Raw genomic sequence first — 144,179 nt, forward strand, 5'->3', positions numbered from 1 at the left:
CATAAAAAAAACCCACACATACATGGACAGATAACAGCTGTTTTGCGTGTCCACAATGCAGGCTTCCTCTCGACCGTGCAAACATCTGCGTCCCAGGACCATGTGTGTTTTTTTTTCAAATAAACTACACTACTGGAGTGTTGCTGGGTGAGTGCTACATTTGTTCAGTTGAAGTGGACTATATGTTGAACTTTATCTTACTATGTTGAGCACCACCTGATCCCCATCAGCTTTTACCACTATAGTGTGACTAATAAGGTCAGTTGTGCCAAGACTATCACTGTTTGTGTTCTGGATAATTTATTTTGCCTTTGTAAGGTAGTCAACTAGAGATGAGCGCTACTTTAGCATGCTCGAGTCCGATCATTCGGCATTTGATTACTGGTGGCTGAAGAAGTTGGATATAGCCCTAGGGTGTCTGGGAAAGCGTGAATACAGCTTATAGTATTGAACTACCAAAGATTCTCTAATTATAACCAAGTCAAAGTCTAGACCGGGATGTTTTATCTATTTATTGTGGTTATCCACTTTTATATACTCCTTTTTATATACCCCATTTGGGAATTTTAGGGGTGGACCTTAATTCAAGGTTCTTAGCCATTGGCCAGTTTGGAGATTGGTTATAGATAGCATATTTTACTCTGGAGGCCCTGTCCTACATTACATGAAAACACATATTGAATTTAGAAGGCACTGTATTTCTTTATTCAACATGTGGTGGCACTGCAGGGAAAATTAACATATACTGCTAAGCGTTCCCACAGATTACAGGTAATTCCAGAGAATCAAGACAGGTGAACACTTTATGATTTGTCTATTGTCAATGGACTGTTGTAACAAATAAGCATTTTCAAAGAGAACCCCACGATGAGGACTTACCTTCTATCCACAGGAAAGGGGATAAGTGTATGATCGCAGTGGTTCACGTGTGTGCGTAACTACTTGATTCACTATCTATGGGATGTTGTGAAAATAGACAAGCACTGTATTTGCCCCCCCCCCCCCTCCATCCATGATTGTACCCTTATCCCCAATTGTGTGGATTTGGCTTATCAGTTTGTTGTCAATAGGGATTAGAGAAATTACAGTAATAGCAAAGCACTTCACTACTCTCGGTGGTTGGCTTGTCAGCCTGCTGCCCTTGAACTCCATGCTGCTATGCTCCATGTATCTGGAAAAGCTGGATCCAGTCCTGGAAAACTTCTGCCAGTTTCCCTGAAATTGATCCAGCTTTTCCCGGCACCCAGAGTGAAGTTGCAAGGAGCGGGTCTAAAGGCAGCCGGCTGACAAACCAACCACCGAGAGTAGCGAAGCACTTTGCTTCACTATTACTTTAAGTATGCTCATTCCTAATTGTGACCCTTTTACTAATGTAGGTCTTTACAACGTTCGTCAATTGTCTTTGGATATAAGAACCCATTAAAAAAAATGGTCTTCAGAAACTTATATAGAGTTGAGAGAACTGATAACGCTCTGGTTTATCCGAATTCTGTATCCATATTTCCCAGGACTCCCTAGGGTTGGCTGCATCAATGGACAAACCCGAGCTTGCTCAAAGTTTGCTCAACTCTAGGTTATTTATTTATTTTTTTTAAAGTGTAAAATTCTGTATTTTTCCGGTAAGAGAGAATAGTTCGGGCAGCATTTTCATTATTTATGGCAACAAAACATTACTCATCTTCTTTCTGAGAATGTCATGTACCCACTACAATACACAATGGTTTCATATGGTCCTATTGTATTCCAGTGGCTACCAAGAGATGATATCGCTTGTAGTGTCCCTCTTCCTCTTGCAGCCCTCTGCTGGTCTTCCTGTAAGTTATATAACATTGTTATTACTATTTATTGTTCCCGATAATAATCCCTTTTACGGATCTATACAATAACTCAATTTATTCTTCCAGATGCAATTTCCATACAGAGGAAGTAACAGTGAAGAGGTAAGAATATTCCATGTAGCAGGTCCAGATAAATATACCTGATGGACACATTCATCTTGCATAGACAATTTCATGAATAACATGTAAAATGTTTCATCTACAGGGGCCACAGTATGGACCCTACAGCTTACCAAATCTACAGGTAAGAAACGAAGAACATACATACTGTACCATGTCAGAAATAATTCATTTTAACTTAATGGTTTAATATCATTTTTAGATGTCTCAAGCAGGTCCTATGTTTGGCTTTGGCCTACCACATTACTCCCAGATGATCCAGCTGCAACAAGCATTATCCCAGCAGCCATTCCCATGGCAGCCACAAGGCAAATCCCAGGCCCAGAATAATCCGGAGACCCTTAATCCTCAAATGCCCACGTTCCAGATCAACCAGGGGCACCAATCTATACCAGGACACCAGCCACAACATGTAACAAAACAACCACTTCAGCTACCGCCTGCTACCAATCCACAGACACCCCCGGTAAGCCTGGAAAGACAAATCATATTTGTAAAATGAGTGAAATTTTGGGGTTGTCTACTTTGGGAAACCCATTTTCACATAAGGCTGGTTTCACACTGCATTTTTGCACGCCGTTTTACATATGCTTTTTAACATAGTTACTTTTAACGTAAACAGAAACGTGGTCAACCAAGCAAAAAAAACCCCCCCAAAAAAACGCATTGTTCCATTGATCCATTGTTTTTTTTAAAATGGAACTCAATGGAAAAATGGATCCAAACGGATTGCACACAATTGCATCTGTTTTTCTATCCATTTTTCTAGAAAATGTATATGTTAACCGGACTGCTAAAATGCAGTGTGTACCCAGCCTAACCTAGAGATGGGGTCCACTGTCGGATTCACACATTGTGAGACACCGGCCGTTCTGTGACCTGGCAGTTGCCAGTTAAGATCATTGTCCGGCACTGCCGTACCAACCTGATAAACTTCATTTGTGCTGAATTGGGATGCGGGCATCCCAATTCACCGTAGCAAACAATGGGACGTGTGGCCGGAGCTGCACTTTCCATTGTGTGAGCTGTCAGTGCTGTGCGGCCACTATTCAATGAATAGCAGCCGTACAAAACTGACATGTCAGTTTTTCCTTGGGCCGCTAGGATCCCGGCCAGAGTGTATACTATGTGTATACACTCTGACCGGGATTCCACTGATTGCAGTGCAACGTAAATTTTCTATTAATCACGGCTGTTGCAAATCAGTAACAATGGCTGTGATTAATAGAAAATTTTCGTTGTGTAAACTTAGCCTTAAAGTGAACCTGTCACCACTCCTGATCTGTCTGGATTAGTAAATACTTCTATTTCCCATTAAATAACATTTCTGGAACATCTTTTCTTATATCTCTGTGATATATTGCAGTTTCTCTGCTATTCTTACTAGTAATGTATAACTCAATAACCAACTGAGTGTTACCAGTTAGGGCGTGTCTGGCACTGTCAGCTCTGATTGGATATGGGGTTGTCATCTTTCCTGAGCTATTTTTTACAGCATTTAGTGACATGCTTTACAGAAAGACTCATGGACATAGACAGCAATAGACAGGACCTATCCCCACGAGACTAATGTGGAACATTACTGAGCTTACTCTGTGACCTGTGAAGAGGTCATTCCACAGGGAGCTGCTATTGACTCCTCTATCTACTGGTGTCACATGTTGCTGTAATGTTGAACAGATTACTATACAGCAGCCTCCTTTGATCACCACAGACACAACAGAAAGTCTCGGCTTAGTGAGAATGAAAACTGCAAGATCTCAGGATTATTTTATAAAGTAGAAACAGGAAAATTTTAAAAAAATATCCCAAAAAATCCTTTATAAATATGTTTAATTTAAAGACATTAATTACACAATAAGTCATTTTCTGATGACACCTTCCCTTTAAGTGTTTTTTTTTTTTTTTTTCAAATTTTCAGGCTAGTTTGATAGAATATTGTATACAATGTGGAACAGAATTATTAAAGTATTTATGCCAGTTTGCTGAGAAGAATAAACGTGAAAGGTTGTCATACAGGCTCAACATCACATCTCTGATGCCTATGAATGTGTTATTTACAGTACACAGGGTTCCAGAGCTGTGCCCAACATGGCTTATTTGCTAAGGGTTGAGAAAGGTCAGAAAACAATGACATATCTGACCAGGAAAACCAAACACTTGCTGTCATATATCCTCAGAGGTATTTCAGATGATTTTGCAGTATAAGATAAAAAAAAAAAGCAGTACTCACCTGCCACCAATCCCTCCTGGTGCCTGTCGATCATCAGCTATTCTCCTCGCTCTGCACACGTGAAGTCACTACCACTATTAGGTGTCCAGGAGAGAGAGAGGTCGGCACCACTGCTATAGCCGCATAATAAATGAGCAATCAGCAAAAAGATAGTGTCTGAACAGACTCCTAGGGTGGTGCACGTACAGAGATAAGACAGTCTATAATACCACTATTATACTGGCACTTTGGGCACGTTTACATGTATAATGTATCCCCTGGAATCTGTAGATGAAGATTTTGGGGTTTGGATATTTTTGCATGGGAGTGTTTAACAATGACTGTTAACTAAAATGTATGGGTTTTTTTCTTTAACTGGTAAAACTAAAATTTTTCTTCTCTACAGATTTTTTTACCATTTGGAAATCCAATGAACCCTTTCTGGCCACAGGTAGGCAACCATTCTGTCTTAAAAGCCTTGACTACAGTTTTTGAAGCTCTCTAACATTTAATATGTGGGAGCCTTCCCTGTATGCATGCTCGTGCATGGTATTAAAGGGGTTATCCAGTGCTACAAAAACATGGCCACTTTTCCCCCTACTGTTGTCTCCAGTTCAGGTGCGGTTTGCAATTAAGCTCCATTTACTTCAATGGAACTGAGTTTCAAAACCCCGCCCAAGCTGGAGACAACAGTAGGGGGAAAGTGGCCATGTTTTTGTAGCGCTGGATAACCCCTTTAAAAGCTGCCATGGGAAGATGGACTCTGGACTCACTATGAGCAAATAAGTCTAGTGTGAGCAGAACTTAAAAGTTAATCGTTCAGCTGCCATTTATGTTCCAGAGCCCTGACACTGTTAGGACAAGGAGACACATGGGGGGAGATTTATCAAACTGGTGTAAAGTAGAATTGACTCAGTTGTCCCTAGCAACCAATCAGATTCCACCTTTCATTCCTCACAGAGCCTTTGAAAAATGAAAGGTGAAATATGATTGGTTGCTAGGTAGGGGCAACTAAGACAATTCTACTTTACACCAGTTTGATAAATCTCCCCAATGGTACCTTTTATATATCTGTCTGTGCTTCCAGAACATAGGAAAATACTGTAGCTTTTATCCTCCAGTGCGGAGTGTCAAAGAGGATTTCCTCAGCTCCTCTTTGACTCTTTGCCCTGGAAAATAAAAGCATTTTTCTAAACTCTGGAAACAGGGGGTGAATATATGAAAGGTACCATGTGTTCCCATGCCCTGGTATCTATTTAACAGTGTCAGCAGTTTCAAATGTGAATTATAGCTGACATATTCCCTTGGAGGGCTACAGACACCTTTGCACTGAATTTCCTTTGTTTATTTGTTTCATGAAAAAATTAAGTCCATAATTTCATAGCAGAAAGCCATCAGAAGGATATCCAGCTCCCATATGGACTCTTGAAACTTGAAATAGCCTATTGTGTGTGTTAGAGTAGCTACAGCAAGAACTGTAGTAGCAGTATTCTACATACAAACAGTCATAAAAATAAGAAGCCAAAAAAGCAAACATATTGTAAATATAAAAATTGTGTAATATGTAAATGTATTATAATAAATTCACTTTAAAGGGACCAGTCACCAATTCCTAGCTTCCTGGTAAACCTTGGTTAAAAGATTTATCCCTATCACCAAGAGATAGACATAATCAAATATGGAGTTCGGGGGGGATGCCACCAGGCACCACAGGGATGATTGCTTGGGTAGCATAAAAGTGGAAACAATTTAGGCTGGGTTCACACTGCTTTCTTTGCAATACATTTTTTTCATCCATTTTATGCAAAAAAATGGAGGAAAACGGATACATTTGTGTGCATCTGTTTTGATCCGTTTTTTTTATCCTTTTTTATAATGGAAATCAATGGAATAACGGATCTAAATAGATACACACAAATGCATTAATTTTTTATCCATTTTTTTCATAAAACTGATGAAAAAATTGGATTGCAAAAATGCACTGTGAACCTAGCTTTACTCACATTAGGCTAGCAAAGTGTATGTCATACAATCTGTATTTATTGTTAAAGAAATATAAGCTTACACATATCACATATTTAGAATATTTTTTTTCTTATTTACTTCAAAATAACATCTCCCAGGGCAATTATTTTGGTTACTTTGGATTTGGAGGAAGACAACCATATAATTCCGAAGAAGCAAATGAAGATGAAGAACCAGCAAAGGAGAAAGACCCACCAAAGGCCGAACCTCCAGTTACAGAGTCTAGCAACTCAACAATAGCTGATACTAATACAACAATGGTGGACCAAGGTCTAGGAAACAATACAGCACAAAATGAAAGTTTAGTGGAGATTAATCCACAAAATCCCAATATTAGGTTTGATGGGCAAAGAATACCATCATCAGGGAGTCCATTTACAACTAATATCTATGGTAGACATGTCCTGAGGCCACCAAACCATGTTATAAGATTGGCAAACAATAATATAAGAAACCCACAGCAGAGGTACTATGCCATTAACAGATTTCCTTTAGGAAATGGAGACCAGCAAAGACGCGCCCATCCTCCGATTCAAGCTATAAATAAAGCACCACCAATACATTTTCGACCAGGAGGGAGTGAAGTAAGGGAAGCATTGCATAGTCCTAAACTTCCAGTTTATCGAAATAATATTCAACAATACAGTGGAAACCATAAACCCATAGACATGAGTCAACAAAGAGAACATCCGAACAGAATGGCAAATAATGTTCCCAATCGCAATGTTGTTATGGTCTATTCGCAAGACCCACATCTCCAGGATCCTGTTTTTCCAGATGATAATCTTAACTTTCCAAGGGGAATTTATGCAAATAACCAAAATGGTAAATTTCAAATTAAACCAACTGAGTCAGTACAAAAACCCTATTTACCCGAGCATGGTGGTACCACTGTAATCCAGAACATCAAAGGTGGAACCGCAGACAGTATATGGAGCAATAGGCACCATCCAACAGAAATGAGTAAAGGAGATTCTGGGCCGCAACAAGAAACAATATATTTAGTAAGTTCTTTTCCATCAAATGATGATTCTCATAACAGACCAAAACAAAATAATTGGGGGAACCCTGCCTATCCAGAAAATGTTCACTACTCTGCAGGCCAGAGAGAAATCGATATTTATTCAGAAAATGATCCTTATGTAAAAATAAGCCCTACACCTGGTATAGAAAACCAACAATGGAAAGGCAATGATTTTACAATTCAACATGAAAATATGAAGCCCCAGCCATACAGTCGGCTAGGCCCTTTACGGAATATACAAAACCCTTCAGTGGAACACAATAGAAAAGAGTTTTACATAACTACCAATGAAAGATATCCTCTGAATCAAAGGCAGTTTTTATTAATCTCGAAACCTGGTCCTTTAAAAACCCAAGAACAGCAATTTTCTACCAACAGATCATCATATAGGTTCCAAAATGTATCTCCAATACCACCAAAGCCAGACAGTACCCTGGACCATTCTTCTTTCTTTATTAGGGAGGAAAACAATCCCCCAATCGTGAATACAAACATACCATATAGTACAAACCGACCATATGACCCTGCGGATAACATCCGATACACACATGGTGATGAGATCTTTCTAGAGCACAATAACCCAACTGAGTTTCAAATTTCCTCCTTTCCCGAAACCCAACCTTGGATCTACAATCCTGAAGACATCCCATCAGAGCCAAAGGTACAAGGACATTATGGTGGCTATCCTTCTGGTTTGAGAGGTCATCTATCTAATCAGAGGGAACTAGAAATGGATTGGAATGGAGGTTCGAAACATTATATTTGTTCTCTACCTTTGGAGGATGATTTGGGAAGAGGAGTTCCTAACTCATTACTATATGTGTGTTGTAAGCTCAGTAATACTAACCAATTGAGTCCTTCAGGGACTGCTGACAACATGCATGACTTTAGACTAGCTGTAAAAGAGTATAATGACTGGGTGCCGTATCAGGATCGAACTCACAAACAGCACACAAGAAATGTGATAGATTCCCCAAAGACAGAATACAATCAGCCGAGTACATCAAACTGCACAGGAACTATTGACATTGCAATGACTTCTGGGAGAGAACCCTCAGAAGGTCCACCATGCCTACGGAATGTATGCAATGAGCAAAATGTACAAAATGTTTACCAGGGTCTCGATATGGCTCATGAAAAACCATGTAGTGCTAGAGGAGATAATTTCTTAGTACCAAAACCGGAAATGCCTAGCTCTCAAGGTAAAAACATCATCATCCAGGATGATGGTTCTCCTTATGGGACGGCAGAAAAAAAGGGTCCTGGAAAATTATTAAGAATATTAACATGTCCTCAAGATAGGCAAGTGCCTGTAGCCGATAATCCATCCAATTCGGCCAGGGATAAACCAAATGCATTCTCTTTGAAACACGATACAGCTAATGTAGAGCAAGGTTTGAAATCACAGGATGGAAATCTGATGTTGCATGAACCATCGGAACCTTTAAATTCTACTCCTGACTGTCTAATTCTTAACAAATAATGCTTTCGGAAGTTCAAAAAGTTGCCACGTAAGATGAGCGAATATCATGATCTCATGATGAACAAACCCTAACGCTTACCATTTAATTACTGGTGGCTGAAGACGTTGGATGCAGCCCTAGGGAGTCTTGGAAAACATGGATACAGCCTTTGGCCTATGGTTGTATCCATGTTTTCCAGACAGACTTAGGGCTGCATCCAACGTCTTTAGCCTTCGGTAATCGAATGCCACACGCTCAAGTTTGCTCATCTCTAGTTATCACACTTGTCTGTGGCCTGTGTCTAATATTAAATCGACTCTGTACCCACAATCTGACTCCTCCAAACCGCTTGTACCTTCAGATAGCTGCTTTCAATCCAAGATCTGTCCTGTGGACCGTACTGCAGGTGATGCAGTTATTGTCCTAAAAAACAACTTTAAAAACTGGCAGCCCCGTGCCCAATGACCGGGACTTAGATTGCATATGCATTAGGCTGGCACAACCTCTCTGTCCCTCCTCATCATTAGGAATGCTCCAGGCAGATTGCCTCCTATTCGTCAGCTGTGTGAATACTGAACATGGGCTGGATCGTTAAGGCACCTGTGTTCAGACAGAAGAAAATGTTCCAGTGGCATTCCTAATGATGAAAAGGGTGGGGAGCAGGGACGGAGGGGTGGTGCAAAGTTAGGGCACAGATACTCCTGTTGGGCAAGGGGCTGCAAGTTTAAAAGTAGTTTTTTTAGGACAATAACTGCATCCCCTTGCCGAACGGACTCGAGGACAGATCTTGGATTAAAATCAGCCATCCGAAGGTACAAGTGGTTTGGGGGGTTAGATTGTGGGTACACAGTTGCTTTAAGTGAATAACACTAACCTGCGACACTATACTACACCATGGATAGGAGTGGTGCTGTTCCTAAAAAAAAGCAGATTCTTTGATAGATCTCTGATGTAAATAAAGGCAAATGTCCAGTCCAGATGCATTCGTGTTGGATCTGTAATGTTATGTGGTAATTGAATTATTTCTCTGTTGGGTAAAAATAATAATATTATAAAAAACAACAACAATAAAGATGTATTCATGTATTCCAGGCAGTCCTCGGGCTGCATCCACCTTCTTCTGGCTTCAATGGATTCAAATTTGGCCCCAAACTTTCAGCTCATCTCTGAACAGTAACAACTACGTCTGGCCGCAAATAAAAAGGGAGTGGTTGATTATAATTAGATGTTAACATTATAAACATGATATTCTAATTAATAAAAAATGAACACAATATTTTGGTTAATAGATCTCATATCTTCAATGATTCCTTTGAATTGGCGATATGTGAACATAGATACACATGAAAGCCTCATTCATACCACTCCAGCTACACCGACAAGGGACTGAGGAATTATATAAAGCACCCGTATAGAAAGGGAACCATCCCATTTCTTGACTCAATTTACAAATCATCTATAGCAATACCTCAAGGCCCAACAATGGCCCAAACCCAGAGCATTGAGTAATGGGCCAGGGTTTTTCTTATATTTTCTCATTAATAGCAAGGAAATTTAAAGGTCACAGTTCTAACAGGCACTCTGTAAGGGGTGAAACCTCATTTTACCAGCCAAAATGCTGGCATGGATTGCGGTATTCAGTAGAGATGAGCGTGCTGGGCCTACCAAAACCAGATTTGTTCCGAAATTCGCAAAAAATTTGGTTCGCTATCAAACTTTTTGCAAGTTTGGAACAGGTTTGGCAAGATGACGGCCGCACATGAGAAAAAAGTTCCCCCTGTGTCCTCCTCCGAGCCTTCCGAGTCTTCAGACAATGTATGACTGAGATGGGACAGCACTGAAGCCAGTGATTACAGTGACAGTACCGCGGACAGTGATTGGCTTAGCGCGCCTTCACCAGAGAAGACGGACTTCTAGGGAGCGAGAAAAGGCAAGTAAAATGAGTGGCTTTTACAAGCCGCAGTAAAACATCTAAGCACCTGCAAGCATTTAGCCATTGTATCTCAGTTCATTAAAGTTCGGTATGAACCTACCAAACCGAACTTTTGAAAAGTTTGCTCATCTTTAGCATTCAGCATTGAGCAATGACATTGGTGAGAGGGGCAGCTATGATCATAAAAAAGTTTGGCACTAAAATGAGAATTGAGAAGTGACCATGTGAGGAGCCTAAGGAGCCTGTTGGGTGAGTTATGAGGAAAAAGGCCGAAGTGCATCTGCGGTCAGAGAAGCCAGTGAGTAAGAGGCAGAGACATAGGGACCTAGCCTGAGAGAAGAAGAGCAACAAGGCAGTACAGCCCCTGTAAGACAAGCTAGTGAGCTAGACGTAGAGTTTGGATGACCCGGAGAGCCTAAGAAGGTCTATGCAACAAGGCCAGAGTGCTAAACAGTGAGCTGGTAAAGAGATAAGGAGACTTTGGGAGCCATTGCTGGGTTGTGGACTGTGGGTGCACCAGCCCTGAGTTTAAATAAGACTGGTTTCCCTGAGGCATAGTGTGGGGCCTACTTATCCAAGTCTAGAAGAGTGAAAAACATAGCACTCGGGTTATGGTAAGCATGCAGAGAGTAGGCTCCCAGCTCTGATTTGCAATTAGAATAATCTTGCAACTGCTATGGGGCCTGTACGGCAAGGGGGGTCTGCCTCCATGTTACTCCCCCTTGACCAGCATACTCATACTCACCTGACTCAGTGTAGTCCCCCAGCGTTTGTCCTCCTGGTTCCCCGGAGCATGGTTGACGTCAGTCATGTGCCGGGGAGCTGGGAGAACAAAGTAATGTTGGGGGACTGTGCTGAGCTGGGGGAGGGGGAAGGTTGTACAGGATTCATGGGGCCCCATGAATCCTAGATACGCCACTGTATGCAAGGTACATGTTTCACACCTGCCACCAAAAGTAAGTGGGTTTCTATGAAAGGTAGAGGCATAGTAACCACTAGAACCCACAGAGGCACAGGACAACATCTCTGTTAAATGACTGTCAAATCTGTATGTAACATAAACATTGGGTTAGCTATGGTACTTGCCAGAGGATAGCTTCTAAGAGACCAAAAGCAGCAAAGTAGTAAGTGCTGGTAGTCGGATGTCACTGTGGCCTAACTTGACTCTTGTAGAAACTATTTCAAAGTCACCAACCATGATGTAAGAACTGATGAGGAACTTTAAGTCACTGCCGGAATGTAAATTGTTAAGCCACAACCTTCTGCATGACTCCTACTTAAACCCCCTCTAACAATTGCATCTTCTGTTTTTCATTCTTTGGCAGCTTCGTGCAGCTGTGTAGTTTCAGCAGTGTGTTCTTCCCAGTTTGACACAGTGCTCTCTGCTGTCACCTCTGCCCGTGGCAGGAACTGTCCAGATCCCTCATATTATCCTCTAAAGAGCTGGCATGGATTGCGGTGTTCAGTAGAGCAAGCCGAGCCTACCGAACCCCGATTTGTTCCGAACTTTGCAAAAAATTTGGTTCGCTACAAACATTCTGAATAACTCCTACCTAAACCCCCTCTTACAACTGCATCTTCTGTTTTCCATTCTTTGGCAGCTTGGTGCAGCTTCAACAGTGGAGCTTTAACTGCTAGGCAACATACAGGCCAGATCACCATCGTAACTGTACATGTTGGAAGCCCTCTGAGGTCCCCATTTGCCCTCCTTATAACCCACAACATAGCATACTGCTCTTCCTGTGTTTCACACATATACTAAAGGCCCCCATTAACTTTAAGGGGGTACTTTGGGCAGGAGGGCTTTTTTCGCTATGACCGGGGAGGGGGTGGATAAAGGCAATAACATTGACTTACCTCTCCAGCATCTCTGCCGCTGAATGGCTGAGCAGGCTTGAAACGTTACGTCTCAAGCTGCATCACAGAGCAGGAAGTGGCCGGGTACCGGAGCAGCACAATGTGGGACACGGCGCTGGAACAGGGGAGGTAAGTGGACGTCAATGTCTTTATCCACCCCCTCCCCGGCCATAGCAAAAAAGCCCTTCAGCTTGGAGTAACCCTTTCAGACTTTATTTGGCAGAACCCTCCTGCTGCATTGAATTGGGACATCAATCTAAGTTGTATGGGGCCATCCTTAACAATCACCAAGGGATGATGTCGGTGGTCATAGGGGTCAGCCATGACGGAAAAAAACAGCCAACCCCTTTGTTCAGAGAGGAATAATACTAACAGATACTAATTTATAACCAACTTAATCTGCACGTCCCTTTGCGTTCTCAATTATGTAAATGTGAATAAATAATCTAATTTCCATCAGGATATTTTCCCATACACAGGATTAAATACGGTTACAAAATGTCTATGCTAAAATGAATAAAACATATAATCCTCACACAGGTAGTGAAAGCTATAACCAGAGCACTGACTGTGAGGTAATCTGCATCATCCCCAGGCAAACGCTGATGGCTAGCTTACAAAAGACAATGACAATGGATAATTGTGAGAATGACGTCTGGGATCCCATGGAGAGATTTTATAGAGAATATGGTTCCTGGTGTTCTTATAAAATGTTATGTCACTCAGTGCTGACATTTGTACTGTCTGATCTGAACATTTAAAAGTTGCCATTGTGACTTGCTTGTGACTTTTGGCTATTTTTTTAATTGCTTAATTGCAACTGTAATAAAGTTGTGCAGCAGTAAGGGCCCTATTACACGGAGCGATAATCTGCAGAATCGGGTTGATTCGGCTGATTATTGCTCTGTGTAATGGAGACAACGATTAGCCGATGACAGCAATCATCGGCTAATCGTTGTTTTAGATTTGAATCTAAAATCGTTGTGCGCAGACGGATGGCTGACGATTCCCCAAACACCTGACACTTTACCTCTCCCCGCTCCCGGTCTTCTCTCCTGTCCTCTCTAGCAGTGCCGGCCTGTGATTGGCTGAGTGGTCTGTCAGCTGACGCCTCTGACGCTGGGACCGGGAAACTGCGGAGCACATGAGAGAAGAACAGTAAGGTATCAGGTGTTAGGGTGCTGATGATGTCCATGCAGCCCTTACTGCCCGATTATCGGGCCGTCTAATAGGTCCAGTAAATGAGCGCCAATCTAGCACTAAAGGAGACCTCACTCTAGCATTCGGCCAGACAGTGCAAGTGCACACATGTTAGGTCTGGAAGCAGACACATTGCACAAATATAACACTTTAATGCATGTCCGTTGTACTATTCATGTCTCGCAGTGATTTTACCCACAATCCTCGGTGGTCTGTTTCCCTTTATATAAAATAACCCAAAATTGGATATTATAACTAAAGCACCTAGTATCCCAAGGACACCTGTAAAAGCTCATCAGGAAACACCTTCTGTCTTTACACACTCAGGTAACACTAGTCCAGTCAGGTGCCACAGCTAGTGCAGTTAGTTGCTGTGTCCTACTCCAGCCACTAGGTGTCTCCCTCCTCCTGTGCAGATCTGCAGTACATGTATGGTTTAGCCTGTTTTACACCTTTTTCCTCACACACTTCCTCTGTAGTTAGTTACTTAGATGAAAGAGGAGTCAGAACAGTCTAGTTCCAGTTCCAGAGAGTAAGACCACCACAGTCATACGCTGCTAGACCTTAGCATTGGGGTAACCGGGGAAATAGAAAACAGCCTTGCCTACGCTGAGGATCCTCAGGACAGTCACCCCCTGTGAAAGAGAGAAATAGGGACAGATCCGCAGTAGAGCACTGTGCAAGTTAGCCGCTCTCTACTGACAACACTCGACTACATGGAAAAACTAGTCAGCATCACTCAGAGACAGAGGCCTGGGACTCAAACTATCTCACAGGTCAGTCGCGAGACTGTGTAGGCAGAAGGCAGTCAGATCACACAGATTTATCAAAACCTGAGTACAAGGAGTTCTTCAAATTATACTTCACACACATCCCGAGTACTGTACTAATTAAGCAAGGGCTCCTATCTGCCCCTACACTACCCTGCCAAACAATTTTATTCGGGACTCTGTCATCTCTGTCATCTCTGCACCTCACACAAATTCTGCCAAAGGTTCGGTGCCTGTGTGTCCGGGGGTGGGTGTTAATAGTCCTTGCCACCAGGACAAGTCAAGCAAAAACACCCGAGCCTACTGGCTTGTGCAATACCAGTATCCAGCACCGCGACCACAGCAAAACCAGTGATAATTGGAGAAGCTCGACAAAAAACCTCTATGATACCAGTGATAACTGGAGAGGCCCCCCAAGAAACTTCTATGATACCAGTGATAACTGAAAAGGCTCCCCAAGTAATCTCTGATACCAGTGATAAATGGAGAGGCTTCCCAAGAAATCTCTATGACATCAAAGGTAACATAGTTAACAAGGTTGAAAGAAGACAAGAGTCCATGAGGTTCAATCCAGGGAAACCCTACTATGGTGATTGGAGAGGCTCCCCAAGAAACACCTATTATATCAGTGACAGGTGGTGATGCTTCCCAAGATTCCTCTATAATACCAATTACAATTGGAGAGACTTCCCATAAAACAACTATAGTACTAAGGACAACAAAGAGGCCTCCAAAGAAACTCCTGGTATAAAGTTGACCACTGGGCCACTGTCCCGCTCCAGTCACTGATTGGCAGAGTGGGCAATTACTCATCCAGGTACGTGACGTTGCAGCTGGAAGAGCCACCAGCGGCTGTTAACCGGACACCGGAGCAGCACTATGGGACATGAAGACAGCTAAGTATAGTTTATTATTTTCCCATATCTCCTCGATTCCTGACTTTTTTTCAGTTTGCTGGGACTACTCCATTAATAGGCTGGAAGCCAGAAATGGCTTGTCTATTGTAAGAAAGTCTGGGTTGGAGGTCCGACCTGAAAGAGATTGTGTAGTGGGTCACCTAGCATGGGGCTGTAAGAGACATCAGCCTTTAAGGGAGCCAAGGCAGGGTAGGTTTTCGTACCCAGAAGATGCCACAACTGCATTTAAGGGAAACTATATGGGATAAGAGGTTGGTGAACAGCATGAGGAAGGTGGCTGACTGCTCGGAGACCTGGAAGATTACACGGCCTGTAGGCAAATGGCACCAATAGTAAATATACAATACATAGGAAATTATCAATCACACTCTTATGTTAAGACAACTGTTATGAGAATCTCTCAAGCAACTTTTCACTAAATGTTGGCACAGGGTAAGGGATTTAATCACCATGAACTTACCAGAAACAAGACACATACAATAGCTATAGTCATATGTAATGGAAGACATACTGGAAATGGCAAAAACATAATTTTAGAGATTATAGATATTTATCTGTGGGGTCTATAAACCTTTGCCATCTGGATAACAGTATCTTAGTAGACCATTCAAGAGAACAATGAGAGTCTCATGATTCAGTATATGTGTCGTTTACCCCTTGCCTCTTCAGCCTGTTTTGGCCTTAATCAGTATCGGACTGGGGCACCTGGGGCCCACCAGAGGAAATGTTCCATGGGGCCCACCAATATAGATAAATCTTTCTCTTCTGAAGTCTTTGCTAACACAGAACCATGTTTATGATACTCGGATAGAGGATTACTTCTCCCCAAGGGCATTATTTTACATTTGGAAACATTCAGCTGCAGTTTCCATTTTAAACCACTAAAAGCGAAATCATTTTCCATATTACTGACACCTCCAGGAATATCAGTCCTATTGCACACTTTTGTGTCATCAGCAAATAGACAAACCTTAACTACCAAACCTTCTCCTATATGACTTACCTTACCTACCAAACCTTCTCCTATGTCACTTACCTTACCTGATGGACTCTTGTCTTCTTTCAACCTTATTTACTATGTTACTATGTTACCTACCAAACCTTCCCCTATATCACTATCCTTACCTACCAAACCTTCTCCTATATGACTTACCTTACCTACCAAACCTTCTCCTATAACACTTACCTTACCTGATGGACTCTTGTCTTCTTTCAACCTTATTTACTATGTTACTATGTTACTTACCAAACCTTCCCCTATATCACTGACCTTACCTACCAAACCTTCTCCTATATCACTGACCTTACCTACCAAACCTTCTCCTATAACACTTACCTTACCTACCAAACCTTCTCCTATGTCACTTACCTAACCTACCAAACCTTCTCCTATGTCACTAAATTTATCTACCAAACCTTCTCCTATGTCACTATCCTTACCTACCAAACCTTCTCCTATATCACTTACCTAACTTACCAAACCTTCTCCTATGTCACTTACCTTACCTACCAAACCTTCTCCTATATCACTTACCTTACCTACCAAACCTTCTCCTATGTCCCTTACCTTACCTACCCAACCTTCTTCTATGTCACTAACCTTATCTACCAAACCTTCTCCTGTCACTAACCTTACCTACCAAACCTTCTCCTATGTCACTAATATTACCTACCAAACCTTCTCCTATAACACTTACCTTACCTACCAAACATTCTCCTATGTCCCTATCCTTATCTACCAAACATTCTCCTATATTACTTACCTAACTTACCAAACCTTCTCCTATGTCACTTACCTTACCTACCAAACCTTCTCCTATATCACTTACCTAACTTACCTTACCTACCAAACCTTCTCCTATATCACTTACCTTACCTACCAAACCTTCTCCTATGTCACTTACCTTACCTACCCAACCTTCTTTTATGTCACTAACCATACCTACCAAACCTTCTCCTATGTCACTTACCTTACCTACCCAACCTTCTTTTATGTCACTAACCATACCTACCAAACCTTCTCCTATGTCACTAATATTACCTACCAAACCTTTTCCTATGTCACTTACCTTACCTTACCTACCAAACCTTCTCCTATAACACTTACCTACCAAACCTTCTCCTATGTGACTATCCTTACCTATCAAACGTTCTCCTATGTCACTTACCTTACCTACCAAACCTTCTCCTATGTCACTATCCTTACCTACCCAACCTTCTTTTATGTCACTAACCATACCTACCAAACCTTCTCCTATGTCACTAATATTACCTACCAAACCTTTTCCTATGTCACTTACCTTACCTTACCTACCAAACCCTCTCCTATAACACTTACCTACCAAACCTTCTCCTATGTGACTATCCTTACCTACCAAACCTTCTCCTATGTCACTTACCTTACCTACCAAACCTTCTCCTATGTCACTGACCTTACCTACCAAACCTTCTCCTATATCACTGACCTTACCTACCAAACCTTCTTATATTACTTACCTTACCTACCAAACCTTCTCCTATGTCACTTACAAATATATGAAAAAGAATAAGGGATACGGGATTAGAAAAAACATAGCTATTTTGGCTCTCAGGTTCGGTGTGGTATTACAATTCAAGAAGACAAGGGTGGTGCAATTTCTGGAACAAAAAAAAAGTGGCCATGTTTTTGTGAGTCTGGGCATTTAAACAAATCAGAGCCAAGAAGATAACCTGACATGCATGTCCCCCTCTTCTGTATTCAGGGTAACAAGCAACTTGTTATAATATATGTTGCTTTGCTACAACAAGCAGTTGTTACTTTTAATGAAAAAATAGAATGGATAAATAAATGCTATTCTGTATTTAATGGAAAAAAATACAGTTTTCAATCTGTCATGTTTCCTCAAGGTTTTTGAGATCTGTCATTTATTAGGATTGGACTGCTTTTTAGTCACTGTAAGTAACCGATAAAGGTTTGTATTTAAAGCAGACCTGGTTGTATTTTTCATAGCTCTAAACTATTGACAGACCTATACAAAGTGTGGGTAGCGGTAGGACGCGGCCACCACTTGGTGCTATGTTAAAAGCATTCCTATAGCTGAGAGAGGGAACCGGGGATGCTCTTAAAGGGGTACATCGGAGGGGAAAAAATGTCCTGCAGGAATTGATGTATTCTTTCCAGTCTGACACAGTGCTCTCTGCTTCCACCTCTGTCCATGTCAGGAACTGTCCAGAGCAGCAGAGGTTTTCTATAGTTTCTGACATGGAGAGAGGTGGCAGCAGAGAGCACTGTGTCAGACTGGAGAGAATACACCACTTCCTGCAGGACATACAGCCGCTGATAAGTACTTGAAGACTTGGGATTTTTTTTAATAGAAGTAATTTACAAATCTTTATAATCTATATAACTTTCTGAACCTGTTGATTTGAAAGAAAAGGATTTTCGCTGTAGTACCCCTTTAATAGCATTATGGGCCCCTGGGCAGAGCTGTGAACTTCCTCCCCCACACTGACTAACCCCCCCCCCCCAATCTTGTGACCCCCTCTTACCTTCACAGCCATATTCCGAAGCCGAAAAAAAATGCACATTAGACATAGACAAATACACATGACTTGCCCACTAGCTTCCCTGCACAGCTCTAGGCTATACTCTCTCATTGTTTTTGAGACCCCCCCCCCTGGCACACGCACATTATGATGATACAATCGTGCGGTGCATTGGTCCGACGGCTTCTTGTTGCAGGGATTTGTGCAGTGCAGCCTCTAGTAAGAGCGGCAGGGGTGAGGGGTGGATGGGGAAGACAGGTCCCTGTGGTGCGGGCCGTGGCCCCAATCTTACAAGAGAGAATGACATTGACAGACAGTGGAGCGAATTGTTCATCGGTGCTTTGTCTGTCATTCAGTATTGTACAGTCAGGGAGCAGAGGGGCCCCCTATAGGTACTATTATGCAAAGTGAGTATCGGCCTTACTTGGCCATAGACCAGTTGTTCCGGCCAATAATCGTTTGGTGTAATAGCTCACGCCTCCCCACTCCTCCCGCTCCGTAATAGCACCGATATCGCTAAATATCAAGCCATCTAATACAGCCCTAAGGGCCATGGCCCCCCGGGCAGCCGCCTACCCTCCTGTCCAATGGGAAAGACGACCCTGTCCCTTCCCTGTTTTAGATGATCCGAGTAATTTTAATATGAGCAGCAACAATGCAAGTAACACAAAATGCAGCTGAAGATAAAGATTTATTAACAACCAATTGGTAAAGGGGAATTCCGGTTAAATAAGGTTTAACTTCAGCATGAATTCCAGAGCGAATGAAGTACATGTGTATGTACCCGGTCTGTCAGCCATAACTCGTGGGCCAGCGCTGTGTGCTTGCCAGCTAATGTGTCTTCAGCACAGTATGAGCAGTGCCTGCCAGATGCAAAGAGGAGGGTGGTGGCTATGGTAAGATGGAGTCTCAGGTGGTAATAATAGATGTTGCAAATGAAGATGGTAAAGATGGTAATGCCAGATGTTATAGGCAGATGGTAATTCCAGATGTTAAAGGTGGTAATGCCAGATGTTAAAGGTGGTAATGCCAGATGGTAGATGGTAATTCCAGATGTTAATATAGATGCCAGATGGTGATGCCAGATGTTAATATAGATGCCAGATGGTGATGCCAGATGTTAATATAGATGCCAGATGGTGATGCCAGATGTTGATGCCAGATGGTTAAGATGTTTCTATAAATCTGTAGGAGCAGAGAGACACCATACAATGATGGTAAGTGTCACAGAATACACTACTAATTCACAAAACGGCCGCTGTCAGTGAAGTTCATCCCAGCCGATACTGCAGTACCGGCCGGATTAACTTAATTTCTTTTGAATTGGAATGCAGGCGCATTCAGGTGTGCCTGAGTTCCAATTCCCCATAGCAGACAATGCAAAGTACGGCTGCAGCCGGACTTTACATTGTCTGCACTGACATTTTTTTGCGGCTGATATTCAATGAATAGTGGCATTGACTGCAATTGCATTGGCAATTGACATGTCAGTTTTTTGTGCGTCCGCAAGGAATCCCAGCTGGAGTGTATACAAAGTGTATACACTCTGGCCGGGATTCCATTGAAATCAATGCAATGTATTTTTTCATTTAATAACGGATGATATTAAATTAAAAAATACGTTGCGTGAATTTATCCTTAAAGCGCAAACCAGTAACACACTAAGGCTATGTTCAGACAACGTATATTTTCGTAAAATCACGGGCATTGTACAATGACCGCGATTATCACAAAAATATACTTTACCTTGCCATGTATGGGATCCCTAGCGGTGCCGCAAACAACTGACATGTCAAGTTTCAGCGGCCGCTATTCAGTGAATCGTGGCCACAGAAAACCCTGTCAGTGCACACTATGGAGCGAGCGGCTCCGGACGCTCGCTCTATAGTGTGCAGTGGGGAGTTCTGATTCGGGCGCGCAGGAATGCGCCTGCATCAGAACTCTGCTGGGCTAAAAATTATCCAGCCATTACTGCAGTACCGGCCGGGATGAGTTTTTTTAATAGTCCGGCTGTTCCGTGACCTGAGTCCAGCCTAACTCTGTAAGTGTAAGACAATGTGCTGGGCTTAATTTACACGGGCCGATTATTGGCAATGAGTGTTGCTAAAAACATACGTCCAATAATTGGCGTGCGTAAATGTTTCAGTGATCAGCCGAGAAGCAGGAAAACGCCCAATCAGCGGCTGATCACATGACTACAGAAAGGATCTTGTATACTCACAGTTCAGTCCACGATGTTCGGACGGGAGCAACAAAAGAAGGATCTTATCCTGAGGAATAACAAGAAGAAAGCTGACATGAAGAAGCTTTAGAGACCCCGGGGATGGAACGTACGCCCCATGAGTGGCACCACTAGATGGCGCCTGTGTGCAGATATATAGTGTGTGCAGACAGGTTTTATATTAATGTCTTCTATTGGGGCACAACCACAGTACACGTCTCCTCTCAGGGAGCGTGTTCAATTACACCCCACAATATCATAGAATTCACAGAAGGGGGTGCACAAATTATATAAAACCTAACGTTTATTTAATATATTTAAAAATATACCCCACATAAATAGACCAATTCACAACATGCAACAAAAATTGATAAATATACAAGCACTGTTCTCAAAAGTATACACCCAGAACCATAGCCTATTGTCTTAATGTGCTTTAACAGCCATGGTCATAGGTTACTATTCACACCAGGGTAGAAGGATACACTCGGGATAGGGACCGTCTAGCCCTATTACGCCCTGATCGAGTGTTATGTATACACTACCCCTTCTCGCACAGGGGGGAGCGGGGCACTCGCCCTAACAAGGGCGACCCCTACCCTGGTCTACCCCTTGGTAATCAACACCCTGTTATGCCCTAAAAGCAATAACGCTGGTCCCTTACCCTCCGACGCGTTTCCTCCAGATAGCCGGATTTCTCAAGGAGGCAAGGTGAAGTGCTGGGAATAATTATAACTGGGGCCTAACTGTTAAGATAAAAAAATATGGATAAGACAAAGTGTAAATCTACTACATTCATGATAAACGAACTATGTAGCACCATGTCTCAAAGCGGGGTACACTCACCGGCTGCTGCAGTGGCAGGCAAAGAGCCGTGGTACACTCCGTGCAAGTGTGCACAATGAGTGTGTGTCCTGGAGCAGTGGCTGCAGACATTTGCAGTCCTGGTCCGGGGGGGAAAGATATACAGCGTTACCGCGCGCTTCCGCCCTTACGCGACGTCACTTCCGGTCATGTGACCAGCCGCGACGGTCAGCTGAGCGCAGCGGCGTTGCCCTGGTTACGCTGTAAACAAAGTGACAGCGTCCCTGGGTTCATGTATACTGCTCAAATGAGGAGGATTTTTATGGTGGTCTTAATGCTGTCTCAGTGCTTTGTCGCTGATAAACACAGATATGGGAAACACAGATATGGAAAATTAAAAGGTGGAGTGTTAAAGTTGTACATACCAAACGACATCGTGTGATCATGCAGTGTGTTATTTGCATTATTAGCAGGGAGATGACTATGTCTCATTTCATGATTTTCAAAAGTATTTTAGAGGAAGGAGAAGAAGGGAGAGAATTAGGGGGGAAGAGGGAGAGAGGGGGGGGGGGGGGGAAAGCATGTTATCACAAGTAGCATGTAAAATTCAGTTGTTCATTAAGCCCCATGGGCGCTGTGGTCTTCATCCTAAAGATCCATTCACATTCCTTTTTCAGGACCAGTTTATCCCAGTTCCCCCCTCTCACTGGGGGCTGTACAACCTCCAGACCCACAAATGACAATCCTGTTACCCTGCCCATATGGCATGTGTTAATATGACGGGCTATGGGTTTGTCTGTTTTGTTGATCACGTCCCTCAGGTGTTCCCCTATCCTTCTACGGAATTCCCGTATCGTTTTGCCGATGTATTCCATGCCACATTCACATGTAGCTTTGTAAATCACACCACGAGATCTACAGTTAATGAAATTTCTAATTTCATACTCCTGTCCTGTAATGTTACTCTTAAATACTCGTGTGCGTTCAACATGTTGGCATGCAATACATCCACTGCAACGATAACATCCTGGTTTTTGTCGGGTTAGCCATGTTCCTCCTGAGCTCGGTGGTGTAAAGTGACTCTTGACCAGCCGGTCCCTAAGGCTCCGTCCCCTCCTATACGTTACTTGGGGAGTTGTCCCCAACTTGTCCCTAAGGTCCGGGTCAAGCCTCAGTATGTCCCAGTGTTTCTGTAACACCTGTCTCACTTGCGTGGCCCCTGAGTCATATGTGCCAATAATACGGGTCACGTTATCACCACTCGGTCTAGGTCGCGGTGTCAGTAATCCTGCTCTATCTCTACTTTTTGCTTCCCTAAATGCAGGTCTCAGGACCCTATCCGGGTACCCACGTGCATGGAAGCGTCTCCTAAGGTCATTAGATTGCACTTTAAATTCATGTTCTGTGGAGCAGTTGCGCCGCATGCGCAAAAATTGGCCCTTAGGTATGCCTGTCAGTAGCGATCTCGGGTGGCTGCTTTCCCATGTCAATAAGGAGTTGGTCGCTGTGGGCTTCCGATGCACAGTGGTGTTAATGTTCCCCATTGCATCACGCCTTATTAGTACGTCCAGAAATGGTAATTCTTCCCTATGAATATCATAGGTGAATTTAAGGCCTATATGATTGGCATTCAATGTCTGCACAAATTGCACGAAGCTTGCCTCTGGCCCGTTCCATATGATGAATACATCATCAATGAAACGGGCCCATAGGCCAATATGCTCCGTGAACTGGACGTTTTCTTCATTAAAAACCATCTTTTCCTCCCACCAGCCCAGGAAGAGATTTGCCACCGTGGGGGCACAAGGACACCCCATGGCAACTCCCCTGAGCTGGTGGAAGAGATGGTGACCAAACACAAAGACATTCTTTGTCAGAATGAATCTCAACAGTTCAGATATAAATTTGTTGTGAGATCCGTACTGGCAACCCCTGCTCCTCAGGAAGTAATCCACTCCCTTGATGCCTAGGTCATGATCTATTGAGGTGTATAGTGCCTCCACATCAATTGAGGCCAGCATGGATTCATTGTCTAGAGTGATCCCGTCCAGCTTACACAGGAGGTCTGTAGTATCCCTCACATAGGAGGGGAGGGAGGTAACAAAAGGTTGTAGTATCTGGTCTACATAGATGCCTATATTTTGAGTAAGGCTATCCACTCCAGACACTATTGGTCTCCCTTTTAAAAGGGTTGTGCCTTTGTGCAGTTTGGGGAGGGCATAGAACGTGGCCGTGATGGGGTGCTGTGGAACCAAATAATCTGCTTCATCTTTACTGATAAGTTGTTCAACTAGAGCTTTTTTGATCAAGCTCTGGAGCTCCACTTTATGTTTTTTTGCTGGGTTCTCCATGAGTCGTTTATAGTTCACTGAATCACTCAGCAAATTCATACACATCTCCCTGTACTGTTCCACTCCCATCACGACCACGTTCCCCCCCTTGTCTGATGGTTTAATTACTATGGTAGAGTCCTTCTCAAGTCTAAGGATAGCTTGCATTTCACCTGTAGTGTAGTTTTGTGAGGTATGGGGCTTTAATTTTGCTAGGTCCTTGAGCACCAGGTCAAGGAAGATGTCAATGCTTGAGACATCCCCTAATGGTGGCATACGTTGGCTTTTGTTTTTTAGAGCCGTAAAGGGCCCTTTGCCTGTATCGATGTTCTCCTCTTGCATGAGGCCCATAAGGATATTGACCCCCTCTAGGATTTCCTCTGGGATCCCCATCTCCATTGCCTTTTTTCTCTCCTGGATGGCATGATATTTATGCCAACGGAGTTTTCTGGCAAAGAGATGCAGATCTTTAACCCAGGTGAATTCATGATATGAATTCGTGGGTACAAAGCCCAGGCCCTTACTAAGTATACACATCTCCTCTGTTGTAAGTGTTTTAGATGATAAGTTAACGACCTGGAGCTCCTGATTTCGTGATGTTATGGGATTCTGTTCCTGAGGGGGTATGGCGGTAAAAAATGTTGGTCTCTCGTGCCTGTACCTCTTCCTCTGCCCCTTCCTCTTTGTCCTCTACCCCTGCCCTTCTCTCTCCCTCTACCTCTATTTCCCACTTCAGTGTCTGAGTTCTCTGTCTCCGTAGATGAATATTCGCTCTCCGCTTCCCTTTGTGGTTTTGAAAGAAAACTATAAGCTTTATTTTCTTTAAAGTCTTGTCGGTCTCGGTTAAATTGTTTATGTTTACGCTCTTTGAGATGATATTGGAATTTCTCTATTGTGTTCTGCAGTTGAGATTCTTGTGTGTTATACTCAGATTCACCACTGAAGCCGCGGGCAATCTCTATTTGTTCTTTCAGTTTGCCTTCACTAGCAGCTAAGGTCTTTTTTTCTCCCTCCAGCAATAACCGCATAAATCGTAGTGAACTCTCAGTCGCCTCCTTCTCCCATTTATGCATGAGGTCTGGAGTTCTACTGCGATTTGCTGGTGCCAACCCAATACGTAATCCACGTGGCACTATCTGGTGTTTCAAATAATTTTCAATGCACTGTACCTCCCACCATGATGTTATATGTTCCTTATACACTCGTGTTAATTCCCTAAACGCTGATTTGAATGTGGGTGTGTATTTCCTCTGCACAAGTGTTTTATCCGAAAAGACATCCTCCACCTCTGTGACCCAAGTTTCTGTATTTATACCTGATGACAGAAAACCAGCCATATCCTTGAAATTTATACTAGAGTACAACCACAGTACACGTCTCCTCTCAGGGAGCGTGTTCAATTACACCCCACAATATCATAGAATTCACAGAAGGGGGTGCACAAATTATATAAAACCTAACGTTTATTTAATATATTTAAAAATATACCCCACATAAATAGACGCGTCGGAGGGTAAGGGACCAGCGTTATTGCTTTTAGGGCATAACAGGGTGTTGATTACCAAGGGGTAGACCAGGGTAGGGGTCGCCCTTGTTAGGGCGAGTGCCCCGCTCCCCCCTGTGCGAGAAGGGGTAGTGTATACATAACACTCGATCAGGGCGTAATAGGGCTAGACGGTCCCTATCCCGAGTGTATCCTTCTACCCTGGTGTGAATAGTAACCTATGACCATGGCTGTTAAAGCACATTAAGACAATAGGCTATGGTTCTGGGTGTATACTTTTGAGAACAGTGCTTGTATATTTATCAATTTTTGTTGCATGTTGTGAATTGGTCTATTTATGTGGGGTATATTTTTAAATATATTAAATAAACGTTAGGTTTTATATAATTTGTGCACCCCCTTCTGTGAATTCTTCTATTGGGGCAGTAAGACGTCTATATGGTGGTGTGATCTATAATGTGTCTGTATGCTAGTGTATTGCATCTCTCTACTTACATAGCCAGCCTCCTCTCCCTTTTCAGTGCGCGACGCTCCTCCTTCATCAGTCGACGCTCCTTCTTGAGCTCCCTTGCCAGATCTTTTTGAGTCTCCTCTCTAATGTACATAAAACATATATCAAGTTATATGTAACTATATAAAGACTTGGAGACCTTATTTCAGTCTCTAGCACCAATGTAAGAGAATCCCACTGTGTGATAACTGATTGAAAAGTACAGGGTCTTACCTGATAGTATTGAGAGTGGGCCGCCAGGTATACTTCTGAAAGCCGCCACTGGTAGAGAACAGAGCAGGTTAGGATAACATAACATAAATGGAATCTACAGAAAATATTCAGGTGTTTGGATTATTTTTCCTTCTACATGGAAGACTCCACCATACCTGAAAGCATTAGGTGCCGAACGGACCAAGGACAGCCATCTGCAAGAGAAGCCAGAAGAAGAAACACATTGATAAGTCTTTCACAATTAGTGATGCATAGAACTACCCACACTACCCAGGATATAAGTGGCCATGGGGTATAAGGACATAGGTGGCCATGGGGTATAAGGATATCAGTGGCCATGGGGCATAAGGACATAGGTGGCCATGGGGTATAAGGAGTTAAGTGGCCATGAGGTATAAAAAGGTAAGTGCCCTTAGGGTATAAGGAGTTAAGTGGCCATGGGGGTGAGGTTTGGAAGGGGGGGGGGGTAATACTCACGCCTCATCAGGTCCGTCTTCCTCAGCAGTCTTGAAATTGTCAATCCTTATATAGAGGAAAAAAAGAGAATGATGATTGGTTATCTCTTAGCTATATAAAATATTCAGATGTTTGAAATTTTTCACCTTCTGCAATGAAGACTCCATCATACCTGAGAACATGAGAATACGGCGGCACTAACAAGAGCCATCTGCAGGAAAAAACAGAATAAGAAACGTATTGACAGGTCTTCCACAACTAGTGATACATAAAATTTCCCATATTTATTTCAGAAATTGGCCATGGGGTATAAGGAGTTAAGTGGCCATAGGGGATACGAAATTAAGCGGCCATGCACAGCATCATCATTTACCTCCATGGCCATAGAGTAACCAGCAACGCACAGTGCATGGCTGTTTACTATACCAGAGCATGGACACCTATCACAATGATAGAAGCCCCGACCCCATGAGACATTTTGATGTTACCATACGTGGTGATGTGTGTGTGTGTGTGTGTGTGTGTGTGTGTGTGTGTGTGTGTGGAGGGGAGGGGGTGGGGGGTGATCGATACTCACAGCTCATCAGGGTCCTCGCCCCAGGGGTCTGGATCCTCAGCTGTAAAAAAAAAAAATACAGAGATTATATTTACTGAGATGTTCAATATAAGTAAAATGCCTAATCCCTCCCCCATATTGCTTGTAGAATCCTATTGTTTACATTGCGGACAAATAGGGAGTGTGTGGGGGGGCTCGGAGAGGATGGCGGGAGGGTGGGGAGGATGGTGGGCAGGATTGTGGGGGGTAATGATGGTGAGGATCATGGAGAGACTGGCAGGGGGGTGGTGGGGAGGATGGTGGCGGGTGGATGGAGGATGATAGGGGGGAGGATGGCGGGGGTGGGGGTGGTTGATGGTGATACTTACAGTGCAAGTTGCACACTGTAGACCATTTCTGTAATGATAAAACAGAGTAAAGGGAGTTAGTATCATTGGAAGATTTCAGCTGTTACTCCTGATGATGATGATATATATATATATATATATATATATATATATATTATATATAAAACAAACAACGACCAGCAGGGGGCAGCAACAGAAACACATAGCAGGTACCTTGCTGGAGATTTATGGCTCTATTATCTATAGTAAGATTCTCCTTGTTGCCCACAGTAGCCAATCACAGCTCAGCTTCCATTTCTCACATTGCTTTGGTAAAATGAAAGCTGAGTTGTGATTGGTTGCTATGGGAGCTCTGGTTGCTAGGGGCAGTGAGAAGCATCTTACTATAGGACAGCAGGATAAATCTCCCCAATATCTAATCCATCAATTATCTTCATGGTTAGAAATAGGAATAATTGTGGAGATTGGAGGAAGCAACTGTGGCTGTGATGGGTGCAGCGCCCCCTATAGGCTGACTGCTGTGGATATGCATAAAGACTGTGACAGTGTGAACAGGCCCTTACCTTCATAGACATCGCAGTGATCTCTGTTATCCAACACGAGAACCTGAGGAAGAGAGAAGAAATGTTTTTAGTGCGGCTTCTTGGTGTTTCTATGGATCTAGCGGATCACTCACCAATGTAAGTTCTCTATTGTGTGAGATTTGGGGGACACCAGGCTTGGGGGGCACAGAGGGCTCAGTACAGGGTGGGGGAGGGGAGATAGAGGGGGAGATACTTACACCTATACTCCTACTCCAACTCTGAGGAGTTCCGAGATCTGCAGAGCCTTATCATTCATGTATGTCATCATGTGGGGCTGATGTCACTCTGTGATGTCATAGAGAAACCAGACAGCCAATCAGATACCAGATCATTGCTAAGTGTAATTTGCATATTGATAGATAGATAATAGATAGATAGAAAGATAGATAGATAGATAGATAGATAGAAGATAGATAGATAGATAGATAGAAGATAGATAGATAGATGATAGATAGATAGATAGATAGATGATAGATAGATAGATAAATAGATAGATAGATAGATAGATAGATAGATAGATAGATAGGAGATAGATAGATAATGAATAGATAGATAGATAGGAGATAGATAGATAGATAGATAGATAGATAGATAGATAGATAGAAGATAGATAGATAGATAGATAGATAGATAGATAGATAGATAGATAGAAGATAGATAGATCGATAGATAGAAGATAGATAGATAGATAGATAGATAGGCAGATAGATAGGAGATAGATAGATCGATAGATAGAAGATAGATAGATAGATAGATAGATAGATAGATAGATAGGAGATAGATAGATAGATAGATAGATAGATAGATAGGAGATAGATAGATAGATAGATAGGAGATAGATAGATAGATAGATAGGACATAGATAGATAGATAGATAGATAGATACGTACAGATGTTCCGCAGCACACCAGCATAAGTGAAAAAGGTGATTTATTGCAAGTAGTACAAAAGTACAGAGAGATGCGACGTTTCGACCCTCTCACAGGGTCTTTATCAAGCATGATAGATAGATAGATAGATAGATAGGAGATAGATAGATAGATAGATAGATAGATAGATAGATAGATAGATAGGAGATAGCAGGGGGAGATACTTACACCTATACTCCTACTCCAACTCTGAGGAGTTCCGAGATCTGCAGAGCTTTATCATTCATGTATGTCATCATGTGGGGCTGATGTCACTCTGTGATGTCATAAAGAAACCAGACAGCCAATCAGATACCAGATCATTGCTAAGTGTAATTTGCATATTGATAGATAGATAATAGATAGATAGATAGATAGATAGAAAGATAGATAGATAGATAGATAGATAGATAGATAGAAGATAGATAGATAGATAGATAGATAGATAGATAGATAGGAGATAGATAGATAGATAGGAGATAGATAGATAGATAGATAGATAGGAGATAGATAGATAGATAGATAGATAGATAGATAGATAGATAGATACGTACAGATGTTCCGCAGCACACCAGCATAGGTGAAAAAGGTGATTTATTGCAAGTAGTATAAAAGTACAGAGAGATGCGACGTTTCGACCCTCTCACAGGGTCTTTATCAAGCATGATAGATAGATAGATAGATAGATAGATAGATAGATAGATAGATAGATAGATAGGAGATAGCAGTAAAGCAGAAACCAAAGATCCCCCTGGTAATGTTGAAGTCTTTGCAGCGTTCTTTCTTTACAGCCTTTGCATAGTGCATATTTCCCTTTAAGCTTACAAATCTACCAATGGTTTCACATAATGGAGAAAATTGTGAAAAGTGGGCGTGGCTTATCAACTAGGCAGGTGTAATCATTGCTATAGTACATCCTCTCTGTAACATCTGTATAGTCGTCTATCACTGGTCTGGTGCCTCATCCTCTACTGTTGTTTCCCTCTGTTGTGACGTATCTGCGGTTTTTCCAATACCTTATGTCTGTACACACAGGAGTTTGGGTACTGAGTCTTTATCATGACACTTGCTTTTCAGATGTTTGACTGAGAGTGCCCCTGTGTTACACGCACTTTCTGTGATATTGGTCCGGAATTACCTGACATATCTGCAACATTTCTGCAGTTAAATATTGCGGTCGCATCCAGGTGAATACATTGGATATATTTATTTATTTATATTTTTTTTGTTTGCAGTGTTGCATTGATGGTATCTATTTCATCTTGATGTATTGTATAAGCTTGTGAACTGTGAGCCCTTATTCATCTGCTGTATAACATCACACGAGAAAATTTTGGATCCAAGTTTTAGTGTGCATATGTGGACTTAGGGTCCATTTACACAGATTATCTGCCAAAGATTTGAAGCCAAAGCCCGGAATGGATTTGAAAAGAGGAGAAATCTCAGGCTTTTATTTTTGACCTGATCTCTGTTTATAGTCTGTTTCTGGCTTTGGCTTCATATCTTTGGCAGATAATGTCAGATAATCTTTCTGTGTAAATGGGCCCTTAGTATATCCCTTTGGTATATCTACACATCTTGAGTACCTGTATATATATCTGCAGACACATAACATGTAAGCAACATCAGACTTATAGCTTGATCCGTAACGTGGATATAGTAGATTTATTTTGTACATCTGTATACTCCACCCTCACCTGGGGATTATATTGTCCATAGTGTAGGTGATATTCACTAGTTAAAGACCTTGTAATTAGAAACACAGTACTGGAACTACTCCTTAGGCAGGGTTCACACAGTATAGTGGACTGGTATCATGCGTGACAACATTGAAGCATCTGGGGTGCTCCCCGTAGAATCCAAACAGTTCATGAATACCTTCAAAAATTTGGCAGATTCATCTGTAGCGGGCTAGAACGCCAACCACTAATCACACAAGCTATGACAGCTCTTTCACGCACATGCGCGCTTCATCAGATCATCAAATTTTCATGAAAAATTCAAGTCTGATTTTATTAGGGACCAGTTCAGTTCTGAAGTGGATTTGTGGGGCCTGTATGTTAGTTACCCCCATAAATCCTTCCACTGTAAAAACTGCACCCCTCAAAGTATTCAAAGTAACATTTCAAAGTTTATTAACCCTTTAGGTGTGTCGCAGAAATTTAAGCAAGTTGGAGGGGAAATTTAAAATGTTCATTTTTTTGACAGATATTCTATTTTAATAAATTTTTTCATCTAACACAGCAAAACTAACTATACCACTCACTGTTTATTCCCCTTATTCCAATGTTTCTAGAAATCCCCCATATGTGGCCGCAATGCGTCACCTGACTTAACCACAGGCCACAGACATGACAGAGACCTGGTGAATTTTGGGGCCTTTTTTTATTTCAGGTTTTTTTTAGCCATTTACCATGTCACAGAGGCCTTGGGATGCCAAAATATTTGTGTAAGACTAGTTGACGTTTCCATCTGTACCATTCGGCAGGACATGTGACACCCTCATCATTTTTTATTACATTTTATAAGGTGGTATGAATAAAAAACGCAATTTAGCAGCAGTTATATATGACATGTTATCGTTATTCGTCAGGTCGGTACGATGACAGTGATATCTATGTTATATAGATTTTGTTACAGTTTATGGCATTTATACGATAAAAACTTTGTGTCTTGCATATTATAAGAGCAGTAATATTTAAATTTTTTCATCAATAGTTATGTGAGGGCTTTTTTTTTTGCGGCATAAGCTGATGGTTTTAGTGGTACACCTGTTGGGTACATGTGACATTCTGATAGCTTTTATCTATATTTTTTAGGGGGGGGGGGGGATTAACAAAAAATTGTCAGTTTGATTAGTTTTTTATTTATTTTTAATGGCGTTAATCTGGCGGTATAATTAATGTAACAGGTTAATATACGGGGTCATTACAGATGCGGCGATACCAAATATATGTATCTCATTTATAGGGGATCATTTATAAAGGGGATGGGGAATGTGTATATTTATTTATATATTATATACTGTATATTGTATATTATTATTTATTGTATTGTATTTATTATTTATTGTATTATATTATTTTTTATATTTAATTAATTTATTTTATTTATTTGTGTGTGTAATTGTGTTGGTGCTTTAACTTTTACAGGTACCTCTATAATACATTACAGCACATGATCAGTGCTGTAATGTATTATAGAATAAGTGCAGGGGCCTGATCGTCATATAGCATAGTAGCCCAGACACATTAAGTAGCGTTCCAGTACTTATCATCTGCTATATGCCCTGCAGTATGTTCTGTATTTATTCCAGTCTGACTCCGTGCTCTCTGCTGCCACCTCTGTCTCTGACAGTTACTGTACAAAGCAGGAGAAGTTTTCTATGGGGATTTGCTGCTGCTCTGGACAGTTCCTGCCATGAAGATGGCAGCAGAGAGCACTGATTTCATGATTTTAAGACGGGCCTTCTCATAAAAAATACTAAACGCAAAATGTACTTTTTATTTTGATACATTATAACAACACAAAGGGGTGCCAAGCTGCCCATAGCCTTTACATGGGTTTGTTGGTTTATACACATAGGGGGAGATTTATCAAACATGGTGTAAAGTGAAACCAGCTCAGTTGCCCCTAGCAACCAATCAGATTCCGCCTTTCATTTTCCAAAGAATCTGTGAGGAATGAAAGGTAGAATCTGATTGGTTGCTAGGGGCAACTGAGACAGTTTCAATTTAGGGTAGTATTACATGGGCTGATAACAACTGTAAACGAGCGCCGATCTGCTCGATTGGTGCTCGTTTACTGGACCTATTTCGGCATTTGATTAGCGATGGCTACTGAAGTTGGATAAAGCCCTAACGCTATGTGGAAAACATGGATATAGTCATTGACTGTATCCATGTTTCCCAGACAACCTTACACCTTTATCCAAGTTCAGCACGTTCGGGTTCGGATCGACTCGAACCCGAACCTGGTTCGCTCTCCTCTAGTTCTAACATACTGTATATCAACGATCAGAAGATGGTTGTTGTATTTATTACATGGAGCTATAATTGGCTGAATCGTGTCGATTATCGTTCCGTGTAATAGTTCCCTTACACCATGTTTGATAAATCTCCCCCATAGGATGTGGTTGGTTTATGAAATCATGTAGAACTAGATCAATGACTAAAGAAGCTAAGCCCGGGTTTATGTATGAGAGGTGAATCCCGGTCTTAATCAGAATGAACATTTTATTGCTCATAAAAAAATAAACTAAAGATTGAGCAAAACTTGGCAAAGGAAGCGGAGGGTTTGTGGTCTGGACGAGAGTTTAGAAAATGAGGCTTTGTTATGTAATATAGGTCGTCTAGAAATGACACATGTACATTCCCAGAACATGAAAGAACTATTCAGTATCTGTAAGACAATAATCCCATTTGTGGCCCATGGCTCTTCCTCATCCGGTGTGTGTGGGTATATAAGATGGCAGGAGACACTACTGCCTAACCCTCCACTACAGCAGGTAACACTCCTACAGAGCTCAGTCACAGGTAAGACTCCATAATCTATAGACCTACTCTTTCTTACAAACATATCAGCGGCAGATGATGAATTTTATAGCTGCTTTCAATTTTCAGAGAAAGCCAAGAGAAGAATGTATGCTCAGCCATGTATAAAGTCTTTTTTAGGGTACAAACCCACTTGACGTATTTGCTGCGTGAATCAGTCTTAAAAATAAGCAGGCAAAACGCAGGTTGGCTTTATACAATTGTTCTGTGTTAAAATACGCAATTGCGTATTTTTGAAGCGTGAAGCTTGTTGTTAGCAAAGCATCAGTTGTTAACAACCTGTGCGAAAAACGCATGTAGCTTCACGCTTCAAAAATACGCAATTGCGTATTTTAACGCAGAACAGTTGTATAAAGCCAACCTGCGTTTTGCCTGCTTATTTTTAAGACCGATTCACGCAGCAAATACGTCAAGTGGGTTTGTACCCTTAAAGGGGTACTCCAGCGAAAACATTTTTCTTTCATATCAGCTGGTCAGAAAGTGACGGAGATTTGTATTTTACTTCTATTAAAAGAAATCTCCAGTCTTCAGTACTTATCAGCTGCTGTATGTCCTACAGGAAGTGATGTATTCTGTCCAGTCTGACACAGTGCTCTCTGCTGCCACCTTATGTTCATGTCAGGAACTGTCCAGAGCAGTAGCAAATCCCCATAGAAATCCTCTCCTGCTCTCCAGACTGGAAAGAATCCACCACTTCCTACAGGACATACAGCAGCTGATAAGTCCTGGAAGACTTGTTTTTGTTTGTTTTTTTACAGATGTAAATTACAAATCTCTGGCACTTGATTTGAAAGGTTTTTTTTTGCTTGAGAACCTTTTTAATGTGGTATGCATGTGGTTAATATAGAATACATATTTTGAGGCTCAATGGGGGAAGATCAGCAGCAGGGTTTAAAAAAAACAACACAAACATAAATTTGGTACATGGCATGAGCATCCTTTTTTCCCCCCAGTTTGTGCCAAAATTTGGATACGTTTTGCACATTGAATACCCCCACTCACATATTATTTGCTTATTGAAGGCAAAAAAACTTGTTTTTATGCTTTATAGAAGTACATTATTTCCTTGTTATTCTCATTATTTCCTTGTTATTCTTTTAAGACTCTATATAAGTATATATGAATAATATAAGAATTATATATAAGAATATTTAAATCCACTTATAGCTGTTTGTCCAACCACATCTGTTTTAAGTGTGTTCCAAGTATCTACTACTTTTTCACTAAAATATCATTGTAGACTGTTTTAATCAGAAAGTTTGGAAGTGTCCATAAAAAAAAGTGCACGGCCAAGATGAAAATTTGAAAATGTGGTAGATTGATTTACTCCATTTACAATTTTTTTTAGTGCAAAAAAGTATCTAAAAAGATGCGTAAGGTGTATCATACAGGGTGTACTATTGGAATACATTAGGCAAGAGGAGGGGATTGTGCCTGATGAAGAGGGGATTTTGGCCTTGAAATGCGTCGTATTGAATAAATGCCTAAGTTTGATTCTACACCAGTGGCGGCAGTTCTTTTCATTCTTTCCAGATCAAGCACAAGGGAACGTGGCCGGTGTTCCAAAAGGGGTGTTTGCGCCAAATTTCACCCACCTCTTCCCCCTACTGCCACTATCTTTGTACTATGGAACACAAGGATTTTTTTACATTCTAAATGCACAGATGCACCTGTTAGATAGAGTTAGATAGTTTTTTTTTTTAACCCCATCCCGCATCAGGACGTTACTGTACATCCTGATGCGGGAGGGGCGGTTCAGAGGGGCTCTGAACCACCAAGACCCTAGGTGCTATGTGCAGCCCGGCACTGTGGCTATTAGCGGGCGCTGTTAATCGCCCCGCCTGCTAATTATACATTTAAATGCAGCTGTCAAAACTGACTGCTGCATTTAAATGTATTATTTCCCCTCTATCCCTGGTGTCTAGTGGGGTGATTGCAGAGGGGAGATCCCTTTGGCTTACCAGGCCGGGGCTCAGCATCACACTGCGCTGATCCCGACTCGGCAATCCATTAATCTGGTCTGCTGCAGACCAGAGTAATACAGCAATGATCTGATTAAATAATTACATTTGCATCTCGCATGGTAGACGGCGTAAGTGCAAAAACCCACCAAAGTGCTCAATTGTGCATTTTTGTCACATCAAATCCAGAAAAATTGCAAAAGGTGATTAAAAAGTTGCCAAAGTTACCAAAGGGTAAAAGCGTTATAAGGCTGGCAATAGAGCAATTTTAAACACACTTAGTTTTTTTTTTTTTAAAAGGTTTTAATTTTTTAAAAGCTGTCAGATAAACGAAAAGTGATATAAATTACATATCTTTGTAATCGTACCGACTTGTGGAACATACATAACATGTCAGTTTTACTATCAAATGAATGGCGTACACACAAAATGAAAACAAATTCTTTTTTTTTTTTTTCCAATTTCACTGCACATATAATTTTTTTTTCTGATTTCACAGCATACTTTATGGAAAAATTAAGTCTGCCATTGTAAAGTACAATTAGTGGTGCAAAAAAATAAGGGCTCATGTGGGTCTGTAGGTGAAAAAATGCAAGTGCTATGGCCTTTTAAACACGAGGAGGAAAAAATGAAAACGCAAAAATTAAATTAGCCCGGTCCAGAAGGGGCTAAACCAAGAACATACCAGTTCAAATTCTAACCGGGTCCCTTATCTATCTCGATTGGGAACATCCAATAAACGGCCGCTGCAGCTGACTTTATTTGGCCGACAATCATATTACTAACTCACCTTTTCTGTTATCAGCATTTCAGAATGAAGCATCTGTTGGTTCTTGCCCTGGTCTTGGTGACAGTTTATAGTTTTCCGGTGAGTGGATTCCATCAGATAACACAACAGGTTGGGGTTCAATTAGGTTGGTCTGAGACTGTGGCATATTTATAACTAGAGATGGGGAGGAGCAGAAAGGAGCGGCAGTCAGTTAAATGACAGCCGGCTGATGAGCGAGTTTCAGAGATGATAAAGCGCTTTGTTTGGTTATTACTGTAAATTCACTTGTCTCTACTTTTAACTAAAAAACAATAAATAAAAAAACTATATACATTTGGCATTGCTGCAATAGTACCAAACCAATACCCTCCCTTATAAATTACATGTTTTCCTAAAATGGTGTCCTATTAAAAGGACAACTTCCTGCAAACAAAAAATGTAAGACTTTTCCATAAAAAAAAATACACAAACCCTGTGAGCGGCTGATGTAGACCAGTCCCTGGCATACTGTATCTGCAGCATTGGTGTTTCTTTGTAATGGTGAGAGGGATAATCACGGTGAGTTTATTAGCAACTTGACCACAGAATAACCCTCCCAGCATACAAAGAAGCTAAAAGTTGCAGATAAAGCCAGTCAGGGACTTGTTTACATCAGCTGTCTCAGAAGGGAGGGGGGAGGAGGGGAGACAGAGAGAAAGGGGGGAAGAAGACTAAATAGATTATAACAAATATAGAAGGAATTGTTAGTCTCACCATGGGCAGCAACATATCAAAAGGTGTTAATAATCAAAATAGTGCAGTTAACACTTGTGAACCAGAGGTCACGGCCCCGTTTTCTTGGCATCTTTTATTCATGTCAGCCTGCCATAGATGTTAATTAGATATGAGCAACTTTTAAAATATTCTGCCTTCTCTATTGTTTGTTGGATCAGACCATTTAGAGTTTGTCTGAAAACTATAGAGAAACATGCATCTTCATATGGGCAGACACAAAATGTATGCACAGTGAGCTGCTGCTTTCTGCTGAAGACACATAAAACTGTGAGTGAGCTTTTCTCTCTGTCTCCCCCTCCTCCCTTCTGAGACAGCTGATGTAAACAAGTCCCTCTCTGCAACTTTGTAATGCTGGGAGAGATAATTACAGTGAGTTCATCAGAAACTTGACCTTAGATGAACCCTCCCAGCATTACAAAGAAGCTACAATGTTGTAGATACAGCCTGCCAGGGACTTGTTTACATCAGCCGTCTCTGAATGGAGGGGGAGACAGAAAGAAAAGCTCATACAGATTATTGTGTCTTCAGCAGAAAGCGGCAGCTCAAAACTGGGGGAAGGAGACTTAATAGATAATAAGAAGCATGGAAAGAATTGTTAGTCTCACCATGGGCAGCAACATATGAAAAGTTATGCTTGAGCGGAATACCCCTTTAATAAATACCCCCTTTCTCCCTAATAACCATTAAATTAGTCACATATTATTGCCACACAATAAAAGTTTGCAGCAACTTTGTATTATCTATTTCCTTTTCTTCTACCTTAGGGGAGGAAATTTCTAAACCATGGACCCCATTCACATCGTGGACCTATACGAAGACCTGCCCCACCAATATTTCCACGTCCCCCAATATTTCCCCAATTCCCAGATCACGGCAACAGATATCCTCCCTGGAAGGTACATGGTTTCTACTGAACTGCTTGTTGAACCTGAATAACATTGAAAGTGGTTATAGATACATACAGGAATGAACTGATGGGAATTTAGAATACTATACTAGATGAAAGTTTGAAGGGGTTTATCCGTGAAAATATTTTTCTTTCAAATCAACTGGTGTCAGAAAGTTATATACTGCAGATTTGTAATTTGCCTCTATTTAAAAATCTCAATTCTTCCAGTACTTATCAGCTGTTGTATGCCCTGCAGGAAGTGGTGTATTCTTTCCAGTCTTGCCACCTCTGTCCTTGACAGGAACTGTCCAGAGCAGAAGAGATTTTCCATTGGGATTTGCTACTGATCTGGACAGTTCCTGACATAGAGGTGGCAACATAGAGCACTGTGTCAGACTGAAAAGAATAAACCACTTCCTACAGGACATACAGCAGCTAATAAGTACTGGAAGACTTTAAAAAAAAAAAAATTATATATATATATATATATATATATATATATATTATAAATCTATATAACTTTTTGACACCAGTTGATATGAAAGAAGATAGAACTTCTTAAATATAAAATATTTATAGCACAAAATGGAATTCTGCTTTAACAAGATTGTTTGTGTTGCATCTTCCAGCGTCATCCTGGAAATACCAATTGGTTTTGGAAACTCTGTGTAAGTATTCTATTATAATTTTATATGTACAATGTGTTTAGCAGATCCCCGAGAGCAAGTTTAGATTGCCGATACAGAATTCTAAAAAATATCTGTATATTACACATTTACTTCAACCAAACTTCTCGGTTTACTTTTAGAAGACAACCACCCAGACACCGAGTGTACCTGTGACAACAGTCCAGACTACTACAACTACACCTGTGACAACAGTCCAGGCTACAACTACTACTACACCTGTGACAACAGTCCAGACTACAACAACTACTACTCCAGCGACAACAGTCCAGGAGACTACTACTACTACTACACCTGTGACAACTGCAGTGGATGCCCAGCAAACGACATCTGTAGAGGACCTTTCCACAGCAGACAGTAATGTCGGCACAAGAGGGGACGTATAAGTTGTTCTATGAGTTCTAGGTTGTGTGACCTAGAACTATACAGCAGAACTATATTAACATTTCGGCCTGTGAGAATAACTGTGCAAAAGAACATGAAGGTTATTAAAGAAAATGCATGAATTACATTGTATGTCTGTGTTGTCATTGGAGTTGTCACCCATCTCCTGTGGGTGTTTTAAATACGGATTAGTTGGTTCCTACATGCCCAGTTTTGTAAGCTTCGTATTAGTCCAAGAGAGGCCATTAGAGCAGGGCCATCTATCTGAGGTCACCTTAAAGGGGTACTCCGGCACTGATAAAAAACAATCAATGAATCATAAACATAGGGGGGGGGGGGATTTATCAAACATGGTTTAAAGTGAAACTGGCTCAGTTGCTCCTAGCAACCAATCAGATTCCAGCTTTCATTTTCCAAAGAGTCTGTGAGGAATGAAAGGTGGAATCTGATTGGTTGCTAGGGGCAACTGAGCCAGTTTCACTTTACACACCATGTTTGATAAATCTCCCCCATAGTTTTTACACTTGCCATCCCTCCGGAGTCTGTCTCCATTTGAATTTCCCGCCGTTTGCAGGTCCCTGAACCTCCAGTTTGTGTCTTAATTTTTTCTTTACTTCCTGGTTTGGGCTTTCCCATGGTGCACTTTGTCTCCTGTGATGTCTGACTCTGTAGAACTGTTAGATGGCTAACATCTTGCTCAGCCAATCAGAGCTGAGCAACCTGAGTCATCTGACAAAGGGAGGCTGGCCTAAGAGGAGTTTAGACCCACCTCTCTCTTGATTATGTAATTGTCACAAAATGGCTTCCTGGGGTCAACAGTCATTAGATAAGAAAGAGTTTAATTCACTTCCTGGTGGGGGATTGAGGGGGGAAAAGACAGGGAAGGGAGGCAGATAGGTGATTGAAGCATATTGCCCAGTTATATAACTTTGTAATGTGTTTTAATTACTGGGAAAAAGCTTTTTGCTGGATTACCCCTTTAACATGGTAAGATGGTACCCTCTACTTGATCAAATGGATTCCTAAGAACATCTTTTTATTAAAAATTTTAGAACAGGTTTTTATTGTGTGTACGATGGGGGGGGGGGGGGGGGGTTGTATATACTGTAAGTCTTGGCACTCGCAGGTTGCTGTATAATCTTTCATTTTTTAGTGTTGCCATGTAGCCGCCCCTGTTATAATGATGTCTCATGCCACAACTCTCTACTTGTAGGTTTCCAGCTACCCATCTCCACGATGCCCAGCAGTGAGCTGGAGTTCTCCGTAGCATCCATGCGGCTACACACATCATAGTCAGTAGCCTCTTCTGTGCGTTTACCAGTGTTTTAAAGGGGAACTCTAGAAAAAAGTTTTTAAATAAACTGGTGTCAGATAGTTATGCAGAGTTGGAAATGTATGTACATGTAAATAGCTTAAGTCTTCCAGTACTTATCAGCTGCTTTATGCCCTACAGGAAGTGGGGTAGCTAAAAATTGAGCATGCCCGATCCTTCTCTCATATGATTCTTATTGACATGACAATTCTTTGGGCGGACGCAGAATCTGGCTGCACACAGAATAAGACTATGAGACTGGCGGAACTTCAAGCAGAATCGCAGGGGGGCGAGCGACGGAATCCGCTGGGAGTTATCCGCAGAAATTCCGTAGGGCGCACATACCCTTAAATGAGGGCAGCATAAACTAGACAGAAATGCTGAACAGATGTTACCCGTATTTTCCGGCATATAAGACGACCCCCAACTTTTCCAGTTCAAGACTACCCCTTTTCCAACACACATCAAATAAAAATTAATAAAAAACATCAGACAGCAGTGAGATCTGAGAGGCAGAGAGAAGGTACAGCAATATCGGTAGGATACAAGGGCGGCCAGACAGGTGAAAGAGGTGTTTTTCTAGGCACAGCGCCACTCTACCGTAACTCTTTTTTCCATACCCGGACGCCTGCAGCTGGTTCTGCCCTTCATACGGTCACAGCATACGGCGAGGATGTGGACATTTTTGAGTTCCCCCCCTCCGTATGCGTTGACCCCAGATTCTCCAGTCTGGTTCCGAAGTTTTTCAGCTTCTGGTGTATAAGACAACCTCTGACTCTTAACAAGATTTTCCTGGGTTAAAATGGGTCTTATATGCAGGAAAATACTGTACTTACATTATTCTGTTCCATTGTTCTCCTAATATGTAGGAGAATAGAATTGGTGCCACACCCCTCCCCCCACCCTCCAGCTGCTGATCGACAGTTGACTGCCTATACACAGCATGGATAGATAACTGCCAATCAGCAACAGGTGGGCGGAGTTTTCGGCTTCTCAAGAAAATTGGGGACGACTGAGCATATAATGGAGAGGACTATTTATTGTCCATGTTATTCAGGACGATATCTCTGAATCAGCTGCACAGAACAATGTAAGTGATACATCATTCTGTTCAGCTTCTTTGTCACTAGTTTATGGTACTCTGAGAGAGGACAGCATAAACCTGCTGACAGTGTCTCTAACTTTTATTTAGACCAAATTCACACTGACAAATTGATTCAGTAGTTTTCCTATTCTTTACTTTTAGCCATAGTAAAAAAAAAAGCCAAAATACAACTGTAATTTTATGGTAAAAAAATCAATGCTCTCCATTGAAGTCAATGGGAAATTGGCTGGCAGTGCGTAATTGATTACAACCTTAAAATAATGAATATGATTTTTTAAGACTTTGTTTTGCAAAAAAAAAAAAAAAAAAAAGCATTTTTTTCCCCACTTGTTTACACATTATTTTCACAAAAAACAGGAGTTACTCACCGGGTAATGATGTTTCCTCGAGTACATGACAGCACCACGGAGAGAGAGGGACCCCGCCCCCTGGGACAGGAAACCTGAAGTATAAAAGGATTAGGCCCTCCTCTCAACCTCAGTGAGTATTCCAGAGACCGGAGAGAGCCATGATTAGTATCAGGATTGTTTAATCTTTAAGAAGCACCATCACCAATAACAATACTATATTTTTTTTTTTTTTTTTTTTGCACACCCAAGTGAAACACAGTGAAGAAACCAAAAAGGGTGGGTAGTAATGGTGCTGTCATGTACTCGAGGAAACATCATTACCCGGTGAGTAACTCCTGTTTTCCCCCTCGACATGACAGCACCACGGAGAGAATACCAGAGATGAAAGATAGACTAGGGAGGGACTATAGCCAGTAAGACCTTACGCCCAAAGGCCACACCAGAGGAATCAGAAAGATCCAACCTATAGTGTCGGAAAAAAGTGTGCGGTGAGGACCAAACTGCCGCCCTGCAGATCTGAGAGATGGAAGCATCACTTCTTTCCGCCCAAGAGGTAGCAATAGCTCGGGTGGAATGGGCTCTGAGCCTAAGGGGAGGAGAAAGACCAGCAGAAGAGTAAGAAGAACAAATAGCCTGCCTTATCCATCTGGCTATAGAACTACTACTAGCCTTACACCCCTTATTGGGCCCTGAAAATTGCACAAATAAAGACCTAGATTTCCTAAACTGTTTTGTTACTTCTAAGTATTGCAGTACAGAACGTCTCACATCTAGACAATGGAACTCCCTCTCCTTCTCATTGGCTGGTTTGTCACAAAAAGAGGGTAACACTATCTCTTGAGAGCAATGAAATTCTGACACCACTTTAGGCAAGAAAGCAGGATCTGGTTTGAAAATAATTCTATCAGACAAAATCTTAGTGTACGGTTCACTGCATGAAAGGCTCGCCAGCTCCCCCACCCGTCTGGCCGATGTTATCGCTACCAGGAAGGCGGTTTTAAGTGTAAGATTTTTTAAGGATATATTAGACAAAGGCTCAAAAGGGGCATCTGTAAGACTCTTTAAGACTAGGCTAAGGTCCCAAGGAGGAACCGATGGTGGTAATCTTGGCGAGAGTCTGGCTGCTGCTCTAAAGAATCTTACCACCCAAGGATGAGTGGCGATCTGTTGGTTATATAAGGCTCCTAAGGCCGAGGCGTGCACTTTCAAGGTGGCTGGCTTCAGGCCCTTGCCTAAACCCTTCTGTAGGAAGTCTAGGATCTGTGCTATGTTAGGAGAATGAAGATCAACCTTTTTGGCTCCCAAAAAAGAAAAATATGTCTTCCATATTCTAAAATAGATGTTTAGGGTTGTAGGCTTCCTGCTCCGCTGTAAGGTAGATATGACCTCGTCCGAGAGTCCATGACTTCTAAGAACTAGCCTTTCAAAAGCCAGGCCGTCAGGTGCAGTTGTTTCGTATCTTGATGAAAAATCGGTCCCTGAGAGAGTAAATCCGGACGGTCCGGTAAGACCCAAGGGTCTGTCACTGACATTGACCTGAGACCTGAGAACCAAGCTCTGCGAGGCCAGAAGGGAGCTATGAGAATTACTCGAGCTTTCTCCTGCCTGATCTTTTTTAACACTCGGGGAATTAAGGCTAGTGGAGGAAAAGCGTACATCAGACTCCACTGCCAGACCTGGCTTAGAGCGTCTACACCTAGGGGCCGGTCCGCTGGGGACAAGGAAAGAAACTGTCTCACCTGTCTGTTTCCCCTGGTTGCGAACAGGTCTATGACCGGTCTCCCCCAAAGATCCGTGATCATCTGAAAGACAGAAGGATTCAGGCGCCATTCCCCCTGTAGAAGCTGATGTCTGCTGAGAAAATCCGCTCTTATATTCAGAACCCCCTTCAGATGGACTGCTGACAGACTCAAAAGGTTGCGTTCTGCAAAAGAAAATATGTGATAAGACAAGTCCAATAACAGAGGGCTTCTAGTGGTACCCTGTCTATTGATAACTGAGACTGCTGTGGAATTATCTGAAAAAATCTTAACATTAGAGCCCTTAATGTGAGACTCTGCCACTGTTAGTGCAAAATAAATGGCCGCTAATTCCTTAAAATTAGAAGATCTAACGATGAATACATCGTCCCAGGTGCCTTGAAAATTGTATCGGTCGGTGTGTGCACCCCAACCTGATGGGCTGGCGTCTGTAGTTATCACTTTTGGAGAATCAATAGTCCAACTAAGACCCCGCACGAGATTAGATTTAGATAGCCACCAGGAAAAACTCTCTAATGTTGTTTTGGACAGTGAGATTTTCCTGTCAAGACCCTTGGGAGATCCATCCCAGGCCTCGAGGAGCTGAGCCTGCAAAGGTCTAGAGTGAGTCTGAGCCCATGGGACTGCTGGAATGGTAGCTGTGAATAGTCCCAGCAGAGACATACCCTTCCTTATAGATGTCACTGGGTTTTTGAGAAGAAGCTGCGTTAATATTTGTAGCTTTTCTATCTTCTCTTCGGGCAGGAACGACCTTTGTGTCAATGAGTCCAGAGTGATCCCTAGAAAGAGCTTTTTTCTCTCTGGCACCATAGAGGATTTCTCGAGATTTACCATCCAGCCGAGCTTCTTTAAGATGGATAGCGTTCTTCCCAACATTATCAGAAGTTTTTCTTCCGTTTCTGCTACCAAAAGAAAATCGTCTAAATATGGAATAAAGATGCCCTCTTCCTCTCTTATGTGGGCTGCCATTTCCGACACTATCTTGGTGAAGACTCGAGGAGCGATGGAAATGCCGAAGGGCAGCGCCTGAAACTGTAGGTGGACCAGAGAGTCGTCTATCCAGATTGCCAGCCTCAGGTATCTTTGAAAGTCCTTGTGGATCGGGATGTGTAGGTAGGCGTCCCTGAGATCTATCGAAGCCATGAAACAACCTGGAAAGAGCAGGTTTACTGTACTCTTTATGGTCTCCATTTTGAATCTCTGATACCGTAGGTACTGGTTTAAAGGCTTGAGATTTATGATGACTCTGTAGCTCTCGTCCGCTTTTTTCACCAGAAATAAGGTTGAGTAGAACCCCTGATTTTTCTCCGATTCTGGTACCGGAACCAGCACATTCTTTTCCAGGAGAGACTTGACTTCTGTTTCTAAAGCTTCTTGACGACCTCTGGTTATGACAAACCGAGTGGGAGGTCGGGATACGAAATCTAAGCGAACGCCATCTTGAATACACCGCATTACCCAAGTGCTGCCGCAGATTTTCTGCCATTCTTGTGCGAAATGACGCAACCTGCCTCCCACCCGTGGCCTGGCGTCATTGTGTAGCGGATTTTTTGGAAGGATCGGACTTCTGTGAGAACATATATCCCCTGGATCTGTTGTAGCCTCTTCCTCGAGTAGACTTGTCTGTGTTCTTTCTCTGAAACTTTTCCTTTCCTTGCCCACGAAAGGACTGGAATCGTTTCGATTGGTAGGAGATAGGAAAACCCTTTTTCCTATCCGCGGCTTTAGCGAGTAAGTCATCCAGATATGATCCAAATATATATTCACCCTCACAGGGGATGGTGCATAATTTTGCCTTAGCAACTGCATCACCCGACCAATTCTTTAGCCACAAGGCTCTACGAGCCGAGTTGGATTGGGCTGCCGAGCGAGCAGAAAATCTGAGTGCATCGGTAGAAGCATCAGCTAAAAAAGATGCAGATTTTTTAAGGAGAGGCAATGCTGTTGTAAATTTATCCTTGAAATCGTCTGATTGGAGGTCCTCTTCCAACTGGGAGAGCCAGACCATCATTGATCTTGCTACACAAGTACCTGCAATGCTAGGTTTGAAACCACCTGTTGCTGCCTCCCAGGTCTTCTTAAGGAATCCTTCTGCTTTCTTATCCATGGGTTCCTTGAGTACTCCTATATCGTCAAAGGGTAATGAATCCTTGCGTGATATCTTGGAAATAGAAACATCAATCTTTGGAGCTCTATCCCAGGCTGGATTTTCTGACTCGTCAAAGGGGTATTTCCTCTTAACCGCTCGAGGTACAAATCCTTTTTTCCCCGGCCTGTTCCATTCCCTTTGTATAAGGGCTGACACATTCTTATGCACAGGGAAGACCTTCCTCTTTTTGTCTTCCAAACCACCAAACATTATGTCCTGTATGGACTTAGGCTCCTTAGGATCCTCAATGTTCATTGTGGAGCGCACTTCTTTAACCAAGGTACATACATCGTCTAAGGAAAATAAAGATCTGATTCCAACATCTGTGTCAGATTCCTCAGCCTCTTCTGCTTCCTCCTCATTAGCTGCCCCCTCCTCGTGGTCAGGAATGGAAATAGTGGAAACTCCTTGAGATGGCCCTGGGGTACATACTGGAGTTGCAATAGTAGTGCTTCCAGAAGAACTCTGCATTCCCGTAATCATGTCTTTAACAGATGATAGGATAGACTCTAAGGAGGGAACCTGAGCAGCAACTAATTTATTAATACAATCCTCACACGTTGGTTTTTCATAACTTGAACTAAGACGTCCTTTACAAACTCTACATTCCTTATGTTTATGGGGAGTCTTAGCTTTCCTGGAAGATTCCTACACATGAAAACAAAAAACAAAACAAACTTTTAGGCTTAGGGCCTGCAGTATTCCATCATCTTACCACCCCTACCAGGGGAGAAGAGAGTCAGTACCCGGGAGGAGCCAGGAGCACCAGAAGAATCCTTCCTTGCCTCGCTGCTGGAACTCATGGCTGCATCAGCTGTGAGTCTGCCGGCCGATCTCCCCACAGCGCACGCTTTATCCGGCGTCCTACGTCATGTCCATGCGCCGCGGAACTCCCCGCCACATAACTATGCGACGTAACCGGAAGTCCCACGCGCCGGACCGGAAGTGACCTAACGTGGAACGCATGCTCCGGACGGGCCCTGTCTCGGCGGCAGTCTGCCGGAGACTTCTCCCCCCCTCTCCGCTGCCACTGGCAGACTGAGGGTTCCGGTCCGGCCCAACCGCTCTCGGATGCGGGTTGTGTGGAGAGGTCGGGCTTAACGGTGCTACACCGACACCTCCAAAAAAGTCTTCCTCTGGCCATTCCAACCGGAAAGCCGCAGCAGGTAAGAAAACTCCGGCCCTTTAATCCAGAGAGACCTACACCGAGCCTCCCAACTCCAGGCTTCCCGTAGGGACAGGAAACCACACTGAGGTTGAGAGGAGGGCCTAATCCTTTTATACTTCAGGTTTCCTGTCCCAGGGGGCGGGGTCCCTCTCTCTCCGTGGTGCTGTCATGTCGAGGGGGAAAATTACAGCTGTATTTTGATTTTTTTTTAACTGTGTGCCTGATTTTTAGCTGTGTAAGTATGCAAATAAGAGCAGATCATTCACAAGGCACAACAAATGAAATGGCTGGGCTGCATGACCTATCGCTGCATTGTTTGTGCACCCATTTTTTTATTTTATTTTTTTTGCAGAAATCAATAGTCCAGGCGATTTTAAGAAACTTTGTAATTGGGTTTATTAGGCAAAAATGCCATTATCTGAATTCAAAAAGCCTTTTCCCAGGTCCCCCCTCCCTCCTCTTTTCCATTCACTGCAAAATATCAGGAAATTGTGACTTGTTGCATCAGACACAACCCTGTCTGTTCTATAGAGAGGGGAGGGGCAGCAGGGAGTTAGTCGGCAGCAGAGAGCAGAGAACAAAGTCTTACACAACATGGAGGTGGGTGACAGAGGTATTCAGAGGTCTGAGAGGTCAGTGCTGACTGTCAGAGGAGATAGCCCTGTAATGTAGCTGTAAATTAACTCTTTGTTGTCCTGTTTTGGTGCCTCAACTCCCTCCACCCCTCCTCTCTACATAAGCAAGCCAAGAAGACAGGGGGGAGAGCTTCAAACTGCTTTTTCATGATAAAAATGCATTTTTCGGCTAATAAACCCAATTACAAAGTTTTTTAAAATCACCTGTACTATTGATTTCTGGGGAAAAAAATTAAACGACGGTGACACTTTAACCTCTTAACGACGCATGACGGGTATACCCGTCATGCGGCCGTTAAGAGTAAACAGAGAGGGCTCCCGGCGTGAGACCTCTCTGCAGCGCGCGTTCCCCGGTTGCTAAGTGCAGCCAGGGACCGCGTGTATTAGCCGGCGCGGCCGGCTAATTAACTATTCAAATGCCGCTGTCAAAGCTGACAGCTGCATTTGAATAGCAGCTGTGCCCCCTCTCCCTGGTGTCCAGTGGGGGATCTCCCCCCCGCGATGCGATCGCGGAGGGGAGATCCGTTCTAATGAGCCGGCCGGGGCTCAGCGTCGGAATGACGCTGATCCCGGCTCGGCAATCTATTCAGATGGTCTGCAGCAGACCATTATAATAGAGCACCGATCTGATGGATCATTGCTCTATTATATACACAGGATTGATCTCAATGGGAGATCAGTTCTGTGTATATAGAAGTCCCCCAGGGGGCTTCATATTACTGAAAGGGAAAGTTAAAAAAAGTGTTTTTATTAATAAAAAATCCCCTCCACTAATAAGTCTGAATCACCCCCCTTTTCCCATTTTACAAATAAAAATAAATAAACATGTTTTTTTATCACCGCATGCGTAATTGCCCGAACTATTAATTAATCACATTCCTGATCTTGCACGGTAAACGGTGTAAGCGCAAAAAAAAAAAAAAAAAAACGCAAAAAGTGCAAAATTGCGCATTTTTGGTCGCATCAAATACAGAAAAAATGTAATATAAAGCGATCAAAAAGTCGCATATGCGCAATCAAGGTACCGACAGAAAGAACACATCATGGCGCAAAAAATGACACCTGACACAGCCCCATAGACCAAAGGATAAAAGCGCTATAAGCCTGGGAATAGAGCGATTTTAAGGAACGTATATTTGTTAACAATGGTTTTAATTTTTTACAGGCCATCAGATACAATAAAAGTTATACATGTTACATATCGTTTTAATCGTAATGACTTGAGGAACATATATAACAACTAAGTTTTTCCATAGGACACACGGCGTAAAAATGAAGCCCCCCCAAAGAAAAATAATTGCGTTTTTTTTTTTCAATTTCACTGCGCATATAATTTTTTTCTGGTTTCGCAGCATATTTTATGGAAAATTTAGGCTGTCATTGCGAAGTACAATTAGTGACGCAAAAAATAAGGGCTCATGTGGGTCTGTAGGTGTAAAATGCAGGTGCTATGGCCTTTTTAAGCACATGGAGGAAAAAACGAAAACGAAAGTTAGCACGGTCCTTAAAGGGTTAAATACATTGCTATCAGACATAAATCTCCCACTTGCATAGAAAAATGTGCGGGCGATAAGGATGATCTTTTGCTGCTTGCTTGCTCTAGCACTTTTATACACACAGATTATCAGTTCCTAGAAACGCTTGTTGACAATAATCTGCCTGTGTAAAAGGAGAGCTACTTTGCATCTATACATATATAAAAGCAGACACAGAAAACAATGAGTGTTTTATATAACGGGGTATAATCAAATATGAAGCTGTTAGACGTCAATAATCGATACAAACATTGATAAGTAAATGCATTATTTTATTTGTAAAACATGAAATTAATGTAATTCATATTTCCACTCTTTTAAAACTTCGTTCTGTAGCTAAATCTCTATGGCCCGACTTAAGCCAATAAATAGAACTTTGACTGACTTTACCGATACAGTGAATTAGTGGCAATGGCATTCTATAATGGCTGAACATATGTACCAGGTTGTTGAGTGTTTTAGGCGACCCTCTATCTGTTTTAAAAAGACATTTTGGTGCAAATAAAAGAAACGAGGATCTACCAGGACTATAAATACTGATGCCTCCACGGGTTACGCAAAAAAAAAAAAAAAAGGATGTGACCACTGAGGAAAGCAGCCGTCTCAGGTGTGAAGGCACTAGACTTACATTTCCAGGTCTACAAAACACTCTAGAGCTACAGGTGGCGAGTAGAGAGTAATCCACCCCTATTCCTTACTATTCCAGTCTCTATAGTAAGAGAGAAACCTTTTCAGTGTTTGCTGTGAAGAAGCCATAGCAGCAAGTTTCAGCAGAGTCAACTAGATGCATACGAGCTGGGGATCGTTCGACATTGCATAGCAACGTTCTGCACTTGGCAAGGGAAGGGGGGGGGGGCACCACAAAAGAATAAGGTGCAATATAACACTGGCAGAGCAATAAAAGACCACACCACCCAGCCATATTCCTATGAATAAATAGGCTTGGCCATGTGGGAACTGTACTGAAGATGTATGGCAGTTGCTCGAACCTAAATGACTTCACATTGCCTTCATAACATATTATAGGTTCAATTAGGGGAATTACTAGAGAGTTTTATTACTGTGAAAAAAAAGAAAACAGGATATCTGCTTGCACAATGAATATCTCTACATTTCGTCATCTCTGCTGTCTTCGTCATCCAGGTCATCTTCATCGCCGGCATCTCCAGACTCCAAATCATCTTCATCCTCCACCTAAAGGGAAGGAAGATTTCTGCATTAGAGCCATTTACTTTTCACAATATTTTTTTTATTTGAATTTGTTTAGAACCATCTGCAGCAAATGTATGGCACGTGGTTCTGGGCTTTATACCTGAATTGTGCAAAAGTACAGTCCAGGTTCAATGAGAATCTGTTAGCCCATTCTGAGCGAATGAGCTGAGGATTCCTTTACATAGATCATAGTGTCACCATAAAGGTGATGTTACTTTGGGTAAAAACATTGTAATCCTTAAAATGGATTCAGCCTTGTATCTGCTTCTGGATGAAGGAAGGTAATGCTGGCAGCAGTCCAATGAGCACAGCACCTTGAACTTACATCGCAGCCACAATATGGACACAAGAAAGAGACATTGTTATATAAACAATTCATGGTAAACAACACGTTGTACCAGCTTGACTGCGCAGGACAGGAAACTACTGACCATCTATAGATTGACCTATCAGAGTGTGATATGTATGTGTCTTGTGACTTAAAACCCTGTATTGAAAGTTTATATATTTCATGTGAAACCAAATAAAGCTGAGTGTGCACTCCGAACTCAGCTGAGAGAGGAGGTTATACCGTCTTTTTGCCTGGTTTCTTCTCACTGTCGTTAGCGCTCAGCTTACTTATAGGAGAAGTTTTTTTTTTTAATTAAAGCATTGTATTGTCCCCCAAAAGGAATACAAATTAGCAATATACACTTATTACAACAAATGCTTATAAAGTGCTTTTTCCCTGCACTTACTACTGCATCAAGGCTTCACTTCCTGGATAACATGGTGATGTCACGACCCAACTCCCAGAGCTGTGGGGGCTGTGGCTGATGGAGAGGGTGATGGCAGGGGGACACCGAGGGACACTGAGCATCCCCCTGCCATCATCCTCTCCAGCAGCCACAGCCCGCACAGCTCTAGAAGTCGGGTTGTGACATCACCATGTTATGAAGCCTTGATGCAGTAGTAAGTGCAGGGAAAAAAAAGCACTTTATGTGCATTTCCCGTAATAAGTGTATACTGGTGATTTGTATTACTTTTGGGGGGAAACACAATACTTTAATAAAAATTTTTGACGGACTTCTCCTTTAATTTGGACAGGCATAGCCACTTGGAAATAAGGCAGATAAAAAGCAAATCTCCCCTTATCAATAGTACCTTATATGCCCCCTGCTGCCCATGGTGGTGAAAAAAAAAAGGTTATAGATATATACTTTTCTGTGAGGTACAAGTGTCCAGGAGGAGGGACTGAGCTGCTTTAGTGCTGCAGTATGCCACCCCCTGTCCACCCTCTCCAGTATATCTATTGTTGCCATAGGTGCTAGTTAGAGATTAACAAACCCAATTGTGCGGCATTTGATAAAGTTATATACAGCTCTAGGGATTCCCTCTGGCCTGACTGCATCCAACTGAGGTGGTCAGAAAGATGAAGACAAGGAGGCTGTTTTATGCAGTTTATGTAACTCCCATATAGTTCAATGAGAGCTGTGCAAACACTAAGAAAAATATCCAATATGAACTTCTGTCTGCAAGCGTGTTGCGGTCAGTGACTATTAAAAGGATTGGGGACCATTACATGTAACTGGTCAGGTTTCTCTGCCGGCACATTTCTTTCAAACGCCAAATGCCTAACCTGTTCTCCAAGTTCTTTCAGCTTATTCTTCAGACTGAGGATTTTTTGGTCTTGATCAGCCAAGAGTATCAAAAGGTCATCCTGTTCCTTCTTGGATTCAGTAACTTCTTGTGTTAGTTTAAGTTTTTCATCTTTTAAAATAGCCGCAGTGCTGTGAGCCGAATCTAGTTCCCGCTTTAAAGAAGACTTCTCCTCAGTTAGTAACTTAACTTCATCCTGAAGTATAAAAAAAAAAATTCGATTATAAATTCTATCTTATTTCTATCTTTATTCTTCTTTATTAGGGTGCATTCACACATACAGGATCCGCAGCAGATTTGATGGTGTGTTCAGTTATTTAGATCAAATCTGCTGCAGATCCGCACCATCAAATCCGCTGCGATATGAAACATAAGATTAGTGCCACTCCACCATGCTCCACCACATCCGATCGTTCAGTATTTGAAAACCAGTTGGTGAAGTAGTTGGAGGCAGGCCTAAGGCTGTCTGAAAAACATGGATACAGTGATAGGAAACACGGGCTGTATCCATGGTTTCCAGGACTCCATCCAACTTCAGCAGCCACTGCTTATCAAATGCTGCACACTCGGGTTCGGATGGACCAGAGCCAGGTCAAGATTTGCTTCCCTCTACTAAGGACATGTTATTGATTTGCAAAGAACTGGGAGAGATTTATCCAACATGGTGTAAAGTGAAACTGGCTCAGTTGCCCCTAGCAACCAATCAGATTCCACCTTACATTCCTCACAGACTCTTTGGAAAATGAAAGGTGGAATCTGATTGGTTGGTAGGGGCAACTGAGCCAGTTTCACTTTACACCATGTTTGATAAATCTCCCCCCAATATGTTTATTGTACACATCTCTTGGCTTGTTTTAATAAGTGGCCCGGGTCTAAACACTCAGACCCCGATCAGACCCTGATTATTTACATGTCTCTGCGATATGTCAAAAGGTTTGCTTAGTCAATGTCTGAATGTTAAGATCCCCATCAATTTCTTAAACAAGCCAGGACAAGTGTGTGGGGATTAACTGCACAAAACTATCTCCACAGATTTATAATGGAGCTTGTCTTGTGCAGTACGATAGAGACTGCATGGAGAAAGGGAGTGAAGCACATATCTATGCACTTCTCCCGCTGTTTAAGAAATCGGTGGGGGTCTAAACAGGCACACCCTAATCGGGTCCACAAGTAAACTGATGTCACAATGATAAATGTTCACAGCTGCCAAAGGTTGACACCACAACCTGATGGGCCATATGTAACTGTTCCATATATCAAAATGCGGTGCACTTGCTGCAAGTCTTTTCACATCCATATTTAAAGGCGGAAATGTATTTTATACAACTAGCAGATGTGAGCGTACCCTTACGGTGCGGCGTCTTACAGTCTAGCCTTCTCATTGTTCTTAATATGCTGTGGTCATTTTTGCTTTTTTCCACTTTTTCTTCCCAGTTTTGTGATACATGTTCTATTTTATTTAGAAAATTTAAATAAAGAATTTACAAAAAAATAATACAAACCTTTAAGGAGCTCAGCTCCTGAAGCAAACTTGCTATTTTCTCTTCATGGTCATTATTTTTGTCCCCAGACACTGTAACTGTAGCCTGTGGTATAAATGAAAGAGAAATGAGCGATGACCGGCACCAATTGTGTTACAGTAAACCTGTAAGCGTAGTTGCCATGTCTGCTATAGTGACTACACGCAGTCAGGAGAATCTGTGGCGGAATATGTTTTGGCTCAGTTGCCCCTAGCAACCAATCAGATTCTACCTTTTATTTTTCAAAGAATCTGTGAGGAATGAAAAGTGGAATCTGATTGGTTGCTAGGGGCAACTGAGCCAAATCTACTTTACACCATGTTTGATAAATCACCCCCAGTCTCTCTTAATAAATCTGAAGTATTTTAAGCTATACTGTATGACTGTTTTTGTTATTTGGCACCTAATATGAGCAGTCTCACACTTGGCTTATTATTATGTACTATTTTACTTAGGCCTCCTGCAGTACCCTGAACTATCGTTACATCGTCCTGCCTCTGGATAAATTACTAAATTAACTCACAGTGTCCCAGTCTACACAGCAAAGCAGACAACTGAGCTACAGATAAGAGGAAGTGTCACACTACAGTGTGGAAAGTGGAAAATGTCAAGATTCCTGCTTTTGTGGATAGAGACAGAGTACCTCCAGTAGTGGTGTGAAAAATTATTATTGTGCAGCCCTGGGCACTGTAGTCATTTTTTAGTACATATCAGTTTTGAATTTAGTGCTGGAATCTGTTCCATGAAACATGTTCTGGTGCCAAATTAAAAACTGATCTCTATTATCAAATAAAAATCTGATTCAAATGATACTTCCCTTTGAGAAAGAAACAAAATACACAAGATTGGATACACAGAAAACTTACATTGGCTTCTATTTTTTGGACTAATTCCACTCTTTCCGCTTGTAGTCTGTTGATTTCTGTAGACTGAACATGGAGCTGTGATCTTAGGGTTTCCATTTCCTGTAAATTACAATGAAACATAAAGTGTCTTTGTTACAATGTAAAGAATATTATCTATTTTATGTTCATCTGACACAATGAAATGACTGGGTCTGAATGGAGTTTGATATCTCTCAAGGGGCTTATGGTTGAATAATGGTAATGTTGACATTCCCCTTCCCCCCCCCCCCCCCCCCCGAGACTAACAATTCGTTCCATATACGTCATTAGCTTATCAGTCGGTCTCCTTCTCCCAGTTCTCAGCTGCTGCTTTCTGCTGAAGACACAGAGCTGTGTGTGAGCTGTTCTCTCTGTCTCCCCTCCTCCCCTCCGAGTTGGTGCATGTGAGTGGCATCCCTGGACGGCTGATTTTGCCCTGTGTAATGTGGAAGAGTTAATTTTAAGGTCAAGTTGCTGATGACCTCACTGTGATTAACCCTCCCAGCCTCAGAGTGCAGATACAGCGGGCCAGGGAGGCTGTGTACATAAGCAATCTTGGAAGGGAGGGTGAGACCGGGAGAACTGCTTACACACAGAATGCTGCGTCTTCAGCAGAAAGCAGCAGGCTCAGAACTGGGGAAAGGAGACTGAACAGATAATAACAAGTATGCAATGAATAGTCACCAGGAGGGGGGATGATTCAGCATGTATTTTACTTGAGTGGAATACCCCTTTAATGTCATACAGGTGGCACAGTCTGCACTTAGCATATCCTTTTATTACTATTGTATGCACTTGTCTTTATGAACTAAAAGTGATCTGGTCACCAATGGGTGTGGTTAGTAGATGACTGCTGTTATTTGGCATGTTCAGTGTTGGGAGCATTTATTTGTTTTTTTTTATTTGTGTTCCTGGTCACCCCATTTACAACCCTAGTAAGAGTACCTTTTGGAGTTCTGTGACTTGCTCTGGGACTCCAGTGACTTGCTCTGTCTGACCCCCAGCCTGACTGTGCTTCTGTTAAAAAAAAACAAAACAAAAAAAAAAACAATAAGCAACTTAAAGCTAAACTGCATAACTGAGAAAAATTATAGATAGACTGCCAGTGGGAATTTGGCTATACAGGAATATACATAAGCACACTCCCCCATGGGAATCTTATATTGTGGAAAGGCTTACCATGTTTTCTATAAGGGCATTCTTTTCGGAAAGCTCTCCTTGCAATAATTCATGCTGTTTCTTCAGTTCTTCTATTTCCTCTTTTAACCGACTGACCTCTTCAGACTGGAAGCCGTTCATCTGTGCATTGCTGTTGTGTGTGTTGTGATGCTGGCTATCCTTGCCTATTCATATAAGATGATAACGTTAATTTGGACCATCAGCAACAGAAACAGAACATAGGTAGAGTGAAAGCAAAATGCAGTAAAGAAGGGGTAAAAATATGAATGGGAAGATCTTAATATAAATTTGTATGTATTACTGTGACATAAGTAACAGTCAGATTCCATCACCCACAGAAGAGTCTACACAAATTCACTACAGGAAGGTGTGAATGTTACCTAGTTGCACTTTGAGAAGATTGTACTGATCCTTGTGTTGCTGAATCTGGGCCAGCTGCTGGGAGATAGTAGTCTGGAACTGCTCGTTTTTAGCTTGTAAAGAGGAGACTGTTTGCTTTAATTCTTCTAGTTGTATGTCCTATAAAAGAAAAACAGACAAAAAAAGGTAAAGAATGCTCCACATTCATAAAGTATCTTCAAGTTTACATCATGAGCTCTGTAGACTACGAATGGTATCGGTGGTGAATGACTGTAGAGCGTGGGTCAGGTCCCTATGAAAGCTGGTGCACCATAGCAGTATACAGATTGGTGACGTGCCACTACTATGGTCCCAAGTAGAAGTGGTATAGGCTAATACAGAGAAAGGGTCCTATTCCACGGGCCGAGCAGGGCCCGATCAACGTTGTAAACGAGCGGCGATCTGCTAGATCGACGCTCGTTTACTGGGCCTATTCCACGTTGAGCGAGGGTTGCAAGGACATCGTTACCGATGTCCTTGCAGCAGCATACATTACCTGTCCGGGCTTCTTCTCCGCACTGTCTTCATCCCCGGGTCCCACGCCCTCTATCTTCAGAATGGCCGGTCAGCTGACAGGCCACACTCAGCCAATCACAGGCCGCGGCGGTCCCGGCCTGTGATTGGCTGAGCGCTTTGTCAGCTGACCGGCCATTCTGAAAATAGAGAGCGCGGGACCCGGGGATGAAGACAGCGCGGAGAAGAAGCCTGGACAGGTAATGTATGATGCTGCTTGTCAAATCGTGGGTCGCCCACCGCGCCTCGCTATTTAACCGTAGCGATGCGCGGTGGGGGAACGATGATTTTAGGTCTGGCCCTAAATGAACGATCAGCCGATGACACGATCATCGGCTGATTGTTCTCTCTATTTCACCGAACGATAATCGGACGAATCGGGCCAAATGGGGCCGATCCGGACGATTATCGTTACTGTGGAATAGGGCCCTAAGGCTATGTTCACACTACGTAAGTACCGTAGTGATCACGCCATGATTATTACGGTACTTGCGTAGTGCTGAACCTGGGGGAATCCTGGCAGGAGTGTATACACATAGTATACACTCTGGATGGGATCCCTAGTGGCGCAGCAAGAAACAGATGTGTCAGTTTTCTGCGGCCGCTATTCACTGAATAGTCAGTGCACACAATGGAGTGTGCAGCTCTTAACGATTAATGGTTGCAAATAAGATTGTTCATCGTTAACCTGAAATTGTTCACCATATTACACAGAACGATACAACGATCGTTACTAAGATCGTTTACTCCATCTGATCCCAGCAAAAGAATGAACTACGTGCAATTACACTGAACGATTAGTGAACGAATTCGGAACTACAGTGAGCGAACGTAGAATTACAGCAAGCGATTAGCAAACGATTAACAATGATTTTAGGTTCAGATCTAAATCAACGTTCCACGACACACGAACGATTTTTCGATTGTTGCCTGCAATTACACAGGACGATTATAGTTAAAATTCGAATGATATAACGATTTTCCGCACGAATAGTGCCCTTAGAGTGTCACGGACACACCTCTGTCACACTGGGGATAAAGAACTTTTTTTAGGTAGACACTGGATCACAGAGCAGCTCAGAAGGTACATAAACACTGCTCATGTGATGAGCAATGGGACACTAGCAGCATATCTGTGCTGTCAGCTTCCCTTTAAAGGCCCTTTAAGGTAGACCAATACCAATGATCCCGATGATAGGCACTTGCATGCTGAGTCTTCAAAAGGCTTAAAGTGAATGTACCATCAGGTACATTCGCTTTAACATGACCCACGGATAGATCGCCGCCGGTGCAGGGAAGCCGATGCCGCGGTCCATTTTTTGAACTGCGGCCCGGTTCCGGTGTACGGCACCATTGTATCCACGGGAACCAGGCTGGGGCTGAAGCACAGGAGGCGGGCGGGACCGCCCCCAGTGGGAGGAATCCCCTGCCCCTCTATGACGCGACTCCATTAGAATCAATGGAGCACGTGCCCTAGAGGGGCAGGGGATTCCTCCCACTGGGGGTGGCCCGGCCCGGCACCCGTGGATAGAACGGCGCCGTACACGGGAACCGGGCCGCAGTTAAAAAAAAAAAAAAGGGGCCGCGGCACCGGCTTCCCTGCGCCGCCGCAGATCTATCCGTGGGTCATGTTAAAGCAAATGTACCTGATGGTACATTCACTTTAATCAATCATGTGATCGGACTGCACAGACAATCCAGCAGCCCTAAAAAATCATGCCTGTCAGCGGCACATCAGCTCTTTACAATGCAAGCCAATGAGAATAATTTAAAAATTGGCTCATTTGTCGGCTGACTGCTAGCCCTATTGCACAAGACAATCACTGTGACACTGCAGGGCCCCCCAGACCCTACAAGTCATAGTAGTGCAGTATTTCATAAACGGTTAGCTATTATTTTCTCTTTTACCTGCTCTCGGATGACAGTTTTGTAGTGGGATATAATATTATCATGCTGCTCCAGAGACTTTTTCACTTCTTCTTCTTTCTTGTCTTCTTCACTAGATTTGTAGATAGCTTTTATAATGACCGCTAGAGCCGAGAAGAGTTTAAAGAGGTAGTTTAGATTATTATTATTTTGTAGGCATTGTTATAAGCACATAAAAATCTTCATATGCATATACATTAATGGCATACAGGAACAGGCTGGTATGTTTCAAAGAAATACTGGGAGTATTCAGAATAATGCAGAAAGCAGAAACAGATCATAATGACCCTACAGCTGCTGATTGAAAGATGACTGCCTATACACAGCATGGATAGACAACTGCCAATCAGCAGCTGGTGGGCAGAGTTTGCTGTTGCTCATGAATATCCAGGACTACTGAGCACACACACATAATGGAAAGGACTATTTATTGTCCATGTTATTTAGGAGGATATCTCCAAATCAGCTGCACAGAACAATGTGAATGATACATTATTTTGTTCAGCTTCTCTGTCACTAGATTATGCTATCCTTAGATAGGACAGCATAAACCTACTGACAGAGTTTCTTTAACATATATACCAGAAAATGTTCTTCCGAAAACGTACATATAAACAATAGGTCATTTTCCAATGATGCATTCCCATTAAAAGCTTTTTCAGCCAAAACCTATTGATGCCCCATCCACAGAATAGGCCAGCAATAATTGATTGGCAGGGTGCCAACATCCTGCACCACCACCAATCAGGGTGAGGGTACTAGGAAATAAACAATGTAGCCTCAGCTATGTACACTGCTTGTACTCATGGTGCCGAGTTACTGCACAGCAATTCACATTCACTTTAATGCGAACATTTACCCAGTGCCACCACTATGTATATTTCAAGGAGCAAAGGCTTCAGATTCCCATACATTATTTCCACTGCAGTGGCTGTGCCGATCACCTAATCATCAGGGATGGAAAGTTTTTGCATGCTGCCAATCGACTACAGATGGCCTTTCCTGTGGACGGGTCATCAATAGTCATTGGCAGGAAAGTCCCTTTAACCCTTTGAGGACCAGGCCCAAAATGACCCAGTGGACCGCGCAAATTTTGATCTTAGTGCTTTCGTTTTTCCCTCCTTCCCTTCTAAGAGCTCTAGCACTCTCATTTTTCCATCTACAAGCCATGTAAGTGCTTGTTTTTTACAGGAATAGTTGTACTTTGTAATGGCGTCATTCATTTTACCATAACATGTATGATGGAATTCCAAATATATTATTTATGAAGATATAAATAGGTGAAATCGTAAGAAAGAATGCAATATGGTAACGTTTGGGGGGTTCCTGTGTCTATGTAATGCACTATATGGTAAAAGCGACATGATACCATTATGCTATAGGTCAGTCCGAACACAACCATATGCAGGTTACACAGATTCTCTAATGTTATATATATTTTTTTTTATGAAATCCTTTTTTTTGGCAATTAAATATTAATAAAATGGGCCTATTGTGACGCTTATAACGGTTTTATTTTTTCACCTATGGGGCTGTATGGGGTGTAATTTTTTCCGCCATGATCTCTAGTTTTTATTAATACCATATTTGTGAAGATCGGACGTTTTGATCACTTTTTATTGATTTTTTTTAATATATAATGTAACATAAAATCGGTAATCTGCGCACTTTTTCCCCTCTTTTCGTGTACGCCGTTCACCGTTCGCAATGACGCTTGTTATATTTTAATAGATCGGACAATTACGCACGCTACGGTATATTATATGTTTATCTATTTATTTATTTTTATATGTTTTATTTATATAATGGGAAAGGGGGGTGATTTAGACTTTTATTGGGGGAGGGGTTTTGGGGTAGTGTGTTAGTGTTTTGAACTTTTTTTTTTTACTCATTTGAAGTCCCTTTGGGGGACTTCTACATACATTAGTTTGATTTATACACTGATGAATGCTATGCCATAGGCATAGCATTGATCAATGTTATCGGCGCTCTGCTCATTGAGCCTGCCTGTGCAGGCTCAGTGTAGCAGATCGCCGATCGGACCGCATGGAGGCAGGTGAGAGACCTCCGGCGGCCCGTTTCAACGATCGGGACCCCCGCAGTCACACTGCGGGGGTCCCGATCGGTAAGTGACAGGGGACTCCCCCTGTCACTTACACTTAAACGCTGCGGTCGCGCCGCGATCGCGGCGTTTAAGGGGTTAATGACACGCGGCAGCGCGATCGCTGCAGCGTGTCATTACCGGTGAGGTCCCGGCTGCTCACTGCAGCCGGCCCCCACCTCCTATGAAGCGCGCTCCGCTCCGGAGCGCGCTTCATAGCGGGAATACCACCCATGACGTAAGGTTACGTCATGGGTCGTCTGGGGACAGACTTCCATGACGTAACCCTACGTCCAGGGTCGTCTAGGGGTTAAAGGTGTTGTCCAACAAAAAAAAAAAAAAAATCTTTCAAATCAATTGGCGTCAGAAAGTTATATAGATTTGTAATTTACTTCTATTTAAAAATCTCCAGTCTTCCCATACTTATCAGCTGCTGTATGTCCTGCAGGAAGTGTTGTTTATTTACATTCAGAAACAGTGCTCTCTGCTGACATCTCTGGTTGAGTCAGGAAGTGTCCAGAGCAGCAGCAAATCCCCAAGGAAAACCTCTTCTGCTCAGGACAGTTCCTGACTCGGCCAGAGATGTCAACAGAGAGCACTGTTTCTAAACATAAATAAACAAAACTTCCTGTAGGATATACAGCAGCTTATAAATATGGGAAGACTTGACATTTTTAAATAGAAGTAAATTACAAATCTATATAACTATCTGACACCAGTTGATCTGAAAGAAAAAAAATTTAGCTGGACAACCCCTTTAAGCCTCATCCTGATTTGCCCCATAGAAGATGCAGCCTGTAAATAAATATTAACCTACAGAAACAGCCAAATGTAAGGAGCTTATGACAATGACAATAATACATAGGTGTCTTACCCTCTAATTCCTTAACTAACTTGGTGAACTCATGATCAAACATCATGTGGTCGGGACTGGAGAAGTTTGGCTGAGGTTTCTGAGCAGCCTTGGAATAAAATTCATGCTTTGTGATGAAGCCCAGCTTTTCTGTAAAGATTTCTTTACCTATTCTCTTTTCTATCAGTTGCTTCAGCTTCTCTCTGAAGAAACAAAACCAATTCACTCAGGTTAACATATATAGCAGACATTAACAGTTATATGTATGTACCAAGACACAATTCAACCCCTTCAAGTTCACAGTAACAGAGTCCTACCTACACATGCTTTTCTAATAAAATTAGATTCATTAAATTTAACTAAAAACCAGAAGTCAGTAAATAAAATCTCCCTAGGAAAAAGACATGAACAGTCCACCTTTGGATATTCTAGCTGTTTTCCAGAACCCATTTGTAAACTGCGCCCTTAAAAAAGTACTCAAGTCTTCCAGTGCTTATCCTCTGCTCTATGTCCTAGAGGAATTTGCATATTCCTTACAATCAGACACGGTTCTCCCTGCTGCCCCCTCTGTCCATGTCAGGAACTGTCCATAGCAGCAGAGGTTATCTATGGGGATTTGCTACTGCTCTGGATAGTTCCTGACATGGCCAGAGGTGGCAGCAGAGAGCACTGAGTCAGACTGGAAAGACCATACAACTTGCTCTAGAACATACAGCAGCTGATAAAGGTTGCCATACATCTTCAATAACTGTTGGCAGTCGTCTCTCCGTTCCTCCCCATAATCTATGCCTATGGGTAAAGAAGGTAAGCAGCAGCCACACAGCTTTGGCAGCGGAGTGTTCTCTTTGGTCCCAGGTGATCCCGCTTCCACTTCTAAGATGGACTCGTCTTGGTGGTGACAGCCATCTCAGCCAATCAGTGACTGAGACGGGACAGTGGTGTGGCCAGTGATTGGCATCGCCAGACGAGTCCGTCTCAGAGGTGGAGGCCTGAAGATGACGCAGGAGAACACCGGGCAGTGCAGAGAGGTAAGAATAGGCTGTTTGTTACGTTCTCCCCAAGGACAGGAACACATTAAAAGTTTAATTTGAGCAGAATACCCCTTTGAGTGATATACTTACTTGGTATTGTTTTCAAGTGAGTTATCATTATAGTAAATGCAAATTCCCAGAAGCAGAGCGCATAAGCCCTGAACAAGCTGCTCCTCTTCTCCAAGGTTCTCAGATATCTGACCTGTAAGCTGTATGTTCATTAAGGAAGAAAAATTCTCAAAAAGAAAAAAATAACCAACTTTCCTTAATGCCCGGGCAGAATGCTCATGTATGTGTGATTGTACACAGCCAGCAATGAGTCTGCCCGACCTCCGCATGTCCGAGGTCCAGTGCTGGAAGTGGCATCATGTCTCCCATCATCCCTGTGACTGTCACTCATTTTATACTATTTAAGTTATTAAGGAGCCTCCCCCCCCCCACCACCACCACCACCACCTTCTTTGGAACAAAACATACAACTTTGCTGTTTCCTTTTTATCTTGGTACGTCGATGCCAGATCGTGTACGTATAGAAGTGATAATGGGATTCATTCAGCTTTTATACACACAAGATATAAAAAGGATACAAAAGGCACATTAGATGCATTGTGTAGGAAATGTGTAACAGCAATGGGGCAGTTGGTTAACCAAGTGCACAGCAACATTAACAGTCCGACCCTGGTCTGCACCTTACTACCCTGCAGAAATACAAGCACATATGGGATTAGACCAACTATTTTATAGGCGATATGGAATAACATTTAAAGGTAACCTGCCTATTCAGTCTTCTAGTACTGCATATGTTAAGGTGCCTAAAGTGGATCAAAATTGATTACAGCAGATTCCATTCATTTCAATGGGAGCTGCTCTGCAGTTACAGTGCCGCCACTACAAACAGTGTAGAGGATCCTGGGCTCCTGTACACTATACCTCCAGCGGAAAATAAATTTCTTTCAAATTTCCTGGTGTCAAAAATGTATGTAGATTTGTGATTTACTTCTATTTAAAAATACCAAGTCTTCTAGTACTTATAAACTGCTGTATGTTCTGCAGGAGGTTGAGTATCCTTTCCAGTCTGACACAGTGCTCTATGCTGCCACTTCTGTCTGTGACAGGAACTGTCCACAGCAGTAGAAAATCCTCACAGAAAACTTCTTCTGCTCTGGACAGTACCTGACACGGACAGAGGTGGCAGCAGAGAGCACGGCTTCATACTGGAAAGAATACACCACTTCCAGCAGCTGGAAAGTACTGGAAGACTGGAGATTTCTAAATAGAAGTAAAGAAAAAATTTTTTTTATAACTTTCTGACACCAGTTGATTTTTTTTTTTTTTTTTTTTTTTAAATCTGAATGATATCAGTGGGAGATGTGGAAAAATACACAAAAAAATGATGTTTTTTAAGCCACCAATGAAATCTATGGCATCTTAATTGAATACCTTGTTGGAAAACCACACTAAAAACACCATCTGCGTGGCATCCCCTATTAGATGCAAACTGGAAATTATAATATACATTAAAAAATAAAAATAAACTCAAACTCTGTGCAAAATGAAAAATAATAATAAAAAAAAAAATAGTCATGGCATGCTTGGACTTTTAGTGACATATCCTCGTGTAATTCTACGGAACAGGTTAAAAAAAAGGAAGAAAACTGTTTAGGTAACACCATAATGCAACAGCAAAACTATTAGAATGAGGTTAATGCAAATCAATTTTATAAAACCTATTAAATGAAAGGGCTAATTTTTATTTTTTTATTTTTGGAACAACCAGTAAAGACTGTAGTAATCTACACATAAGTTGGTTTTACACTATTAGTTTTGTGCTTGTAGTTACTGCAAACACTCACACACAAACATAAGGATCTCCCCTAGTCCATTGGGATTTTAAAGGAAATATCACACCTATACTTTTTTTATTTTACTGATTAAAATCAATGATATTCTTTTTTTCTAGTTTGTGTTTATTATCTGAATGTAGATTTTTCCAATCTATTTTCTCTAACAAGAGCAGACAGAGCCCCTGCTGCTGTTAAAGGGGAACTCCGGCCAAATCTAAAGATCCGTTTCAGGCAGGGGGTGGGAGAACCAACTAAAGAATCTATACTTACCCATCCCACCAGCCCTCAGACAGCCACCAGTCTCCTGTTTCTCCAGGGGTTCCTGCATCGTCACGTCACAACTGGATGGATACCTTGCTTGGGCGGTTTGCTTAATTGGAGACATTCCTTGGCCTGGTTGTTCTTTCCCGGAGAAAGGTCTGGCTAGCTCACTGACATCGAGACACGTGATGGTGTCTCTGCAGTGTTTTTGCATATTTTATTTCCCAGGGGGCAATGTCCTAGAATACACTGACGTTGAGACACGTGATGGTGTCTCTGTGGTGTTTTGGTTGATGTCCCTGAGGTCAACCAGCGTCCTTTTGCATGCACTTACTAGGCATTGCTCCCACTAGCCAGAAACCTACTCCACACTGATGAGGGGCAAATACCCCGAAACAGCTGTCTTTGGATGGATACCTTGCTTGGGTGGTTTACTTGACTGGAGACATTCCTTGGCTTGGTTGTTACTTCCCGGACGAAGGTCTGGCTAGCTCACTGAAGTCGAGACACGTGATGGTGTCTCTGCAGTGTTTTTTGCATGTAACATAGCAGGAAGCCAGGAGAAATGGGAGACCAGTGGCTGTCTGAGGGCTGGTTCAGGAGAGCACTGATCTGAAATTACATTTCCATACACCTAAAACGCACTATGGGATTCTCACATACTTATATTTTTTCAGTGATGCCCACAAGTAAGAAAGCACATGGCATGATCTTATTTAGAGTACATCTTTCTTACTGTAAAGCTCCAATTTTTACACCTCTTTTAATTAACCTCAATCTACTCTCAAAGGGTTTTTTTTTAACCAAGATGGATTGATAAGCTGTCCACAATGTAAATCATCGGTCAATGATCGGTGGGGTGCAGACACCTGGCACCCATGCCAATCAGCTGTTCCTGCACTAGACAGTGAACAGGGCTGGACGCAGTCTGTCCCCATTCACCATTCTATCTGACCATTCCTGAGGATAGGCCATCAATGTAAGAAACATATTTGCTTTTGGAAATTCCAGGGAATGGCGTTGCCTTGTCAAGGGTGGCAACAATCCCATAATGGCACCAGTGGAGCATTGTAATGGTGGGCCTTTGTTAAAATTTTTTCACACTTAGTGGGTCAAAAAAACATATGTTCATTTTCAGGAAACATTTGATGGCATCACCTTTAAGGGAGCAAGGTTTGACACACTGAAGCAAAGGACTGCATGGGAATATATGATGAAGATAGAAAAGTTGGATTCCGAAACCAAAATTATCCTCGAGTAAAAAGGAAGGTGTGAAAGGGCATTTATACAAGACTGGCATTGCTCCTTTAAAGATGCAACTGCACCATCCAACCCACAACTGTGGTCCAGTCCTCTTAACTATAGAACAAATGAACTATATAGGGATTCAGAATGCATCTTTAAATAAGGAGGTAAGTGCCGTGTCCATCTCTCCTGTTTTAGGAAGACATGAACTCTAGAATCATGGAGTAGTCATGCTGCTTTGTGTAAGCACCAGTGATCAGCCCAGAGCCCTGTAATGGGAATACCACAGCAGAAGAGAGACGGTGTGAGTAAGAGTCACTGCAGAGCACTTATTTAAAGGGTTAAATGGAAAAAAAAAAAAAAAATCCCATATTGAGAAAGCAAGTAAAAGAAGCCCTGCAGTGTCAGCAAGCAGTGCCAACATATACATACCCGTCTGTCGATCTTATCCCCCTGCAAATTATACGTCATACATTTAATCTCTTTAAAATGGTTACTGGAATTATCATGATTATACTCATAGTTTAAAGAGAATGTGTCAGCTCCAAAGGAAAACAGTCAGAAAGGCGGTGCCGACCCTGCTGACTTAGCACCCCTCCTTATGGTAAACATACAGGGTTTGGCTACTAGCTTGGAGCCCTATATGTCTGTTATGCCTCTCTGACTGTTTATCTGTGGAGCTGACAGACTTCCTTTAAAGGGATTCTCCAGGCTTAGAAAAATATGGCTGCTTTCTTCTATAAACAGCACCTCTTCTGGCCTCAGTTTGGGTTTTGCTGCTAAGTTCTATTGAGGTTAATGGAGCTGAGTTGTAGTACCACACACAACCTGAGGACAGGGGTGGTGCGGTTTTTGCAAAGAAGTACTAATAATTCTGCCTCAGGCACGTGGCAATTTGAATGATTAAGATATGGTGTGGACAAAGATCAGGACTCTATTAAAGACAATGGGCTCAGGCCCTATTAATATCTGACATAACATGGTTGGTGCCATTGTTTGAGCAGAATTTATTGCAGGTGTGAATCCAACCTAATACATCCATGAAGGAACCTGTACAGTTCTGTGTAAGTATACTTTCTTCATGGTTGTACTGGTTATAACTAGCCCTACTGGTTAAAGGGATTATTCCGCCCAAATTAAACTTTTCATATGCTGATGCCCTAGGGACGAACATAACAAGCAGCCCATTCTTTCCTTTCTGCACTCCCCTGGTGTCCTCCTACATCATCTTCGGGTCCCCAGCTAAGCAATTCCACCTCCACTTCCCAGACGGACTTGTCCAGGCGTGACAGCCTGCTCAGCCAATCACTGGCTGCTGCGCTGTCTTATCTCAGTCAGTAATTGGCTGAGCAGGCTGTCACCCCCAGATGAGTTTCTCTAACAAGTGGAGGCAGGAGTGCTCAGCCGGGAACCTGGGGGGAAGCAACATATGAAAAGTTTACTTTGGGTGGAATACCCCTTTGAGTCCCTTACTAAAGACTATGTACAGGAACAGCACTACTATTGTCCAAGAGCTGTGTCTAATATTGCTGTTTGTAGACGTACTGTGAAACCCTACCATTGGGCTCTTTTCAGATGCCATGTGGCTTCTCATACCTGGGCCAAGATGTTGGTACACTGCTGCAGCAGAGATACAGGCGGATTGCCGATACTTGTAGCCAGTTGGACTCGGAGCAATTGCTCTTTCTGGGTAGAATTCTCTAACAATGCATGAGCCAGAGCAACTGCAGCACACCAGTTTGAGAGGGAATCTGTAGAAAAGAGACCCCCGCAGAGTAGCTGTCCAGCAGACAATGAAGTAGCTGTGGGAACAGACAGACATTAAAATCAAATAGCTGTCATTGTTGCAGTTAACACCAGTATTCCATATTCATACTCACTCTACCAAATTTTAGAAGTAATTTTTTTTTTTTTTTACTTTAAAAGCGTCCCTGTTGCAATTTTTTTTGGGAGAAATCAAGCAGTTTAAAAAAAAGTTTTCTATGTTTAAATCAATGTTATACATATAGCCAAACTGTGGTCGGGGCTCCCGCCATACCGATATTTGGTATTTTCTCTGATCTCAAAAAAAAAAAAAAAAAAAAAAAAAAGAAGGACACCACACACAGGAAGTGTGTGCTTACGAAAGGAAAGACACCTGTCCATCATGCAGGTTGTAGATCAACTGAGGGCAATTAACTAAGGCTAATTGTATTATTAACTTCTACTAATTATATTTTCAGCCCTGCAGCTTACCAGGAGACAACGCTCTTTCTTATGAAACAATTCAGTCAGTATAATGTTGCTGTGATTACATACGTTTTGGAGCTGTGTGACAGGAGAACTGACCATACACTGCGAGCAACCTTTAGGATTCTCAGCCACTGAATGTGGACGTGCAGCAGCTGTACACATGCGCAGTAAATGAAGACACCTAGTGGCCATATGTATAACGTTGGAGGACATAGGGGAATGTATTGCCTAGATTTGTTCGCAACCATTAGAGCCAAATATTGCAACATCTTTTTTATCTGTTTCTATTCTCTGATTGTAATTTGCTTTTCAACAGCATTTAGGAAGATAGCATATGGAAAGAAGCTCTCTTACAAATACCTTGAAATGGTGGCTTTCCCTTTAAGGCAGTGTCTCACTCTAACTAGTCTTACAAACTGACTAGAGATAGATGCCGAGGCTAATGAGATCTCAAAAAGCAAAGACTACCCAACTGCAGGAAGCTGCTTTGGGTGCCGGCTAGCTATTAGTTTCTAAGATTCCTAGTTGAAATCAATCACTGACGTTAGGGAAAGCTGCATTTTCAAGGTGGTGCGACAGCTGCTTTGAATATTCTTTCTTCCCAGAACGCCTAGTGGAACCTAAATGGCCTGTAAATCTTCATACATCTTTATGGTCTCATAACAACATTTAGTGACATGCTTTATGGCAAGCCTCATGGACATAGACACAATGATAATCTTTGTATAGGACATACTTGTAAGCATGCTCTGTGGCCTCATTCCACAGGGAAGGGGAGACTGATAATATATGAAGAGCAATTTTGCCAGGACTAGATTTCCCCAGGCACTGATGGAAAGTGACCATGCTTGTGCTGCCACGTCCCTATGGGGTAGGGCACCCTAATAAATAGATATGAATGCACTACCATCAATCGTTGAAGGCAGAAGAGTTGCAACGATTTCTCCTTGACCCTTCTGGTTCTTGTAAAGGAAGCACTGGAAACAGTAAAGAACGGCACATCTCAGGACGAAGGGCTGCCTTTCGTTCACCATGGACATTAAAAGCACTACGATGGCGGGCCTGCGGGAAAACCACAAAATTGAACAAAAAACAATATTACATGTTCCTTTTCTGGTGATCACATTAAACTAGTGTCACTTTATTTCAAATTGTAATTACATGTTTTTTTGTGTAGGTTTTGGTGTAAAATTGTCCCAAATTTTTGGGCAGTTGCTAGTTTGTTTAAGTGCACTTGACATAGCCGCATGTCAGAGGTTTGTATCAGTGGGGGTCCAGGAGCTGAGACCTCCACAGACAGTTAGAATGAAGGAGCAGACATGCTCAGTAGTGCGTGCTCTGTCCCTTCATCTCCACTCTCACTGCCAATGTAGCAGTGGACGGAATTATAATGGAACCCTCTGAGACTACCAGCAATCGCGTCTAACAGAAGTTCCGTCCACTGCTACATTGGCAGCGAGAGTGGAGATGAAGGGACAGAACATGCGCTGCTAAGAGCTACTATCCCTTCATTCTGGAGATTGGCCGGGGTCTAAGCACCCAGACCCCCACCGAAACAAACCTCTGACATGTGGCTATAACATGTCAGACATTTGTTGAAATGACAGGTACGCCTTGAATAGTGCCTGTCAACAAAAAGAAAACTTTTGATATGCCACAGAGATCAGCAGAACAAGCAGGGAGATGACTGCCCTGCCGCCTGCTCCTCTCCCTGCTATATTTTTGAGAGCTAGATGGTAGTCTTGAAAAATTCTGGTTAGGCAATGTTCGTCTGAAGGCTCAACATTTGACTACCGGCGCTAGAGAAGTCGGATGCAGCCCTAGGGTGGCCAAGAAAACATGGAAAAAGTCTATGACCTAAGGTGGCATCCAACTTCCCCTGTTGCCAGGAGGCAAATGCAGAGCATTCGGGTTTGGACGAACTTTCGGCAAGTACGCTCAACACTACTACATGGCCCCATAGACTTGCATTGGGAGTGCATCTAAGTAATGTGACGCAGAGGTGGGAATAAACATTCTCCCAGCTTGTTCTCATAGTTTGCTGATAAATTCCGCCTCCCCCCCCCCCCCACCTTTGTGCATGGTGCAGTTATGGGATCACTAGACTTGTTCACCAATAGTTCCCTGTATGGACAACTTCTATTGCACATTCATCAACTCAACAAAGGTTTAAAAACTGACACTGCAAAAGTCTCCAAACTTTACATAACAGTTCCTGTACCGATTCTGGGGGAAGCAGCACCTAATCATGGTGACTCTGGAAGCACCAGCTGATCTGAATGTAAGTGGATGTGTAACCTACAGTACATTTGGGCATAAGCCTAGACAGTGACCCGTGCCACATTTGCATGTCCTATTTTTTTGTGGCACAGATCACAGCCTATTCACAGATCCGCAAAAATTGCGGATGTATTTTGCAGACATGCTAATAAGGCCTTAGGGTCACCTCCATGTGCTCTATTTTAGCTGCTAAGCAGAAACGCTGATCAGGATGTGAATTTTACGCTTACCTCGGAGGATTTGATGGAGCATTTACAGATGCAAAGTAGTCCTGATTAACCTGGCTGCCTCTGATGACCTCAGAGACTGTGTTAATGGTCTATGGACGCAAGAGCAAAACAATCAGTGTAAACGTGTAAATCAGCAAAGAAAAAAAATGAACCATCAAAACAGTCCATCTATATTGCACACGATGGAAACCATAGCTAAGGCTGTTTGACTCAGAGATGATATTTTAGATTTAAACCGTCGCTGTCACTTCAGAAAACTTTTGATGTCATAGAGACTTGTCAGAAGTTTTGATCGGTCCGGGTCTGAGTGTTCAAACCCGTACTGGTCGGGAGGTAGAGCCGAGAGAAGACGGGCTGCAGCGCATCCTCTCCTAGCTCTGAGTCAAGCGATCAGTCGGACTTACAATAGAGCCCAACTGATCAGTCCAGCTCCAGCATGTCTTCTCCTGGCTCTATCTCCCGATCGGTACGGTTCTGAACACTCAAAACTTTTGACATGTCTCTATGAAATGTAAAAAGTTTTCTGAAGTGACAGTGACATTTTAACACAGTGTTACAAATCCGCTGCTGTTAAACGGGGGACTAGGACCCTGATTTTTGTGACAGGAAAAGGTCCCAGATAAGATGTCGTATAATGTGCTGGGTGTGTTCTTCAGCTTTCCCACTTATATTCTCACCAATGTTAAGCATCTTGAGACCTTATGAAGCACAACATCTTGGACATATGAGACCTAAAAGGGTTATCTACTTCCCCCAGTTATGAACTGCTGCTTTCTGCTGAAGACACAGAAAACTGTGTGTGAGTTGTTCAATCTATTTCCGCTCTCATCTCCCTCCTCCCCTCTCCCTTCCAAGACAGCTCATTTGAACAGTGTTCTTGGCTGTCTGTCTCTGCACTCTGTGATGCCAGGTTAATCTCAGGCCAAATTGCTGGTGACCTCACAGTGGTTAACCTACCCGGCATCAAAGAGTGCAGAGACAGCCGCCCAGGGACACTATTTCCGAGTCGTCTCGGAAGGGAGGGGGGAGGAGGGAGAATGCAGCAGAGAAAGCAGCAGGCTCAAAACTGGGGGAAGGAGACTAAAACTATAAAAACAAGTAAGGAATAAATTGTTAGTCTCTAGGAGCAGGAATGATTCGACATGTATTTTACCTAACCAGAGAAACCCTTTAAGCAAACAGGGTAACCACCTTTCTTTAACCATATTACCAGTATTGGGGAAAATACTAAGATTACTAAGTAAAATCCTGCTGGGATTAGATTAGCCAGGTTTATTAAGAGGAACTGGAGTAGAGTTGAGATAAAAGTTATGCCTGAGTTAGGCTGAAGTTTGAATACATGAGGCATTTGCAGAAGGCCCACTTTAAACTATGACCAAAACACTAACTTACATAGTTTATAAATCCCCCCCCCCCCCCTGTGTGTATGGGGTTTGCGGATACTTACTTCTGTTAAAATGTCTGCAGGGACCCCGGTTGCCATCAAGATGATGCAGAGCTGTTGCAGTAAACCACACTGGTACATGAACTTCTGGTAGCTGCTAGTGGCCCCAGGAGGATTCCCTGGAGATACCAGAACCCTTACCAGCTGCAAATGGGAAAAAATATAGTTTCTGTGAGTCCTGTACACTTTGCATTGCTAGTTCATAGCGGTTTTAGGCCTTGTTTCTTACATGGCAGATTTTACTTTTAAGGGAACCAATCAGGTCGATATGGTTCCCTGCTGCACAGTAACAATCAACTGATGACTAGTTGCAGCACCTCTTCTGATCTTGTGCATCAGAATAAAACACCTTTCCCCCCTGATGTTAAGCTACGGCTGCAGACATGGCTGGTATGCTCGGGGAGCTGCACAGTAGACCTTTAAAGTCAGTTCACACTGAGCAAACACGGCGCAATTCCGCAGCGGAGCTCTCCGCCGCGGAATCCCGCCGTGCTCAGTGTCCTGCTGTTACGCGAATGGAGAGGGCGTGCGCTCGTCCGCTGCCGCCGCTCTCCGCTCGGAGAATGGACGTGTTCATTCTTTGAGCGGAGAGGAGAGGGAGCAGACAGGCGCGCGCTCTCCCATTCGCTCAAAGCAGCACATTGCGGAATTGCGCCGTGTTTGCTCAGTGTGAACCGTCCCTTAGTGCGCAGCTGGGAATCAGCGGCACCTCCCTCACTTCAAAAGAAGTCTTTGTGTGTCTATTATGGTCTATGGAGGGGGGAGGGGCCATGAGGGATAAGTGAGCATGGAGAGGAGAAAAAGCAGCCCTGCAAAACACTGCATCCTGCAATCCTCTCTCACCAAGCACCCAGAGGAGCACTGAGCTTTCTGACCTATGATTTCAGCGTTTTCTGTGCCCAGACAGTCTACTCTTCCTGCTCACTTACCCCCCTCTGCCCCTCCATAGGTTATAACTAGAGATGAGCGAACCGGGTTCGGGTTCGAGTCGATCCGAACCCGAACGTTCGGTATTTGATTAGCTGGGGCTGCTGAACTTGAAAAAAGCTCTAAGGTTGTCTGGAAAACATGGATACAGCCAATGACTATATCCATGATTTCCCCATAGCCTTAGGGCTTTATCCAAGTTCAGCAGCCCACCGCTAATCAAATGCCGAAAGTTCTGGTTCGGATCGACTCGAGCATGCTCCAGGTTCACTCATCTCTAGTTATAACAGACACAGCAAATCAGTCTTCACTTTGCTCCTCTGTAATGCAGACGGCTTTGCCTTGATGATAAATAGATAAAAAGTGAGAAAACAGATTCTTGATTACAGAAAGTAACACTTTAATGTACAATCTAGATGCTTTTTTTCCCTTATTATCACAGACTTTCACAGATGATTAGGCTGCTTTAGGGCTGCTGGTCGTGTAATCACCTACACATGTCACAATGTGAGAATTACTTTATGCTTATGACAAATGTGTATATCCATTTGTGGCAAGGATTACTAAGCCCAGGATGTATACCTGTAGCATCAAATGTAGATTTGTTACTTTCTGTGCAGACCAGCCAGAGTTGTCATCCCCCACTTCGAACCATGGCTTCATGCGTTGGATGTAGGAGCCTTCTTTAAAGAAGTTCTGATTGGAGTTGTTATACTTGAGCAGATTCTGTAGCAGCAGCAGGCAATCTTCTACTACAATACCTATAAAATCAATAGCAGGTCATCGAAAACTAACCTATTTTTATTAGGATCATCTTAATAATTAGGCTATTACCATATTTTCCGCTTTAATAGATGCTGTTTTTAGCAAGAAAATACCTTGCTAAAAAGTGCCTGTGTCTTATAGACCAGAGACCCGGTCCGACACTGTCAGACCACCCTAACTACTTTCCTGTGCTCGACTGCTGAGTGAACTGTGCAATGACTGATAGCTGCACAGTCCTCTCCATTCTCCTGCCGAGCACTGATCAGTGTGCATCACCTCCAGATTCCCTCATGTAAAAGCCCCTGGGAACTTAAAGTGTCACTGTCATTTTTTTTTTTTTTTTTTGCAGAAACCAATAGTCCAGGCAATTTTAAGAAACTTTGTAATTGGGTTTTCAGGCAAATATGCCATTATCTGCATTCAAAAAGACTTTTCCCAGGTCCCCCCCCCCCCCCATTCACTGCTCATTATCAGGAAATCTCAAATCTTTTACATCAGTCAAGCCCTGTGTAACCTATGGAGAGGGGAGGAGGGAGATTAGTCGCCAGCAGAGAGCAGAGAACAAAGGATTACACAGTGGGAGCTGTGTGAAAGCCGGTATTCAGGGGTTAGAGAGGTCAGTGCTGACTTCAGAGGACATGGTCCGGTGATGTAGCTGTATATTAACTCTTTGTTGTCCTGTTTTGATGCCTCATCTCCCTCCACTCCTCCCCTCTCCACAGAAAACCATAAAGACAGGGGGGAGAGTTTCAAACTACTTTTTTATGATAAAAATGCATTTTTCGGCTTATAAACCCACTTACAAAGTTTCTTAAAATCACCTGTACTATTGATTTCTGCAAAAAAAAAAAAAAAGATGTAAACGACAGTGACACTTTAACCAGAATGAGCGCTGAAGTCCTGCTGGAACAGTGATTTTACAGTCATGTGATTAGTCATACGACTATGAGGAGAGTGCACTACAGATCCTGTAGGTAGGGACAATCTGTATTAAAATTTGTGTGTATGTATGTAGCAGAGCCGTTTGTGTATGGTGATGTAACAGAGATGTGTGTGTTTTGATGTAACATAGCTGGGTGTGTATAATGTAGCAGACCTGGGTGTGTATTGTGCATGCAGCAGAGCTGTGTATGTGTGGGTATAATGAACTGTCATGGAGAGTGTTAAAGTGGCCTTGTAATTTCTATAAAATTTGACCCCTTCACTGCCTTAGACCACAAGGGAAATGTAATTAGCATGAAATATTTTAGTTTTCCATATTTTCAGTTGTCTAAACCAGGTGTGTCTTATTAAGTGAAAAATACATTATCTGCATGGAGATGTGACTGTAATCCACTCGTCACACACTTACCACCATCGCTGTTTCCTTCTTCTGTAATGATGTCAAGAAGTCTCTCAAAAGCGTTTTCAAAAGCTACAATTTTCTGTATAGCTGCGTTGCTTTTTGTCAGCTGCTGTAATAGTAGAAGTCCCTGCAGGACAAAACAGGTGTTTATTTTCAGCTGAGCCGAGCGAGTCCAGGTCAGGTCAATGCAACAGCACATTACTATAATGAACAGTTATTACATGGAGGCTGAGTGCAGCGAGGGTTAAACAGAAAAGCAAAACACAATTTACTCATATAATTCACAACATGGCAGGTATAGGTCTGTATACTAAAGATATACCGACAAGCCGTAATATTAAAACCTCTGACAGGTGAAGTGAGTAACACTGATTATCCTGAGACAATGGCGCTTGTCAAGCATCAAGTGAACCGAGAAAATGTAAGGCTCTGAGTGACATTCACAAGGGCTAAACTGTTATAGCTAAATGACTGTGTCACTCATGCATTTTTAAATGATTTTGGAATTATGGAAAACATCACATCTTTAAAGGGAATCGGTCAGTAGGTTTATTCCGCCTTAAACTAGTGATATGAATGCTGAGCAAAACAATGTATTACTTCCATCATTCTGTTTAGCCGTTCTCCCAATATGCAGGAGAATGGGCTTCATGCTGCACCCCTACCCCACCATAAGGGTATGTGCGCACTATGGAATGGCGATGGAAAACCTGTTGCGCATTCTGCAGCTCGCACCCGCTCGCAGACTGTGGCGGGAATGGGCATCTCCGCCCTTGTCATAGACTCCATGCTATGCTTGGGCGGATTCCTTCGTCCGTCCAAAAAATCTACCTGTGCATAGAATAGTCTATGAGACGGGCGGAGACGCGCACGCCCGCCACAGTCCACAAGCGGGTGCAAGCTGCGGAATGCGCAACGGGGTTTCCGTCGCCATTTCGTAGTGCGTACGTACCCTAATGAAGAGGACTAGTATTGTCCTTGTTGTTCAGGGGTTATCTCACAGAACAATGTAAGTGATAGATCATTCTGTTCATTAGTTTATACCGCCGTTCACATTACAAAAAAAAAAAAAAAACGGCAGAGGAACTTCCGCCTGCGGACTCCACTCGGAATCCCGCCTACGTTTCAATAGGATGCCTTGCACGTCTTTGCTTTCTGCGCCTCTCTGCTCAAAGGATTGACATGGCACACCAATAAAACAGCAGGCAGGATTCTGAGCCGGGTCCACTCAGCCTTTCTGCCTGTCTTTCATGGTGTGAACAGGCCCTAAGATACGGCAACATCAACCTACTGAGAGTCTCTTTAAATAAACTAGCTAAGGCCCCATTCATGCCATGTTTTGGCCATACATTTGCTGTAAATGTTGTCATACTGGACAATAGGTAAGTCAAAATAATACGCATGTCTTTCTATGACACACTAAGCCAAACCAAAAACAGACACAACCCCTGTGGTTCCGCATCATCTAGCTATGTCACAGGCAGAGTGGCTTAAGCCCGGATCGAGAATGAGTCAATGACTTACGTCATTACGGATAACTTCTCTAGAGTCATCTAGCAAGTCCATAAGTCTGGAAACACCTGAAAAAAAAAAAGCATCCCTATTAAATTTGTAAAATACACAACATAATATTGGCTGAAAGCCATTATGGGTCAACTATGAAAAAAAAAAAAAGATGATGAATTTGTCAGTATAACAGAGATCTGTCTCTTCTGTCCTCTTATTTGCACTTAGGCAGCATTTAAAGGGGTTATCCAGTGCTTCAAAATCATGGCCACTTTCTTCCAGAGACAGCAACGCTCTTGTCTCCAGCTTGGGCGGGGTTTTGCTGCTCAGTTCCATTGAAGTGAATGGAGCTTGATTGCAAACCGCACCTAAACTGGAGACAAGAGTCGTGTTGTCTCTGAAAGAAAGTGGCCATGTTTTTGTAGCACTGGATAACCCCTTTAATGTGGATGCAGTTACACTTCTTTAGGGTGTCACATAATAATGTTCCTCTCATAGTGACTCCTGGTGGCTGGCGAAGCTGGATGCCGCTCTAGGGAGTCCTGGAAACATGGATACAACCATAGGCCATATCCTGTAACCATGTCTTCCTGGCAGCCCCAGGAAAGCATCCAACTTTTCCCCCCACCAGGAGTCAAAAGCAAACAGCTCAGGTTTAGAGAACTTACCCATCGGGCTGACCAATATAATCTGCTGAACTTGAGGTCCCTGTTGCTTCAGAAGAGTGGTCAGTAGTTTCACACCCGGCCAACGTACATGGAAATCAAACTCCTGCAAGGGAGACATACTGTGTGAACAGGGAGACAGGGTTTTCTCATAAGCACTGCTTATCAATGGTGATATAAGCAGGAATGAACCCAACCAAGGGTTAAAACCTGACACACCAAAAAGCCTAAAAGACTGCTGTAATGTAGATTCTGCAGTGCGCACAATACTATGACAGCTAAATACAACATAAGGAAGAAGGTGTGTGTGGGGGGGGGGGGGTCATTGTACGTACATTGGAAAAATTTGTAAGAGACATGCCGTACTGTGATCTATAGGCTGCTGTTACTACCATTGAGATTGATGTTCATTCATCGCATGATTTACACCATGTAAAATAGAGAGCAGCAGAATAATAATAATAATAATAATAATAATAATAATAATAAAGGAACTGGGGCCTGAGTGAGTATCATAAAATACTCATCTATTTTCACTTTATCCTGGATCATCTTAGAGAAAGCGAAGACGAACCTCTAGAATAGACAGTAAGGTTGTGACATTTTCCTGCTGTTTGATAAACATTTCTGTGAACTGGACTCCCAGATCATCGCTCTGTACTTGCTGATTCTCGTCTATATAAAAAAAAAAAGGATAAAAGTATTAGGAAGAAAATGACAGAAAACAGAATATACCAGAAACAACGGGGTCAAGCAGCACCAATAGAGACAAGTGAATAGGGGTGCACATCTGAGGCCACAATTCCAAGTATATGGCACCAGAAGTCCAAGGAAAGCAAAGTTCAGGAGTACTTGAAAAAGACCTACATGGTTGAACACTTGGCTAATAGAACCACTTGGATTATTCTATTACGCTGGATGCTATTGGACTTTGCTTTCCTTAGAAAACAAAAAATGTCCTCATTGGTCTTACCCTACAATCACAGCACGTGGAAACAGAAAATGGGTAAAGCTGTGTGCAAATCGCCATCAGATTCCATCAAATTAGCAACATTTCCAAACTGGGTTCTTTCTGTATTTGTATATATTTAACAAACCTTTAGGCTATGTTCACACTACGTAAAAGTACGGCCATTGTTGCCGATGGCAACAACGGCCATACTTTTACCACGGTGGAACAATGCCTGTTGTTCTATGGGATCCCGGCCGGAGCGTACACACATCGTATACGCTCCGGGTGGGATCCCATACACCGCTGTAAACAACTGACATGTCAGTTTTCTGCGGACGGAATTCAGTGAATTCCGGCCACAGAAAGCCCTGTCAGTTCACACAGTGAAGCGAGCGGCTCCGGACGCTCGCTTCACTGTGTGCTATGGGGATCCCACTGCATCAGAGCTCTGCGGCCGAAAGGACCATCCGGCCGGTACTTAAGTACCGGCCGAGATGATCCGGCCAGAGACCGGCCGTTCCGTGACCCGGCCGGGGTCACGGAATGGCCGGTCTCTTACGTAGTGTGCACATAGCCTCGGGGTGCGTTGACACGTCATAGATCTGCAGCAGATTTCTGGATGCGAATTCGCTGCGGATCCCTGCCCTGTACACTATGGGCAGATAAACTCGCAGTGGGATGCACATCCCGCTGTGAGTATGTCTGCAGCCTGCCCCGTTAACCCCCGGAGCGTATACGTCCCCTGGTCCCCGCTCCGGCTTGCTTCGGAGCTCCATAGTGTACAGGGCAGGAATTCGTAAGGGACGTCGCTGCAAATTCGCTGAGAATCAGTTACATGTGAACACACCCTTAGGCTATGTTCACACTACGTAAAACTACGTCCGTAGTTCTCGCCGCAGAACTACGGCCATAGTTTTGCGGTGTGTAACATAGCTTTATTTTCAATGGCATCCCAGCCAGAGCGTACACACATCATACACGCTCCGGGCGAGATCCCATGCGGCGCCGGAAAAAACTGACATGTCAGTTTTCTGCGGCCGCAATTCAGTGAATTCCGGCCGCAGAACGACCTGTCAGTTCACACAGTGAAGCAAGGCTCTGGCCGCTCGCTTCACTGTGTGCTATGGAAAGCTCTGATGCGGGCACGCGCTGATGCGCCCGCATCAGAGCTCTGCGGCCTGGGTCACGGAACGGCCGGTCTGATACGTAATGTGAACATAGCCTTAAGGTGTTTTCTAGCATGATTTAAGAAAAAAACAGAATGAGGTGGTGGGAAAAACAGAATAATATCACAGCACCGTTCTTCTCCTTCCGGTCCCCTGATCTCCTGTCTTCTTTCTGCTTCTAAAATTAGCACTTGATGCTGGACCGGCCCACTCAGCCAACCAATGGCCGCAGCGGTGTCCCATCTTAGCCAGTGATTGTTGAGCAGGTAGATCCATCCTGCTCCCAAGAAGCAGGAAGAAGCCAGAGGTTAGGGGGACTGGAAGGAAAAGAATTGGAGTGGTGGTGAAGTGGGGTTAGATGAGTATAAGGTTTTTTTTTGTTTTTTTCTTACGATACGCTGGAACAACCATTTAAAGGAGAAAATACATGTATCCTTTTAGTTGATTCTCTCTCATATTGCTATCAACATGGGAAATAAATGTACCCGCTTTTACAGTGCTTATCCCTGGGGGGGTTGTTTGGGATTTATCATAATTTAGTTTAGTTTAGGATTTCACACAATTCGACAACCTCACCAATGATACCAGGTTGTCAGAACTCTATGACGGTTACAAAGTACATAGAATACTGTCTATACTCCCCATTCATGGAACATGGAAATTTTAATTCTGTTAGTGGAACGTGCTTTAGGTATGAATAAGGAATTGTTATTAATGTAGTGTGTTATATCATCTGGTCACTGGTCCACATTTACTATAGCTTGTATGCAGGTACAGTAGAAAGATCTGTTTTTTTCCATGCCAGCCCCAGCAGTTATGTGTGAATCACTGGTTCACAGATAATGGTGGGCTACACCAGGACATGCCACTGGCTAAAGGGGTACTCCAGCAATTTTTTTCAAATCAACCGATGTCATAAAGTTAGATATTTTTGTAAATTACTTCTAATTAGAAATATCAAAGTCTTCTAGTACTTATCAGCTGTTGTATGTCCTGCAGGAAGTGCTGTATTCTTTCCAGTCTGACACAGTGATCTCTGCCGCCACCTCTGTCTATGACAGGAACAGAGAGCAATGTGTCAGACTGGAAAGAATACACCACTTCCTGCAGGGCATACACCAGCTGGAAGACTTTGAGATTTTTAAATACAAGTAATTTATAAGTCTATAACTTTCTGACACCAGTTTATTTGAATTTTTTTGCTCACTGGAATACCCCCTTCAAGTCCTGTCTGCAATTATCGGAAGTGGAAGCGCTAGCTGTGGCTGCATGTGAGAGCATCCTTAGATCCACCTGGAACAATATCAGTAGAGATGAGAAAACCTCCAGCATGCTCAGGGTGGTTCGGACCAGAGCGTGCAGCATTAGATTGCCCATGGCTGAAGCAGTTGGATGCAGCCCTAAGGCTGCCCTAGGTGATAGTCTGTATCCATGTTTTCCTTAAAGTGGCACTGTCGTTTCTTTTTTTTTCTTTTTTTGCAGAAATCAATAGTCCAGGCGATTTTAAGAAACTTTGTAATTGGGTTTATTAGGCAAATATGCCATTATCTGCATTCAAATAGACTTTCCGCAGGTCCCCCCCCCTTCTCTCTCTCATTCACTGCTCATTATCAGGAAATCTTGACTGTTTTACATCAGAGGTGCCCCTGTCTGTTCTATGGAGGTGGGAGGAGGGAGATTAGTCGCCAGCAGAGAGGAGAGAACAAAGGATTACACAGTGGGAACTGTGTGAAAGCCAGTATTTAGAGGTCAGAAAGGTCAGTGCTGACTTCAGAGGAGATAGCCTGGCGATGTAGCTGTAAATTAACTCCTTGTTGTCCTGTTTTGTTTCCATAGAGAGCAATGAAGACAGGGGGGAGAGCTTCAAACTGCTTTTTCGTGAAAAAAATGCATTTTTCGGTTAATAAACCCAAATACAAAGTTTCCTAAAATCGCCTGGACTATTGATTTCTGCAAAAAAATAAAAATTCAAATGACAGGTACACTTTAACTTCTAGTGCTGCATCCAGCTTCTTCAGCCACCAATAATCAAATGATGCATGTTCAGGTTTGGACGAAACTTTAGTGTGGTCGAGGTTCGCTTAGTTCTAAATGACAGGTGTCATTGGGTGTTTAATGTATTAGTTCAGTGGGGATCTGCTAGAAAATGGAGGCATGACACATGGCAAAGCTAATCCAACACCAGGGCAGTTAGAGGATGCAGGATGAGGGGTAACACACCATGCAGACACTAAATTTTACCTTCGGATTCGGCTGCAAGAACATAAAAGAAAGAAAGATAATAAGTTTACAACACAAGGAAGACCAATGACAGCTATAATTCACAAGTGTCCATGTCCAGCGGCGTGCCATGTTAATAAAGCAGTATTGTATCCTATACTACAGACACCACAGCAATGGAGCTCCTGGGTTATAATAACATATCACACATAGATCCCCTGTGCCTGTCATAGTAGAAGACAGCGACGTCCAGTTGGTGTTAGTGGTGTTACTACTGTCTAATACTAAGCAAGCAAGAAGCCCAAATGTCACTTTGCAATGGTGTACATGGAGAAAAGAAAACAGCAACAAATCAATGTCGGACATGAGGCTCCAGCGGACACGGATACGTGCATGCTTGTGAGGTCACTGGACCAACAGAAGCGGCCTGTCTGCTCGCCGGAAGCAGTGTTCTCATAGGTGGTGGTTCACCTGTATCTTTGGGAAGGAGGCTCCATGATCGGAATCGACCAACTGCATGAATATTATGGTACCGGGGTGATAGGGGAAACATAAGGGAGCAAAATCAGAGTAGTAGGGAGTAAACTACTATTTCCTGAATGTGTAAAGACTGACGTATTAATATAGGTCATACATCCCATCAGATAAACGTAATATGGGCAACCAGATGGGCCCAGAATTAGGTCACTTGTGCCATAAGGACCAACTAAACAGAGCCCCTCCTACTGTAGTGTATGGGACCCCCACCAGGCTGCCAAGCGTCATCCTCTCCACTGTAGCTTATGCAAATACTGCAGTCAAAAGAGGAAACAAGTGACTCTCATTCTCCCAATGGGTGAGCTTGGGGAGCACATACTATCAGACATACTATCTACATAAAAGTAGATAGGAGTGTGCACAATGGCCAACGCCCTGGTTCATTGGACGCACAGTATCACAAGAAATTAATCTTTTTCATCACCAGCATGTGTTCTGACCTCCAAGAGTCTTTTTCCGAATTTCGGTGAATAAAGATTGACTTCTGGAATTTGGTGTGCTGTGGTGTATTGCTTCTTGTTAGGGACATATGAAGGAACACTAACAGGCCTGGCCTATAAAGGTGGCCCACTGCATTTAGGACTGTAAAAAGGCCATAGAGAGTGAGGGGGAAGAGACGGGGCCCATGGTTTTAGTTTAGTAAAAGAATGATCCCTGCTCCTTGCACAGGGCCTGCTCTCTTACTAAACTAAAATCACGAGTCCCATCCCTTCCCCCGGCACTCTCTGTGGACCGGCCGCAGCTCCTAGGCGTTTTTTTCACGATTAATCGCCCAGTCACAAAACTAAGGTTTATAATATTTAGTCCTCAGAAGGATCGGGTTCATCCACACAATAATCTCTGCCATCAAACATATAAACCTTTACAAGAAAGAATATTACATACACAATAAATCTAGATAAAGTAGTGTGGGAAAGGAACTTCTGGCCGTACGACAGACAGGCGATTTCTGTTAGTGGAATCATGTATAATGAGATGGTTTCAGTGGATAATGGTAGTGCGCTGATTGTGATGGTAGTGCGCTATGATTGTGATGGTAGTGCACTATGATTGTGAAACCTTAGTTCAGATCTACAAATGTTAAGTAAGTCGGGTGCCTTTACACACAATGAATTCTATAGAACACCTATGGGAGATCTGCGACTTACCTGCCTCCTCTGCATCATTAGACATGATATTGTAAAGCGTATCCAGGGCATAGCCAATGATTTCTGAATCAGCACTGAAAGATAATATACATTTTGATCAGAGAGTTCAGTATTATGTGTGGGACCTTGGTGAAGGCTTGGCGACTTTAAGGGTGCGTTCACACCTACCGCATCCGCAGCTTATTTTTCTGCAGAAATCCGCAGGTCTGGTAGTGCAGATTTCAACCTGCGAGAAATCCGCATATGTGTGCGTTTTGCGGTTTTTCTGCAGCAAGTTTATCACAACTGAAATGTCCGTTTAAAATGTCTCTCATTCTAAACGGACATTTCAGTTGCAATAAAGTTGCTGCAGAAAATCGCAAAACGCACACATACGCGGATTTCTCGCAGGTTGAAATCTGCACTACCAGACCTGCGGATTTCCGCGGAAAAATAAGCTGCGGATGCGGTAGGTGTGAACGCACCCTAAAGTAGCATTTACACCTAACAGTGTTTCAATCTTTAGTTAACAATTGGTTTGTAGATTGCTACAAACTCTGACTTAAATATTAGATCCATTACATCCATGCCTATTACGAATGCCAACTTGACCATAGTGGCCTTCTTAAAGGGGTAATCCCCTCAGCTGACTATAGAAAGTTATATAGATTCGTTATTTACATCTATTAAAAAATCTGAAGTCTTCCAGTACTTATCAGCTGCTGTGTGTAAGGTAGGAAGTGGTGTATTCTTTCCAGTCTGACACCGTGCTCTCTGCTGCCACCTCTGTCTATGACAGGAACTGTACAGAGCAGCAGCACATCCCCATAGAAATCCTCTCCTGTTCTGGACAGTTCCTGACATAGACAGAGGCTGTTTGCTTAAATAATATAATACATCTGGACTGAGCTATACTATTTAAGGTTCCTTATATTAAATGGTGCATTGTTGATTCCGGAATCTGTGCGATGGGAGATTCAGCATCAGCTAGGGTTTGTAAGTGTAAAAAGGCTGAACTTGATAGCAAACATTCAGTAAGGGCCCTATTATACGGGACGATTATCGTGCTAATAATTGTTATATCGCTCTAATTTAAATGATAATCGTTTCATGTAAATGCAGGCAATGATCAAACAACCAATGAGAAATCGTTCATCATTTGTTTGGTGCTGACACAAAAATCATCATTAACCATTCGCTTTATTTTCGCATTCATTCACTGTAATTCAACATTTATTCACTACTTTTTCAATGTAATTCCACGTGGTTCCTTCATTCGCTGGGATCAGATGGAGTAAACATTCATAGTATGATCGTAACGAACGACTATTGTTTTGTGTAATATGGTGAGCGATTTCAAGTTACCAATAAACAATCCAGTTTGTGATCATTTATCACTGATCTAATACGACCCTTTGTCTTTTGTCAACTTTCAAGCTTTATCAGTCTTGGGGGGGAAGCCTCTTACCGGTCAGTCTGTAATACGTTCAGCAGATGGTCCATAGCCTGAGTTCCAACTTCAAGACGGTATTTCTGCCCACAGAAAGAGAAAACAGAATTTTTTTATTTGGTTATTTATCTAGCTTTAGAAATGAATAGTGAATAAAGCTGTACATAGCTCCAGATTAATACAAACTAAAGTCCTGTCCGCCTTTTAAGGCTATGCTCACAGGCTGTAGAAACAACGTCCGTTTCACGTGAATGGTCTTTGTTTAACGCTTCCTGATCATGATTCACGCAGAACGGCCCTTGTTTATACAATGCTTGGACATACTGTGCCAACGCATCTAAAATAAAACAACCTTGCAATAGATCACAACTAAGAATTTCCTATCCTTTTGTTTGTAGAAATGGTATACAGACCATAGGTCTCCAGCAAGCACATTCTGTATAGTCCAATCCACTGTCTTGCTTCTAGGATTCACCCACTTTGTGCTAATGTGGCCGCATGTAGAAGACAGATGACTGATCAGACTACACAGACTTTGTTTGTTGTCTGTTACCATGGAAATATAATGTACAATGTTCACTCTACTGAAGGGGTTGGCCACCTTTCAAAAAAAATAAAAATAAATAAATTCTCCATTCTTTATAACCCTGCTGCTTCTCACCTCACTGATCCCCCCCATCCTGGTGTCAGGGTAGATAGCAACTCTGTCCATACGTGGTGTCCTATGAAAATACACGTTAGTCTGACTCCTTCACTGCACCTGTGCCCTGCTTAGCTTGAGTGCAGTGTAATGCTATGAAGGTGGCAGAGTGACGTGTACACATGCTCCTCCATAAGACACCATTGTATGGATGGAGGAGACGTGACAACGGGAGGGCAATCGCCGTGAGGCGGAGATGCATGGATTTAAACAACAGGCTGGCAGTGAAGGCACTCTCTCTGAGTAGGTGCCAACCCCTTTGAGTGTTATAAAATAAGACGTTAGAGCAGCAAAAGTAATAACTGAATGTTCCACCATATTACTTGACACCTGATGGTAAAATATATGGTTGGCCTGGTCAATGAACAAAATGAAAGTTCATCTTGTCACTTTTGCAAACGTATCTGAGCAGCCAATAAGTGAAAGGCCGGAGACTCATTTTCCATAGGTCATGTAGTCTTCTACCCTGCACTTCTCAGGACACAACAGTTATATTAGTGGTCATTCACCCCGAAAGTGAAAAAGTGTCATCTGACTGACAAATACAGACAAGAGGACAAACTGATAATAAACTACAGTAGCTATTAACTTGTATAGTATGAGTGTGTATATAATCCAAACCTTGGACAAGGACTTGAGCGCTCGGACGGCATCTCTTCTGTCATCAAGTAAGGTCGACGAGGCAACTCTGTCACAAAGCTTTTGGATCTGGAAGGAAGGGGAAAACATTTAACAAATAGTAGTACAGATTAAACAAATATGAGCCAAAATGTAACTGGTTAAAGATTATCTTTACTATCAAAATTTATATTAGTGTCCCCAATGTCCCCTCCATGGTGCCCAGCTACATCCCATTTTCAGGCAGGCTTCCTTTCCCTGTGCTGGGGGATGATTTAAACTACTATAGAAGGTCCCTGTGCTGGGGGATGATTTACACTGCAGGAAGTGGTGTATTCTTTCCAGTCTGACACAGTGCTCTCTGCTGCCCCCTCTGTCCATGTCAGGAACTGTCCAGAGAAGTAGCAAATGCCCATAGAAAACCTCTCCTTCTCCAGACAGTTCCTGTTACAGACAGAGGTGGCAGCAGAGAGGACTGTGTCAGACTGGAAAGAACACACCACTTACTGCAGGACACACAGCAGCTGATACGTACTGGAAGATTTGAGATTTTTAAATTTAAATAAATTACAAATCTAAATAACTTTCTGTCACCAATTGATTCAAAATCTTTTTTTTTTTTAATTATCCTTTTAACTAGAAAAGTCTGTGTGTAGCTATAGCCTTCTAGAAGTCTACTGTGTAAGTCTTCACTTGTCCCAGAAGCTGCAGGCAAACAAGAAAGCACTCTGGCCTTACAGAATACAGTATCCTGCCAGACACAATACTTTCTTAATAGGACAGAGGCTACATGTCGCTAAGTAAAGCCCTCAGGAAACTGTTCTCAATGTTGTTTCTGCAAAACCAGAACAGTATTATGTAGAGGACCCTGCCAGGCAGACTGGTGGAGTTCGCTATAGTCCGCCTCAGCGGCCAGGACTGATGTGCACAGTAAAAAGAACAGCTTAGCACATCAGAGATCTCCATTTTCTGTAAGCCTCAATGAGCTGATGTGTATAAACTATTGCCATGTCAGCTTACAGTCACCGAACGCTGTTGTACAATACACGGCCACTTCTGCTACTAATAATTTTACTACAGCAAGGGGGGGGGGGGACTAGGTCTATGCTGATGCATTATGTTAAAAGAATGAGCAAGTATTTCTTAAAACGTATTGGGGGAGATTTATCAAACATGGTGTAAGGTGAAACAGGCTCAGTTGCCCCTAGCAACCAATCAGATTCCACCTTTCATTTTCCAAAGAGTCTGTGAGGAATGAAAAGTGGAATCTGATTGGTTGCTAGGGGCAACTGAGCCAGTTTCACTTTACACCATGTTTGATAAATCTCCCCCATTGTTTGACAGATATAGACTGACTATTCCCCATGTGCTGCTTTGTTTGATAACCTGTTGCCCTTGGTTACGGCCTACCAGGCAACCGCTCGATTGGGTCACTCATGCTCAGTTCAGTCACATGACCTGTCCCATTAGTACTGGCAGGTGGTTTTCACTTCAACGTAGTTCAGACTTTCACATGTAATGTCACATTTAAGTGGGCGTCTCGTTATAATGACGGCCGCGAATAATGATCATTTACATCACCCACGGCTGTTATTATAACAAGATGGCCACCAATTCCCGCTATATTCCCAAAGTGGGAACATAGCCCTTATTGGACAGTGTGTTTTGTGTCAGTCTGACCAGTAAGTGGTCAGACTGACAGATATATACCAGCCAGACCACTGCTTTTAGAGCAGAGAGGTGGTCAGTAACCTAAACAACGAACTCAACAATGGGAGGGAAAGCAGCATATCAGGAAAAGGAAATACATTTACTAAACTAATGTATTTGCAAACATATCTAACTCAACGAGCCAAATGAGATTAACAATATTTGTTGAAATAGGAATACCCCTTTAAATTGACACCCGGGACTGATTTCAGCATTTTCACTTCCTAAATCGTACGTCACTCCTTCTCGAATTGTAAAATGAAAAATGGCGGCACAGAGGATATATCTAACAATGCTCCACCGCCTCCTTCATATTTATTCTAATCTACAGGAGCCAAAAATTCACCACCTGACCTCTGACGTTACTGTGGAACAGACCTTGGGAACCAGTATTAAACCCTTAAGGTCAAAGCCAATTTTCGTTTTTGCGCTTTTGCTTTCTCCATTTTATGTTTAAAAGTCCATAGCGCTTGCATTTTTCACCTAGAGACTTATATGAGCGCTTATTTTTTGCTAAACCAATTTTCCTTTGCAATGACAGGCATTATTTTTCCATACAATATACTGCGAAACCGGGAAAAAATCACTTGCGCTGTCAAATTGAAAAAAAAAACCTAATTTGTTTTGATTTCGGGGAGTTTTGCATTTACGCCGTTCGCCCTATGGTAAAACTGACTTGTCATGCATGTTCCTCAAGTCGTTACGATTACAATGATATGTAACATGTATAACTTTTTTTATTACCTGAGGGCTTTTAAAAAATGTAAACCATATATATGTTCCTTAAAATCGCTCTATTCCCAGGCTTATAGCGCTTTTATCCTTGGGTCTATGGGGCTGTGTGAGGTGTCATTTTTTGCGCCATGATGTGATCTTTCTATCGGTACCTTGATTGCGCATATGCGACTTTTTCGATCACTTTTTATTAAATTTTTTCTGGATTTGATGCAACCAAAAATGCGCATTTGCGAGATCAGTAATGTGATTAATTAATAGTTTGGGCGTTTATGCGTGCGGCAATACATAGTAACATAGTAAATAAGGTTGAAAGAAGACAAGAGTCCATCAGGTTCAACCTAGGGAAACCCTACTGTGTTGATCCAGGAAAGGCAAAAACCCCCACGAGGCAGACGACAACCACCCCACCACAGGGAGAAAACTCCCGCCCCCCCCCCCCCCCCCCCCCCAACTCCAATGGCAACCAGAACAATCACTGGATCAACTTATCACCGGAAATCTAATGCCCATAACTGTTCAAGAAAAGTATCAAGGCCTCCGTTGAACTTATTTAATGAATCGGCCATGACAACCTCATGTGGCAGAGAGTTCCACAGTCTTACCGCTCGTACAGTAAAGAACCCGCGTCGATGCTGATGATAAAATCTTCTTTCCTCTAGACTTAGAGGATGCCCCCTTGTCATGGTTCCAGACCTAGGAGTAAAAAGACCACTACAAAGACCTCTGTACTGTCCATTCATATATTTGTACATTGTGAACAGATCGCCCCTAAGACGTCTTTTTTCTAGTGTAAATTACCCTCAAGCTTGATAACCTGTCCTGGTACTGTAACCCACCCATTCCTTTAATGACCTTTGTCGCCCTCCTCTGCACCCGCTCCAGTTCAGCTGTGTCCTTCTTATATACCGGTGCCCAAAACTGTACACAGTATTTCATATGTGGTCTGACTAGTGATTTATAAAGAGACAAAACTATGTTCTCATCTTTAGCATCTATACCTCTTTTGATGCATCCCATAAATACCAAATATGTTTATTTATTTGTTTATTTATTTATTAATTTATATTTATAAAATGGGAAAAGGGGGGTGATTTGGACTTTTATTAGGGGAGGGTATTTTTTATTAATAAAAACACTTTTTTTACATAAACTAGAAGTCCCCCTGGGGGACTTGTATATCCACAGCACTGATCTCTCATAGAGATCAATGCCGTGTATATACACAGCAAAGATCGATTACATCGGTCATAGATTGCTTTGGCCTGCTGCAGGCCACAGCAATCTATTGCCGAGCCAGGATCAGCGTCATTGCGACGATGAGGCCCGGCAAGGGCAGAAGAACGGATCGCCCCCCCCAACCCCCCCCCCCCCACCCGCAATCGCATCGCGGGGGGAGATCCGTCCCACTAGACACCAGGGATGTGAAGTGTAAAGCACTTCAATGCAGCTGTCAGGTTTGACAGCTGCATTGAAGTGCTTAATTAGCCGGCGCGGACCCCACTCTGAACACCACCCGCGGCACCATGACGTACCAGGTACATCATGCGTCGCTATATGAGAATTGTCTATTTTGCCCCCATAGAAACCTTGCTGAACAGCAGTCGGGCATTAGAGGAGAGTGACCACAGACATGAGAGATTGCCACCATGAACAGGTCCGGTTAGTTGACCTCACTGACCATGTTATTCCAATAGGATAAGTGGCTGTAATAAAATAATAATAATAATAATAATAATAACAATAACAATAATAAATGAGAGGTTGTCCCAATGCACCTGCAATTTTCATGTGATCCTGGTGATGTCAGAGGGATCAACTGACCTCTATCCGCTGTCTTGGACCAGCCTGAGATCCCTGCACACATTTAGTCACAGAATTTATTCCCATGTCCCAATACATTGGAAACACCCGCTCTGCCAATCAATGCCTTAGACAAGTCCCCCTTCTGGCTAGGGACTGGCTGAGCAGGTAGTTCCTATGCAGTGGCATGGAGAGCAGGAAGCTCTGAGCAAAGGGACAGTCACTGGCAGGGGATCAGTGGCAGGTGAGTACACACGCTATTTTTTCATTGAGTCAATAATATATTTCTCTTTAGGGAGCTCTCACACATGGGATCAGTAGATGATGTCATGTTTATGGGGGATTCCGTATGTTAGATTTCAGCACATCCAATGCTTTGCTTCTGCTGGAAATAAGTCACTGCTGAAGGTAAGCTGCTGACATATTTACGATGGATCGGAGTGACACAGCAGCAATGACTCCTCTCAGCCAGTGACTATAGAGCAGGCGTTTCCTGCCCAAAGGAATCAGAAAGGAAGCCGTAAGAAGAGAACAAAAGAAACCGCTCTCTCACTTAGGCTGGGTTCACACTGCGTTTTTGCAATCCGTTTTTTTTTTCATCCGTTTTTTGCAAAAAATGGATGAAAAAAACGGATACATTTGTGTGCATTCGTTTTGATTCGTTGATACGTAGCTGACACTATTTTTGTGTCCATTAAAAAAAAAAAAACGGATCCGTTTTGATTTTTTTTTTACAATGGAAGTCAATGGAAAAACGGATCAAAACGGATGCACACAAATGCATCCGTTTTTTTCATCAGTTTTTCATCCTTTTTTTGCAAAAAACGGATTGCAAAAACGCAGTGTAAACCTAGCCTTAAACAGCAGAAGCTCGGAATCGGGGAAGGCGAGTATGCCTAATCTATTTTTACAGCACCTGGAACCCATTAAAAATAAATTCCTATGCCCAGAAAAGCCCTTTAAAGGGGTACTCCAGCAAAACATTTTTTTCAAATCAACTGGTACTAGAAAGTTATACAGATCTAAAAATCCCTTCTATTTGTATCTCATGCCTTCCAATATTTATCAGCTGCTGTATGTCCTACAGGAAGTGCTCTCTGCTGCCACCTCTGTTCGGGACAGGAACTGTCGAAAGCAGTAGTAAATCCCCATAAAAAACAACTTCTGCTCTGGACAGTTCCTGACATGGACAGAGGTGGCAGCAGAGAGCACTGTGTCAGATTGGAACAAATACATCACTTCCTGCAGGACATACAGCAGCTGATAAGTACTGGAAGACTTGTGAATTTTAAATAGAAGTAAATTACAAGTTTGTATAACTTTCTAAAACCAAATGATCTGAAAAAAAATATATACATACCCCTTTAAAAAATGGCCCTTGTTTCCATTAGATGTATCCACGTGTTATCCTGTGAGGGTCAGGACAGTATACAGTCCAAATGTAGGCACAGTTTAGCGCCAGTGGAGTCTGAATCCTGTGCAGTATTTTTATTTTCAGACAAACCCGAGCATGCTTGAGGTTCGCTCCTCTCTAAGGCCCTATTCATATGTCCTGCAAACTTGACCGTCATTGCGGATCCGCAATGACAGATGACATTATTGCCCATTGATTTCTATTGTGCTATTCACACATTCTGCTTTTTCACTGATCCGCAATCTGTTCCTTGACACAAACGGGACATGTCCTAGTGCAGGTGGTAAGTGAGGTATCGATTAGCCAATAGAAGTCTATGGGATTCGTGATTTGTTTTTCAGACGTCACGGATGTCTGTAAAAAAAAGGCGCATCAGATCTAAGCAAACTGGTTAACTTTTATTTCACCAGTTCAACATTTTTGCTGATGCGGATACGAATGAACTACGGACCTCAAAAAAAATCACTGGACAAGTGAATAAGGGCTAATTGTGAAGGCTTCCTATGGAATCTATTTTTGAGGTCAATAGAACTTAATAGCCAAAAAAAAATTCACATTCTTTGAGTCATAGGGTCTCAGTCTCACGTCCAGTGATTTATAAGGACTGTGATTTTAGTCCGGTAACTATATGCGTGATCACTGGAAACCATGTGTGACTGCATCCGTTTTTACACTGATCGCATCATCCCAGTATGTATTCCAGGCATCCCACCCCACTCTATGACATGCTGAGCCTTATAGTCCCCTCTCTAGCATGCTGAGCCTTGTACTCCCCTCTATATCATCCTGAGCCTTGTACTCCCCTCTATATCATGCTGAGCCTTATAACCCCCCTGACATGCTGAGCCTTATAGTCCTCTCTATATCATGCTGACCCCTGTAACCTCCCCTCTGACATGCTGAGCCTTGTAGTCCTCTCTATATCATGATGGGCCTTGCATTCCACTCTATGTCATGTTGAGCTTTGTACTAGTCTCTATGAAATTCTGAGCCTTGTATTCCTCTCTGTCACGCTGGGCCTTGCTGTCCCCTCTATGGCATGCTAAGCCTTGTAGTCCCCCTGTATATGACATGCTGAGCCTTGTAGTCCCCCTGTATATGACATGCTGAGCCTTGTAGTCCCCCTGTATATGACATGCTGAGCCTTGTAGTCCCCCTGTATATGACATGCTGAGCCTTGTAGTCCCCCTGTATATGACGTGCTGAGCCTTGTAGTCCCCCTGTATATGACGTGCTGAGCCTTGCAGTCCCCCATATATGACACACTGCAGCCTTATAATCCACACTATCCTCACCTATAGTGCAGATCTCGCAGTCCTGCACCCACACTCCGGTCTCCAGCCCCAGCGGATCATGCAGCCCACTATGCTAAACACATAGGTCCGCAGGGACTGAGGCACTTGCTAGTGACCCCGATGGGGAATACAGCCACCGAGGAGACTTCACCGGGCCCAGGGACGCGTCTAGGGAATCAGTGAAAAACACAAATCCCATAGAGTTGTATTAGGGGATCCGTGCCGCCATCGTGCTCCGCACTAGAACATTTCATATTTCTTCGCGGCACAGATATTTTGAATAGAATCATAAGACTCAATGGCCCCTTATATTTTCCGTGGTCGCTGGATGTGTGAATAAGGCCTAAAATGGCTGCTCTACAGCTCAGAAAAACAAAGGGTAAAGACTGTGTGTGAACAAAGCCTAAGACTATGTTCACACAATGTATGAGACTGGACGTTCTGTGACTCGGCCAGGTCACGGAACGGCCGGTCTCTGAAAAGATCATCCCGGCCGGTACTGCAGATGATCTTTGCAGCCGCAGAGTTCTGATGCGGGCGCATCCGCATGCACCTGCATCAGAACTCCCCACTGCACACTATGGAGCGTGAGGCCGGAGCCGCTCGCTCCATAGTGTGCACTGACAGGGTTTTCTGCGGGGGATCCCGGCCGGAGTGTATACTATGTGTATACACGCCAGCCGGGATCCCATAGACAGCAAGGTAACGTATATTTCCGTAATAATCAAGGCTGTTGTTTTACAAAAATATACGTTGTGTGAACACAGCCTAAGCTTGTATGTACGCACAAAGGTCATCTGTGACAACACACACACTCAGCACATAAAAACCGCTCCCCATATAAACCACCAATGAATGGAAACCTTGGCATCTCCACAACCTGATTTGTAGCATGCCAGTCATGCCAGTCACTGGCCCCCCCAGATGGCACAGACAAGAATAGAGGGGCGCAATGCTCTGCTGACCTCCCTGATGTTCCCTATAACTACAGCAATGATCCCTATCATCTAGCTTTTGCGAAACTACAACTCCCAGCATGCCCTGGCAGCCGCAGGCTGCCAGGGCATGCTGGGAGTTGTAGTTTTGCAACAGCTGGAGGAGCACTGGATTATATTTGTATTGAAGTACTAGGTTACCAGCCTGTACACATGACGTCACACGTAATAATGACATCATCAGACCCATGCCATGGATAATAAGCAGAAGCTGCTGTCACTCACAGTCTCGGCTCCAGAGGGCTGCACCCCGGAGCTCTGCTGACCTCCCATCACTCCCCGGAGGAAATTCATGGTGAAGGCTGCTGTCACGTGTCACCGTGCCGGAGAAGCGGGATTCGGGGGGGAGCACAGAGCCCCAGCAATGGACAGACAGGCCCCGGTGCTGCTGTGAAGACGCGGCGGGGTGAAGGGTGAAGAAGGGGGCGGAGGATGCGGCCAGTGTACACACAGCAGAGGTGTGATGACGTGGGCATTCAGGAACGACAACCAGGAAGCGGTTGGGGCGCGGCGCATGCGCGGAGGACGTGGCGGTGACGTGTACGGGCTGATGTCACGTGATTTTCACATAACAGTTGTCTGGGGAGAGCTGGCGGCTGCGTGTGGTAATAGGGAGTCCTCCCCCCGGAGCCCAGGATGCATTACAATCTTTTCTTCTCAGGAGGACTCTGTATAAAACAAACATAATTTCTGACAACAAATAAATGTGCTTGTGCCCCCATAACCCAGTTGATAAGGTTAAATTTATATGTTGACCTCTCTCTATGGAGAGAAGCCAAAAACCCAGGTAAAGGATGGTTTTTTAATTATATCTAGAGTTGGAATCCTGCAGTATTACCAGCTCGTTACTTATACGTCATGGACACAGATAAGACAATGTATCATGATTATAAGCCTGGAGAAAATGGCCCAAGTTTTATTATGGTAATCACATTTTATAGACAGATAAAATATAGGGTGGTAACAAATGCTAATAAGACATAGATGAGGCGGTGCTAGTGATTTAGATATTCAGTCATGCGCAATGGCATCTATATTAGTATTCATTATTATTATTCAAAAAGGTTAAAACAATACATTCTGTGCAATGATACTTTCCCATTATTCCCACTGTAACAGACAGGCAGCTTTCCTCTGAGAATGGCCTTGAACGCTGATAAACATGTCTCTGAGGGAAATAGTTCTTGAGACAAAACATTCTTTCTAGTGTCATATCAGAAGTTTTCCAAGGTAAGAAATGGTCCAACTATAAGTTAACCCTATCAGGGACTCTCTAATGTGCTGGAGCTTCTGAGCAAGAGGCGTATATATATGTAGTCATACAGGTACGGTGCAGGTAGGTAAAATCGTATCGCTGGCCTTATCATTCCCCCATTTGACATCCGTGGAGCATGGATATGGTTCATCACTGGTGGTTGGGTCGTAGCCGGAGGTTTTAAGGACTCTACCCTCAGTCGCAGGTTGATCAAGGGACCACAGGTGAAAACATCCTCCAAGTACTAGTACAGCATCCAACCTCCAGAAATGTCCAGGCGACACAGATTCAAGAGAACCGATAAGAGAAAGAAACATAATCACGTTAGTTACCTATATGATGGTAGACCTTTTTTTTGTTCGTCAAGGTTTTATACGAGAGAGAATACACATAAACACTTTTACTGACTAACAGATCAGTATTATGCATAAGACCACTTGGAAGAGACCCTGAAGGACTCCCATTAGTTTATGGGCATCACCATAGGATAGACAAAAATAGTACCATACGTTTTATTGAAAGTTAAAGATGGCGGAACAAACTTACAGCAGATGTGGTAGTAAGATCTGCAATAACCGAAAGAAAATACTAAACAATGGGTGAGTCTGTACAGTATACATCAATATACAGCTTAGTTACAACAAAACAAATAAAAGCTTATTATCAATACCCAAACTAATATATATATGTGACAAATACCTCTCTGGATTTTTTTATCAAAATAACCAAACATTATTGTCTCATCACTCCTGTCCCTAATCTTGACTACAGATGTAGCCCCCTTCTCTAGGTCCCTTTACCGTAGGACTGCTTTAAAGGTAAGACAATCCTCCGTCCCGAACCTAACTAGTCTCCTGTCACTCCTACGTCTCCCTGTGACGCTGAGTGATCAGACAATAAGTTCTTCACTGTATATAACAGACGTGACTCTATCACAAGGACTCTACCACTTCGGCATCATGTGGGTATTGGAAAGTCACAACAACTAACTTTAAAAAGTTTCTGAAAATAAAAAGTTTTGATGTGAGCAAATCTTATCTCATGGCAAAAGCAAAATGAAAAGTTGATTGATACATAAACCAAAAACAGCATAACAGGTAAATGCAATAAAATCTCCACAATGTGACCTACTATGTAACCACTAGATTCACTTATAATAACCAATTAGTGAATTCACAATCTTCAGTAAGGGATTCTCAAAATTTCCACTTCTTTTTAGTCTTTTTACTTCATTTTGTACCTAGAAAACGTCTTTATGATCAGATCACACAGGTCTAATGACTGGTCGCATGGTCACATCTCTTCCTGTACATAATCATATAGTATAATACATACACCAATAATATGAAGTAACTGGGCGCTTATTACCGATATAATATTTGGATCCTACTGAATTGTCTCTTGTCTCACTCAGATTACACATAAAATAACCACCATAGAAATAAAAGCAAAGTGTAAACGATACATCACCTAAGGTTTCAAAGACCTTATTATGAGAATAATATATATCATATGATCCTTTTTGTAATAGCATTGGTATGGATCCTTTATCCTTAAACCTATCTTCTGACTGACAGGCCTCTTTACAGACACTTGGACTCTTGGCCTCAGTTATATCGCTTCTTTTAAGGCCACTAGTATAACCTCAGACATTGGCTTTGTTGTCTCCCATAGCTTTGGCTGACCTGTAAAGAAGACACCAGTACAGACAAGGACATACCTATATAGGCCACCTGTGGCAGGTGGATGACGTCCACTTACATTCCCTGAAACAGGCAGGAAGATGACAGACTATGCAGACAGGCACTTTACGGTGTTACTTACAGTAGGTTATGACAGGTGTAGATAATACAGCCGTACACAACCCTCTCTTCTATATTTGTTGTCCCCTGGGCCGCCCAATGTGAGGATACTACATCACATTACACATGGCTTCCTTCTGCTGGTTTTGTCAGATAACTTACAGTGGGATACAAGGCAGGCGGCAAATAGTTATTGGATGCCATCTTTACCCAGTACCTCCTCTCCATCCGCTGGTCTCACAGCTTGTTGCTGATTGTCTCTGGAAAAGACTTAAAAACAAACAGATCCACATCTCCCCCTCCACCTGTACACTATGTACGGTTACCTCAGGAAGAGACTGGAAACATCTCCCCATCCACCTGTACACTATGTACGGTTACCTCAGGAAGAGACTGGAAACATCTCCCCATTCCCTTGTACGCTTTGTACGCTGTTACCTTGGGAAGAGCATAGAAACCACCGCATCACCAGCTTTATCCATCACCATTTAGGCTTCAGGGTTTGTCTGCGTGAACGTTGCGTCAGCCACTCTATGGCAGCTTTTCTTCTTCTTTGAACAGTTTTTTTGAACGCTTCTTTGAAGTGTTTTTGGTAAGCCCAGGGACCAAACAAATCTCTAATTTGCCAATTAACCCATAATGGTGGGCTTCATATAGACATCTGCACAGTTACCTTCAACCATCTTACACGTCTCAGTGATTGTCCTCACCTCCAGCTTATGGCAGGAGCGGTTTCTGCAGTGGAACGTCACTCTGCATGGCGGTCACCATATATCCTTGCGTCTTGTGTCATCCATCTTTGAAAAGTCTGGGATAATCTACAATGAAAACTTTTAAACTTTCATTAATATTTGGGCTTTCAATTACATTTTCATCTTTCACAATTTAAAATATCAAACACAATAAGTAATAAAAACATCCTTATTCAAAAATATAAAGTTTGTACGGGGTTTAAATTTTTTATTTTTATTTTTTTAAATATCAAAATGGGCTACTCCCATTTCCATTCACCTCTATCCCCTCTCCCATTTGAATCCACATCGAGAGGCAACAGAGATGCTGGATTCAATGCACTTAACACAAAATATATATATATTGGGGGGGCATAAGGAGTGCAGACTGGAGCCATGGACATGGGTTTGGTTTTTACTAGGGATAAAAGTACATATATATTCATGAGCTAAGTTTGCTATAATCATCACAAAACTGTTAACCCTAAAAATAAAAACATTAAAAAAATAATTAAACATTGTACACTCGTCCCATATTAAACTTCTTTTGATAAAAAAAATTAAATAAATCAGCTGAAATGAATATTCCTTCAATCCGCTGCTCTTATCAAACAGAACGCTCTGTACCTCACTTCTAACCTTGAGCAGTGAGCAGTAAAATCACAGATACAAGAGTTAAAACTTCTTGGAAGTTTTTTTTTTTTTTTTTTTTTTCTTTTTTTTTCTAACATCCTTGAAGTTACAGAAGATATCAGCGCTGTGCTCTTATGCACCAGACTGTAACCTTGGACAGTGGCACACATACTTATAACTTAGTAGGAAAAAAAACCAATTTGCGTAGAACTTATTAGGATAGATGTGTACACATATATACACATATATATATAAAGACTTGTTAAATAAAGTTACATAGAAATATATATTACAGTAGTAAGTTACTACTCCTTAGAAGTATATATATTTTACTATAGTAAACTACTTCTTCTTTGAAATATCATACGTTGGGGACACACACTTAAAGAAAATCTGCTTACAATATATATTGGGATACATATATATACCTACAACATACTTTTTAAATACAAATGTGTAAGTTACAGTAATAAGTTACTACAGGCTCCTTATACCATTGGGTTCTTAATAAGTGCACAAAATTCTGCGTTTGATCTTTACCAATTATCACTTTTCTCTTGACATTCCAAATAAACGTACTTTTTCTCTCTGACTCCTCCTACTGACACTTCCGTATAACAATCTTATACACTAATAGGTCTAATAGACCCAGCTCCTTCAAACAGTCTCATTGCTTTTCCCTCCAACAAACCTTTGTCTAACTTTCTTCACCATCAGGTAATAATATTCATTAATAAATGTGCAAAACAGTTGTCAGACTCTATCGGAAAGTCCTGTGCCCGCCCCCTCAGTGACACTAAGCAGTATGGGCGGAGGACAGAAATGCCAGGAGTTAAAATGGCCACCGGACTAGATAACCGGATATAGGGGTGTTGGCTTAGGGCATGGTTTTGAGACGTCACAATTATAATACAGACGTGGATGATATGTGGGAGTGGTTGGCTTTCCGTCGCCATCTTTGAGGGCTGATTACAGAAAAAGTGGCGTACACAAATAAGCAAATGTTCCACGGTCGGGACAACAGAAAATGATCAACATTTTTTTAACACGTAACATACTTCTAAAGGGGACATCAGCTTAGTAAGACTGGCTGAAATACAGTATAATGTAGGAGCGTACATTACATTACACTAACAGTTCTGATTCTTTTTTTTTTTTTTTAATGCTGCTTGCATGTGATCTGCAGCCCTCAGAGCTGGTTGATGGCCTTGTACAAAACATAACAAATAACACACAAAAAAAACTTTGTATGCTGCTTCACTACGCAGCATTAATTAACCTCTTCAGCTCTCTCAGTACTGTATCTAGCAATGAGCTGGACTGTTCTCCTTGTCTGAGTACGTGGCTTTGTACTTAGACACTTACATGGCAATGTACACTATTTGAGGTTAGGCTGCCCACCTCCACAAAGGCATTGGTCTTACTATCAGGTAAGGGGCACTTTAAATCAAAGTAACTACTTCAACAGCTGACCAAGGGTAAGATTCCTGCAGAACAAAGGGTCTATACGCCACCATTGAAGGTAGGTTGGCTTTTTGCAGGATCTGGGGTTTGTATACAGATATAAACTGGGTACAATGATGTAACATAATGATGTGGCTTGGGTCTGCCACACACACTACAATATTCTGTCTTATCTAGATATTGTTGGTCACCGGCACATGACATGTCCACCCAGCTGGACCTGTGCTTCCCACCCATTATCCTAAATGTTTTCCTTCTGTCTGACCCTCTGGCTCTCATCTATCTACTCCACACCCTCCCCTCTTAGAACTCTAATCCTTGATTCCCCCTTAGGGATAGTACTTCGATTAACCCCTAAGATTCCTGGAAATTCCAAGGACCCATTTGCCCTGCATGTTACATGTAGGTCTGGTTACCTACCCACAAGGCAAAAATAAGTGTGCACAGGAGTGTAAGGGGTTTCCCAAGTGTTGGTCAGAGAGCCAGAGGTTGGTGGGGCTAAGGCATGTATCTGCCTTCATATCAAACCTCCTAAAGATCTGTTCTAGATCTTACACTGCATCTTCTCATGCCCATCGCTAACTATATCTTTCTTAGCTTCACATCAGCTTCACATAAACTTCTTGTGGAGACTGGGGATCCCTTCTTTTAGTGAATAACTGTCTCATCCTTGCTCAGCTAATCCCTAGGTAGCGTATTGGGGAACGAAACCTAAACCTTAGGTTTTAACAAGCACAGCCGCTATAGGCCCAGCCGTCACAGTGACACACTATGGCGACGCACTACAGCAACCTACTGTCCCTCGTTGCTAATTCCTCCTAGGGGGCAAGGGGGTATTTCACAGATCTTCTGACCTGCTCTCTACCACAGTACAAGCACAAATAATGGGATCAATACAAGTATTGTTCCCGCTGCTCGAGACAGATATCACTTATCAGGAACCCGTTCACTCCAAAAGTTATGCGCCTGCTGTCTGTGACCTCGCAGCTGCTCTCGATATTATGCTGTATTACAAGGGTTAAGCATTAATCACAGCCTCCCCGTAAGGACGTAGAAGTGATCATGTTCGGCAATCCCTTTCCTTAATTCAGCATAAATACAGCAACAGCTTATCTCAATCACACAACAGTTTGCGACGGCAATGCAGCACTTTAACCTTGTCCTATCCTGGGTTACAGAGTTCTTTGTCTAACAATTAGACTCAGCTTTACAAACATATAGAGAACACAGGTGACGGGAATCTCATTAGATCCGTTCCCCTGAGGCACAGATAGTACGTAAGAAAGGGAAAGTCTTTCTTACCTGGCCAGTTATATCTGCGCGTCCGATGACGGATAAATCACCACATCCCGTCTGTCTGCGTTCTAGTTTGCAAGAGGCTGAGTCCCTGCCAAGGGCGCCAAATGATAAGGTTAAATTTATATGTTGACCTCTCTCTATGGAGAGAAGCCAAAAACCCAGGTAAAGGATGGTTTTTTAATTATATCTAGAGTTGGAATCCTGCAGTATTACCAGCTCGTTACTTATACGTCATGGACACAGATAAGACAATGTATCATGATTATAAGCCTGGAGAAAATGGCCCAAGTTTTATTATGGTAATCACATTTTATAGACAGATAAAATATAGGGTGGTAACAAATGCTAATAAGACATAGATGAGGCGGTGCTAGTGATTTAGATATTCAGTCATGCGCAATGGCATCTATATTAGTATTCATTATTATTATTCAAAAAGGTTAAAACAATACATTCTGTGCAATGATACTTTCCCATTATTCCCACTGTAACAGACAGGCAGCTTTCCTCTGAGAATGGCCTTGAACGCTGATAAACATGTCTCTGAGGGAAATAGTTCTTGAGACAAAACATTCTTTCTAGTGTCATATCAGAAGTTTTCCAAGGTAAGAAATGGTCCAACTATAAGTTAACCCTATCAGGGACTCTCTAATGTGCTGGAGCTTCTGAGCAAGAGGCGTATATATATGTAGTCATACAGGTACGGTGCAGGTAGGTAAAATCGTATCGCTGGCCTTATCACAGTTGTTCCTTCTCCTTTTATCCCCATACCAGTGATTACAGTGCAGTTACATCCAGTGACTCAAAAAAAAAAAAAAATAGGGGGGGCTCTTCTCTGAGTCAATCACAGGTTGATGATTTATCAGATTGGAGATAAACCGTTCTTATTTTTTTCTCCATCTGGCCCAGCCATCCTGAAGATTTCTGCCAGCAACAAATCATCTCTGCAGAATCTGTCAGAGAAACATTTTAGGTTTCTTGGTCCGGCAACAGCAAAAGGCCCTTCCTATGCACCTATGTAGTAGTTAGCCACCCTCTGTGCTTCCATATAGTAGTTAGTTCCCCTATGTGTTCCCGTATAGTGTTGAGCCTTTCCTGTGCCCCAGAGAAGTAGGCCTCCTCTGTGCCCCCATGTAGTATATAAGTCCCTTCTGGGCCCCTATGTAGTAGTTAGACCCCTATGTAGTATATATGTCCTCTTTGCATCCATTTAGTATACAGTTCCCCTTTGTACTCCTATGTTGGATATAGGTCCACTCTGTGCACCCATGTAATATATAGGTCCCCCCTGTGCCGCTATGTCAGGGGTAGGGAAGCTTGGCTTTCCAGCTGTTGCAAAACTACAACTCTCATCATGCCTGTACAGCCAAAGCTAAGGCTGTGGCTCTCCTGGCATGATGGGAGTTGTAGTTTTGCAACAGCTGGAGAGCCAAGGTTCCCTACCCTATGTGGTATTAAAGCTTGACAACAATGTCTCTTGCTGTTCACAAGTCAGCCCATTGTCCGCTGAGGCATGACATCCTGCTTTTCTTGGGTGGCCTTCTAGTCATTGAGGGACATGGTTACAAGCCTCTACACAGCGAACAAGCTGACCCCATAGGTTTTCTATGGGAGTCAGGTCTGAAGAAGGTGGAGGCCACTCCATTTGAAGCCCCCCAGTCCCCAGCAGCCGTTCCATAATAATATCATGAGCTATTGCTACCTCCTGAGAAATGGGAATGGAAGGGAATTCTTCATAAAATCAAATACTAAACCAAAGGGTTAGCGAAAAATGCTCAACGCCAATTGTGAGAGATTCAGATGGCCGAATCTCCAGAATCACTAAAAGTGTCTAGATTTCTCTTTTTCTCAAATAGCTGTTAACTCCTCCCTCCTCTTAAGCGAGATAAGGTAGTCCAAAACGTCTCCTGAAGAGGGAGGCGTAATTGACTTTTTCGGGGAATAGTCTGACCACTTGTAGAAAATGGCACAGAAGTCCCTTTTTAGGGGCCTTCACACACACCAGATTCGCAGCGGATTTCATGCTGCGGATTCACAGTGAAATCCGCTGCGGATCCAGTGTCAGTGCATCCCTATGAGAATACATACTCGCAGCAGGCTTGATATCCCACTGCGTGTATGTAAGTTAACCCCTGGCGGCCGGAGCGTACATCACCTCCTTCCCTCTCCGGCTTGCTTCTGGGGTTCTCGGCATGATGTCCCACTCAGTCAATCAGTGGCTGTAGCGAGGCAGCACACTGATTGGCTGAGAGGGACGACCAGACGCCGGGAACCCTTGGAGGGGGAAAGAAGTGATGTATGCTCTGGCCGCCGGGGCTTAACTTACATACACGCAGTGGGATGTCAATCCCGCTGCGAGTATGTACTCTCATAGGGATGCACTGACACTGGATCCGCAGCGGACTTCGCTGCAAATCTGCAGTATGAAACACAGTGTGTTTGAAGGCACCCTTAAAGCGTTTAAGGGGTCCCCCCCCCCCCCTGCATCCCAGTCCTCATGGTACCAAAAGTCATGTTTTCAGGATTTCCTTAGTATTTTACAGGTGAGATAATTATACTCAGTGCATCAGGTATTATCACAGGTGATCTTTGTATGGGATATCCTTTAAACATGGCCTGTTGGTGTGCCAAGAGGTCTGGAATTGAGAAGCAATGATAGGGTATGTGCTCACTGAGGAATTCTTGCGGATAACATGCTGCGGATTCCGTTGCTCGCCCCCGAACGCTCCTGCTTGACTCTCCATCTGTGCCACAGACTCCAATCTATGCTCGGGCAGATTGCGTCGTCCGCCCAAAGAACTGACATTTTCATTCTTTGGGCGGATGGCGGCACATGCCCAAGCATAGAATGGAGTCTATGGCACACGTGGAGAGTGGCGAAATCCGCAGGATCTTCTTTGCGCAAATTCAGTAGTGTGAATTCACCCATATAGAGTAAATACCGATTTACAAAAATCTGTAATCCCAGGGCAAGACCAGCAAATATGCTCAAGGCTTCCTCTTCCTGTCCCACATCTATAGCAGCAAGGGTCTGGACAGGGAACAGTCTGTGCAGTCGCTCTGGATAGTAATACCAGTGATAGAGAATTTTGTGTACTAGCTGGAATATTGTGCCCCATTTCCCAGAGTCTTCCCCAATACCTGTTCCCACTTGGAAACAAACGCTGGAACAGACTTCTCATCTTTAGTATCCAAACACAGGTCATAAAGGCGCAAAATGGCAGGACCCAAATGTGCCAAGGCCGCGCATAATGGCTCAAAATGAGGGTGCACAGGGAGCCCTAGCTCCAAGTTTCTTTTGTGTCTTTTGTGTCTATTGATATTTTAAACAATATGATACCAACAAAAACGATAGGTCATGGCACAAAAAAATGAGCAGCCAACCATGTAGATGGAAAATAAAAAGCATAATGGCTCTTAGAAGATGAATAGTAACAGTGCATCAAGGTGACCTGAACACCCGTACATCAATGACCTTTGTTCATAAAGGGGTTAATAAATATAAAAAAAGAGGGTCCAAAACTGACCCCTCTGGTACTAATAAAAGTGACCCACTAATATGTAACATTAAAGGGGTAGTGCAGCGTTTAAAAATTAGTCACTAAATAACACACATTACAAAGTTATATAACTTTGGCCGAGCATAATTGTGCTGATGACACGGCAGAGGGGGGCCGTCATGAGGGATGGCTGGAGTGGTCCAGCCGGCCTCCCGAAGATGACGTCATTCGACCAAAGATGGCGGCCGTGGTCGACAGTAAACTGGTGAGTATACTGCACCACACTTCCCTAGGGCTGCATCTAGCTTCTTCAGCCACTGGTATTCAGGCAGAGAGAGGTGACTAGATACGGGAGGGGAGCCGCCCAGATGACTACCTCACGCGCCCAGGGGATTAAACTGCTTTTTTTTTGTTATACAGGTCCTGCTGCATCCGCGACCGGTACGTGCCGCGGCTGCTGCAGGAGCTGTATACAGCGGTTCAGGGAGCCATATCAGCCCGGTTGTACTGGCAAGAATTCCTGTGTTTAGTCTCAAATAAAGCACTTTCTACCTTTTGTCTCAGCCCTTTTTCTCATAGATTGTAAGCGTCTACGAGCAGGGCCCTAATTGCTTATCTTTTAGCACTTTGTTTGTGATTCTGTAATGTCTGATTTATTCAACCACATTGGCTTTCTCCTGTTCCTGACCCTTTTAAGTTATTAATTTATTTGCAAAGTGAAAATGTCAGGTCTGTTGGTTAAAGGGGAACTATCAGCAATCAAACCTGGTGAAATCTCCTTTTTGCGTAGGAGGCGCTGAGGATGATAGTATGTCTCTTACCTTCATCCTTGGCGCCGTTCCCATGCACTTATTCACCGCTTGGAGAACTGCCCCTCCCCCATAGCGCCGATCTGCCCCCTGCCCGCCCCTTCTAATGATTATCAGTGGAGTGGGCTGGATCATTGCTAGGGGGGGCGGGTCAGGGATCCTAACTGTCTTACTGGACCAAGGAGTAAGGTTACGTTCCCACTGAGCAAAACTAGCGGAATTGCCGCTAGCCTCCCGCTCATAATGGGAGTCTATGGGAGGTGCGCGCTCCTGCTCTTTCCGCGCTGAAGAATGAACATGTTCATTCTTCAGCGCGGGGTGAGCAGGAATTCCGCTAGTTTTGCTCAGTGGGAACGGGGCCTAAACGAGTAAGTGCACAGGAACAGTGCAGAGGATAAAGGTAAGAGACATATCTTCATCCTTAGTGCCTTCATAAGACATTACATAGAGGCAAACCTCTCACCCTTTCCAATTTTTACAATTCTTTCTGGATAAACTATCCCCTGCATGTTAACCACCCAGCCATAGATATCATCCAGCTTTTTCTCTGTTATTCCCACTATTTCATATATTTCTTTAGACATCCAGTTAGGCAGTTTTATTGGTCAGCATGAAATTTGGAGGTGTATGGGTTTTCTTTTTTTCAAGCATATTTCTATTAAATCTAGCCCCTCCTTCCTTCTTCGGGTCCTGTGATAAGTTCCAGCTACCTTTCTACACTCACTACACCTTCTATAATGTAGTTGCCTTCACCGGTCCTTAGTTGATACACTTCTCCAACCTCTCAGTCATCTTATGTCCCATGTGACGGATAGGAGAGGTGGATCTGCTGCGCTACCAATTCGTTCGACTTTTGGCCACACCAGGAAGTGGAGTCTAAGTGCCCTTTAGGTCTTTACCCTTCATCCCAGTGTAATGGCTGAAGTAGTGGATCTGCTGGACCGCCACTAGCGATGGTGTAAAACGCACTAGGGAGTGGAGTCTAAAGCCATGAGGCAGGATGGGCTTGCTGCAGCTTGTTTGCGGTGGCAGGGAAGGTGCAGCAGGAGGTAACGTAGGTAGGTTAGCAGCAGGCAAGGAGCTACGTAGACCGAACACTGGCAGGAACACGGACAGGATACACTTTAATAAGTCAGGGATACAGGACACAATACTAGGAAAGCACACAGAGGCTCCAACAAGGGAGCCATAAGAGGGCTGGCTTAAATACATACTGGCTGCACATTGCAGCCAATTAGAGGCACACTGGGCCTTTAAAACTGAGCGAGCTGGTGTGTGCGCGCCCTAGGAGGTAGGGACACACTGGTGGGAAGGAGACAGACAGGGAGAGGTGAGCTCTCCAAACTGAGAGAGAAGCTGAGCCTTGGTAAGCTGGCTGCGGTGTCCGATATACGGGATGCACTGGAGGAGCGGGCATAGAGGCAGCCCGGACTATGGATCGCCGCCACCCAGTTGTCAGTAACAGTACCAGGAATGAGGTAGCGGCATAGTCAAACAGTCACAGAATCAGGGCATGTGGCTTCAGCTGCAGTTCAGGAAGTCCGGGTCAGCAACACACAAGGCGCACAGTACAGGTATAATGTGTAAAGCGTAATGTGAGAGACAGACACAGGTCATGATTAGAGATGAGCGAACTGGGTTCGGGTTCCAGTCGATCCGAACCCGAACGTTAGGTATTTGATTAGCGGTGGCTGCTGAACTTGGATAAAGCTCTAAGGTTGTCTGGAAAACATGGATACAGCCAATGACTATATCCACGTTTTCCACATAGCCTTAGGGCTTTATCCAACTTCAGCAGCCACCGCTAATCAAATGCCGAAAGTTCGGGTTCAGATCAACTCGAGCATGCTCCAGGTTCGCTCATCTCTAGTTATGATACATGGAATAGGAGACACAGGAACACAACTTTGCTTAGGAACGAAAGGAACCAAAAACTCTCAGGAAAGGAGAAACAGGTATTAAACGTGCAGGAGAAACAGGATAGGTGGCCAAGAATAAGGAGAGACACACTTTACATACAGTAGCTTAACATACAGTATACTCCCAAAAAGATGAACCCCTAACGCCAGCTGCCTGGCCCGCACACAGCCCACTGACTTCATTAAAGGGGTTGTCCGGCGAAAAAAAATTATTCACAGAATAACACACATTACAAAGTTATACAACTTTGTAATGTATGTTATGTCTGTGAATGGCCCCCTTCCCCGTGTTTCCCCCCACCCACGCTAGACCCGGAAGTGTGGTGCATTATACTCACCGCATGTCGTGTCGTCCACGGTCTCCGATCGTCAGCAGTGACGTCTTCTTCGGGAGCTTGGCGGATCTTCCCGAGTGCCGGCCACCCTCTGCAGCGTCATCCGAAGCTCAGCCGCGATTGGCTGAGCATAACTGTGCTCAGCCAATCGCGGCTGAGCGGCTGATGAGGCGGCCACGTCATCAGCTGCTCAGCCGCGATTGGCTGAGCACAGTTATGCTCAGCCAATCGCGGCTGAGCTTCGGATGACGCTGCAGAGGGCGGCCGGCACTCGGGAAGATCCGCCAAGCTCCCGAAGAGGACGTCACTGCTGACGATCGGAGACCGTGGTCGGCACGCGACAGGTAATGTATAGCGCACCACACTTCCGGGTACACGGGTGGGGGTGGTGGGACACGGGGAAGGGGGCCATTCACAGACATAACATACATTACAAAGTTGTATAACTTTGTAATGTGTGTTATTCTGTGAATAATTTTTTTTCGCCGGACAACCCCTTTAACTAGAGAGGACCTAAAGAGGAAGTCCTGTGAAATGAAAGTAGAAATCAGAAAGGCAGGGGGTGCAGGAAAATAATAAACAATAGTAAACGTATCCGTCCCTTTGCCTCTGTAGCGCCACTCCTGGATTCTGCTGGCAGCCTTGGGCTGCAACGCCACGGCCGGACTGAGCATTTGCTAGGTTAGCCAGTCAGTGACTGGGGGGGGGGGCAGTCACTCTCAGTGGGCTGCGCTACCGGGCACTAGGACGGATAAGTTTGCTTTGTTTATTATTCCCCAGCCCCCAACAACCCCACTCGCCTTTTTTTTTTTTCATTTATATTTTTAATACCCTCTCTTTTCCCATTACAAAACAAACAGATTTCGCACCAGCACATGCGTAAATGCTTGAACTATAAAATTATCAATTTCCGCACTGTAAACAGCGTAAGCGGAATAAAAGAAAGTCCAAATTTGCAGATTTTTGGTCACACCACTTCCCAGAACAATTGTTTATAAAAAGTGAACAAAAGGTGGTACCGAAATAAAAAGTCAGTATCAGTACCGAACTCAAAATTCTGGTGACATCACTACTCTTAAATAGGTTATCTGGGTAACGAAAACAATATTCTGAACAATCCCTCTTCCCAATACCACCCTACGTCTAATACACATGTAACCTATCTTGTACCCATTCCCTGTTTTTTTTTCCTTAGGCTAGGTTCACACTGCGTTTTCAGCATCCGTTTAACGCATCCGTTTTTTGCAAAAAACGCATGAAAAACGGATTGCAAAAAACGGATTCATTTCTGTGCATCCGTTTTTCCATTGACTTCCATTATATAAAAAAACGGATCCGTTTTTTTTGACGGACCAAAAAACGTTGCTGACCCTATTTTTCTGGACGTTAAAAAAAACGGATCCGTTAAACGGATGCTGAAAACGCAGTGTGAACCTAGCCTTATCTGGCCGTCTAAATTCATCTTCTCTATGTCCACTCTGACTACACTCAGCTCCCTCTTCCCCCCTCCCTTTGTAGACACAGGACATGTGATCTCCTTTCTGGGGGGCTGGGTTAGCTCTCTATTGATTTTGTAACCCGACTCCCAAGAGACATTATCTGCATCATCTCCATGCACCTGTGCTGCTTCCATAGACTTACATGTGTCCCTGAGCCTAGGTTTCTGTAATATGAAAAGTTATAGTTCTACCTCTGCTTGCTGTCGGTGAATGCCTTTGTGTCACAGCTCTGTATAGTGTAAGAGTGTTGGATGTTCTTAGAGTCTGGATGGAACTAGAATGTTGTCATTCACAGTCAGCAAGCAGAGATCTAAACTTACACTATACCCCCACCCCCTGGTAGACAGATGCCTGTTATGCAGGACATCGCTACACCATGCGCGCGTCAGCTCTGCTACATCATCAGCTAGTATGGAATACATGCTGCGGTGATGTGATGTAAAATTACTGAAAAGAAAAACAGTCCTGTGTTTACTATGCAATGACAGCAGTGGGCAAGAAAGCCACTGGGGGGCTGGTAATCAAATCGACCAATCAGGAAGATGCATGATGGGAAATGTAGTTTCCTGGCTGGCGCCATCTTGGATATAGGTCGGCTTTTAGAAAAACATAGAAATACTTGTAACTCGGGAATGGCAGCAGCTAGAAAGACAGAAGACGGCTCAAAATACTCAAGGGGACTTGGTGAGTAAGACCAGCTAGCATTTCATTTTTTTTTAGCTCTTAGGTGGATAATTCCTTTAAATGACTTAGTATGGACATCCATTAGGCTTTCCATGGTGTGCACAGGAGATAGTAGACCTTGGATGACCTTGGTTTGCCCTTCATTACTATCTATTTAACCAGGTCTGCCTCTAGGTCTTTTATGTGTATCTTGCTCTTACTAAAAGCTGCTTTACCCTAAACAATAGTTATTACAACAATGAAAATACACATACATCTAATGTCCATGTTTGCACGAACAGAAAGTCCAATGACTTGACAGGAAACCCCCGTAATCTCCTCTGATACTATCACTTTCCATTGTTTTCCCTTTGTTGTACATTGTTTGTAGTCAATAAAGTTTAACGTCGAAAAAAAAAACACAAAGCGGAATTACCTAGCCCCGCCCTAGTGCGCATTGACGTAACAGAAGGCGGAGCTTCCCTCGTTACCGTGCGCCTGTGTGTGTGTGGAGGGGCACGCACACGCGCGAAGGCTGCTGGGTTCTGATCTCACGGAGGCCGCGTAATTGACCGAGCGCTGCGTCACTCTGGTGACGTCACGGCACGACACCATATTCCCCGCCTTGCAGCTGACGCCCGTAGCTAGAGGGTGAACACAACAATAACAACGTGTCTCTATTATCAGACGGGGCCCGGGGCTCCTCCTGTGTCTGGGCATAGCGGCCGTGTCACCGGCTCTGGCTGAGGTGAGTGCGACGCTTTCTTCTTTGTGCTGCAGGTAACCGCGGGCCGTGTGGGCTGTCACCTTCCCGGACTGAAGGTTATCGTGTGGGGACGGGACGGGGCCCGAGCTATACATAACATGGAGCTTCCCGGGGCTTCTGTGAGGTACAGCGCCATACATAGGGGTCATGTGATCTGGGCCAAAACAATAGCACCTCAACGGGGGAGGGAACCTTGGCTCTCCAGCTGTACCAGAACTACAACTCCCATCATGCCTGGATAGCTAAAGCTTTGGCTGTCCAGGCATGATGGGAGTTGTAGTTCCCCACCCCTGATATATAACCTCAGTGTATGAAGAGCCCAGACATATTCCACCTCCATTGATTTCAATGGGATGTCTTCAACCACGTTCACACAGTACATTTTCTGGTGCTGATTGGAATTCTGCCGGAAGAAGAAATGGGAATGTTTTTGTTTTGTTTTTTTCCTGCACGTTCTAGAAACTTTGCAGGTATCCACTTAGGCCCCTATTACACTGAATGATAATCGGCCCTATTTATGTAATAAACAGAACAATCATCGGCTGATCGTTGATATAGGTTTGGACCTATAATTGTCGGCCATCGACCACGCATCGCTACGTGTAATAGCTGTGCGCGGCTGGCGATTTGCAAAGTGTTTAGACTCTTTGGGGTGGGGGGGGCGAGAGACCCTACACACAGGAAGTGCCGTGTTTTCCATAACTAAAAAATAATATAATGTGAATTGTAAACTTCCTTTATATCACTGCTGATTTAGATTTTGAAAGTTATGTAGTGATTAGGGATGGTCCGAACCTGCCGAGTAGTGATGTCACAGGGTTAGCCTGAAGCTGGTGCAGCAGCAGAAGGGTGGGGATAGGGTTTTCGTTTTCCATTCCCCTTGGTAAGTGATAAATATGGGAAGCAGGCGGTACGTATGAGACCTAGGCTTTATGGGCACCTCCTAAGAACAGAGTTCGGCAGACAGATCAGCCTGTTGGAGAATGGAGATAAGGAGAATGGTCACAGATGGGGATGGTCCGAACCTGCCGATGTTCCGGTGCGTACGAGCCTGAACTCTCTGCAATGATTCCCGCTGTCTTCCACCTCCGTGCAGCGGGTGGATACAGCCGGAGGACCGCCTGGAAAACTGGGATACAGCCTATGGCTATGGCTGTATCCCAGTTTTCCAGGCGGTCCTCCAGCTGTATCCACCTGCTGCACGGAGCGAGAGTTCAGGTTTGTACGAACCGTAACATCGGCAGGTTCTGACCATCCCTAGTCACAGGTTTTTCCCCTCCACACTGTGAGTGTACATGTGTATTGGGTTCAGGTGGAATAGGTGAATCTCGTATGTTCATGTCATCTGCTCTGATGTTTCTCTTCAACGCACTCCTCCGATTTGAGATGGCTGGTTTGCCGGGGCAGCTGTGCAACTTTTGGTAGGTTTCCTGCACTGGGCTTATTCTAAGTAAGGTTGTGTTTACACGGTTTCAACAAGGTTGTTTTCTCTTTAAAAAACAAAAAAACAAAAAAAACAACTTCAATGGGAGTTGGAGAAAAGTGTGAAATCCCCCCCCCGATACATAGATCGTGGTTCAGAGAAGGTTGCGGCACCACCCACGGGAAGGGTTTTTTGCCATTGTGCACATACCCTAATAGCTGAGGTAAAATACTCTCATTTTTAGGAGGGATGTTATATAACTTTGTGATGAGGATTAGAGTAGTTGTTCTGTATACTCCATCCATCACTGTGCTGTCTATTGGAGATGAGCAAATTTTCAGGACTAACGAAGCAAATCGGTTTGTTACACTCGGCTGTTGGCTTGTCAGGCTGCTGCCCCTGAACTCTGCTCCTGCTGCTTGGATAAACTGCATCCAGTTCTTGCAAAAGTTTCCCAGGACTGGATGCAGCTTTCGCCAGGCACGCACAGTTCAAGAGCAGCAGCCTGACACGCGGACGGCCGAGCGTAACAAACTCATTTGCTTTGTTAGTCCTGCAAATTCTCTCATCTCCTCTGTCTATATCATTAGAGAGTGGTTTTTTTTTTCCCCTACAATCTTTTTGACTGTGGCAAAAATAAGAGACAAAACTGCAAAAATCTCCCCTGAGCAGCTTCCCCCTCTTTACAGGTACAGGTTCTCACCTTCTTCAGGACAGCAGATCTCCTCACAGATAACGGCAGGTGACAAGTAGAGATCATTTGTCAGTGACTGAATAAAACCAGAACAGTGCGGCCGTATTTCCTTGTTATTTTTTCACTTTTGTCACATTTTTCCTAATCTATACATAACTGCTACAATTTTCTAGTTTCTATGATTGTTGCAACAATAATGAATTGTGTAAGTACAATGGCGGCCCGAGGTGTTACCGCTCCACTGACACATATTGTATCAATACAATGCTACATTTGCAACCCAAAAAGTTATGAGTTACCCTGGTCATACACAGTCATTTTGTTAAAGGGAAACTATCTAAAGGTTAAAAGCCTCCAACCTGCTGATATGTCCCTGTAGAGCGCGGGGCACCGAGGATGAAGGTTTCTTACCTGATCAGTCGTATACTTGGATTAGATGAGTGTACAGAGAGATGACAGTCTGCTGAAAAGCTGTCATTTGATCGATGGCTGTCTAAATTAAGAATGTGTACATATGGAGAGAGATAATAAAAAAATAAACTCCTCCAGACTAGTAGCTATTCTCCCTGAAAACAAAGGAACGGACATGTTGAAATCCATTATACACATTGGGGGAGATTTATCAAACATGGAGTAAAGTGAAACTGGCTCAGTTGCCCCTAGCAACAAATCAGATTCCACCTTTCATTCCTCACAGACTCTTTGGAAAATGAAAGGTGGAATCTGATTGGTTGCTAGGGGCAACTGAGCCAGTTTCACTGTACGCCATGTTTGAGAAATCTCCCCTCATTAGGTAAAAACAATCTGAGACTGGTGACCATATTTAAATTCACAGGCCAACATCCTTCGTGTATAGGATGGGGCCTTGTAAGCCAGGTAAAAGCAGTAGAATGCCCCGCCACGGACTCCGTTCAGAATCCCGTGTCAATGCGATGCCTTTGCTCTCCACTCAATTGTTTGAGCTAAGAGCGGACGTGTGCAAGGCATCGCATTGGGATTCTGAACGGAGTCTGTGGTGGGGCTCCACACAGAATTCTGCCTGTTTTACTCATTATGAACAGCCCCTAATAGGGTCCTTACTGGTATTCACTTGTGTGCAGTAAGTGGCAAATCAGCAGCACTATAGGACCAATAAGATTTTCGGGGATTTAGCTTTTTTTTTCTTCTTTTTTTTTTTTTTGGGGGGGGGGGGGACAAGTTCATTGCTACGGTTTTAGGGTAGGCTTAAGTGTTGTGCTTTCTGGTTGGGTGCTGTGTAGTAGTTGCTAGTAACAAATGCATTTCTTATAGTACATCAATTATAGTAAATCAATTAAAGCTTCTGAAATTCACCCTAAAATATGTTTTGTTCCCTGCAGTATATCCTTTCCTGTACCAAAGAAATGGTGATGGAGAAGCCAAGTCCCCTGCTTGTAGGGCGGGAGTTTGTCAGGCAGTACTACACCCTTCTAAATAAAGCACCAGACTTTTTGCACAGGTAGAGTATTTAATTCCATCTCAGTATTTCTTGGTTGACATAGAGGATTGTTGAATGGCAGTGTCTCAGTGTGATAGATACTGTAAGGAAACGTCAGCTAATTGTAAGACTACAATCTCCTTGATGCTTGGACAGCCAAAGCTACAGCTTTAGCTGTCCAACCATGATGGGAATTTTAGTTTTTGACACCCCTGATATTTATCGCTTACCTCATCTTCTTATTGTCATATCCTGTTCTCCGATAGGGTAAAATAATCGCTTTACCTTAAAGGGGTAAAATAACACTTAAAGTGGTACTGCAACACAAAGATATTTTTCTTTCAAATCAACTGATGTCAGAAAATTATATAGATCAGCTGGTCAGCTACTTTTGCTTTATAACATAATGTTGTGGGGTCACATCACGTGTAGTAAGACAGGTTCCCTTTAATTTATTTATTACCCCCTCCCAATACAAATCCATGTTAGAAAACATCTTTTAAATGTACGACTTACACTTGTTTTCAAACAGGTTTTATGGAAGGAATTCATCTTATGTGCATGGAGGGTTGGATGCCAGTGGAAAACCCCAAGAAGCAGTCTATGGGCAGGCGGTAGGTCTAGTAATAATGCTAAGCCATCAGCACTTTGCTATCAGCGTTGTATTGACCTTGTTTTTTATGTTTTATCCCTTTGGCCTTTTTCTTACAAGACATCATGTACATTCACGCTTTGTGGTAAACAGTTATGAAAGAAGTTGTTTTCACTATATTGAATAAAAATCATTAGATAACTTACATAGAAGTCTACAGATTGTTTTCCGATACTACAATAAGGTTTCTGGCACAAAGCAAATCTTTAAACTGCTGTTGACTAGGGAGACTAGATAAACATGAACACAACTCTTCCTAAAGGGGTTAAGCAGTACTACAAAAACATGGCCACTTTTCCCCCTCTCTTGTGTCCAAATTGGGTGGGGTTTCAAACTCAGTTCCATTGAAGTAAATGGAGCTTAATTGCAAACAACACCTGAACTGGAGACAAGGGAGGAGGAAAAGTGGCCATGTTTTTGTAGCGCTGGAAAACCCCTTTAACCCCTTAACGACATCGGGCGTAAACTTACGCCCTCGCGCCCTGGTACTTAGCGCATCAGGGCGTAAATTTACGCCCGATGTTTCCCCGATCGCTGCGTGTTCACACACAGCGGTCGGGGAAGATGGCCTGCTATAAATCATAGCAGGCCATCATAGCTTCACGGCACGGGGGGTGGTTAACACCCCCCGTGCTTACGATCGCCGCTATTGGCTAATCAATTCAGATCAGCCAATAGTGGCGATCGGAACCTTTCCGGGTCATCGGTGACCCGATGACCCGGAAAAAAATGGCGGTCGGTGCTGTCCGAGGACGGCGCCGACCGCCATTACTGTAAAAAGTAATGTTGATCGCCGTGCCACCGGCCCGATCGCCGTGAACGGCCGGCCGGCCGTTCACGGCGATCGGGCCGGTGGCACGGCGATCAGAGTCCCACAAAATAATAAATACCTGCCCTGGACCCCTCAGCTAGGTAGCGGAGGGGTCCTGAGCAGGTATTTGTACATTACTCACCTGTCCCGGGCTCCTGATCGGCGTCTTCCGGGTTCGCGGCGTCCTCCGTCATTACGTTCGGTCTTCGGGTCTTTCCGGCGGTCCCCGTCGTCTTCTCTCGGCTATTTTCGGCTCCAGCCTCGTCAATTTCCGGATTTTGCGCTCTGCTGCCCCCTAGCGGCTGATATGTGTAATACACTTATCAGCAGCTACAGGGATATTCAGAATATAGAAAAATTTATTTTTTTTTTTTCCAAATTATTTTTTTTCTATTTTCCGCACCCTATCGCCGCTGAGTGTTGATCAGCATCGCACGAAAGTGCGCTGCTAATCAGCAACTCCTCCTTTTTGGCGTAGGGTGTTTTTTTTCTGTAATCTACTGCCACGGTCTGCTTATAAGTGTCGCGCATAAGTGCGGCATTTATCAGCAACGCCTTTGTTGGCGTAGGTTTTTTTTTATACTTACTGTAAAAAAAACACGTAAAAAACACTACATTACATTGAATAAAGTTTGACACTACACCACTACATACCCCATATACTAGTCCCCATATAAAGATGGCCCCCAGGGTGTTTTCGGTATCGGACGCATACGCTATTGTTGCCTCCGACACCGAAACAGCCAGTGAGGATGAATGGGGGGATCCTTCTTTCCTCCATTCATCCTCATCATCCAGTGACGTGTCTGGGGGTAGCGTAGCGTACGCTGCCCCCCAGACACGTCTTTTCCGCCAGTACCGTCCCAATAAGAGATGGCGGTATGGAGTGAAATTCTACTAACTCTGTGAGAGTACCTCAGGGTACACTTACAGATTTGGGGTACGTGCACACTGCGGAATGGCGAAGGATAACCCTTTGTGCATTCCGCAGCTGGCACCCGCCGGCGGACTGATGCGGGCGCGCGTCTCCACCCGTGTCAAAGACTCCATGTTATGCATGGGCGGATTCCGTCGTCCGTCCAAAGAATGAACACGTTGGACGGAGAGCGGAATCCGCCCGTGCATAGAATGGAGTCTATGACACGGACGGAGACGCGCGCCTGCATCACTCCGCCGGCAGGTGCCAACTGTGGAATGCACGAAGGGTTATCTGTCGCGATTCCGCAGTGTGCACATACCCTTAGAGTGTATGAAGGAAGGGACACTCGAATCCAGCCCCAGATGCCCCCCTCCCCCCCCCCCCCCCCCCCCCATCCTCGGAGTTAGTGGGAAGGTCGTCCGGGAACTGATCTTCCCACTGCTGGATAAAGGTCACCACCTGTACGGGGATAACTTTTATACCAGCGCCCCCTCTTCCGGTCCCTCGCTGCCCTGTAGCTTGCGGCACGATCCGAACATATCAGAAGTAGTAATAGCGCCCTAATATTTAGCAGCCATGGAGCGGACCCAGCGCTTCTGGATATGTGGGACCCCGTATCGCACCAGGACAACATTTTCCAGGTGACGTCCCCCACACTGGAGAAAGGGAGACCCCAGAAGAAGTGCAGAGTGTGGGGTAACAGGGGGATCAGGAAGGACAACATTTACCAGTGTGCCACCTGTCCTGATCCCCCGGCCTCTGCATACCGGATCGCTCCAAGGCGCACCACACGTCACTGGAGTTCTACATTATCTAAATTCTGTCCCTTATTCCTATTTCAGGGGTCACGTTGATCCGGGGATTATTCTGATCGCCATTATGGAGTCGGGGAGGAATTTTTCCCCTGTGATGAGGCTACTGTCGTCTGCCTTACGAGGGTTTTTGCCTTCCTCTAGATCAACACAGGTTGAATTTGATGGACACCTGTCATTTCCAACCTTATAAACTAATAATTGGCCTAATACCCCCAAATAAATTAGAATTGTCCCTTTTCCCCAGCTAAATAGGTATGGCCGCCATTCCCATTAGAGGATGCCATGATGCAATTACAAAGCCTCTGTGCTGCCAGGACAGTAGAAACCCCCCACAAGTGACCCCATTCTGGAAACTACACCCCATAAGGAATCTAACAAGGGGGGCAGCGGGGATATGGCCCCCTGGTGACGGCCACATTTGGGACGTGAAAATGAAAAAAATGGTATTTTTTATTTTCTCGGCACATGTTTTACGTAAGTGCCTGTCACCAGTGGGGTCCATATGCTCACTGCACCCCTTGTTAGATTCCTTATGGGGTGTAGTTTCCAGAATGGGGTCACTTGTCGGGGGTTTCTACTGACCTGGCAGCACAGGAGCTTTGTAATTGCGACATGGCCTCCATCCTCCATTCCAGCCTCTAAATGGCGCTCTGTCCCTTTGGTGGCTTGCCCTGTGCCCATATGGCACATTATGTCCACATGTGGGGTATTTTCGTACTCAGGGGACACTACCCTACACGTTTTGTGTTCATTTTCTTTTTTAACCCCTTGTGGAAATGGAAAAAATCAAGGCTAGACCAACATTTAGTGTAATTTTTGTAAAATTTTTACTCTAAATCATTAATCTTGTCATGATTTTTTCATTTTCACAAGGGGCTAAAAGATAAAAAAAAACACTAAATGTGTAGAGCAATTTCCCCTGAGTACGGAAATACCCCACATGTGGACATAAAGCGCCATGCGGTTGCAGGGTAAGCCTCCGAAGGGAAGGAGCGCCATTTGGTTTTTGAAGGCTGGATTTGGATGGAATGGATTTTAAGGGGCCATGTTGCATTCAAAAGGCCTCTGTGTTGCCAAGACAGTTGAACCCCCCCACAAGTGACCCCATTATGGAAACTACACCCCTCAAGGAATGTAACAAGGGGTGTAGTGAGCATATGGACCCCACTGGTGACGGGCACAAATGTGGAACAATGTGGCGTGAAAATGAAATATTACATTTTTTACACTATAATGTTGGTTTAGCCTTGAATTTATCATTTTCACAAGGGGTTAAAAGAGAAAAAAACACACAATATGTGTAGAGCAATTTCCCCCGAGTCCGTAAATACCCCACATGTGGACATAAAGCGCCATGTGGGCGCAGGGCAAGCCTCCGAAGGGAAGGAGCGCCATTTGGATTTTGGAGGTTGGATTTGGCTAGAATGGATGATGAACGCCATGTCGCATTTACAGAGCCCTCGTGCTGCCAAAACACTGGAAACCCCCCACAAGTGACCCCATTCTGGAAACTACACCCCTCAGGGAATCTAACAAGGGGTGCAGTGAGGATATGAACCCCTTGATGACGGGCACATTTGTGCCATGAAAGTGAAAAAATGAAATTTTTCCCTTTCACGTCACATTGTTCCACATTTGTGCCCGTCACCAGTGGGGTCCATATGCTCACTGAACCCCTTGTTAGATTCCTTGAGGGGTGTAGTTTCCAGAATGGAATCACTTGTGGGGGGTTTCCAGTGTCTTGGCAGCACGAGGGCTCTGTAAATGCGACATGGCCCTTGAAATCCTTTCCAGTGAAATTCAGCTTCCAAAAGCCAATTGGTGCTCCTTCCCTTTGGAGGCTCGTCCTGCGCCCCCTTGGCACTTTATCGCCACATGTGGGGTATTTCCGTACTCGGGAGAAACTGCGCTACACATTTTGTGTCTTTTTTTTCCTCTTATCCCTTTAAGAAAATGAAAAATTGAAGGCTAGAACAACGGTTTAGTGTAAAAAATAAATTTTTCTTTTTTCACGCCATATTGTTCGGAAAATCTGTGAAGCACCTGTGGGGTCCAAATGCTCACCGCACCTCTTGTTACATTCCTTGAGGGGTCTAGTTTTCTAAATGGTGTCCCTTTAGGGGTGTTTTTTAGGTTTTGGCACCCCAGAGCCTCTGCCAACCTGAAGTGGTACAGTCAGAAATGACCAAATATAACGGAGGCGTTGAAATTCACTAGGCGCTCCTTTGTATCTGAGGCTTGTGGTTGCGTCAAATAGCGCAATAGGGCCACATATGGGGTATTTCTGTAAACTGCAGAAACGGGGCAATAATTATTAGGGTGCATTTCTCTGGTAATAGGTTTATAATTATGAAAAATATTGGATTACAATAAAATCTCTGCACAGAAAATTAAAATTTTCAAATTTCTTACACACTTAGCTTTTATTTCTGTGACTCCCCTAAAGGGTTAAAACACTTTCTGGATATGCTTTTGCAGAGTGTGGGGGGTGCAGTTTCTGAAATGGGGTGCTTTGTGGGGCTTTCTAACATACAGGCCCCTCAAATACACTTTGAACCTGAACAGGTCCCTAAAAATATCTGATTTTGAAATTTTACTGAAAATTTGGAAATTTGCTGCTAATGTTTTAAGCTTCCTATTGTCTAAAAAAAATTAAAGATCGTTTAATAAATGCCGCCAACATAAAGTAGACATGTTGCTAATGCTATTTAATATATAATTTATGTGGTATAACCACTTTCTGTATACGCAAAAAAGTTTCAAAGTTGGAAAAATGCAGTTTTTCACATTTTTTTCACATTATTTGGGTTTTTTTCATAAAGATTTGTTATGATTATCGACTCCAATTTACCAGAAATGTAAAGTACAATATGTCACGAGAAAACAATCTCAGAATCAGCCGGATAGGTAAAAGCATCCCGAAGTTATTAATGAATAAAGTGACACTGGTCATATTCATAAAATTTGTCTCTGTCATTAAGGCCATTTCAGGCTCTGTCCTTAAGGGGTTAAAGAGGTTATCCAGCGCTACAAAAACATGGCAACTTTTTTCCAGAGACAGCATCACTTCTATCTGCAGCTTGGGTGGGGTTTTGCTGCTCAGTTCCAGTCAGTCAATGGAGCTTAATTGCAAACCGCACCTGAAGAAAAGTCGTGTTGTCTCTGAAAGAAAGTGGCCATGTTTTTGGAGCGCTAGATAACTCCTTTAATAATGGAGCTGGTCCTGATTTTCCTGTCTGACATTGTTTTTCCTTTTTCATGTCAAAATGTTTCAAAGATTAATTACCTTCAAATCTGGCTTGCCCCTATAAAACAGATCTTAACCCTTTAAGGACATGGCCCATTTTCGTTTTTACGTTTTCGGTTTTTCCTCCTTGTGTTTAAAAGGTCATAGCACTTGCATTTTTCCACCTAGAAACCCACATGAGCCCTTATTTTTTGCGTCACTAATTGTACTTTGCAATTACAGGCTGAATTTTTGCATAAAGTACACTGCGAAACCAGAAAAAAATTCGAAGTGTGGTGAAATTGAAAAAAAAAACGCATTTCTTTTATTTGGGGGAAATGTGTTTTTACGCCATTCACCCTGGGGTAAAACTGACTTGTTATGCATGTTCCTCAAGTCGTTACGATTAAAACGATATATAACATGTATAACTTATATTGTATCTGATGGCCTGTAAAAAATTCAAACCGTTGTTAACCAATATACGTTCCTTAAAATCGCTCCATTCCCAGGCTTATAGCGCTTTTAACCTTTGGTCTATGGGGCTGTGCGAGGTGTCATTTTTTGCGCCATGATTTGATCTTTCTATCGGTACCTTGATTGCCCATATACGTCTTTTTGATCGCTTTTTATTACATTTTTTCTGGATTTGATGCGACCAAAAATGCGCAATTTTGCACTTTGGGATTTTTTTGCGCTGACGCCGTTTACCGTACGAGATCAGGAATGTGATTAATTAATAGTTCGGGCGATTACGCACGCGGCGATAGCAAACATGTTTATTTATTTATTTATTTGTTTACTTTTATTTAAAACCTGGGAAAAGGGGGGTGATTCAGACTTTTATTAGGGGAGGGGGCTTTTTACTATTAACAACACTTTATTTATTTTTTTTACACATATACTAGAAGCCCCCCTGGGGGACTTCTAGTATATACACTGTGATCTCTCATTGAGATCTCTGCAGCATAGATATGCTGCAGAGATCCATGAGATCGGCACTCGTTTGCTTTCGGCTGCTGCAGCCGGAAGTAAACGTGTGCCGAGCCGAGGACGGCGCCATCTTGGACGCGTCCCCGGCCGGCATCAGTAACGGAGATCGCTCCTCCGGGACAAGGTCCCGGAGGAGCGATCTCCCCCACTAGACACCAGGGAAACGTTGCCTCCGGTAATCGGAGGCAGCTGTCAACTTTGACAGCTGCCTCCGATTAGCTAATTAGCGGGCACGGCGATCAGACCGTGCCCGCTAATAGCGGCGGTCCCGGGCTACACGCGGCACCCGGGATCGCGGCACTTCAAAGCGGGGCCGCCGCGCGGCCCCGCTTTGAAGTGCAAGTGAGGACATAGGACGTACCGGTACGTCCTATGTCCTTAAGAGGTTAACTTATTTCTTCAGTAATACGAAGTGAACAAAATAGTTACCTTCTCTGATGTAGGACCTGCGGTCACTTCAGACTTGTCTGTTTTAGTAAATACTTGTATTCCCTATGGAATAATCCTGGATCATCTTATACCTCTGTGCTGTACTATTCTTGTTGTTCTTCCTCAAATTGTATTACTACCTTGCCAGCTGTTTGGTACCTGTGTGGGCAGGGCATGTTTGTACAATGTTTAGCATTGCCAGCATTCATTGGATAGTCTCTGACAGCATAGGGATAGGCATTGGTACCAAACAGTTTTCTATTTAGTCATACATTTCTAGTAAGAATAACAGACTAATGGCACTCCAGCGAGTTGTAATAGTGTTCTATAATTATTTCACAGGATATACAAAGATTTACCTTATTCCCATGTTTCATGCACAGTCCCTGTGCTGTGTCAGTACACTACTACGAAGATTTAAACTGAAGTAGTAATGGCCTAAAACAGGTCGGAGGAGACCGCAGGTCCTTCTTAACATTTTATTATAAAGGTCTGTGACTGGTATATTTACTGTGCTGTAATTACAGGAAATTCACAAGAAGGTGATGTCCCTTCAGTTCAGTGAATGTCGCACCAAGATCCGTCATGTTGATGCACATGCTACCTTGAGTGATGGAGTAGTTGTCCAAGTTATGGGGGAACTTTCCAATAATGGTCAGCCAATGCGAAAATTCATGCAGACCTTTGTCCTTGCACCAGAAGTAAGTGAGCGCTAAGCTAGTTGGTAACATTTAAATATTGAATGCTCATGTCCATACCTAAAACTCCTACCCAAATACAGATAAACGTATTGTCAATCTGTAATGAGTGATCTTGCAACTTGCAACTCCTCAAATTGAAAGAGCCATAGCCTTTTCTTTATTTTGTAAGTCAGTATGATTGGTGTTTTCACAAACGTAGAAAAAAAAATTAAAACTTTTTAATAGAAAATTGCTTTAAATTGCCTTATTCTTACTTCTATACCCTTGAAGTTTTTCGTCTCCGGAGAAGAATCACTGCAGAGCCCCATACCAATATTCAATTTTCCCTTTTAAGCTCACAAAAATAATTTTTCTTGTAGGGATCTGTTCCAAATAAATTCTACGTTCATAATGACATCTTTCGCTATGAGGATGAAGTCTTTGGTGATTCAGAAGCAGAGATGGATGAAGGCGAGTGAACGGGCGTTGATTTCCTGGGGGTGCTGGTGAATATTTAATGCTACACTTGGTACTAAAATATACTTCTATTTATTTATTTTCATAACTTTAGAATCTGAGGAGGAAGTGGAAGAAGAACAAGAAGAGAGACAGCCATCACCTGAACCAGTGCAAGAGAATACAAACAATACATATTACGATGTTCACCCAGTGTCGTAAGTCGCTCTGCCCTTCCATTGTTTGTGGGTTGCCTAGTGTAAACTTTTTTGAGTGTGGGAATAAACAACACGTTAGGAAAGCTATATAGTGGATATATCTGCGTTCATTGCCACTTGTTAATGCTCCCACCTTTTTGGCGGTTTGATTCTCATGACTTGGCTTCTCATGAGGGAGGTTGTGTATAATGTTTACAATAATATTCCAAAGAAATCTTTTTCTATTTTAACTGTGCTCTGGGTAGGGTTAAATAGAAAAAAAATATTTATATTTCCTCTAAATGCCCATATTCAATTTCATGCTGATATCTTCCAGCAATGGAGTAGAAGAATCATTGGAAGAGCCTATCAATGAACCTGAGCCAGAGCCCGAACCAGAAGTGAAGAGTGAGGAGCTGAAACCTGAGCAAGAAGAAAAGAGCATAGAGGAACTTGAAGAAAAATCTCCAACACCACCTCCTGCTGAGCCAGTTGCTCTCCCACAGGAACCTCCTAAGGTTATCTCAACATTCTACTTTTGTTCTATGAATGATAGTCAGGTGACCATCGGCATTATTGTGCTGTCTTGCCTTAGGCTTCTATTGTCTCCATATTGAATTAACCTGTGTTTCATTGGACTCTTGCTCGTTACACTGCAGTTTGTGAGCAGGCTTTGTGAATGCTTCACTTCAGACTTGGCCACATAGTGGTATTTCGGCTGTATAAAAGTCCATATCCTGCCGAAGCCTTAGAGAAAAAGAGTCTTAAACTTGCCTAAACAGCCACCCAGTCTGCTCCTTTACTCTTCCCTTTTACATTGGTCATGTTCTAGAATAAGAGCTGCAGAGGAGATTGTGCAGCCTTGGGTTGGTTGCCTGCCTGTCAGACAGAAGGCACAGAAGTATATTACAGTTCTTCTCCTTCTCCTTTTGTAGTCAGTGCTCATATAAGTGTTTATATTATGTAATAGAGCCTCTATCTGTAGTTTTCAGGGATTGTATAATCACTGGGTAATGTCACATGACCATGTAGTATGATTACTTGGCATTGGGTGTAAGTGACAGGGCTGTGTTTTTTTTTTTTTTTTTTTAAACGCGTACAGCTGGGTCCATGCACGGCACCAATTTAAAATTACCTGATGGTACATTTGCTTTAACCCCTTAAGGACCGGGGCAATTTTGATTTTTGCGTTTTTGTTTTTTCCTCCTTGTGCTTAAAAGGCCATAGCAGTTGCATTTTTTCACCTAGAAACCCACATGAGCCCTTATTTTTTGCGCCACTAATTGTACTTTGCAATGACAGGCTGAATTTTTGCATAAAGTACACTGCGAAACCAGAAAAAAATTCAATGTGTGGTGAAATTGAAAAAAAAACACATTTTGTGTTTTTAGTGGATATGTGTTTTTACGCCGTTCGCCCTGGGGTAAAACTGACTTGTTATATATGTTCCATAAGTCGTTACGATTAAAACGATATGTAACATGTAGAACTTATATTGTATCTGATGGCCTGTAAAAAATTAAAACCATTGTTTACAAATATACGTTCCTTAAAATCGCTCCATTCCCAGGCTTATAACGCTTTTATCCTTTGGTCTATGGGGCTGTGTGACGTGTCATTTTTTGCGCCATGACATGTTCTTTCTATCGGTACCTTGATTGCGCATATGCGACTTTTTGATCGCTTTTTATTAACATTTTTCTGGATTTGATGCGACCAAAAATGTGCAATTTTCCAATTTGGGATTTTTTTTGCGCTTACGACGTTTACCGTACGAGATCAGGAATGTGATTAATTTATAGTTCGGGCGATTACGCACGTGGCGATACCAAACTTGTTTGTTTATTTACTTTTATTAATAACCTGGGAAAAGGGGGGTGATTCAGACTTTTATTAGGGGAGGGGGCTTTTTATTAATAACAACACTTTTTTTTTAACTTTTACACTTATACTAGAAGCCCCCCTAGGGGACTTCTAGTATATACACTTTGATCTCTCATAGAGATCTCTGCAGCATAGATATGCTGCAGAGATCCATGAGATCGGCACTCGTTTACTTCCGGCTGCTGCAGCCGGATGTAAACGAGTGCCGAGCCGGGGACGGCGCCATATTGGAGCGGTCCCCGGCCGGCTTCAGAAACGGAGATCGCTCCTCCGGGACAACGTCCCGGAGGAGCGATCTCCCTACTAGACACCAGGGATGACGCTGCAAACGGTAATCGGATGCAGCTGTCAACTTTGACAGCTGCATCCGATTACTGTATTAGCGGGCACAGCGATCGGACCGTGCCCGCTAATACCTGCGGTCCCGGGCTACAAGCGGCACCCGGGACCGCCGCAGTTCAGAGCGCGGCCACAGGGCGTAAATATACGCCTGCGGTCGTTAAGGGGTTAAAGTGTCACTGTCGTTTACTTTTTTTTTTTTTTTTTGCAGAAATCAATAGTACAGGCAATTTTAAGTAACTTTGTAATCGGGTTTATTAGCCGAAAAATGCATTTTTATCATAAAAAAGCAGTTTGAATCTCCCCCCCTGTCTTCATGGTTTTCTATAAAGAGGGGAAGGGTGGAGGGAGATGAGGCACCAAAACAGGACAACAGAGTTAATTTACAGCAACATCACCGGGCTATCTCTTCTAAAGTCAGCACTGAGCTCTGAAAATGGCTTTCACACAGGTCCCGCTGTGTAATCCTTTGTTCTCTGCTCTTTGCTGGTGAATAATCTCTCTCCTCCCCTCTCCGTAGTTTACACAAGGCCGACTGATGTAAAAGAGTCGAGATTTTCTGATAATGAGCAGTGGATGACAGAAAGGAGAGGAAGGGGGGACCTGGGGAAAGTCTTTCTGAATGGAGATAATGACATATTTGCCTAATAAACCCAATTACAGAGTTTCTTAAAATCGCCTGTACTATTGATTTCTGCAAAAAAAAAAAATAAAATACAACAGTGACACCTTAAGTTCCTGAATATACATGGAGGGAGAGGTTAGAAAAATCCAAATGCCTTTTCTATTTTTTTTTTGTCTATATAATGACAAATATTGTGGGGCTTGCCTATCATACTTGTTTTTTATTTTTTTTTATGTATTATGGCATGTCATCATGCTTGTATTAGTGTTTTATGGGAGCTCTTGGCCATGGTATGCCCTTGGGTGGCAGCCCAGATTCACACTGGTTAACCCATAGCTGCACCAGGACGTTATTTAACGTCCTCGTGCCGCTATGGGAGTTCAGAGGGGGGTCGCGCGGCGACCACCCTCTGAACTGCCGCGATCCCGGGTGCCGCGTGTAGCCCGGGCTCGCGGCTATTAGCGGGCACGGTCCGATCGCCGTGCCCGCTAATTAAGTACTTAGAAGCAGCTGTCAAAGTTGACAGCTGCTTCTAAATACTTCCTGATATGCATCCCTGGTGGTCTAGTGGGGGGATCGCCCCCCTGCGGCGCGATTGCGGGGGGGCGATCCCTGCATCCATACCGGGCCGGGGTCTGCTCCGTAATGGCGCTGATCCCGGCTCGGCATTCTATTGCTTTTGGCTGCAGCAGCCAAAAGTAATAGAACACCGATCTCATGGATTCATGCAGTATAACTATACTGCATGGATCTCTATGAGAGATCAGAGTGCATATACTAGAAGCCCCCCAGGGGGGCTTCTAGTATATGTCTAAAGTAAAAGAAAAAAGTATTTTTAATAACACAAAACCCCCTCCCCTAATAAAAGTCTGAATCACCCCCCTTTCCCCATTTTATAAATAAAAATAAATAAATAAATTAATAAACAAACATGTTTGCTATCGCCGCGTGCGTAATCGCCCGAACTATTAATTAATCACATTCCTGATCTCACACGGTAAACGGCGTCAGCGCAAAAAAATCCCAAAGTGCAAAATTGCGCATTTTTGGTCGCATCAAATCCAGAATAATTGTAATAAAAAGCGATCAAAAAGTCATATATGCGCAATCAAGGTACCGATAGAAAGATCACATCATGGCGCAAAAAATGACACCTCACACAGACCCATAGACCAAAGGATAAAAGCGCTATAAGCCCGGGAATGGAGCGATTTTAAGGAACGTATATTGGTTAACAACGGTTTGAATTTTATACAGGCCATCAGATACAATATAAGTTATACATGTTACATATCGTTTTAATCGTAACGACTTGAGGAACATGCATAACAAGTCAGTTTTACCCCAGGGCGAATGGCGTAAAAACACATTTCCCCCAAATAAAAGAAATGCGTTTTTTTTTTCAATTTCACCACACATATAATTTTTTTCTGGTTTCCCGGCACATTTTAGGCAAAAATTACATCTGCCTTAGCAAAGTACAATTAGTTGCGCAAAAAATAAGGGCTCATTTGGGTCTCTAGGTGGAAAAATGCAGGCGCTATGGCCTTATATACACGAGGAGGGAAAAACGAAAACGCAAAAATGAAAACTGGCTGTGTCCCCTAAGGGTTAATTCACTTAAGCGATAATTCTTGTATCCAGACCCTCGGCTGTCGCTGTCCTATTTACATCATGATCCAAAATAAAAATGGCTTGGGAACAACACGTGGAACTAAACTAAACTAATAAGGGGAATGGAGCATCTTAGTTATGAGGAGAGATTAAAAGAATTACATTTGTTTAGTCTGGAGAAGAGACGTTTAAGGGGAGATATGATTAACTTATTTAAATATATAAATGGCCCCTACAAGAGATATGGGGAAAAGATGTTCCAGGTAAAACCCCCTCAAAGGACAAGAGGGCACTGCCTCCGCCTGGAGAAAAAAAGGTTCAATCTCCGGAGGCGACAAGTCTTCTTTACCATGAGAACTGTGAATCTGTGGAACAGTCTACCACAGGATCTGGTCACAGCAAAAACAGTAGAGGGCTTCAAAACAGGGCTAGACAAGTTCTTGGACCAAAATAATATAGATGCATATGTATAGAACCTATCACCCCTCCCCCTTCCCTGTATCCATCCCCTCCTTGGTTGAACTTGATGGACATGTGTCTTTTTTTCAACCGTATTAACTATGTAACTATGAACCATGCACCTGCTTAGTTGATCCATTATTGCCCATTACCATTCACCAGTATAGCATATACATATAGGCCATAGGCTGTGTCCATGTTTTCCAGAACTCCCTAGGGCTGCATCCACCTTCGGCAGCCACAGGGAGTCAAATGCTGAGTTTTTTTTTGGTTCTGAGAGCGTTGCTGAACCCGACCAGTTCAACGCTAGTTGGATTGCCATCATGTTCTGTTGTCTTTCCCTAAGACACTATAAAATGCCATTTCTTTAGTTGATGTTGTCATTGTTCTTACTGTTACCAAGCTTGTTACTTTTGGAATGTTAGTTGAATAAGTATATACTTTGGCTGTAGTAAATTTAGATTGTTCTAGTGTTGTACACTTATGTAGATACAGAATTTTTTTTCCTGTCACTGACCCAAATAGAATTGAGTGTAAAGTTTCCTAAGCTTTAGCATTCGTCATTTCCTGTAGGCTTTTTCGTGGGCATCAGTGACCAGTAAAAACCTGCCTCCCAGTGGGACTGTCCCATCATCGGGTATTCCACCCCATGTAATAAAAGCTCCGGCCTCACAGGTAATTGAACTGTGGCTGTATGGTTATGTAGCTGGTCTGTTCTTTAACCTGTAATGTTCAGTAGACTTTGTAATATGTGTAGCCTGATAAAGTTTTACGTTTTTCATGAATAAGTTACACAACATAAAAATTGTGTAAGACTATAAACTATTAAGTTTGCACACTTTCTCGTTGTTAATCAGACACTTAAATACTTATTAGTTAGTATGGCCCACACATGTCACTCCTGGTTGTAGTTATGTGGCTAACAAAGCTTTTTCTATTACGGTTGTTTGTAGACACGTGCTGAAAGTAAACCAGAAATTCAAGTTCAGCCTCCTCGTACACGGGAACAGCGTCCACGAGAGCGCCCAACATTCCAGCCAAGAGGTCCAAGATCAGGTAATTGTAGAGTTCCTGGAGAAAAAACCTTAATATCACAAGATCTGCTTTTGGTAGTTTAAAGGCATTTGCTGTTTGTGTAATGTCTGTTCAGCACTGACAGATGAAGCAGTATGGACCGTATGCACCGACAAACCTTATTGACTTATTTGCGTTTTTCACTCTTGTTCATCATTTTACAGGAGTGTAACGGTGCCAAATGCAGTTTTTGTATTTTTTGCCCAAAATTTTAAAACTGATTGTCTGACAAAGTGTGAACCAAGCCATACGGAACGGTCACACATTGCAGGTCACATCGGCATCCCATCTAATAGAGACTGCGTTTGGCCCATTTACCAGTCGTATAATGTTTCTCTGTGGTCTGTTACACTTTTGAGTCTCCCAAAGAAACAGTATACGTTTGGCAAATTCTGTTAGGCAGAAGTCTGTTAGGTGGGATGTTAACCCTTTCACGACCTGGGGTCATTGATACATCAATGCCCAGGTCGTTTTAGGAAATCAGCTTATGAGATCATAATGATCCTATAAGCTGATGTCCCTATGTCTGCCCCCTCTCCTCTGTCCCCTGCCGCTGTTACAATCTTGCTTCCTGCCTTCCCTCTCTCCCTCCGCCGGCCTCTGTAGCCAGAAAACCGGAAGCCTGAGGCTTCCAGTTTCCATGCCTACCATCGGGGCTCTGCAATCACTTCGCAGAGCCCCGATGGACACCAGACAGAGAATTCTCCCTCTGTAGAGGGATAATTCTCTGCCTGGAGCCATATAGATGCTGCGGTCATGCTGACCGCAGTATCTATAGGGTTAACTCTCAGCACCAGCGCGCGGCTCCAGTGCTGAGAGTTGTAGCGGGTCCCCGGCTATCAGCTTCTGCGCCTGTGTTATCCTCAATCATAAATTAACGCCGCTGCAGCGATGTTATTTTACTGCCCAGCGGTGGGAGGGTGTTAATATACCTGCAATGTGTGTAGGAATAGACATGTCAATGAGACCTTAGTAAGGCTGGGTATTTAAGGAATGAAGTCTGTCAGCTCTGGTTACGTTGTAATCCTTCTAACATCTCCATGTATCCATGTTCTAGTATTTCATCCTCTATAGACAGGAAATTGGGTTACTCACTTGCTTGTCTCTGACACTGCTATATATTGTATCTATGTATCTGGTTAATATGGCATCAATTGTGGGCATGTCCTGGCTACTAGACAGGCAAACATGACTCCCTTAATTGAAACCTGTACCATTTGCATTGTGACAGGAGAGAAAGGTGTTGGCAGCATTAAAGCAACCTGATTCTTTATGACAGTTTTAATCATTTTTGTTTGTGTTGACAGGTCGAGGTGACATAGAACAGGGGGATTCTGATAACCGCCGCATGTTCCGCTATCCTGACAGTCACCAGCTCTTTGTTGGCAACTTACCTCATGATATTGATGAAAGTGAACTGAAGGAGTTTTTTATGAGTGAGTAACGTTATTATATAGGTAATACATATCACAACCAAAATATATACTATACTTTCTGTTACACTTGCAGTTGTTGCCTAATATATAGAACTGAGTTGGCTAGAATCCTTACAGTCTGGATCTTTGCCCATTTCATGGAATACAAAGTAAGAATTGACCTGTAGCATTTAAAGGGATATTCCAGGAAAAATTAACTTTTCCCCTATCTACAGTATAGGGGAAAAGTAGGAGATCACGAGGGGGTCCCGACTTCTGTATTATGAGTCACATGTCGTACCCGCTGCTCTGTTCGGCCAACAGAAAGGGTCAAGTACACTGTACTTGGCTCTTTCCGTCGGCTCCATAGGAATGAATTGAGCCGTGGGTCACGTGCTGTACTGGTGCCTCTACTCATTACACAGAAGCCAGGGCCTGAAGTGGAGATTGACGGGGGGTACAGAGGTTGGACCCCTCGTGATCTCCTACTTTTCCCCTATAATGTGGATAGGGGAAAAGTTCATTTTCCCCTGGAATGCCCTTTTGAATGAATATGACGACAATGGGATAAATGTTAAATTGCTTGCTGTTTGTTCAGACAACACTTTATTTCACTGCCCCCCCCCCCCCCCCATACCTCAAGTTTCTAAGTGTCTAACCCAACAACTTTATTGTTATGAACTTTTGCAGGCTATGGAAATGTGATGGAACTCCGCATTAACACAAAAGGTGTTGGAGGAAAACTTCCTAACTTTGGTTTTGTCGTATTTGATGATTCTGAGCCTGTTCAAAGGATTTTGCTTGCAAAAGTAAGTATCCATGTTTAGGGAACTTGTTTAAATTGTAGAATCTAATTCTTCCAATAAAAGTTGAATGAAATTTTAAAAAAACCTTAAAAGAAAATAAATCTTGCGCTCTCTATGTTTCACGTCAAGTAAGGACCAATTTAAACACCTTCTTAAAGGACAACTCCCGCGCTAAGGAAAAAAAAACAAAAACCAATCAGAAACCTAGCTTTTATACTTATCATCCCTCCTGAGCTGTCACTGTTTGAATTTCCCACCGTCTTTGTACCTTCTGATTTCTAGTCTTGTTATTCATTTCTTCCTTGCTTCCTGGTTTCAGCTTCCCATGATGCACTTTGGCTGCTGTGACAAGCCAGCCCCCTGCTGTGACACAGCAAGTGCCTGCCCCTCCATTCACTACAACTCCCATCATACACTAAACATGACCCCCTCTCTGGCTCTCTTCAGTCAGGCTGCTATATACACACACTGAAGCTGCACACACATACTTTCACCTCACTGTAGTGTACATTCTGCAGGATTAGGTCAGGGCAGCAGGGGAGAGATAAGACGTCTGTGTAGCTGACATGCCGGGAGTGAGGAGAAAGATAAGCAAGTGACATCACTCACTCACTGAGTCCACTCGGCAGCAGGAGGGAGTATGGGGGAGGGGGTCCTGTAGCTGGTTATGTGCCGAGTCAGTCACGAGTCATTGAGTTGCAGAATGACAGATGGCTTACAGTTGCTCAGCCAATGGGAGCTGAGCAAGCCTAGTCACCTGACCAGGCAGGGGAGGGGGAGGCTGGTGTGACAGGAGCTAGAGCAGCCCTCCTGCTGATGACTCATCGTCACTAGAAGGAGCTGAGAGAGCAGCCCGGTGACGACAGTAATTAGGTATGAAGGAGTTTCTTACACTTCCTGGTGGGGGGTTGAGGAGGGAAAAGACAGGGAAGGAGGACAGACAGGTGATTGAAGTATATTACAGTGTTATATAACTTTGTAATGTGCTTCAATTACTGGGAAAAAGTTTTTCATGGGAGTTGTCCTTTAAAGAGTCACTGTCGTATTTTTTTTTTTTGCAGAAATCAATAGTCCAGGCGATTTTAAGAAACTTTGTAATTGGGTTTATTAGCCAAATCTGCCATTATCTGCATGTAAAAAGCCTTTTCCCAGGTCCCCCCCTCCTTCCTCTTTTTCATCCACTCTGAAAAATCTGAAAATTGTGACTTGTTGCAGGAGACGTACCCTGTCTGTTCTAGGGAGAGGGGAGGGGGGAGGAGGAAGGAGGGAGTTAGCCGGCAGCAGAAAGCAGATATCAGAGGATTACAGGCACGGAGCTGGGTGACAGCTGTAATCCGAGCTCAGACAGGTCACTGGTGATGGTCAGTAGAGATATCCCGTGAGGGATTTGTAGATTAACTCTTTGTTGTCCTGTTTTGGTCTTTTCTTTAGCTCTCTCCATAGGAGAACAATGAAGACAGGGGGGAGAGCTTCAAACTGCTTTTTCATGATAAAAATGCATTTTTCGGATAATAAACCCAATTACAAAGTTTCTTAAAATCGCCTGGACTATTGATTTCTGCAAAAAAAAAATTCACGACAGTGACACTTTAAAGTGTAAGTCCTAATGCATATGTTCAGTGTTTTGTCTTATTTTTTTTTTTTCCTCAGGCCCATTTATTCTTTCCGCTATCAACGTTCACAATTGACTAAAAATATAGATTGTGCATCCTCTATCCCAATTTTAAAAAAAGGGTCCTCATTAGGACTTGTGTTAATAAAAACCCCTCAAACAACAGTAAAATAAGTATAAAATGTACAGACTAATAATAATAATAATTATTATTATTTATTTTGTGTGAACATAGCCTAATTCTGTTAGGGATCTTGTTGGACATGAATTGCAGCTGCGTATACCTTGCCTAGGGGAAAGACCAAGTTTTCCAAAAGAAAAAGATGACTAGTTCAGGCATGTGTTATGGTAGCTGTCAATACACTTTGATTTCTATATGTCTGTTTTATTCTCCTACCTTTTTCTAGCCAATTATGTTCCGTGGTGAAGTTCGGCTGAATGTTGAAGAGAAGAAAACTAGGGCCGCTCGTGAAAGGGAAACCCGTGGTGGGGATGACCGTAGAGATGTACGTCGAAATGATCGTGGTGCAGGGGGACCTCGTGGAATTATTGGTGGAGGGATGATGCGTGATAGGGATGGCAGAGGCCCTCCTCCACGAGGCGGGATGGCACAGAAGCTGAATACAGGAAGAGGAGCAGCACCCATGGAGGGCCGTTTCACTGGCCAACGTCGCTGAAAATCAGTCATTAACACAAAGTCCAACCTACAGTGGTACATTATTCGTCGTGTTTGCATTCTTGTTAATTTTTAGCTTTGGAATGTGACACAGCCTTTTTTTTTTCTCCCCCTTTTCTTCCCCTTAAGTTCTTTGATGTGGAAACATCTTTTCGTTTGCTGTTTTTTCAATTGAGGTGAAGTTTCTTTTTTTTTTTCCCCCTCTTGCCGTTTTCAACAGAAATTTACAAATGTTAATTTATACATCCAACCCAACTCTGTGACGGAGATGACCATTAGCACTGCAAGTATTTCCAAGGACACTGGAGGCCCATGTCCTAATAGAGTTCTGTTGCACTTTGCAAGTATTATGGTTTCTTTATTGGAAACAAAAAAGTAGTGCAGTGTGTCTCCCAACCCCCCCTAGTACCTGTGTCAATGAAGGAACGAATGGTTAATTACACATCAGACCCACAAAAGAGCTTCTACCACGAACACAGAATAAGTTTGTGAGGTGACGGCATTTGGTCTGTTACCACAAAGAACCTGTGCTGTGCATATCAAAAGTTAGTCCTCTGGAGGTTAAATTAATCCCGAACTCTAACCTCTAACCCGGCCTCAGAGGGTATGATCAGAAGTAGTCAAATGTTTAACAGTGACGAATTCTTGCACTTGCCCATCTGTACTACAAGCTGGCAGGCTGCTCTCGTGACTCCGGCCAGCCTGCCCAGCCCTTTATTTTTATTTTTTTTCCAGCTTTGTACAGTAAAACGACATAACAAAGTGTACTCAATTGTATTTAGTTCTCTGGTAATGTAATAAGCATGATGGTGCCTTCTATGAATACATCATTCCAGTCCTTGCTGGTGATTTTGTACAGTGAATGATTTACTGTGCTGCAAAGCCAAACTGCTTCAGTACATTCAAGAATCTGCCTAACCAAACTGCAGTATGTGTACATCAGTAGGTTTTTTTTTTTCTTTTATGTTTTCCACCGTTACCATTGGTATACAGTTACCAATAGTGGAGGGGGGCTACAGTGTGTGCAAGAAGGACTAATGGTCATGTCTGTGTATGAAGCCCTAACTGTAACTCCCTTAAGTGCATATAAAGTGGATAATCCGTAAATGGTGCCCTGCAAATGTTCAGTCGCACATTCCTGTTAACAACGTCTCATCCTATTGGACTTGGAAGCAGAGGAATTCCGTCCGTGTTCCTATAGTCGAACAGCAGCTCTAAGTGTATGCACTTTATAATCTAATACAGGGTCATTTTTCTAAACGGTTTCCTTTTTTTTTTTTTTTTTTTTTTTTTTTTTATACATTTTTTTATATTTTTTTTTTCCTTTGCACAGTTCATGAAGAAACTGTCTTTAAATGCATTTCTCATAACCTAGGAGAAACCTTATTTTTTTTTTTTTCCCCCTTTTTTTTTGCTCCTTAATATTTGATGCACATGTCTTCAAGTGGAAATTTTGGAATTGCACAGTTTTTGGACAGCCGCCTGCCTATAACCATTCCATTCCATTAAACGATCAATGTAGCAGAAGATGCTGGCCTGGTGTAGTCATTTTCGATGGACAAAGTGTGAACACTTAAAGCTGCCTATGGAAGGGCAGGAAACCTTTTCAATCCATACTAGTAAAAATGCACATGGAGTAACATGCTGCTTTTGACTTATGCAACTGTTTGCTGAGCCTCTTGAAACTAATGATTGTGCACAAAGGTATTTTTCCAGTCCACTAGGCAAAATCAGACTCTTGCATATGTCAGGTTTGTCGTGTTTTTTTTTTGTTTTTTTTTTCTCTCTCCCCATCTCCCTTTTTACTTTGTCACTTGAGGTCTTCTGTTTTTGATAGCAAGTCTTGCACTATTTCATACATTTCTGGGACACAGATTTCTCATGGTTATAATTTTATATATACATATATATATTTTGTGTTATAAAAGTCTTACATTTGCAATCTGTTACCTGGAAGTATTGTACTTGAATTCCCTAGTATACAGCAAATCTTGGACTGGTTTTTTTTTCATGTCATTGAAATGTATCCATGGGACCGTTTGCCAGCAGTTCGTTGTTTCTTTTGTTTGTTTTTTTCCTTTTAATTGTTCTGATTTTTTTTTTTTTTTATGTTTTTCTCTTAATTGTTGTCCCCCTGTCACAACCAGAACTGTCTTATGGCAAATAGAATTGGACTGAGTATCACATACCGTACTAGAGGAGCATCAGAGCCATTAAGCTTTCAAGTCTGCTTCATATTTGAATACCTTGAATAAACCTTATACATCTGAAATGTTTACTTGGTGACTGTTCACCTACTTTACTGTGTACATTTAAGTGTTATTGTCTTAATCTTTCAGTAAATGTACCTCATCCAACATGGCCGCATTTCCCTTTTTCATTGTGTTGGGCAGTGGGTTTATTGTAGTAACCTATCTTCATTGCACTTCTGTTTCAGCACAAATGGCGCAGTATGATTACCTAGCTGTAGAGGACAGTGGTAAAAAAAAAAAAAAAATTTGTTTTTTTTTTTCCATCTTTATTGCTGTAATGTGTTAAACATTATGCCAGTAGAATCTAGTCCTTTTGGATAGTATTTTTACTTCGGTTTCCATATTTTGAATGTGTTGAAACTAAAACATTTGACAATAAACTACTGATGTCTACAGCATGGCTGATCTCCATAATTCAATTTTAAAGGATGGTACTTGAGTGTTTTTTTTTCCTTCTGTAAAAACTATCCAAATAGTGATTAACAGGGTTACCCACCAAATAGTATAGTTCTTTTTGTTTTTTTTAGGGAATGTAGTGTCACCTTTTTTTTAGGTTTTTCAGATACTAAAACCTGTTCTTTTATTCTAATCTATTTATATTTTCTGACTTTTAATTTTTATTTAATTCACTATTTGTACATTGTTATGGGGGCTGCCATATTGCCTTAGCTTTTTTTTTTAGCAGCATTTAGTGACATGCTTTACAGCATGACTTATGGACATAGATGGCAATAGACAGACTCTGTCCTGAGTGTGCTCTGTGACCTTTGAAAAGGTCATTCCACAGGGAGCTGCTATTGTATTTTATCGATGCTTTCTACCTACTGGTGTAACATGATGCTGTAAAGATTACTTTTCAGCGGACTTCTCTTCACTACACTACAGACTTAACAGGAAGTCTCAGCTTAGTTTTAGCCTCAGTGGTGAGAATGAAAACGGCAAGATATCAGGGTTATTTTATAATATAGATAGAGAAATGGAAAATAAGAAAAGTCACCAAAAATTCTTTAATATGTTTAACATGTTTAATATGTTATAAAAACATTACTTAACCCCTTTGTGTCAGTAATCTGTACATATATGTTCCTACTGCACATACCCCGTGCAGTAGGAATGTATATATACATTCTTACACTGACGGGGGCTTTGTGATGAAAGCGAGATTGCTGCAGGGAGTGCGATCCTGCTCTCATCTGTGTCCAGCGCCGGAGGTAATGAGTCAGCTGTGATCCTGCAGCCGACTCTCATTAACCCCTTAAACGCTGCAATCTACAGCGATCGCAGCGTTTAAAGTGCTCAGTGACAGATCAAGTATTTGTCACTGAGTGATTGGGACCTTGCGGGGGTCCCGATCGAATGTGCCAACCGGCGGGGGTAAGCTCCTTACCTCCATCCTGTCGGATTGTTGATCTATGTGTAGAGTCTGCTCTCAGGCAGGATCTATACATCGCCGATAACACTGATCTATACTATGCTATGGCATAGCATAGACCAGTATATGCAATCTAATGATTGCATATTTTACAGTAAATAAAAGTAAAAAAAAAAAAAAAAAAGTATAATAAAAAAAGTTTTGAAAAGTTTTAAAAAGCCCCTTATAAAAAAGTTTAAAATACCCCCATGGCCATTATAAAAATTATAAATAAATAAACATATTATATATTGTAGCGTGCGGAATTGTCCGATCTATTAAAATATAACATTATTGTTCCTGCATGGTGAACAGCGTAAGCGGAAACAAAACAAAACGCACCAGGATTGCTGATTTTATTAAATAATATATCACAAAAAGATTGATAAATATCAATCAAAATTTTTCTGTTACACCAATATGGTATTAATAAAAACTAGAGATCATGGCGCAAAAATGACACCCCAACCAGCCCTGTAGGTGGAAAAATAAAAGCGCTATGGCTCTTAGAAAGTGGGGAGGAACATTGCATTAATCTGACCCGGACTTTTGTGCATCAAAGGGCTCTGTCTTGAAGGGGTTAAACAAGTCTGATTGACACAAAGAATATATTTTCAAATCAACTGGTGTAAGAAAGTTTTATACAAATAGTATATTCTAATTTTAAAAAAAAACTCCTTTAAAGGATACCTGTCACCCCCGTGCCGGGGTGACAGGCTCCCGACCCCCGTTAGAGCGCCCTATACTCACCTAATCGCGCCGGGTCCCGCTTCCTGAGCCGGTCGGGTGACTGAGATATCAGCGCCCGAAGCCCGGCGCGCGCGCTGACAGGAGAGTCCGATGCCCATAGAGAATGACGGAACATCGGACTCCCCATTCATTCTCTATGAGCGTCGGACTCTGCTGTGTGCGCGATTAGGTGAGTATAGGGGGATCTAGCAGAGGGTCAGGAGCCTGTCACCTCGGCACGGGGGGTGACAGGTCCTCTTTAAGTACTTATGAGCTGCTTTATGTCCTGCAGGAAGTGGTGTATTCTTTCTAGTTTGACACTTTGCTCCCTGCTGCCACCTCTGTCCGTGACAAGAACTGTCAGATTCTGACAGATTCTGTCACGGACAGAGGTAGCAGCAGAGAGCTCTGTCAGACTAACAAGAATACACCACTTCCTATAGCTGATAACTACTTGATGGAGTAAGTTTTTTTTTTTTTGTTTTTTTTTAATAGAATGTTCTATAAACTTGTAAATTGCTTCTAACATCAGTTGACTTGAAAGCAGTTGTTTTTTTTTTTTTTTTTGCTGAAGTACCCATTATGTTGGTAGTTTCAGGCCTTTCCTGACCTCTTTTAGTAAATTCTTGTGTTTTCCATGAAATTCTGGGACATCTTCTTTTATAGCCATGTTGTGTAATTCCTTGTTGGCCTGACTAGAAATGCATGACTGAATAGACAACTGGGTAGTACCAATTGGAGGCAGTTCCCTACACTGAGACAAATGAAAACTGTCGGTGTAAGGATCTGCGTCTAACTGGCAGCATCTATTTAGTCAGTTATTTCTAGTAGGTATATTTTCACATGCATTAAATAAAAAATGCAATCATAATTTTAAGTGGCAATCGGTGTGGCAGGGGTGGCGATCGAGCCGGCGGGGGGGGGGTGTAGGATGCGTGGCCGAGCTGCGGATGAACGGGGGGCCAGGCTGTGGGCGGCCGGACTTTCGCGACGACCGTTTACACAGAACGATCTGCGAATTTTTTGCGAACGATCGACGATTTGAGAACATGTTAAAAGATCAAAATGAACGATTTCTCGTTTGTCATTTGATAGTTCGCTGCGTTTACACGTACGATTATCGTTCGAATTCGACTGTTATCGTGCGAATTTGCACAATAATCGTTCCGTGTAAACGCAGCATTAGGCTGTTCTATATGGTGTGTGCACTGATGGCCAACTTTTCATTGACTTGAATATAGTGCATTATTAGGGCCAGTTCACACGGAGAAAAACGACGGAGAATTCTGACGCAGAATCCCGCCTGCAGCAGTTTCATACAATCTGTCTATGTGAGAGCTTGTGCGCCTACGCTCTCTCCACTCAAAGAATTGACATGTCAATTGATATGGGAAGTGAGCCCACCCACAGACTTTTCCGCCACTTTTACTCCGTGTGAACTAGCTCTTACATTGAAAATAGGGATGTAGTTCTACCTTGATGTTACAGTGTGTGAATATAGCCTATGCCTAACGGAGGGAAAAGTAAAGTATAAAAAAAGTTACGGAGTTCTGGGAACTATAAGGCGTTACTATAACAGACGAGATTCTTGTGAGCTTTATACTGACCAGGTATAATGTATTGTACTGTATTATAAAAGCGATTTAAATACCCATGCATGTGTACATGGGTATTTAGAATTTTTTCTTTTGATTTTTTTTTTTTTTTTTTTTTAAAGTGCTTTGTTAGGCCCCATTCACACGTCCGTGTCAGTTTTTACTGTCAGGAAATCCTGATCAGGAGACCTTAAATGTCATCAGGATAGTATCAGGATTTCCTGACAGTAATCCGTTTTTACCATCAGGAAACCATCAGGAAAAACCTTCAGGATTTCCTGATGAGAAAAAAAATAGGACATGTATTTCTGCAAACTGGATGGTCATAGCTTGCAGAATTACAACTCCCATCATGCTTGGCTGACAGGTCATGATGGAAGTTGTACTTCTGCAGTCTGTGGTCACCCAGGTTGCAGTACATGATGGGAGTTGTACCTCTGCAGTCTGTGGCCATCCAGGTTGCAGAAGTACAACTCCCACCATGACCTGTCAGCAAGGCATGGTGGGAGTTGTACTTCTGCCACCTGGATGGCCACAGGCTGCAGAAGTACAACTCCCACCATTACCTGTCAGCAAGGCATGGTGGGAGTTGTACTTCTGCCACCTGGATGGCCACAGGCTGCAGAAGTACAACTCCCATCATGGCCTGTCAGCAGGGGCATGGTGGGAGTTGTACTTTTGCAACCTGGATGGCCACAGGCTGCAGAAGTACAACTCCCATCATGGCCTGTCAGCCGGGCATGATGGGAGTTTTAATCTCACCTGCCCTGGTCTCCTGGCCGCCGCGGGGGTGCCGTGAGTGGCCGCGGGGGTGCCGCGAGTGGCCGCGGGGGGGGGGGGGGGGTGCGTGGGTGCCGCGAGTGGCTGCCGGGGGTACCTGCGGATGAAGAGGCAGCAGGAACAGAGGCGGAAGGTGAGTGGAACTCCGGACGCTTTCCTGATGTGCATCAGGAAAGTGTCCGGGGCCCGGGCGCTCCCATAGACTCCTATGGGGGCGTCCGGGCCGGATTTCCGGACGAAAATAGGACCGGTTCTAAAAAATCCGGTCCTATTTTCCGGAACGGACAGCCCTCCGGAAAATTCCGGAAGGGTGTCCGTGTCCAATGAAAGTCTATGCGTCCGGAAATCCGTCCGGATTTCCTGATAGGAAATCCGGGTGGTTTTTCCGGACGTGTGAAGGGGGCCTTAATGAAAATAAAAAATACACAATAATCTCTGCAGCAGTAACAACAAAAACTGTTTAAATTACTATTTTCTGTTCCTCCCTGTTTTACAAAAAATAAAAGGTTGGATGTGCCCTAAAAAAATAAAATAAGCCCTTTATATAGTTCCGGTAACCCCTAGATACCTTTTGGTATCTAACAAAGTAGCCTGATACTGGTCTCCTGCTCAGTATATAATGGGAGCTGCCCTAGGGAGTCCTGGAAAACATGGATACAGCTTTAGCCTGTATCCATGTTTTCCTGGCAGCCCTAGGTCACCATCCAACTTCTGCCTAGAGCTAAATGCTAGGCATTCGGGCAATGTTGCAGAACCAGAACAGAACTGCAAGTTCACTTAATTTTCTCTAGGAGGTCAGTTACAGACTGGACCTGGGGTAGGCTGTGGATATAGTGTATCCTGTTTACAATGCAAACAGGAATGTAAAAAAAGGTATCATAGAAAAAAAGTACATACACAGATAACTGATTACATGCAGTATTGTACAAACCAAAATGTAAGATTGGTAGAGGGATGAGAGTGACCCCGGTGTGTACCCTGTGTGACGCGTTCCGTCAGAAATTTGCTGACTTCATCAGGGGTCTGTTCCCTGATAAAGTTAGTGTCTTTCTGACGGAACGCGTCACACAGGGTACACACCGGGGTCACTCAGATTCCACCTTTAATTCCTCACAGACTCTTTGGAAAATGAAAGGTGGAATCTGATTGGTTGCTAGGGGCAACTGAGCCAGTTTCACTTTACACCATGTTTGATAAATCTCCCCCACATGTATTCATCTACATACATTAAAGGGATTATCCAGCACTACAAAAACATGGCCACTTTTCCCCCTCTCTTGTCTCCAGATTGGGTGGGGTTTCAAACTCTGTTTCATTGAAGTAAATGGAGCATAAAGGGGAATTCCGGATAAGAAAAACTTGTTTTCTTTTAAAAGTACATTAAAAGTTATATAGATGTGTCTATACAATGTATTACCATATCTGTGCAGTTCTGCCATACTGGTAGCTGATAGAAATCCAGGAAGTGAAAAAAATGGCCTATGTGCCAATCCACATTGTCTCCTGCTCCTTTTGCTCTCCCACCTTAGGAGACAAATATTCCATGCTTCTGTCTCACATTGTGTGTTTTTGCTGAGCACAGGCTGATGATGCAGAGAGGGGGCAGGGTGTGATTCACCATCTCAGACTGGCCAGAGGCTGGTGTTTCAACTTCGCTGATTAGGGCTATGTTCACACATGTTGGAGTGTCATTGCAGTACTGCAGCATCTGCACAAAAATGATGCAGTAACGCAAATAGATAATGCTAAACAGCAGAGAGGATCAGAGCTGGCACTGCCAATCCCATCTGCACAGATAGTATCGAATGAAGTCCTTATTGTGGGGCTCAACTTCAAAGATAAAAGATGCTCGATAATAATGTGTGTGGAAAGGAAAAGAAGAAAAAATATTTAAAAAGTTCTTTGCTTTATTCCAATATCCGCATTACAGGTAGAGAATACAGCGTGCTGTGTGGTGTTACAGGTAGAGAATACAGCGTGCTGTGTGGTGTTACAGGTAGAGAATACAGCGTGCTGTGTGGGGTTACAGGTAGAGAATACAGTGTGCTGTGTGGTGTTACAGGTAGAGAATACAGTGCTGTGTGGTGTTACAGGTAGAGAATACAGCGTGCTGTGTGGTGTTACAGATAGAGAATACTGTGTGCTGTGTGGTGTTACAGGTAGAGAATACAGCATGCTGTGTGGTGTTACAGGTAGAGAATAAAGTGTGGTGTTACAGGTAGAGAATACAGCGTGCTGTGTGGAGTTACAGGTAGATAATACAGCGTGCTGTGTGGTGTTACAGGTAGAGAATACAGGGTGCTGTGTGGTGTTACAGGTAGATAATACAGCGAGCTGTGTGGTGTTACAGGTAGAGAATACAGTGCTGTGTGGTGTTATAGGTAGAGAATACAGTGTGCTGTGTGGTGTTATAGGTAGAGAATACAGCGCGCTGTGTGGTTTTACAGGTAGAGAATACAGCGTGCTGTGTAGTGTTACAGGTAGAGAATACAGTGTGTTGTGTGGTGTTACAGGTAGAGAATACAGCGTGCTGTGCGGTGTTACAGGTAGAGAATATAGTGTGCTGTGTGGTGTTACAGGTAGAGAATACAGTGTGCTGTGTGGTGTTACAGGTAGAGAATACAGTGTGCTGTGTGGTGTTACAGGTAGAGAATACAGTGTGCTGTGTGGTGTTACAGGTAGAGAATACAGCGTGCTGTGTGGTGTTACAGGTAGAGAATACAGTGTTGTGTGGTGTTACAGGTAGAGAATACAGTGTACTGTGTGGGTAGGACCACAATGAAATGATTAGTACTGCAACTAATTCAGTAACACAATGAAACTGCAATGTGTGAACACAGCCTAGATGTTCTGCAATAGATTTGGGCAGGGTGGGGGACTGTGATGGAACAGCTTAGGGAAAGCAATGCATTCTGGAACCTGTAGTACTGTGTACATCTGCTCAACCAGGAAATACAGAAACACAAAACTGAACAAAACCCCCCAAATCAAATGGATTTTTGGTAGTTTCAAAACTGGGATAGATAGGTAAGTAATGCTATATGCTTCTGCAGAAGTTGCAATTTTTTTTACCTCTACCCGGAGTTCCCCTTTAATTGCAAACCACACGAGAACTGGAGACAAGAGAGGGGGAAAAGTGGCCATGTTTTTGTATCGCTAGATAACCCCTTTAATGAGAGATAGATGAAACCAAGGTGTCTCCTTTCCCCTATACTACTCAGGAGAGGCTGTTGTTTCCCTGCCTTTGGCCAGGTGATCACTGGTTAATGTCAGTGGTGGGTGGAGTTATAGATCAGGTGTTACAACTTGCCTGGCAACAGAAGAGACTGAGATCATTTGTCCTCTATCTCATAAGGGAGGGGGAGCACAGAGGAGTGGAGACAAAGTGTACCAGGAAGTAGGGATTTTCTGC

General features: G+C 43.0%; 3 protein-coding genes and 1 long non-coding RNA gene across 13 annotated transcripts; 2 read left to right on the forward strand and 2 right to left on the reverse strand.

Moving 5' to 3' along the window:
* Window positions 1–19,680: 19,680 nt before the first annotated feature.
* Window positions 19,681–27,134, reverse strand: LOC138796998 (uncharacterized). Of its 2 annotated transcripts, XR_011363873.1 has the most exons (7): window positions 27,096–27,134; window positions 26,945–26,989; window positions 26,623–26,661; window positions 26,468–26,515; window positions 26,239–26,337; window positions 21,106–21,154; window positions 19,681–20,069 (listed from the first exon to the last, which is right to left on the reverse strand). It is a non-coding gene; the product is annotated as an uncharacterized lncRNA (long non-coding RNA). The 2 variants fall into 2 exon arrangements; XR_011363874.1 differs by lacking the exons at window positions 19,681–20,069; window positions 21,106–21,154 and adding an exon at window positions 21,776–21,851.
* A 1,059-nt stretch (window positions 27,135–28,193) lies between these two features.
* On the forward strand, window positions 28,194–39,459 carry OPRPN (opiorphin prepropeptide). 3 transcript variants are annotated; one of them, XM_069976764.1, is made up of 6 exons: window positions 28,194–28,506; window positions 30,396–30,505; window positions 36,638–36,700; window positions 38,140–38,271; window positions 38,894–38,932; window positions 39,073–39,459. In XM_069976764.1, the coding sequence occupies exons 3-6, from the start codon at window positions 36,647–36,649 to the stop codon at window positions 39,334–39,336; spliced, it is 489 nt and encodes a 162-aa protein (XP_069832865.1). In that variant the 5' UTR covers window positions 28,194–28,506; window positions 30,396–30,505; window positions 36,638–36,646; the 3' UTR covers window positions 39,337–39,459. The 3 variants fall into 3 exon arrangements, with proteins under 3 accessions (XP_069832865.1, XP_069832864.1, XP_069832863.1); XM_069976763.1 differs by lacking the exon at window positions 30,396–30,505; XM_069976762.1 differs by lacking the exons at window positions 28,194–28,506; window positions 30,396–30,505 and adding an exon at window positions 33,777–33,853.
* Window positions 39,460–49,599: 10,140 nt separating this feature from the next.
* On the reverse strand, window positions 49,600–94,590 carry USO1 (USO1 vesicle transport factor). Of its 4 annotated transcripts, XM_069978279.1 has the most exons (26): window positions 94,296–94,590; window positions 86,122–86,208; window positions 84,819–84,883; window positions 83,372–83,445; window positions 81,708–81,719; window positions 77,923–78,023; window positions 77,352–77,454; window positions 76,702–76,757; window positions 75,184–75,304; window positions 73,650–73,828; window positions 72,144–72,284; window positions 70,697–70,785; window positions 69,094–69,248; window positions 67,551–67,756; window positions 66,387–66,407; window positions 63,192–63,302; window positions 62,695–62,813; window positions 61,595–61,776; window positions 58,602–58,723; window positions 56,162–56,300; window positions 55,782–55,945; window positions 55,548–55,619; window positions 54,585–54,683; window positions 53,701–53,784; window positions 52,179–52,394; window positions 49,600–50,542 (listed from the first exon to the last, which is right to left on the reverse strand). In XM_069978279.1, the coding sequence occupies exons 1-26, from the start codon at window positions 94,362–94,364 to the stop codon at window positions 50,456–50,458; spliced, it is 2,874 nt and encodes a 957-aa protein (XP_069834380.1). In that variant the 5' UTR covers window positions 94,365–94,590; the 3' UTR covers window positions 49,600–50,455. The 4 variants fall into 4 exon arrangements, with proteins under 4 accessions (XP_069834380.1, XP_069834381.1, XP_069834382.1 ...); XM_069978280.1 differs by lacking the exon at window positions 81,708–81,719; XM_069978281.1 differs by lacking the exon at window positions 66,387–66,407.
* Window positions 94,591–110,460: 15,870 nt separating this feature from the next.
* On the forward strand, window positions 110,461–136,645 carry G3BP2 (G3BP stress granule assembly factor 2). 4 transcript variants are annotated; one of them, XM_069978284.1, is made up of 13 exons: window positions 110,461–110,727; window positions 112,858–112,910; window positions 114,221–114,339; window positions 114,851–114,932; window positions 122,691–122,864; window positions 123,224–123,314; window positions 123,415–123,517; window positions 123,834–124,014; window positions 128,991–129,092; window positions 129,371–129,473; window positions 130,799–130,927; window positions 131,597–131,715; window positions 133,732–136,645. In XM_069978284.1, exons 3-13 carry the CDS (start codon window positions 114,245–114,247, stop codon window positions 133,999–134,001), a joined length of 1,449 nt encoding a protein of 482 aa, XP_069834385.1. In that variant the 5' UTR covers window positions 110,461–110,727; window positions 112,858–112,910; window positions 114,221–114,244; the 3' UTR covers window positions 134,002–136,645. The 4 variants fall into 4 exon arrangements, with proteins under 4 accessions (XP_069834385.1, XP_069834384.1, XP_069834386.1 ...); XM_069978283.1 differs by lacking the exon at window positions 112,858–112,910; XM_069978285.1 differs by lacking the exons at window positions 112,858–112,910; window positions 128,991–129,092.
* Window positions 136,646–144,179: the final 7,534 nt, after the last annotated feature.

Source organism: Dendropsophus ebraccatus, chromosome 7 (genome assembly GCF_027789765.1).
Source record: "Dendropsophus ebraccatus isolate aDenEbr1 chromosome 7, aDenEbr1.pat, whole genome shotgun sequence".
Taxonomy (NCBI): Eukaryota; Metazoa; Chordata; class Amphibia; order Anura; family Hylidae; genus Dendropsophus; species Dendropsophus ebraccatus.

Bases quoted from the DNA above. Each gene is read 5' to 3' on its own strand.
- OPRPN (XM_069976764.1), top strand. From the start codon at position 36,647: ATGAAGCATCTGTTGGTTCTTGCCCTGGTCTTGGTGACAGTTTATAGT. The intron at 38,272-38,893 runs GTACATGGTTTC...TGCATCTTCCAG, and splicing joins ACAGATATCCTCCCTGGAAG to CGTCATCCTGGAAATACCAA. The intron at 38,933-39,072 runs GTAAGTATTCTA...GTTTACTTTTAG, and splicing joins ATTGGTTTTGGAAACTCTGT to AAGACAACCACCCAGACACC.
- G3BP2 (XM_069978284.1), top strand. From the start codon at position 114,245: ATGGTGATGGAGAAGCCAAGTCCCCTGCTTGTAGGGCGGGAGTTTGTC. The intron at 129,093-129,370 runs GTAATTGAACTG...GGTTGTTTGTAG, and splicing joins TAAAAGCTCCGGCCTCACAG to ACACGTGCTGAAAGTAAACC. The intron at 131,716-133,731 runs GTAAGTATCCAT...ACCTTTTTCTAG, and splicing joins AAAGGATTTTGCTTGCAAAA to CCAATTATGTTCCGTGGTGA.
- USO1 (XM_069978279.1), bottom strand. From the start codon at position 94,364: ATGAATTTCCTCCGGGGAGTGATGGGAGGTCAGCAGAGCTCCGGGGTG. The intron at 62,814-63,191 runs GTATCCTTTTTA...ATGAACATACAG, and splicing joins ATGCATCTAATGTGCCTTTT to CTTACAGGTCAGATATCTGA. The intron at 54,684-55,547 runs GTACTCTTACTA...TGTAATTTACAG, and splicing joins AAGTCACAGAACTCCAAAAG to GAAATGGAAACCCTAAGATC.